We start from the raw sequence: 133,561 nt of genomic DNA, 5'->3' as shown, positions 1-133,561 counted from the left end.
GTGGCGCTACCTACAAGGGGGTTGTGTGGCGCTACCTACAGGGGGAATCTGTGAGTGGGGGGCTGATGGTCATTTTACTGTGGGTGGTGGGCTGCTGGTCATTTTACTGTAAGTGGGGGGTCGAAGGTCATTTTACTGTGAGTGGGGGGCTGATGGTCTTCAAGTGGTTTCCACCTCTGACCTCCAATTGAAATTAATAGGAAGCAGAAAATACCTGCGGCGGCCGTTTGGAGCTTTTTTTTCCAGCGTCTTTTGCATTCGCTTCAACAGCTTAAGAAAAAACAAAAAAAAGGTCACCCAACGCTGTTAGTTGCTGAAGGAATTTTGAGGCAGATTTTTTTTGCCTTACAAAAAACGTGTGTGAACATACCCTACGAGTGTAGTGCTTGTTCTTAGCCATTTTCTGTCTTTCTCAAAACAATTTTTGGTAGGGGGGCCCTGAGGAAATTTTGTTTTTCCAGTGCTGCCTCGAGTCCGAAAAGGTTGGGAAATTCTGTACTAGGCTACAGGGTCCCGTCATGGAGCAGCTCAGTTCATCATGGGAACGGGGCCTAGGTGAGTACAATTTTTTTGGGGGCACTGTCTACAAGGGGGAGGTGCGGGGACTGTATAGCACGATCTACAAGGGGGAGGTGGGGGATTGTATGGCACTGTCTACAAGGGGAAGGTGGGGGACTGTATGGCACTGTCTACATGGGGGAGGTGGGGGGCTGTATGGCACGATCTACAAAAAGGAGGTGTGGAATTATGGCACTGTCTACAGGGAGGCTGTATGGCAAAATCTACAGGGGGGCACTATACTGTGTGGGGGCCACTAAGTGGACATTATACTGTGTAGGGGTACTACAGATGGCATAATACTGTGGGCACAATTAGAGGACAAAATACTGTGTCCTTGAAGGGGTTGTGATATATTATATTATTAAATATTATTATTATACAGTATGGGTGCACTAAAGGGGCATTATAAAAATTTTTATGGGCCATTTTTTTTAATTATGGGGTGGGGCGCCGAAAGATTATTTTGCACAGGGCGCCATCTATCCTAGGGCCGGCCCTGGTAAGGGACATGAGCAGGTGGGCTCCTGTAAGGTGCCAGTTCATGTGGTGATGTCACAAGGTTAATAACGTCACAGTGGTGGTGATGTCATAACGGGCACTGTCTGTGACACTGCTTGATGTTTCTTTAAAGCCCTATAATGTGTGATGTCACAGGTGGGGATGTGGTGGAAGGTGACATCACAAGAAGTTACGGCTCTATAAATGCTTTCCCTTTAAGGCTTCATAGGGGGTGTTGATTTTGCAGGAGTGACACTCTCTTGGTGATGTCACCAATGATAACTTCATCAAAGGGGATTATGATGGACATGGGTTGGTGGGTCCCCTGAAGGGCATCAGTGCATAAGGTGATGTCACGAGGTTATTCACATCACAGGGATTGTGATGTCATTATGGGTACTGTCAGTGACATGTCAGTTGCCTGATGTGTCCCTTTAAAGGCTGCTGGTGGGGTTGACATTACAAGAGATGCCAATCCTATAAATTCAGTGCCTGGATCAGCACTTGCTCGATAGCTGTAGTGAATAATCCCAAGAGCAAGGGTAGCCATGCCGAAGAGTTAGTGTGTCACCTTGAAGGTCCGTAGTCAAACATTGACACGCGCAAACACGACTGCCCTGGAATTACACTGTTGGTGATGTAATCAGGAGTGCTGTGACCTACAGAGTCTGCATCTGAGAGAAGGGCTGGCTTATGCCAAAGTTGTAGTGCTTGCCCTTTAAGACTTCATAATGGATTATGACATCCCAGGCGTAATGTCGGGGGGGAGCCATGTCACTGCTCATGATATTAGTTTTGGTGTTATCAGGGACATTGGCTGGTGTGTTCCCTGGTGGGCACCAGTGAATGCAATGATATCACGGGGTGGTGACATTATAATGCCCCAGAACAGGTGGCGACATTACAGGTGATGATGATGTGTCAGGTGGGGATGTATTGAGATGTCATGCCACAAGTGGTGCCATTCCTATAAGTTGCGTGCCAGAACCCGCAACTGCCAGACAACCACGACGACTGCAACTGGGAGCAAGGGTGTCCTATGATGGAGATTTGGAGCATCTTCTATAAGACTTCATAGTGGTTTATAATGCCTTGGGGGCCTACGTCACTGCCTTGGTGCATTCACTGCTGATGACGTCATACAGGGGGGTTATCAGGAAAGTTCTTATCTTCACACTGTATGGGCATTGCATGAGTGTGGTTAATCGAATCAGAGGGCTGTGAATTTTTTTGTTTGTCACGTCAAGGTCTGCATTGAACACCTGCATTCATAACTGGGCTCTTTAGGGGGCCTCAAAATAATTGCTCCCTACCATGGACACCCTTAATCTAGCCCTGAATGTCAGTGTAAAAAAACCTGTATCTGACGTATAGCGTACAGAACCCATAGACTTCTATTATGCATACATTGGGACACATTCCCAGTGTTTGATGTGAAAAAGTAGTGAATGTGTCAGTAAATGTTTTCTTGTGGTTCTTCTCTGCGACCTGCACAGCACACACCATTGCACACCAGTGGAGGGACCGACATATATAACCTAGCATGTAGGAATGGGTGAGCTGACAAAACCTTTTTTTCTTGTATAACTTAGCATGATATACAATTTGATCTGTCAGAATATAATATGACCAAAAAATGTACTTTAACTTTAAAAAAATATGTACTGGATATTTTGTAAAAAAGAAAAAAAAAACAACCAAAAATAACCCAATACAACTTAAAACCTCAGCTGTATGGCCCACATGTGGTGTATGCTAGATCCATGCCACGTTTGTGTCCTGTATGAGATGTAATTTAAAAAAAATATATACTGAAAAGAAGGGGGGAGTAACTATATACCTACTGTTTACTTCTTTTTGGAACCGTTTTGGTTTTTTACTCTGTAAGGAAATACTGAGTTAATAGATGGGGCTCCCCCCATTTAGGATCCATATCTATTAGCTAGAGTGGAGAGCGAGTAGAAAGAGTGTCTTTCATTCTGGGGGACCCAGCACATGCATCCATGAATGGACAGCTCATTGATTTCTTTGGGAACTATATAATGTTTCATTTTAGTGGCGCTTGCAGGGGAATTAAACACTTGATACTGGGTTCCCCCACAGATTACAGCCGATCACTGGGCATCCTAACATTAGGACATATCATGTGATCATCAGGGGACTCTTCTATCAAAAAGGGATTGTCCAAAGCAGCCAACTCTTTTATTGTGTATTGTTTTTCTGTGGTTTCCTGTTGTGTAGAAAAGCAGAACAGACTACGCTTTACTGTAATGTAAAAACAAAAAAGGAAAAAAAATGTATGACATAAACGATTAGTGGACAAACGTAGGCTTAAAGGGTTGGCATCCGAGTTATCTGTGTTTGCTGTTTCCTGCTGCCTGTGCCATCACTAAGTTGTAATAGCACGATGGTTCACGGAAATGACCCGCTTGCCGTCGTGTACTATTATGTAGGGCAGGAAGTGGTTATTAATATGTTAGTCATCTATCTTGACTGATGGTTCATAATGTACAGAATTAAAAGACACACAGTTCCTCTGTTTCTAGGCATCTTCTGACATACCATAGAGATGTGTAACAAGACTGCATCAGTGGGATTGGTGTTCTTGGATCTTTACCTATCACTAGAAAAAAGGGGCCTTTATGGCTCTTACAGTTAGGAATGGGTCCCACTTGTTGAGAGTAAACTGAACTTTAGTAGTGTGGTTAGTAATGTCATATAATAGATCTGTTCTGTATAAAGAAGAACCCCCATAATAGAGCTAAACAATAGAAAATAACCACTGTGTCCCCATCCCAAAAAAAAGAAAACTTGAAGGGCAAACTCAGCGTCTTGAACCCCTTCCCGCCGCAGCCCTTTTTCAGATTTTCATTTTCGTTTTTTCCTCCCCACCTTCCAAAAGCCATAACGTCTTTATTTTTCCGTCTATATAGTACTATGAGGGCTTGATTTTTGCAGGACGAGTTGTGGATTTCGTAGCACCATTTATTTAGCCATATTATGTACTAGCAAACGGGAAAAAAATTATTTGTGGGGTAGAAAATGAAAAAAACAGCGATTCCTCCATGGTTTTTTGCGCGCCGTTTTTAAGGAATTCACTGTGCAATTAAACCAACATGTTAACTTTATTCTGTGGGTCAATACGATTACGGCGATACCAAATATATATAGTTTTTTCTATATTTTACTAAACCTAAGTGTTATAAAAGAAAATTTATTTTGTGTCGCCAAATTCCGAGAGCCGTAACTTTTTTATTTTTCCGTTGATTAAGTGGTATGAGGGCTTATTTTTTGCGGGATAAGCTGTAGTTTTTAGTAATACCGTTTTGGTGTACATGCGAGGGATTGATCACTTTTTATTTCATTTTTTGTGGGAGATTAGGTGAACAAAAAATAGAGATTCTGGCGTTTACAATTTTTTTTTACGGCGTTCACCGTGCGGGTTAAATAATGATGTATTGTGATAGTTCAGACTTTTACGGACGTGGCGATACCAATTATGTTTATTTATTTAATTTTTTTACTATGCTCTAGGGGGGAAATGGGAAAAGGTTTTTTTTTGAACTTTTAATATTTTTTAATTTTTTTTTACACAAAAAACAACTTTATTTAACTCATTTTTACTTTTTTTATTAGTCCCCCTAGGGGACTTCAACCAGCGATCGTTAGATCGCTTGCACGATATACTGCAATACTAATGTATTGCAGTATATCGTGATTCTGACAGGCTTCTATTAAGCCCTGCCGGAGGCAAGGCTTAATAGGTGTACAAAGATGGCGGACCTGGGGGCCTTCATTAAGCCCCCAGGCAGCCATAGCAACCATTGCCCCCCCCCGCGATTGCGTTGCAGGGGGCGCGATGAGCTGTTAGAGTGGGTCGCCCCTCTCTTTCTAACGATTTAAATGTTGCGGTCGGTATTGACCGCAGCATTTAACGGGTTAAACGAGCGAGATCGCGCTCGAGCGCAATGCCACTGGTTACTCTGAAGAGTCGGCTGTAACAAACAGCCGACAGCCGCATCGTATGGAGCGGGTTCACTCCATGAGCCTGTTCCATACTTCCCCTACCCGACTTTGGCGTATGGATACGTCAAATGTCGGGAAGGGGTTAAAATGTAATTGTTACCCTTAAGGGTATGTTCACACGGCCTATTTTCGGCCGTTTTTAAGGCCGTAAACGCCCGAAAAACGGCCGAAAAATCGGAAGCAGAACGCCTCCAAACATCTGCCCATTGATTTCAATGGGAAAACGGCGTTCTGTTCCGACAGAGCGTTTCACTGTGTTTTTTTACGCGTAAAAAAATGGCCGTGAAAAAGAAGTGCAGGACACTTCTTGGAAGTTTTTGGAGCCTTTTTCCATAGACTCTATTGAAAAAAGCTCCAAAAACGGCTGTAAAAAACGCCGCAAAAAACGCTGCGATAATCGCGAGTGGCACAAAAAACGTCTGAAAATCAGGAGCTGTTTTCTCTTGAAAACAGCTCTGTATTTTGAGACGTTTTTGACTCTGCGTGTGAACATACCCTTAGGGTATGTTCACACGGCCTATTTACGGACGTAATTCGGGCGTTTTTGCCCCGAATCACGTCTGAAAATAGCGCCTCAATAGCGCTGACAAACATCTGCCCATTGAAAGCAATGGGCAGACGTTTGTCTGTTCACACGAGGCGTATATTTACGCGCCGCTGTCAAATGACGGCGCGTAAATAGACGCCCGCGTAGAAGAAGTGACCTGTCACTTCTTTGGCCGTATTTGGAGCCGCTATTCATTGACTCCAATGAATAGCAGCGCTAATTACGGCCGTAATTGACGCGGCGTTCAAGCGCCTGCACATGCCGGTACGGCTGAATTTACGGGGATGTTTTCAGGCTGAAACATCCCCGTAATTTCAGCCGTTACGGACCCCCGCCGTGTGAACATACCCTTACAGAGATGACATAATGCTTACCAGTGGCAGGCACAAACTGCAGAGGGCTCCTGTGCAAAGAATGTGCCCCATAACCTAACCACGCCCGGGCGCATATAAAACTATACAAATCTATATTGCACATTTTATTACTAGTTTAAAACACAAGTAACAAACATAAATAATGCAAATAATATTACTGAATAATACCCTAAACTGTTACTAAATAATACCCCCATACTGTTTTGGTTTTTTTAATTCACAAATAAAGTTTATTGTAAAACATCAGAAGTAAATACAGAGCATTGAGATGTGTAGACAACATGTCCAATGCAAGTACAAAGAACTCAGTAATTCAATACAGCAATGTATCAGAAGAATCATAAGTTCAGTCAATTAGGGCAATGAAAGTGATTGAGTATAGAAATGTCATACAAAACAATAGCATACAAAGCAATGTAAAGCGAGCAGGGTATCTGGTCATTTAAATATTTAAAAACCAGCGTGTAGAGTCAATCACTGCCTAATGTATAGTACAAAGGGTTAACCCGTTAACTAAAACTCAAACAGTTTCCACATGTAGAGATGCATAAAAATAAAACATAAACACGTCAGGTAAAGATCAGGACCTATAGCTATACCACGTTGAAAGTAGAGGTCCATAGTGTATAATGTATACTGTATACATGGAATGTAAGAGGGGCCAACTGGACAGCAGTCAAATATGAGCCACGTTCATGACAGCAAGCAGATCAAGGGCTCGGGGGCGAATCCGAGATTCTGCGTTAGGCCTCATGCACACGACCGTATTTTTCCCACCCGTAAATACTGGCGTAAATACGGGTCCGGTGTCACACGTGTTCGACCCGTTTTGCACCAGTATTTACGGACCCGTGCCCGTAAATATGGGTCCGGTGTCACCCGTATTCCACCCGTATTTACGGGCACGTTTTTGGCTGCAAAATAGCACTGCACTAATCGGCAGCCCTTCTCTCTATCAGTGCAGGATAGAGAGAAGGGACAGCCCTTTCTGTAATAAAAGTTAAAGAAATTCATACTTACCCGGCCGTTGTCTTGGTGACGCGTCCCTCTCTTCACATCCAGCCCGACATCCCTGGATGACGCGGCAGTCCATGTGACCGCTGCAGCCTGTGATTGACCTGTGATTGGCTGCAGCGGTCACATGGGCTGTAACATCATCCAGGGATGTCGGGCCGGATGTCGAGAGGGACGCGTCACCAAGGCAACGGCCGGGAGACTGGACTGGAGGAAGCAGGAACTTCTCGGTAAGTATGAACGTCTTTTATTTTTGTTTTTTTACAGGTTGCTCTATATTCTGATCGGAATTCACTGTCCAGGGTGTTGAAAGAGTTACTGCCGATCAGTTAACTCTTTCAGCACCCTGGACAGTGACTATTTACTGACGTCGCCTAGCAACGCTGCCGTAATGACGGGTGCACACATGTAGCCACCCGTCATTACGGGAGCTCCATAGACTTCTATGGGCTGTCCGTGCCGTTATTACGGCCTGAAATAGGACATGTTCTATCTTTTTCAACGGCACGGGCACCTTCCCGTAAGAAAACGGGAAGGTACCCGTGGCCAATAGAAGTCTATGAGCCCGTTATTACGGGTCGTAATTACGACCCGTAATAACGGGAGTTTTTACAGTCGTGTGCATGAGGCCTTAGGGGGAGCAGACAGTAGCAGGAGATTGTAGCCACCTATCCCAAATTTTGGTGAACTTGAGAGGACAGTTTCTATGTTGGAATAACCATTTTTTGTGGAGTAACATACTACCAACCAGAGATAACCATTCTGCAAATGTAGGGGCACGACAGGACAACCAAGTTTTTGCTAACAGCCTCTTGGCATAATATAATGTCTCCACAGTAAATGTATGGATATTAAGGGAGTCATATTCTGCAGGGTCAGGAGTAAATAGGCAGGTCTTAGGTCAAAGCCGGACAGGAGACCCCCATCTCATCATTCAGAAATTTGACAACTTGATCCCAGAATCCAGCTATCTTAGGGCAAGACCACACTAGACAATAAAAGGAACCCGAGGTAAGTCCACATTTAGAGCATTCGTCAGGGTAGTCCGGACGGAGGCGATGTAATCTAGAGGTGGTGTAATACGCCCTATGCAGTATGTAAAATTGTGTGAGCGGCTCATTATAATTGGATGATACAGTTTTATGGGAGGAGAGGGCTCTGTCCCATTCATCCTCAGTCAGTGGACCCACATCACCTTCCCATTTTGACTTCAGAGGGATGAGCATAGACTCTCCAAACGCGCCGGATATAGGCTATAAAGTTAGGAAATCAAGTGTTTAGCTGGTGGAGAGAGCAGAAAGTTAGGAAATGGAAAGCTTTGGCACGTTATTTACCCGGGGCCCAGCTGAGTCTCAAGTGCATGTTTGACCCTAACAAAAGAGTCCGAATACATGTGAGAGAGATACCAAATACCATTCCTATGCCAAGGGATATCACAGGAAAGCTGCAATAATCCTGGGAGAGTTTTACAGTGCCATAGACGAATGTACCTAGTGACGCCAGTGGAGTAGAACATGCGTTGAGAAACATCCCACACCAGTAGGGCCTGGTTCAGGATCATGTGGTCACGTTAAGTTTCCACCATTATGCAGTCGGCCACAAAACAAAATATAATGTGTACTAAATGGGAAAATAATTAGGGTCTGAACTCTCTCACGCTCGGCCCCTTCCCATCTTGCCAGGTTAGACAACTGACCAGCTATATAGTACCATTTAACACTGGGGAATGATACACCGACCTTATCCCATGGGGCATATAGACGCCGGCTAGCTACCCGAGATCTACCATTATTCCATACAAAGGAAGTGAGTATACGCTCAATACGCTGCAGTAAACGGGCTGCAAGGTATACAGGCGACTGCTGGAGAATATACAGGAATTTAGGCACTAGGGTCATCTTAACTAAACTCACTCTTGCTGCCGTAGATAGGAGCAATTTGGTCCATCTGGCAATCTTGGCATGCACAAAAGGAAACCAAAGAGGTGATATTTAAAGCTTCGAAATCAAAAACTGATCTAGACATCTGTATACCAAGATACGTAATAGAGGTAGACCAGAGCAGTGGGGTAGATATTGCCAAGGCAACACTCCCATACTGTTACTGAAGAATACCACCACACCATAACCACAGTGCCTGAATAAGACCCCCGTACTGATACTGAATAATACTGCCACACCATAACCACATAGTGACTGAATAATACCCCCATACTGTTACTGAATAATACCCCCATACTGTTACTGTATATACCACCACACCATAACCACATAGTGACTGAATAATACCCCCATACTGTTACTGAATAATACCCCCATACTGTTACTGTATATACCACCACACCATAACCACATAGTGACTGAATAATATCCCCATACTGATACTGAATTATACCCCCATACTGTTACTGAATATACCACCACACCATAACCACATAGTGACTGAATAATACCCCCATACCATTACTGAATAATACCCCCAAACTGTAACTGTATAAAACCGCCACCCCATAGTGACTGAATAATACCCCTGTACTGTTACTGAATGAAAAAAACACTATACAAAGGCCAATATTACTACCATATAGTGGTAGATGCCAGTTATACACAGAAGCTCTGCAGACCATATAAGTGATTACAGCACATTTATATCTAGTGACTCACAGGTGATGTTTCCTCTGATTAGAGTTATTCACTTTCCCTTTTTTTTCTCCATCCTGTCCAGACCACTGTGACGACTTATTCCAGCCACGACTCGCCTTTGCAGAATTTGACACACAGACATATTGGTTTCTAGCTTTCCCAGCACCCTCAACACTTATACCCCATCCTCTAAACAAACTCGTAATCCACAGTGCGCCAGATGGTAATAATGATTCCCCCAGTGATCGACACAATAAAAGTGCCCCATCAGTAACTGTGCCCACTTTATACCCCCACGGTCATAATACACCCTTTGTGCCCCCTTATATATAGCACCACAGCATCCTCTGTAGATAGCGCCACAAAGCCCTCCCCTTTGTAGATAGTGCCAATTTTGTAATAGGTGCTGGAAGTATCTAATTTTAAAATCTATTATTTTGATATTAATAGTGAATTCCCCTTGTTCTTTACACATAAGGCGCCAGATTCTAAGAGTGTTGAACACTATATGAGGGAGGTTGCGTGAGGTTGGCAGACTCAAAAATCAAAGATCAAAAGTTGTTTTAAATGCCATCCATTTATTAAAGACGCGGCTTCTAGCTTAGCCCACACAGGGGTTATGTTGTCTTTCCACCAAAATGTAATTGGCTCTATAATTGCAGCTTTGTAATAAGACATGATAAACATTAGTCTCACAGGACAGTGGGTCATAGGTTAGGTGGTTCCCATGTATGGCATACCACCTCCAAAAGTGTTGAAGAGATAGAAACTCCAAAATATCATGAACAAAACAAGAGAACACAAAGAGTCAAACTATCAGTAATATGAAAATACAAAATCTCAATCTTTATTAGTACAAGAAAGTACACAATACAGAATTACACAATTAAAATTGTAGAGTATCCAACATGACATTGGACTGTATAGGAGCCACTAAAAGACCAGTAGGGTTTGTAAGTTATTGTGGGACTAGTGCATAAAACAGGTTTGGTCCAAAAATTTTAATGTAATAGTGCAATGCACTTTTCTGGAGAATACGGATGCAAAAAATGTCCGATAACAACAATGAGGATACACAGTACCTGTATAGGTATGAAGTACATCAAGGACACGATAAATAAACGAACAACATGTTCACACAAAAAGGGGATGAGCAATAATTTGTATAATGTACAACACAGACTCCCATTAGGAAGTCAGAGGCCAAGTGCCTTACCCATGAATGAAGTGTGGTCCGAGGGGCTCAAGAAAGTGCCCCAATGCTTTATCAAGGGGTGTAATAAGACAGTAGGTTCGGTATCCCCAATTTTTCATGTGTAAATAAGTAATTTTCCCCGAAACTCTAACTTTCCCTCTACCTCCCCTCCAGATGTAGTGAGACATGATACCTTGTAGTTCCTTTATCCAACTGAAGGAGAGTCTAAGGGGAAGATTGTGAAACATAAAGAGCATTTTCGGTAGTATTTTCATTTTGAAAGCATTTATCCTTGCTATCCAGGACAGATTTATTTTGGTTAGCTTCCTTACATCTTCCCGTACAACTTCAAGAAGGTTTTTTTTTATTAATCGTGTTTGTTTTTAAGATGCTATTTGCGATTTTTATGCCTAGGTATCACAGATTAGAACTCACCCATTGAAATTGGAGATTCTTCTTTATTGATTCTTTCACATATTTTGGAGTATTAAAAGCTAGAATCTGACATTTTTCCTCATTTAATTTGTACATAGATACCTGTGAATAGCTATCAATAACTGTCTTTATATTTTGAAAGGAACTACAGATGTCCGTGCAGGAGAGGATTAGATCATCCGCGTAAAGTGTATTTAAGTTAACCGTTTGGCCAATTTGGACACCTGTTATATTTTTTTTTATATTTAAGGCGCACGCTAAGAGGTTCCACCACCAAATTGAAAATTAATGAAGACAAAGGACAACCTTGTTTGTTCCATTTGAAATACCCTGGGATCCTGAAAGGAATCCATTATACAATACTTTAGAACTAGGGAGTGAATACAAGGCCAGCGCAGGGAGTCTTCCCAGCGCCTTATAGGCTGCAGGCTTGACGTGGCCTGCAGCCTATACTATTCAGTTGTACTTGGGTTCTGAGGATGCAGATACAATTGAATGTGGCTGTTGCTACTTACGGGCGTGGCCTGACTGGAGATGTGAGAGGACGAACGGTGTGCTAGCTCTTGCTCAAACTCCTTACTTTATCCTGTTCTGGAGACATATCATGGCTTAATTTGCTACAGCCTGACAGCTCTTACCTGGGGGATCGTTGCTGCGGGATTGTAGCCCTGTTTCACCGATCCTGTGGCCATGACCCGTCGGAATAAATTAGCAGCGGTGGAGAGAGAAAACCTAGATGGTGCCGGCGCCCCGTCTGCAGCCGCACGTGCAGCGGCCTCTAAACTGGCAGGGTATGCCAGAACTCCGTCTGCTACTTCAAGCAAATCTGTACAGCCTGCGGCGATCCCTAAACATCTACTGCTGCTGAAACCTGTGAACCTGTGGGTTCTCCACCTGAGGTGGATTCCTGCTCATCATTAACCCCTACTGCACTGCCTGGGCCAGGGAAGGGTGAGCCCTCCATGATTGACGTTTTTCTAGCCATTACTAAATGCAATACCACACTGTCCTCCATGTCACTGCAGTTGGGAGGTGTTTGTGAGGATGTGGGGCTTATCCGGCATGATTTACAGAAAGTCTCTGAAAGGCTGCCGGCGGTGGAGGGTCGAGTTAGAGAGATTGAAGATGCCATTTTACCCATGCAAAGGGATATTTCAAAGCATGACCGCGCCATTTGGAATTTACAAGCTAAGGCGGATGACTTGGAGAACAGGCTCCGACTAAATAATGTTCGATTGGTGGGTTTGCCTGAACACACGGAGGGTAATACCCCGACTGAATATATCGAGACATGGCTGAAATCTACTTTTGGTGATACGATTTTGTCACCCATGTATGCTGTAGAACATGCTCACAGGATCCCCATGCGACCACTGCCGACCATGCTTGTTAAGATTCTGCATTATCGTGACAGGGATGCCATTCTGAAAGCGGCTAGAGATATGAAGGGTGTTACTATTGATGGACATCGTATAGCATATTTTCCAGACTTCTCTGCATATATTCAAAAGAAACGTCTCCTATTCCAGGAGGTAAAGAGGAGATTGCGTACTCTCAAAATCCCATATGCGATGTTGTATCCTGCGAAACTTAGTTTGGTCGCCTTGGGGGAAACGCACTTTTTTGAAAATTCTAAGGATGTTGTGAGGTGGCTGGATTGCAGTGAGCGCCGTATTCGTGATGTAGATGGATAGATGGTGGAACGGGCTTCAATCTATTTGCGGGGTTGTTCTCTCCAGGTAGACGGTTGCTCCGAAACACAAATGCTCCTTCGATGTTGATTTGATGGACTTTCCCTTGAATCCAGGAGTGGTTACAGGATGCTGACGGTTACTTTGCCTGAAACATGTTGTCCCGGCTTAAGGAGGACTGGTGCCCTAACTTGCTTTGGCTAAAGCAAGTCTTTTGGAATGTGTGGCTTATGTTGGTATGGGGGTTGGGGGTGATTTTTTTTGGGTCCTTTCAGAGTATGCATCTTTGTTTTGAATATAATGTGGATATATACTGTAATTGTGTGAAAATACTGTCTTACTCCTGCTTCACTATTTTCTGTAAACCCTATGGCTCTTAATATCACGACTGTATCCTGGAATGTGACAGGCCTTGGAGACCCTAATAAGCGTACAGCTATCTTTGAATTTATTAAGACACATTTTCCTGTTATATTATGTTTACAAGAAACGCATTTATCCAAGGATAGAGTCGCAAATGTACATCGTGCATGGATGAGCCATGATAATCACTCTGTTCACACTAGCTACTCCAGGGGTGTCAGTTTGATGATACATCGTCTGATACCATTTCAGTGTCTTCGGGTTGATATTGATGATGAGGGGAGATATGTCTGTTTGTATTGCACTGTATACTCCATACAGTATATAATTATTGGGGTTTATATTCTGCCTCGCTTTAATTATGATGTACTCAGAAAGGTTCTGAACTTTACTGGCGCTAGGCTGGGTGTACCATTTGTCTTGCTGGGAGATTTTAATAATTATGTACTGTACATCCTTATTGGGATAAATTTAACAATGATGGAGCAAGTGTGGATGGTCCTATGACTGCTTTTGGATCTTTTCTTCGGGAGGTACAGCTGCTGGATCTATGACTCTTGATAGGCACTATTCCTGTTTTTCTAGCTCGCATAACAGCTTGTCCCGTATAGATCTTGGCTTGGGCCCTGACACTATAGCCAGTGCGGTTGTGACTATTGAATATTTGCCTAGAGCACTCTCTGATCATTCTCCCTTATTGCTGGTTCTATCACTATCTCAGGGCTCTACGACTAATAGGACACTGTGGCGGCTAAATGCCTTTTGGTTAAACATTATAGATGTTTCTGATGTATTTAAGGTTTTGAAAGATTACTTCTTGGACAATGTAGGCACGGCGGACACCGGCTTGGTATAGAATGCTATGAAAACTACGCTAAGGGGGTGTCTGATACAGTTAATAAGTAGGGTCAAATTGAAAACTAGAAAGTTGGGGGATACTCTTAGGAGTAGAGTGCAGCAGACTGAGGTGATCCGTGTTCTGAATAATACCATCAAGTGTCTGGCTGATTGGCGTGAAGCTCAAGAATTACTTAGGAAACATCTACCGGAGGTGGCCGCAAATAAGAGGATGTTTCAGAAACAGCGTTCTTATGCAGAAGGGGAAAAGGCAGGACATATGCTTGCAATGGTGGCGAGAGCACAGTATGGCCAAAAGTACATTGCTGCAATACAAAATACTGAGGGGGTCCTGGTCTATAGTAATGCAGAGATAGCAGAGGTATTTAAATCTTACTACACCTCTTTATATAGTTCACATGTGCATGTGTCTGAAGTACAACTAGATACATACTTATAAGGTATCACTTTGCCATGTCTAGCTTCTAGTGATAAAGAATTTCTGGAGACTCCTTTACAATTGGAAGAGTTGCAGGAGGCAGTAGCATCTCTAGCTAATGGTAAGGCCCTGGGATCGGATGGCCTGCCAGTGGAAATTTTTTAAAAATTGGGTGACATACTCCTGACACATCTTTTGGATGTTTTTACGTCAGCTGTTAGAGACCAGGGCTTATCTGGCACTATGAGAGAAGCAGTGATAGTGGTTCTTTTGAAACCTGGTAAGGATTCTTATAGACTGATATCTTTATTACCTGTGGACATTAAAATTATTGCTAAGGCTATAGCTGTGCGCCTTTCTAAGGTTGTCTCATCAATAATACATCCTAATCAAACTGGCTTTATGCCCAATAAATCTACAGCTATAAATCTTAGGTGGTTATTGTTAAATTTACGACTTCTAGCTGACAACTCGGGTAGAAGGGTGCTTTGCTCTCTGGACGCAGCAAAAGCCTTCGATAGTGTGGAATGGGCACACTTATGGGCAGTACTTAAGAAAATGGGCTTTGGGGAATTATTTATCTCCTGGATTAAGATGTTGTATGGTAGACCTGTGGCTAGAATAAGGCTGGGTTCACACGACCTATTTTCAGACGTATTGGAGGCGTTTTACGCCTCGAATTACTTCTGAAAAAATGCCTCCAATACGTCGGCAAACATCTGCCCATTACTTTCAATGGGTCTTACGATGTTCTGTGCCGACGACCTGTAATTTTACGCGTCGCTGTCAAAAGACAGCGCGTAAAATAACAGCCTCGTCAAAGAAGTGCAGGACACTTCTTGGGACGTAATTGGATCCGTATTTCATTGACTCCAATGAAGAACAGCTCCACATTACGTCCGTAAAAGACACGGCGAAAAACGCCAGTACATGCATTTACGTCTGAAATTCAGGAGCTGTTTCCTCCAGAAAACAGCTCCGTAATTTCAGACGTAAATGCAGTTATCGTGAGCACATACCCTTAGGCTGGGTTCACATGACCTATTTTCAGACGTAAACGAGGCGTATTATGCCTCGTTTTACGTCTGAAAATAGGGCTACAATACGTCGGCAAACATCTGCCCATTCATCTGAATGGGTTTGCCGACGTACTGTGCAGACAACCTGTCATTTACGCGTCGTCGTTTGACAGCTGTCAAACGACGACGCGTAAAAATACAGCCTCGGCAAAAGAAGTGCAGGACACTTCTTTCAGACGTAATTTGAGCCATACTTCATTGAACTCAATGAAGAGCAGCTCAAAATTTACGGCTGTCAGAGAAGCCTCGCAAAATGCGAGGAGGAGCATTTATGTCTGAAACAAGGCAGCTGTTTTCTCCTGAAAACAGTCTGTCTTTTCAGACGTAAAAACCTGCTACCGTGTGCACATACCCTTAGGGTATGTTCACACGCTGAGCCAAAAACGTCTGAAAATACGGAGCTGTTTTCAAGGGAAAACAGCACCTGATTTTCAGACGTTTTTTGAGCAACTCATGTTTTTCGCGCAGTTTTTGCGCCGTTTTTGGAGCTGTTTTCAATAGAGTCTATGAGAAAACGGCTCCAAAAACGTCCCAAGAAGTGTCCTGCACTTCTTTTGACTAGGCTGTAATTTTACGCGTCGTCTTTTGACAGCTGTCATACGACGACGCGTAAATTACAGGTCGTCGGCACAGTACATCAGCAAACCCATTCAAATGATTTGGCAGATGTTTGCCGACGTATTGGAGCCGTATTTTCAGGCGTAAATTGAGGCATAATACGCCTCGTTTACGCCTGAAAATAGGTCGTGTGAACCCAGCCTAAGGGTATGTGCACACGCTAGCCGGCTTTTACGGCTAAAATTACAGACTGTTTTCAGGAGAAAACAGCTGCCTCGTTTCAGCCGTAATTGCTCCTCCTCGCATTTTGCGAGGCTTCTCTGACAGCCGTAAATTTTGAGCTGTGCTTCATTGAGTTCAATGAAGAACGGCTCAAATTATGTCTGAAAGAAGTGTCCTGCACTTCTTTTGACGAGGCTGTATTTTTACGCGTCGTCGTTTGACAGCTGTCAAACGACGACGCGTAAATGACAGGTCGTTGGCACAGTACGTCGGCAAACCCATTCAAATGAATGGGCAGATGTTTGCCGACGTATTGTAGCCCTATTTTCAGACGTAAAACGAGGCATAATACGCCTCGTTTACGACACATTTTCCCTGGGCAGAGGTACACGGCAGAGTTGTCCACTGTCTCCATTGCTTTTTGTCATAGCCATAGAACTGTTAGCAGTTTTGATAAGAGGTTCTGTAGATATTGTCGGGTTCGGTCATGGAGAGCAGGAGGATAAACTAGCATTATACGCTGATGACATGTTACTGTTTTTGGAGGATGATGCTGCCTCCTTGGATACAGCCATGTCTGCTATTGGGGAGTTTGGACGGTTTTCCGGGTTGACCATTAACTGGTCCAAGTCTGTTCTGATGAGGGTGGATGATACGCACGCACAGGTGCCTTGTGAAGATCTTCCTATGAAATGTGTTACCTCCTTTAAATATCTAGGAGTAGAAATATCAGTGAAACTAGAGGAATTTGAAAGATTAAATTTAACTCCCCTGCTGGCCAGATTTAAACTTAAAGAGGCTCTATCACCACATTATTATTAAGTGCCCTATCTCCTATATAAGGAGCGCTGTAATGTAGGTGACAGTAATGCTTTTTATTTTGAAAAACGATCTATTTTAAATCACTTTATGAGCAATTTTTAGCTTTATGCTAATTAGTTTCTAAATGCCCAAGTGGGCGTGTTTTACTTTAGACCAAGTGGGCGTTGTACAGAGGAGTGTATGACGCTGACCAAACACTTCTCTCCATTCATTTACACTGCACTAGCGATATAGTTATATCGTTATGTGCAGCTACATACACAAACACTAACATTAGTGCAGTGTCCTGATAATGAATATACATGACTACCAGCCTGGACGTGATATTTATTCAGAATCCTGACACTTCTGAATCTTTTCTGTGAGATTCCAGCAAGGCAAGCGTAATCTCGCGAGATTACAATGTAACCTGTCATTTCAATCGAGATTAACTATATCGCTATCTGCAGAGTAAATGAATGGATAGAAGTGTATGACGCTGATTGGTCAGCGTCATACACTCCTCTGTACAACGCCCACTTGGTCTAAAGTAAAACACGCCCACTTGGGCATTAAGAAACTCATTAGCATAAAGCTAAAAATCGCTCATAAAGTGGTTTAAAATAGATCGTTTTTCGAAATAAAAAGCATTACTGTCACCTACATTACAGCGCCAATCTCTTTATATAGGAGATAGGGCACTTATAATGTGGTGACAGAATCTCTTTAAGTTGGATGTGTGGCAAAAATTATATCTCTCAGTCATTGGTAGATGTAATTTGATTAAAATGATATGGATGCCTCAACTGTTGTATCTTTTACATAATGCACCTATATAGTTGCCGCAGCGTTTTTCTATAAGGCCTGATTTACACGAGTGTGTGCATTTTGCGCACGCAAAAAAACGCAACGTTTTGCATGCGCAAAAGGCACTTGACAGCTCCGTGTGTCATCAGTGTATGATGCGCGGCTGTGTGATTTTCGCGCATCCGCCATCATAGAGATGAGGCTAGTCGACGTCAGTCACTGTCCATGGTGCTGAAAGAGTTAACTGATCGGCAGTAACTCTTTCAGCACCCTCGACATTGAATTCCAATCACAATATCGAGCAACCTGTTAAAAAAAAAAGAGGTTCGTACTTACCGAGAACTTCCCGGCCGTTGCCTTGGTGACGCGTCCTTTGTGACGCGTCCTTGGAGACGCGCCTCTCTTGACATCCGGCCCCACCTCCCTGGATGACGCGGCAGTCCATGTGACCGCTGCAGCCTGGGCTTGGCCTGTGATTCGCTGGAGCTGTCACTTGGACTGAATTGTCATCCCGGGAGGTCAGACTGGAGGAAGAAGCCGGGAGTTATCGGTAAGTCAGAACTTCATTTTTTTTTTTTTTACACGTTCATGTATATTGTGATCGCAAGTCACTGTGCAGGGTGCTGAACCAGTTTAACTATTTCAGCACCCTGGACAGTGACTGTCTCCTGACGTCGCGTACCGCAACATTTTTTGCCGGGTTCGGTCAAAACGAGTTCGGCCGAACCCGGTGAAGTACGGTTCGCTCATCTCTAAGACACTCCGTTTGGATGTTTGTAAACAGAAAAGCACGTGGTGCTTTTCTGTTTACATCCAGAGTTTGACAGCCCTTGCGCGAATCACGCAGTTCGCACGGAAGTGCTTCCGTGCGACCTTCGTGGTTTTCACGCACCCATTGACTTCAATGGGTGCGTGATGCGCGAAAAACGCACGATTATAGAACATGTCGTGAGTTTTACGCAACGCACTCGCGCTGCGCAAAATTCACGCATCGTCTGCACTGCCCCATAGAGTAATATAGGTGCGTACGACACGCGTGAAAAGCACGCGCGTATATTACGCTCGTGTAAATGAAGCCTAAGGTTAACAGGTTTTTTAGATCTCTCATTTGGAATACGGGGCATGCGCGCATAAAGTTGGAAACTTTACAGAGAGATAAGACGGATGGAGGCCTGGCTGTTCCTAATCCCTGATTATATTTTCTGGCTTCTCAACTTCAGCATCTAAGAGGGTGGGATATTGATGATTCACTAGATTCTAGTAGGCTGATATTGCAACATTTCCTATGCTCGGACTCTTTATACGAGGCACTAGAGGCTCATAAATTTAAACAGCACACTAAGGCCTCATGCACACGACCGTATTTTTTCCCACCCGTAAATACTGGCGTAAATACGGGTCCGGTGTCACACGTATTCCACCCGTTTTGCACCAGTATTTACGAACCCGTGCCCGTAAATATGGGTCCGGTGTCACCCGTATTCCACCCGTATTTACGGGCACGTTTTTGGCGGCAAAATAGCGCTGCACTAATCGGCAGCCCCTTCTCTCTATCAGTGCAGGATAGAGAGAAGGGACAGCCTTTTCTGTAATAAAAGTTAAAGAAATTCATACTTACCCGGCCGTTGTCTTGGTGACGCGTCCCTCTCTTCACATCCAGCCCGACATCCCTGGATGACGCGGCAGTCCATGTGACCGCTGCAGCCTGTGATTGACCTGTGATTGGCTGCAGCGGTCACATGGCCTGAAACGTCATCCAGGACGTCGGGCCGGATGTCGAGAGGGACGCGTCACCAAGGCAACGGGCGGGAGACCGGACTGGAGGAAGCAGGAAGTTGTCGGTAAGTATGAAAGTCTTTTATTTTTTACAGGTTTATACTGATCGGTAGTCACTGTCCAGGGTGCTGAAAGAGTTACTGCCGATCAGTTAACTCTTTCAGCTCCCTGGACAGTGACTATTTACTGACGTCGCTTAGCAACGCTGCCGTAATGACGGGTGCACACATGTAGCCACCCGTCATTACGAGAGCTCCATAGACTTCTATGGACTGTCCGTGCCGTTATTACGGCCTGAAATAGGACATGTTCTATCTTTTTCAACGGCACGGGCACCTTCCCGTGAGAAAACGGGAAGGCACCCGTCGCCAATAGAAGTCTATGAGCCCATTATTACGGGTCGTAATTACGACCCGTAATAACGGGAGTTTTTACGGTCGTGTGCATGAGGTCTAAAAAATATCCAACATTATATCTGATGCACCAGATATGGTGGAGTGTTAGAAATATTCAAGGTATCACAGGTTGTACACAATTTACGGCTATTTGGGATATGCCATGGTTGTCTCATATAAACACTAATAAATAAAATAACTGATTTTGCCTTGTGGAAGGACCAAGGGATACGTAGATTGGACCAGTTGTTGGAAAATCAGGAATTGAAGTTATTCTCAAGTTTGCAGTCAAAATTTGGTCTTCCTCATACTAAATTTTATAAATATCTTCAAGTTCGTCATGCGTATGGCATGGAGAGTAGGAGTGTTGCTGTCACAGTAATAGTCAATGTCCTAATAGGAGTTATTGGTAAAGCAAGTCACACCTCTGGTCTTATCTCTCTCCTGTACAAAAGTCTTCTGATACCATTCCTGGATGACTCCCCTTCCATATTGAGGAGTAAATAGGAAAGAGATCTTGGGCCCATAGAAGAAAGTCAGTGGGGAGATATATTATCGCGGATTCCTAAATTGTCTATAAATGAGGCACAATGTATATCGCAATTATTTCCGCCGATACATAAGGTTTATAGTTTTTCTGAATAAAATTGGCTTCAGGGACTCCGCTGATTGTCCCAGGTGTGGTAGGGAACCTGGCCCGTTGATCCACATGATGTGGCAATGTGTGCAGCTGCGACGGTTCTGGTCTGAGGTAGTGGACATTATTTCTTCTGTGTATCAGGTATCGGTAGATTTTACTCCATTTATATGTATTCTGGGATATGTGGAGGATGTTTCTGAACATGTTAATTTGGCCGTTTCTCGTATGTTGCACGTGGCTAGGAAGCTTATTGCACAACACTGGCTGGATGACGGCCCACCTACATTATCGGAATTCTGTAACAAAGTGACGTGGTTAACACGTATGGAAAAATATATTTACACAGCTAGGAATATTAACCGTACCTTTGAAAAAATATGGTCTTCATGGGTGGAGAGAGGGGGCCTGAGTCCATCGCATGATGCTGCGGTTGAGAGGCACTCTGGAACGCGATAGCCTTGTAGAGACTGTGTGCTGCTTAGGGTAACCTGACTGACCTATGGGGGATTTTGATATATCTTTTTTTTTCTTGTATATGCAATGGTTCTATGGATGGTATATTATGTATTTTGTGCTGATATATGTGACATTATTGTGTATTTGTGAACATACGTACTCTGGAGGATGGGGGGAGCGGGTGTTATATATATATATATATATGTTACGGTGTTGTATTGAAAATGTTTTATTTTTGTTGAAAATAAAAAATTACTTGATTAAAAAAAAAGAAAAAGAATGCTGTTGCTAGCACCGGGGCCCCCTCCGGTGCTAGTGACACCACCGGGCATGAGGGGGCCCGTGCTGCCCGAACCACAAATGTTATATACTGGGCGACGTGGAGCTCGCTATGCCTTAGGCATGGGGGCTCAGAGAGGATGGGGGCTTTGTGCCGATCTATGCACACAGCGATTAGGACAGCTGAGCGGGCCCCCACCTTCTCCCGGCCCCTGTGCAGCTGAACCGGCAATATGTCCACCCCTGATGCTTACCCATTATACCCACTTTGCTAACTTTCTATGCGTAATATTCCTAGTAGTCTAGGGAGGTTTTTAGGGGTTAATACCTAATATCTCTAGTGGTCTAAGGTAGTGAAGGTGTTAACAGTTATAACCATGGTGGTATAGGGTGATTATCGTTATTATTTAATATTCCTGGAGGTCTCGGGTAGATAACAGCAAGTTGCAAGACCAAGAAATCTACGTTTTGGTGTCCCCGGGACTGTGATCGCAAGTGTGGCTCTCTGCTGTCGTCATGTCCAGGGCCGCGGGCCGTCAGGTTCACTCACCTCCTGATGGCCGCAGCCATGTGTCTGCGAGCGCTGGCCCCAGTCTCCTCCTCAGGAGAAGCCAGCACTCATTTCCACTTACCTTGGTTCGTGCCCGCTCTTAAAGGGCCAGCGCGAGCACCGGAGTTTAATGTTTAAATTAGCCCATGAGTACCCTGGACTATATGAAGGGCCCAGCCCCTTCCTCCCATGCCTGAGCGTTGTTGTCGTACCCTAAGTTTGTCTAGCAAATGGTCACCTAGTGGTTCCCAGTGTTCCCCGTTCCTGTATCCCGTGCTACCTGGTCAAGTGTCGTGCTGAGCTGTAGTCGTGCTGTGCTGTATTCCACGCCTGTCCTGCTACACTACGCCTGACGTCTGCTTGCTGCCTAAGTTCCAACCGAGCCTGTCATTGCTGCTGTCCGATCTGCCACAGGTACACCATACGAACAATACACTGTGACCTGCATCCTGTTGGCCAGCTGCTATAGCGTCAAGGCGGTACGGCCCAGTGGGTTCACGCACACAACGTGACAGCTCTAAGTGACAGCTCTAGCGGTCTCCTGATTCGATGCTAGAGCCGTCACTCAGAACAGGCAGTGTTCAGTAAATTGAACTGAACATAAGAAAAGGCCAGCTCTGTGGAACTTGCAATCGCGACTCTGGGGGCATTAAACGTAGATTTCTTGGTCATGCAACTTGCATAACCGACAACATATTAATAGTACGCTGCTCTCCCCATCCTGTATATAGCCTGGTCAGCAGTTTTGAGGGCTCAAAGCTCCTGACGGACTCCCTCCCTTTAACAGCAAACATTCCTTGTGGTATAAGATGGTGAATAGGTTAATGGTATTATCTGTGGTAGTCTAGGGCAGTAGCGTACATTTAATATCATCTAAATTGGTCCAAAATTCTGTCCTGATTCATTTCAGGATGTATCTTTATAATAGTTGGAGCTCTGTCCTTCACACAGCCATAGGGATAAAGGGGCTATCTCATCACAGACAGTTTCCGTCTTATTTCCACCGCAGCGGCTTATGCAGGGCAAATGAATAAGTGTCTTCAGCACTAGTGATATGCATTTTCATTGCCTCATAGACTCATCACTGAAGTCTCATAAGATCACAGGATCCAAGTTACACCCATGGGCTATTCTGAGCTAGCGTTACAGGTGCAACCATAGGAATGATGTGACTCTAATGAACATGCTCAGTGTCTTCTAGTATTCATGGATAGATAATAAATGGTGCACTTACCATATTCATTTAATCATAAAATATATGAATCTTATCTACAAATGTATAAAATCTCCAATATACAATTGGATAATAAGAATATAACAATGATATATCATGGCTATAGAAAGAGGATTGTCACCTAGTAAGAGTCATACATCATCATCACTGGTCATACGAACCTCATTTGTTTCCATGATTACATTTAGATAAATCTGATTAAAACCAGCATTAAGGCCCTTTTACACTGGGCAGTTATCGGGCAAACGAGCGTTCGCAGAACGCTCGTTCCCGATTATTGCCCTGTGTAAACAGGGCAACGTTCAGCCAACGATCGGCTGATTGCATCGTTTTAAATGCAGAAAATATTATCGTTGTCGGCAGCACATCTCCCTGTGTAAACAGGACGTGCTGCCAACACGATAGAACTGTATGGAGACGAGCGATCGGAGTAACGAGCGCTCGTCCCCATACTAACTCCTTGTAATAGGAGCAAAATGAGCGCCAATCAACAAGCCATCTCGTTGATCGGCGCTCGTTTACACGTCCCACGTCAGGCTGTGTACTACTACCTTAACTTTTTGTACATATTTAACTAATCTGCAATTGATAATTTCATGATCATGATAAAATTATTTATCATATCTACAGAACAGATACATTTCTCATTGTATGTATTCTTTCGTTAAAATAGTTTTTTCCCGCTGAGGTTCAAAACAATGAGCGACCCAGTTTTAACATTTACGCTGGATTAATATCCTTTAACCCCTACCCACACAAGACGTAACTATACATCGTCGCGGGAGGTTACTTCCCGCACGAGGACGTATAGTTACTGAGTTGTTTCCGGTGCACACCGTCGCCGACAGCTGACACTCCACTCTTGCCTGCCAGCGGTTCTTTGCCACTGATTTTGGCGAATTAACCGCTTAAATTCGGCGATCGGTTGCAATCGCCGAATTTTAGGGGTTTCTAGCATATAGGCAGAAATCGTGAGCTTTGCCGATAGTTAGCATGGCAAACAGAAGCCAAACAATGGCTTCTGTGTCTGCCATGGACGGAAGCCCATCGGGACCAACCTTCGGCTGGTCCTGATAGGCTTCCAGTCAGAGTGACAGGAAGTCACTGTGTCGTTCCCGATGCACACTGTCGGCAACAAGGTGTGCATCGGGAACTGGGAGATCAGCTGTCCCCAACAGCTGACACTCCAGTGTTGCCGATCAGCGGCTCATAGCCACTGATTTCGGCAATTATCCCGTTAAATGTGGTGCTCGATTGCGTTTGCCACATTTAGGGGGTTTGTAGCACATCAGCAGCCCCCATGCAATTGTGGGGGTTGCTGATGCTTGTGATGGCATCCAGAGGCCAGGCAACGGCCTCCGGGTCTGCCATGTATGGAAGCCTATGAGGACCTGCCTCCGGTCATCACACCGACATCACACTGACATCACAGTGACATCACACTGACCGTTGGAATACTTTACACTACCTAGGTAGTGTAATGTATTCTAGCAGCGATCAGAGCTGCAGGTAAAAAAAATAAAGTGTAAAAAGTAAAAACAAAAGTTAATAAACAAAAAAATAAAGTGTAAGAAGTAAAAAAAAGTTAATAAAAATGTTTTATAAAAGTGTAAAAATAAAAGTTTTTGTTTTTCTATAATAAGTCATTTATTATAGGAAAAAAATGAAAATGTTAAAAAAAGTACACATATTTGGTATCACCGTGTTCATAACGACCCAAACTATGAAACTATAATGTTATTTTTTCCGCACGGTGAACGCCGCAAACAAAATAAACGGAAAACTGTGAGAATCGCTATTTTTTGGTCACCACCCCTCCCAAGATATAAAATAAAAAGTGATCAAAAAGTCGCATTTACCCCAAAATAGTACCAAAAAAAACTATAACCCGTCCCGCAAAAAACAACACAGCTTTTTTGACTAAAAAATAAAAAAGTTACGGCTCAGAATAGGGTGTCTCAGAAAATAAATTATTTTATAGAAACGTAATTTTATTGTGCAAACGCTGCAAAACGTAAAAAAAACCCATACACATATGGTATCGCCGTAATCGTACCGACCCGCAGAATAAAGTAAAACGTAATTTATTGCGCACGGTGTACACTGTAATAAATAAAGAATTTAAAGCGCCAAAATCGCTGTTTTTTGGTCACCTTAGCTCTAAAAAAGATCCTGTGGGGTCAAAATGTTCACTATACCCCTAGAAAAATTCCTTGAGGGGTGTAGTTTCCAAAATAGGGTCACTTTTGGGGGGTTTCTACTGTTTTGGTCCCTCTGGGGCGTTGCAAACCCGACATGGCACCGAAAACCAATCCAGCAAAATCTGCGCTCCAAAGTCCAAAAGGCGCTCCTTCCCTCCTGAGCCCTGCTGTGGGTCCAAACATCAGTTTATGACCACATTTGGGGTATTGCCGAAATTGGGAGAAATTGCTTTACAAGTGTTGGGGTGCTTTTTCTCCTTTATTCCTTGTAAAAATGAAAAAATTCCACTAAATTCTGCAAAAAAACTGTGGGGTCAAAATGCTAACTATACCCCTAGAAAAATGCCTTGAGGGGTGTAGTTTCCAAAATGGGGTCACTTTTGGGGGGTTTCGACTGTTTAGGTACCACAAGACCTCTTCAAACCTGACATGGTGCCTAAAATATATTCCTAAAAAAAGGAGGCCCCAAAATCCACTAGGTGCTCCTTTGCTTCTGAGGCCTGTGTTTCAGTCCATTAGGACACTAGGGCCACATGTTGGATATTTCTAAAAACTGCAGAATCTGGGCAATAAATATTGAGTTGCATTTCTCTGGTAAAACCTGTGTTACAGATTTTTTAAATTACAAATAAATTTCGGTAAAAAAAATGAAATTTGTAAATTTCACCTCTACTTTGCCTTAATTCCTGTGAAACGCCTAAAGGGTTAAAATACTTTCTGAATGTGGTTTTAAATACCTTGAGGGGTGCAGTTTTCAAAATGGGGTGATTTATGGGGACTTTCTAATATAGAAGGCCCTCAAAGCCACTTCAGAACTGAACTGGTCCCTGAAAAAATGGCCTATTGAAATTTTCTTGAAAATATGAGAAATTGCTGCTAAAGTCCTAAGCCTTGAACAATAAAAGGACGTGAAAACAAATGATGCAAACATAAAGTAAACATATGGTAAATGTTAACTAGTAACTATTTTGTGTGGTATTACTATCTGTTTTACAAGCAAATACATTAAAATTTAGAAAAATGCTAATTTTTGCACATTTTTGCTAAAATTTGAAGTTTTTCACAAATAAATATTGAATTTATCGACCAAATTTTTTCACTAACATAAAGTACAATATGTCACGAGAAACAATCGCTTGGATAGGCAAAAGCATTCAGGAGTTATTACCACATAAAGTGACACATGTCAGATTTGAAAAAAATCATCTGTGTCCACAAGGCCAAAACAGGCTGCGTCCTAAAGGGGTTAGTAATAAAAAATAAACATATGAAGAAAAAATTACGGCAAAAAATAACAAGTGAACGCAGCAGCTACGTATCCAGTAAGAAACCAAATGATTGTGTTTTTGTAATTCCAATTTATTTAGAAGTTGTAACGCCATCCTCTATTAAACTTCATGCCATGCACAAGACACAGGTTTGGGCTGGCCCATCAGAGCCTCCAGTGGTCCTTGACACAATAAAGTCTCTACTAGAACAGGGTCACAGAGGTCCATCAGAAGACACCGCTATTTGAAGCTGACTTTGAAGCCAATTACTCGCCTCTATGATCTATTTTTTGAGAGGTAAATCGAATCGCAACTAACTTAATAGATTCTATCGATGATTTGTCCTGTAAAATGATAACAGCAAAGTTTACAGTGCAATGAAAAGTGAACATGCACCTGTTCTACAGTATATACCTAAAAACACAATAAAGGCCATACTTACAAAATGGGCAGGTAAAAACCCGTTACCAGCAGGATGCAGACAGGTCAAGAATACTACTGAAGGAGAGTGCTTTGGACTACGTTTGGACTACTTTGTAGATTCGTTGGAATACGTCGATGATCTACTTTTTTTTTTAATTTGAAATAAAATGGTGAGAGTTGTGTGGGGGAGTTTTTATTTCAATTAAAATTATTTTCTTATGTCTGTTTTTTTAATACTTTATTAGCGCCTTAGTTGTCTGTCAGTTGTCCATTAATAAGGCGGGGCTTAGTGTTAGCCAGTAAAAAGGCTGCAACTAACCCACCATTATTACCCCGGTACCCACCGCCATCAGGGGTATCGGGAAGAGCCGGGTATGATCCAGTACCTGACAATCTGTAGTGATGGTCGGGCACTGGGGTGGCCGCAGGCTGGTATTGTTAGGCTGGGAAGGGCCCATGGTTCTTACATTAGCTTCAATGGCCGCGGACGAAAACTGCCGCGAAAACAGCGGAAAAAAAATGCAGGCAGTTTAAAATCGTCTTCAAAATTCCTGAAGGAATTTTTTAGCACGTTTTTTTTTTCTGCCTGCAAAAAATCCTATGTGTGAACAGGGTCTAAGAGTGTATTCACAACAGTGCAGTTTTGCCGCGTCTTTCCTGTGTGGCCGAGAAACCACATCAAATAGAGCATGCGTTTTTACCACAATTTTTTCGATGTGGTTTTCGGCTGCGTGGTGAAAATGCGGCAAAACTGCACTGTTTGAATACACCCTAAGAAAATATTTTTTTATTCAAACAAAAACTCCCCCGCACAACAGTTGTTAACCATTTTTTATTTTTTTTTAAAACGTAAATGATCTAAGTAGTCCAGCGTATTTACGACGTAGTCCAAATGGTCGAGCAGAACCTGCAAATTAAAAAAATGATGTTAGTAATATAAAAAATAAAAATCTTCTCACCTACAGCGACTTCTGTCTTCTCCTTGCACTGCAATATAAACTAGAGGCCAATGAAAAATACTTCCCTTAGGGCATGTTCACACGACGCTCAAAAAAAAAAACAACGTTAAGATGTGTAAAATACACCAGCGTTTCTTGTGAAGCGCCTTTTAAAATGCAGGCGTTTTTTACGTTTTTGCCGCATTTTGCGTCATTAGGATTCCCATTAACTATGGGAACATTTGGTGCGCTTTACGTGCCAAATAATTGACAAGACGCTTCTTTTTTTTCTGCAACGTGTTTATTTTATAAACACTTGTATAAAAAATCATGTTGTATGTACTAACGGCGCGTGTTTTTTGATGCGTCTTTCAAGGGGCTTTTTGCACGTTTTTTGGCGCGTAATTATTAGTCCTATAGACTATGGGAACATTTGGCGCGCTTTACGTGCCAAAGAATTGACAAGATGCTTCTTTTTTTTCTGCAATGTGTTTTTTAACAACACGTGCGTAAAAAATCGTGTTGCATGTACTAATAGTGCGCATTCCCATTGATGTAAATGGGAGGCTTAATCAAGAGTTTGGCGCGTTTTTTTGCCGCATAAAATGCGTCAAAAACACAGTGAAATACACGCCATGTAAACCTGTCATCTGAAAAGTAATTTACAACAGGAGCTTCTCTCTTGACTTTCATCATTCTTAGCCTTTGGCGCGTCCTAGAGCTCTGCCAGCTGCCATTGTAAAAGGAATGCTGAGCAATTTGAAGACACCTTTTCCTGGCTTATAGCCAAAAATAGGGAGGGGGTGAGTATCCATCCCACATTTACAGAAGCTGTAGGTCAGGCTGCTCCGCCTTATTCACCTTGCTGTAATTCTGGGAAGTGCTCCCTCTGGTGGCCAACGTGACCACATCCAGAGTAATCTTTTCATTTCCTGTGACGTTCTGTGTCTTTGCTCAGCCAGCACTTCCGGCTGAGAAGAGGCACAGCGCGTCATCAACTACGTTTACCGGCAGTGGGTCGGGTGGATGTTTCATGAGCTCTTCAGAGCTCCGCCTTTAGTACCACTGCCTGTAAACATAGTCGAAGATGCGCCGTACCTCTGCAAGACGGAAGTGCTGGCTGAGCAAAGCCACGGAGCGTCATCTCTCAAAGTACACGACCCCTCCTCCTCCTATCTCGTCGTTCACGCCCCCTCTTTCTTCTTATCGCTCCGAGTTCCTGCCTGGTCGCAGCGTGGACGATGAGAGAAGAGGAGGGGGTGTGTACAAGGAGAGACGCGGCGGCCAGGCAGTGAGGGAACTCCGAAAGAGAATAAGGAGGGGTGTAGACGACGATATAGGAAGGCAGTGTTGTCAGGGGTTTCCCCAGAGCCGTAGTCCTGGGCAGAGCGCTAGTATAGGCTCTGCTTTGGGACTCTGTGGAATCCCCTGACATCACTGTCCATATATGCACAGTGATGTCAGGGGGTTACCCAGAGCAGGAGTCCCGGGTAAAGCGCTAGTATAGGCTCTGCTCCGGAACTTTGTGGAATCCCCTGACATGACTGTCCATATATGCACAGTGATGTCAGGGGCTTACCCAGAGCCGGAGTCCCAGGCAGAGTTCCGCTCCGTTCTGCTGTGTCCCGTCACGTTCGTGCCCGGCCATAAAGGGCCAGTGCGTGCACATGAAAATAATCATCAATTAACCCATGATCACCCTGGACTATAAAAAGGGCTCTGCCCTTTCACTCATTGCCTGAGCGTTGTTGTGTTTACCCGTGTTAGTCTTGCAAATGGTCCCTTAGTGTTATCCTGTTCCCAGTGTTCCAGTACCTGCTACCTGTATCCCGTGCTACCGTTTTTCCACTGCCTTAGAAAGTTGGAGTTGTGTTGCGCCATTGGCTGTAAACACCTCGAAAATCGTCTGAAAAAACGTAAGCTGAACGCCTCCAAACATCTGCCCATTGATTTCAATGGGAAAAATGGCGTTTCGTTCCGACGGGGTGTTTTTTTACCCGGCTGTTTGAAAAAATGGCGCGTAAAAATACGCCCCGTAAAAAGAAGTGCATGTCACTTCTTGGGCCATTTTTGGAGCCGGTTTTTCATTGGGTTTTCATTGGGTCAATAGAAAAACAGCTCCAAAAACAGCCGTAAAAAACACCCCAAAAAACGCTTGATGCTTTAAAAACGGCTGAAAATCAGATGCTGTTTTCCCTTGAAAATCAGTATCGATCTCACCCGTTTAACCCCTCAGATGCGGTGCTCAATAGCGTGCACCGCATCTGAGTGGTTTTTGGAGAGAGGGAGGGAGCTCCCTCTCTTCCCACCGACACCCGGCGATAAGATCACCAAGTGTCTGTTTCTCCGATGGCAGCCGGTGGCCTAATAAAGGCCCCCAGGTCTGCCTGTAGCGAATGCCTGCTAGATCATGCCGGAGGCATGACCTAGCAGATGCCTGTCCGTTTTAGACGGACAGGCATAATACACTGCAATACAGAAGTATTGCAGTGTATTATAAATGCGATCGGATTATCGCATAGTGAAGTCCCCTAGTGGGACTAGTAAAAGTTTAATAAAAAGTGAAAAAAAACAAAACGTGAAAAAAATTAAAAACCCACTTTTTCCCCTTACAAACTGCTTTATTATTAACAAACAAAATAAAGTAAAAAAGTTACACATATTTGGTATCGCCGCGTCCGTAACGACCCCGATTATAAACGTATTACATCATTTAACCCGCACGGTGAACATTGTAAAAAATAAAATAAAAAACCATGCAAAAATTGCTGTTTTCATTGAATCCAGCCTTAAAAAAAATGTGATAAAAAGTGATCAAAAAGTCGCATCTACTCCAAAATGGTACCGATAAAAACTACAAGTCTTCCCGCAAAAAAAAAGCCCTCAGACAACCGCATCGGTGAAAAAATAAAAACGTTACGGCTCTTCAAATATGGAGACGCAAAAACAAATAATTTTGAAAAAAAATGTTTTCACTGTGTAAAAGTAGTAAAACATACAAAAACTATACAAATTTGGTATCGTTGCAATCGTAACAACCCGCTGAATAAACTTATTGTGTTATTTATATCACACGGTAAACGGCGTAGATTTAGGACGCAAAAAAGTGTGGCGAAATTGCTGGTTTTTTTTCTATTCCCCACCCAAAAAAGTTAATAAATTCTATGTACCCCAAAATGGTGCTATTAAAAAGTACAACGTCCCACAAAAAACAAGACCTCATACAGCTATGTCGACGCAAAAAAAAAAAGTTAGAGCTCTTTGACTGAGACGATGGAAAAACGTAAAAAATGGCTCGGTCATTAACGTCTAAAATAGGCTGGTCATTAAGGGGTTAATAATGTTGTAAATCCTGACTAAATTAAAGTGTTATAATAATGCAGCTCTCCACATAAGAGACTGCAGCTGAAACTACGCACCCATTCTGCAGCATGTGAACACAGTCTCAGCACAACACATACTAAGTGTAAAACTAAACTAGTCATAAACCCTCTGCCATTAGTAACAAGTCACGGCTGCGCACAGACAGCGTTTATAATCTATAATCTGGAACGTTCCTGTCTGAACCACAACAACATGAAAGTGAAGTCTACTGACTGACTCAGACTCCAGTCTCCGCCCACAACTTCTTTCACTTCCCGTCGCCCCTGGCAACAGTCACGAGCCCGAGTTCCTTGAGTGACGTCCCTAAATTACGCCCGCTTCCCTAGCTCCGCCTCTGTTCTCGCTTTGTCTTCCAGTGTAACCGCAGCCTTCTGACGTCACTCGTTTCCCTGTTTGCTGGTGTTCGGCCATTCCTTCTGCTGCCGAGAGTAACGGTTCCGGTGTCTCCGTTACCTGCCCGTGGAGGAAGGAAGGTATGTGTGTGTGGACGCGGCTGTCGTGAAGAGTGTCTGTTGGCGGTGACTGACGTAATTGTATGAGGGCAGGGGTGTACACTTTACGGACGATGTCCCGCGACCAGGCCGCCCATTACCCCGCAGCTGTGGTCATCTTCGTATACCCAGGGACAGAGGACTGAATTCACCCCTCCTCCTCCTCCCACCCAACTTTTCTCTCCTGAGGGTGATCTCCTTCCAATGAAGTCCTCTTTCACCAAGTTCTGTGGTGAGACAACCCGTTTATGTGATGTCCCTCAGAACCTGGAAAAGCTGGATGACCAGTCTTGTCACAGGTGTAGTGGTTGTCACACAGCTTTCCCGGATACTGATATAACTGAGGTTCTGTCCCACCAGAGTCTCCGCTGCAAATTCTGGCATTTGACAGGAAGAATTGCGCATGCAACGCGTCAAAACGACAGAAACGCCACGGCAGGGTTCTGTCCACATCTGCGCTAGGTTTTCTGTTATTTTGTTCCATCACATCAACAGAATAACCAGAAGAATGGAAGCGCTGCATCTGTCACGTGACGGACACCGGCGCCTGACACGTAACCAATTGACTTTAGTGGAATCGCCTAACGTAGCCGCTGATGCAGATGTGAACAGAGCCTAACCTGACAAAACCCTGTATAAGTCATTGGGGACGTCGTGCGGCGTCTCCACCACGTCTGCGGCCTGGTTTCGATATGTAAGTGGAAGCCACCGCTCAGGTGTGAACAGAGCTAAAGAAACGCTAAATAGATAATGTAACCGATTGTCAGACATGGAGGTCAGGCCTCGTTCACATCTGCATCGGAGGCTCCGTTAGTGGCCTCCGTCGCAGGTTCGGCAGAGATTACCAGAAACAATAGCATATTGTTTCCGTTGAAACCACAGACACGCTGGCACAAGCTGTTAAAGTCAATGGGTTCCGTCGGCCGCCGGTGGTGTCCGTTGTGCAACGGAATCGTTGCTTTTGGTATTCCCTTGTTCTGCTCCTCTGACTGATCAGTACAATGGAATGACCCGATGCAGGTGTGAACAGGGCCTTAGCGCTTTTCATTTACTGGGGATGCTTTTATATTGGGGTAAATGATCTTTATTTTCTTATACTATTGAATATCCGTGTGTGACAAAGCTGGTGTCTTGTCTGGCTTTGTATGTATTCGATGCCATTCCATGCTATACTAGTGATGCAGCAGCTCCCATGCTGGGCCTTTACAAACAGTTGGGAAGGTGATTTTTCCAGTATAACCCTATTATAGCATCTTAAAGGGGTTATCCGGGGACCAAAAAAATTGCATTGCAATAATATATTTATGTGAAACTAAGTAACGTACTAATATACTTTAATTAATAATTCTGTACTAAATGGTGCAGTTCAAACCTCATGAATTATTCAGGAAGTGCTGGAGCTTTTCTAATAGTGATGATGCTCCGAAACGGCCCCACATGACTGAGCTCTTCCTTCATGTGATGTTCATGAACACGACCGCAAGGGGCTGTCACATTGTCTATTGCTTGAGTCCCGAGCAGAGCATCAGCTAGCGCTTTGCTCGGGACTCCAGCACCACTTCCGTTCCGACGTCCATATTTGGTCAATTCAGGGGTTTCCTATCACTGGAGTCCGCAGGAAAAGCATCAGTTGATGCTCTCTGCCTGGGGACTCCACAACTTCTGCCGACGCCACTGTCCATATATGGGCAATGACGTTGGCAGCAGTACTGGAGTCCTCGGGCAGAGCATCAGCTGATGCTTTGCCCGGGGACTCCAGCAATAGGAAACCCCTGAATTGACCAAATATGGACGTCGGAAGCAGTGCTGGAGTCCCGGGCATAGAGCTAGCTGATGCTCTGCTCGGGACTCAAGCAATATGCGATGTGGTTGTGTTCATGAACAGCACATGAAGCAAGAGCTCAGTCATGTGGGGCCGTGTCGGAGCGTCATCACTATTAGAAAAGCTCCAGCACTTCCTGAATAATTCATGAGGTTTGAACTGCACCATGTAGTACAGAATTATTAATTAAAGTATATTAGTAAGTTACTTAGTTTCACATAAATATATTATTGCAATGTAATTTTTGGTCCCCGGATAACCCCTTTAAAGGCTATGGAAACCTTTGAACTGAATCTTAATTTTTTTTTTTATAAAACAATGTATTATGTGATTTTAAGCAACATTTAATTTATTTATTTAAAAAAAAGAAAAATAATAATTAGACTTTTTGAGATATGTCTTCTATGTATCCTGGATGTATAGAAAAGCTGTATATTGCCATCAAAGCCCATTCCGTCAGGTCAGCAGGACTGATGGCTTGGCTGAAAGCTGGTGATATCACTATTAGCTGCATCACGTACGACCAGCTTTCAGCTGAGCCGTTAGTCCGGCTGACCTGACGGATTTTGGCTTTGACGGCAATACCTCAAAAACTTACGTCTGTTTTTTTTTTATCAAAAAAAAATTTAAAAGTTGCTTAAAATCACATAATACATTTCTTATTGAAATAAAAAAATTCAGGTCAAAGGCACCGCAGCTCAATTTATGGAAGGTTTTTTTTTTTTTAACGCAAATCTCATCCACTGCTGCTACTGTTCTACACTGCGAATTTTCCGCAATGAAATCCGTTGTGGAAAATCCGCAGTTTTTAATCTACATGTGGACTTGCCCTATAGGTAACCCGTCTTCCTTCCTCCAAAGCCATGGTCCCAGACATCAGATCTTGGCTACTGAGCATATTATGTAGTGTAAGGCTCTGTTCACATTTCATCAGATTCTAATGGGGGGAATAATGCTGAATGCGCTTTTCTTCCCATCAAACCAACGGACACCGTGACGAAGCCCAGATGGACCTCAATCTAAGTCATTGTGGTCTGTCAGGCATCGTTGGTATCCATCATATGAAGGAACCGGCAGAGCGCTATGGTTTACGGAAGCCACAACGTTATTGTTAACAGAAGCGTTACGTGTCCACAGTTTAGTGATGTAATTTAAAAAAAAAAATCTATATATAGAACCTTTGTAGCCCGGGCTCCCCCACGCCTGCAGTTCGTTTGCCGTCCTTTATTTTGTGCAAAAACTGGTATTGTATCCAAAAGACTTCTACAGGTATGTAATAGGGTCTGTTCACACAAAGCCGAGAAAGTGGGCATTAGGGTTGCATTTTTTTGTTTGTTTTGTGATCACCATGCGTTTTTATCTTGTTTTTTTGTGGTGGTGTCTTTTTAACCCCTTAAGGACGCAGCCTAGCTTGGGCATTAAGGACGGAACCATGTATATTTATTTTTATCATTTTCGCATTCAGAAAGCCGTAGCTGGGCGAGTTGTAATTTTTTTAATAGTGCTATTTTGGGGTATATATAATGTATTGAGTACGGTTTGTTAGTTTATTATTTTCTTTAGGGGAGGGGGTCGAAAAAAAGACAGCAATTCCGTGGGTCAGTACAATTACGGCGATACCAAACGTATAAATGTTTTGTGTTGTCACATTCCAAGATCTATAACACTTTTCGTTTTCAGTCGACATAGCTTTATGGGAACTTATTTTTTGTGGGATGAGTTGTTGTTTTCATTGGTACCATTTCAGGGTATAACTTTTCTTCTGTTCATTCCACCCCCCAAAGAATGGAAAGTAATGAACACAATCTGTTTTTTTTTTTTTTTTAACAGTGTCTAAATATGCTGGATAAATAACATGATCATTTTATAATTTTAGATGAAACCAATTGTGTAGTTTACAGAAAAAAGAAAAATCATTTTGTTTAGGGGATAAAGATGGTTTTTGTAATCTTTGATCTTTTTCCTTCTATAATACATTGTAGTACTTATGTAGTGCAGCATATTAGGCCCTTCCCAAGTGTATGAACAGATTATGTATATATGTCTCCTGTGAATGTATCCCGTGTCCTTAGAACGTATATAAACTATATTCCCACGGAGCTGTGATCCCCCAAGGTCAGTGCTCAGGAGCCAACGCTTCATATTCAGAGCTTATATAATGGGGGAGATTTGTTGGGCAAAACTCACCAGAACGTCTAGTAAGGATCACCAACTTTATCATACAGCGTGTGCTATTGTGATTAGATTTGGCGCAGATTTACTAAATACGTGCTCTTGGCCGTGGGGTTACATGCAGTCCGTCCAATGTACTGCACTATACAATGTTTGTGCTGGATTACACTCTTTATATTGAGATGATTCATTTCTGCTGACGTCGCTGGAAGGAAGTGCTGCAGTTTCGTTTCACTAATCGGGTTTACATTTTGTGTGTGCTAGTCCTGGATCGCACATTTTTTGGGGAATATATATATAATTAGTCCAATTGCAAATGAACACAGCACTCCAAACAGCTATAAATTAGGACATGTGCACGTTACCCGGAGGATGAATCACTTCCCTGACTTGAAATGTACAGAAACCATAGGATCAAGTAACGGCACCAGGACTTCAAGATTGATGAAAAAGGGTGGATTTATTCACCTCAAGTGAGCAGCGACGTTTCGGTCCGTCAAAGAACCTTTCTTAAGCGGTGTGAGAACGCTTGAGAAAGGTTCTTTGACGGACCGAAACTTAATATATATTACGGCGTTCACCGAGCGGGTTAAATGCTATATTGTGATAGTTCGGACTTTTACGGATGCGGCGATACCAGCTATATTTAACTTTTTTTTTTTAACGGCTTAGGGAAAAAATGGGAAAAGGGTTTTGTTTTTATTGGAACATAAGAAAAACGCAAACTTTTTTTACTAGTCCCCCCTAGAGGACTTAAAACAGCAATTGTTGGATCGCTTGCATGATCTACTGCTGTACTTTCCCTTGGCGACATCTCTGTAATAGTGTGTCGGATGTGGCCAAGGGGTTAAATCTACTGCTGATTGTAACTTCATAAACTGCGCCAAAACTGCATTGAGTGGATATACCCTTAAAGGTCACTCTCGTTCTCTCTCTAAACAATGTTACCCAAGAATCTTATTTGTTTCCCTCCTGTAGCCAGCTGTAAGAATTCCTAGATATCTATAGATTTGAGAATGTTCGCCTCCAGATTTCAGGTTGCATTGGCTGCCTTGTTTTGGGATTTTTATCAATCCAAAGTGTGAACTGAGGCCAAAGAGAAACTCTACAACCTCTTATTGAGGCTCTTTTGTCTCTGTATATATGTGGTAATATATATTCCGCTCTACTAGGGATACAATTGTTTGTAGTTTCTAATCATTGTGTCCTTTGTTTGGGTCTCTGCTCATCTGTGCTCTGATCTGCGCGTCTTTCTCACAAGCGCTTTTGTAGGTCCTGTATCTGGCGCCGTGGTGAACCTCTGGAAGCCTGCACCTATTGTATCTTTTATATATACTGTATGACCGTGTGTATTGGGAACCTCTGGAAGCCTGCACCTATTGTATGTCTTATATACTGTATGACCGTGTGTATTGGGAACCTCTGGAAGCCTGCACCTATTGTATCTTTTATATACTGTATGACCGTGTGTATTGGGAACCTCTGGAAGCCTGCACCTATTGTATCTTTTATATACTGTATGACCGTGTGTATTGGGAACCTCTGGAAGCCTGCACCTATTGTATCTTTTATATACTGTATGACCGTGTGTATTGGGAACCTCTGGAAGCCTGCACCTATTGTATCTTTTATATACTGTATGACCGTGTGTATTGGGAACCTCTGGAAGCCTGCACCTATTGTATCTTTTATATACTGTATGACCGTGTGTATTGGGAACCTCTGGAAGCCTGCACCTATTGTATCTTTTATATACTGTATGACCGTGTGTATTGGGAACCTCTGGAAGCCTGCCCTACTAAAAGCCATGACATAAGTGGCATAACCTTAAATAAACCCCCCCTCCCACTCTGTTTAAAGGATTTGGAGGGGACTGTTACGGTGGGCACTTTTTTTTTTTATCTTATTCAATTCGGTGGGTGTACGGATGTGGCTCCGATTACTCAGAGGGAGTATAACAAAACTGAGGGCGACTAAGAAATAAAGCAAGAATTGACAGTGCTGTACATGGCAGTGACTTATTACAGTAATGGCAATGGGTGATCGCTGCTACTGTTATCACCCCTAGACCATGGGTGATCGCTACTACTGTTATTCCCCTAGACCATGGGTGATCGCTGCTACTGTTATTCCCCTAGACCATGGGTGATCGCTACTACTGTTATTCCCCTAGACCATGGGTGATCGTTACTACTGTTATTCCCCTAGACCATGGGTGATCGCTGCTACTGTTATTCCCCTAGACCATGGGTGATCGCTACTACTGTTATTCCCCTAGACCATGGGTGATCGCTACTACTGTTATTCCCCTAGAGTCTAGGGGAATAACAGTAGTAGCGATCACCCATGGTCTAGGGGAATAACAGTAGTAGCGATCACCCATGGTCTAGGGCCTAGACCATGGGTGATCGCTACTACTGTTATTCCCCTAGACCATGGGTGATCGCTACTACTGTTATTCCCCTCGACCATGGGTGATCGCTACTACTGTTATTCCCCTAGACCATGGGTGATCGCTACTACTATTATTCCCCTAGACCATGGGTGATCGCTACTACTGTTATCACCCCTAGACCATGGGTGATCGCTACTACTGTTATCACCCCTAGACCATGGGTGATCGCTACTTCTGTTATTCCCCTAAACCATGGGTGATCGCTACTACTGTTATTCCCCTAGACCATGGGTGATCGCTACTACTGTTATCACCCCTAGACAATGGGTGACATCTGGTCTGCTGCTCGGCTTCTCAATTCTAACTTCTTGACGTTAGACACAGCTCCAAATGTGAAAATGAAACCTGAGGAGAAAGGAAACCCGGCAGACCCTCAAAATAAAAAATACTAGCAACACTTCTTATGACACACACACACGTATTTAGGGTGTGTTCACACAGGTCAGATGCGCTGCAGAAAAGATCTATGCTTACCTCCCAAAGCATTGCCATAGCAACGTGTCCCTGCTCTCCTGGCTGCTCTGTGTCCAGCGCCCTCCTCTGATTGGCTGCACGGGTCACTTGATAAAACATAATCATTGTACACAGAGCAGTCGGGAGAGCCGCGCCATGAGAGGTAAGTATAGGCTTGTTTTTGTTTGCTTGCGTCTTAGTCTGCGGAATTTGCAGCTGACACATTTAAAAAAAAATAAAAAAGCAAGCATTTGCTGCAGAATTTGACTATCCCATTGAACTCAAAGTGTAAATTCTTCAACAAATGCGCAGCGAATCCACCGCATAAATTGACACGCTAAGGATTTATAATCTTCACAGATCAGTTTATTGCTCGTATTCTTTGCAGGTTTTTTCCTGCAGCGTGTGGGCGACATTTGTTAATCTCTTATCCACTTGGCTGCTGGTGAAATACACTGGATTTCCCGCCTGTAAATCCGGACGGGAAATCTGCAGCTGTTCTGCCCTGTGTGGTCATAGTTATGCCGATTCATGAACCTGCATGACGGATGCCGACCACAAACAGATGTCGGTGGAAAAGTTGATCTGCTGTGTTTGATTTACTGGTCATTGTCAGGTGTGATTTTTGGAAAGTCGTTCATGCCAAATGACGGATTTACATCCCATCAATAGAAGCCCCGACCAGGCCGTACATCAAAGCAGAGCTGATTCAGCAATTTGTCACTATTTGCAGTATCCAGTGAAACATGTATGCCTTAGTTTACAGCATTGTCAGAGGCGTCCGTCTGCAGGTCACTCACATGTGAAGGGAAGAATATTGCAGCATGCAGCGCTACTCTTCCCGGCAAAGAGACGGAGCCCCAACAGACCCCAATATAGTCAATGGCGTCCATTGGGTGTCGTATGTATCTGTCGTTTGGTCACGGTTTTTGTGCTGACAGAAGCCATGACGGCGATGTGAACAATGCCTTAACTATATGGCAAGAACTAACTTTAGCTCTAGCGTTGTAGCAAAGTCATGCTCTGTCTCCTCCATTATGGTTCCTCAACTGATCACTATTGAAGAAATGACGGTGAATGGATTGTAGAAATTTGTATATGGATCAGAAAATGATTGGACCCGATGGGCGTGCTTATTGCCATTTACATAGTCGTCATCTGTTCTTGGCATAATCACATGATGATGGTTTCCAAAAGTTAAAATAAGTGACATTAGTTAATGTTTGACACTTAAATAAATGTTACTGTAAGTCACAATGAAGAAAGAGGTTACTCTTGTTCCCAGAACCTGTGGGAGTTTCCCCGATTGGTAAATGGCTGTGGTGCAATATGCTGGATTGCTTCTTAATGGTCATCATATGACTATCATCTGCCGGTGATCTGCTGATCTCACTAATCCTGTCCCACAGATCCGCTCTTTTGTTTTCAATTATTATGCCTTTTCTTTAAATCTGAAAACATTAGAAAGTTTGTCTATATACTGTATGTAAAGAATTGACAATCGATGTAGACCTTTCTAGTTTCAGGACTACTTTTTCCAATTTGCGGCCATTACGTTTTTTGTTTTTGTTCCTTTTTTTGTAGACTTTTTTTTTTTTTTTTTTTATACTAATCGTGTATTAAGGTGTTTACTGTAACTTTGTAATTGGTAAATTAAAATACGTTTTTTTTACTTTTTGAGATACAGCTTCCATGTATCCTGGATACATAGAAGCTGTATCTTGCGCTGAAACCCGAATCCGTCAGGTCAATGGGACTGACAGCTTTGGTGGCAGCGGATCCTGAGTGTCTCCGATAACAGGTGGATCATGTGTGTCCATCACATCTAAGTTATGAGCTTAGATGTGATCGATAACCGCTGTATCACGCAGGACCCACTGTCACAGATGACATATTCAGGTTTCATCGAAAGATACAGTATCCAGTATACATAGAAGCTGTATCTCAAAAAGTAACAATTTTATTTTTAATAAAAAATAATGACAAAGTTACAGTAAACACTATAGTACATTGTTTTAGTAAAAAAAAAATAGTCTTCAAAGGTGTGTGTGTGTGTGTGTGTGTGTGTGTGTGTGTGTGTGTGTATATATATATATATTATAGCCTTTTAAGTCTACAAATAATATTCCTGTCTTTGATGCCATGTGGATGGAGTCATGAGTTCAATGACTAGTTAATGTGTGTTAAATCCGCAGTTTACATCACATTGAAATTTGTTCCCTACCCGGTGATTTCCAGGCTCACAAGTCCAGGATTGTGCCATGTTTACAGACATGAAGAGATGTAGCAGTGCATGTGTTGTATACATTCATGTGTGTATAGGCACTCCGTGTAGATGACCCGGACAGATTTGATATTCTGCAATATATAAGGTGGCAGCATATTTAGTTCTCAGTCTGAGGCCTCGTACACCGCTCCGAGTTATGACTGTTTTGTTTGGAGCTGTAATAGGGATCACATTTGACTGCATGGAGCCTCTATTGCCTTATGCCTTTTGATTTGTTATAGAGGTTCTTTTCTATGTTGGATTACTTAGAAAATAATCATGGCATGTTCCATCTGATACAAAGGGAGCCTTTATGGCAGCGGACGGAGCACATGCGGCTCCCTGCATTTCCGTACAGGCTCCGTGCACATCGCTCTGCCATGTGAATGGACCCGAAGGGCTTTTTAAAGCTCTGCTCTTGCTAATAGAGGGGGTCCCTAGTGGGATTTCCCTCCCCTCTAGGTCATTTGAGCAGGCTGTGTTCTAGCAGGACCACCGCTGAGCCCCGGGTGCTTTTTGTTTAAAACGGTAAGACTCTCACAACGCAGGAATTTTAGTTTGCTGTTAGCTGTAATACTTTTGTAATTGAATAATTTTGGGGACTGATGTTGGGATATTGCCTGCTTTTTACGATGATTGTTAATATTTTGCTTGCAATAATAGATGTTCACATTCTTCTCTTTTAACAGGAGGTTCAATAATGTCTCTGTATCCATCACTCGAGGACCTTAAGGTTGACAAGGTCATCCAGGTATGAGCTATTCAGTTTAAGCTGGTCAAGATCTTTGTATTGTAATAATAGGCAAGACGAATTTGAGGTGATCGACAGTGTCTTTTAGCTCAGGGGTATTTTGTTGATCTACAGATGTGTCAAAAAGTCACATGGGATTTTGAGGCGCAGGGACCTTTATACATGAACGTGAACTGGTCTTCCTTTTCAGAGTAAACATGACCATGCGTGGTTATCTCACCATCAAAATCAACCAGAGATGCAGAACACCAGAATGGATCGATTTTATCCAGGATATTTTAGGGGGTTCAGTCCACTGTAACCTTTTCATTATATGTCTGATAACTCACAATGTTTGGACAGAGCCAGATCTTTAGCAATTATATTCAGACTATTATTAGGCCCTGTTCACACAGTTTTTTTGACAAATTTTTTGGTGTGGAAACCGCTACGCAAAACTCGTCAAAAACTGCCTGAAAATGCCTCCCATTGATTTCAATGGGAGGTGGTCAATTTTTTTTACCGCTAGCGGACAAACCGTGACGCGGTAAAAAGAAGCGACATGACCTATCTTGAGGCGGTTTCCGCCTCCAAAACCCCATTTCAATCAGTCGGAAACGGGAAAAAAAACGCCTCGACGAGTGTTTTTGATGAGTTTTTGTCAAACCACTGTGCAAAAAACGTCTGGAGCAGTTTTTGCAGGAGGAATTTTCCTCCTGCAAAAAACTCAGTGTGAACACAGCCTTAGACTGGCAATGCTAAAGAGTTGATGGCGGAAAACACCTTCATCGGACTGCTATCTTCCCATATATTCTAAACGGCTGAGACCTATTTATTTCAGTGGGGTGAGGGGAATAAGCTGCTGTTAGATGCTTCTCCCGGTGTCTTATCCCCCAGCAGAACAAAGACTCAGACATGTTATAATCAACCATACTGGATCCTCACCCGCCCCCCCCCTGTCCATTCTATGCAGTCAGGAGGACCCCGTACACATACAATTGTCAGTGTATTCTGCCAAAGTCTGTGGCATCATATTAAAGGGGTTGTATGAGAGTAATAAAATCATGGGCGCCTTCTAGAACTAGCATTATTCTTGTCCATGACTTGTCTGGTATTGTATCTCAGCCCCATTCAATACCAGACACAGCTCGTGGACAAGTGGCACCTTTTCTGGAAGCCATGTTTTTTATTTGTTTTTTGTTACTCTCCTATAACCCCTTCAATATAGTGTATAGGCAGGTTTAGTGTTTGTCTAAGGCTTCATTCACATGAGCGTATCCGATTTTCTACGCAAAAATTATTTTCTGCATTTCATGTCTGTTTGCGTTTTGGCATTCGTTTTTTTTCACATCTATGATTATCCTCGGCAAGCACTTCCCCATTTTATTTCTCTGCATTTCTTTAGCGACTGATGCGTGAAACACAGACAACACACGGATGTCGTCCTTGTGGTGTCAGAGTTTTTCACACACCCATAGACATCAATGGACAACAATGTCCGCAAAAACTGATCAATATAGGACATGCAGTGAGTTTCACGCCACGGACACCCTGTGTTAAAAGCCACGCGTGTCTGAGTAGCCCCTTTGATTTGCATGGGTGCGTGTGCTTTTCGTTATTTTAACAGACCGCACACGGGCGAGAAACACGCTCGTCTGAATGAGCCCTAAGGCTGCATTCAGACGAGCGTCTACAATTTGCGCGCGTAAAAAATGCAGCGTTTTTCCTACATTTCACGCCTGTGTGTATTGACATCCGTTCGCTTTGCGTGTGGCATGCATTTTTAAAAAAAATAAAATAATTTCTCTGCCTTTCTATGTAACTGATGCGTGAAACACGGACAGCCCACGGATGTCGTCTGTGTGCTGTCCGTGGTTTTCACGCACCCACAGACTTCAATGGGCGACCAGGTGCACCAATATAGGACATGCAGTGAGGTTCACGCAACGGACACTCTCTGCATGTCTGAATAGCTTCATTGAAATTAATGGGTCCGTGTTCTGTTAGTTATTTCAAAGCACATCACACGGACTAGTATTAAGCCTATCTGAATGAGCCCGAAGATTAAAGTTCACTATACAAAGTGTGCTATTTTATATACAAAACAAAGAAAACAACCCACAAAACGGTGGATACACATTCAGACCTCATGCACAATAACGTAAAAACGGCAGTAATTACAGGCCCATAGACTTCTATTGGCCATGGGTACCTCCCCGTATGCTTACGGGAAGGTGCCCGGGCCGTTGAAAAATATGGAACATGTCCTATTTCAGGCCGTAATTACGGCACGGGCAGGCCCATAGAAGTCTATGGGGCTCCCGTAATTACGTGTGTGCACCTGTAATTACGGGAGAGTTGCTAGGTGATGTCAGGGGATAGTCACTGTCCAAGGTGCTGAAAGAGTTAACTGATCGGCAGGAACTCTTTCAGCACCCGGGACAGTGACGACTGCTGGAGTTAATAGTATTAAAAGTTAACTTACCCAGAACTCTTCTTCCTCCAGTCCGGCCTCCCGGGATGACATTTCATCCCATGTGACCGTTGCAGCCAATCACAGGCTGCAATGGTCACATGGACTGCGTGTCATCCAGGGAGGTCGGACTGGATATCAAGAGGGACGCATCACCAAGACAACGGCCGGGGTACGTATGAACTTCTTTTACTTTCAATCGCTGCGGAAACTCTGCCCGAAAGGGCTGCCCCTTCTCTCTTTCCAGCACTGATAGAGAGAAGGGGCTGCCGAATAGTGCAGAGAAAACGGGTCCGTAAGTACGGGTGGCATACTGGTGACACCGGACCCGTATTTACGGGAGGAAAAAAATACGTTCGTGTGCATGAGGCCTTAGCAATGACAGGCAAAAAATATAATCTGTTTAACAATGCTATGTGATAAAAGATAAATGCTCATGTACTAATAGGGAATTTTTCTGCGCTGACCCTTAAGACAGCACAGCGTAGAATACGAACGGTTTTCCATGGAGACGAGGACCCGTGTAAAGCTGAGCTTTCTGTGCTGTGTGGAATAGAATAGAGAGCAGTGGACGTAAGCCGAGGCCTGACGTGAATAATTAAAGGGAATGCAGAGAATACAGAAATGTTAGGATATTATATGGCAACCTTTTAACTCTTAATGGATCAATTAGATTAACATTAGTAATGCATGACCTTGTCTTTGGAGCTTTTTTTTTTTTCCTGATAAGTGGACAATGACCATTTATAGCTTTGCAACTCACCTGTGTCCGTTTATCTCCCATTGCCGACTAACATGAAAATGTGTCCTCCTCCGCCACGTAGTATTACTCGTCCTGGCAGGCTCCGATATGCAGCTGTACATCTACTCTGTTTTATTCTTCCTTGCACTTTACTGGGTTTAGGCTACAAAATATTTGAAAGCATGAAATCTAAAGCTGGTAATGTACTGAATCGTATTATGAGAAGAGTGTGCCAGGGATGCCTGAAGAGGACCAATTGTAAGGTCCTAATCTGCAGGACGGGGTCGTATGAAGCTAGAAGATGCTTGTAGATAATGAGTTACTTGTATGTTTTGTTAACCTATGAATTACTTATTTGGCAGGCTCAGACTGCGTTTTCGGCAAATCCAACGACTCCAGCAATTTTATCTGAAGCTTCAGCATCCTCATCTGCATCTCAGAATGGAGGTATAACCTAAAGCTGGACAATTTTACATATTTTCCCCTTAAAAAAAAATTTATGAGTAAAAAAATACATATAAGGCTAAGTGCACGCTACCGTCGTCTTCCGTTTAGGTCTCTTCTGTCAGAGGAAGAGATGACCAAAAATCCAAACAGAAAGCATCGCTTCTGTTTGACTTAGTATGGATTGCAGTGGAAATTCGATTGTTTTAGTTAGATTTAGTTTGCCTCTGTTTTAGGTTTCCGTTTTTTTTCACGGACGCAAAAGTGCAGTATGCAGCACTTTTGCTTCCATGAAAAAAAACAGAAACCTAAAAGAACAGAGGCAAACGGAATCCAACTGAAACAAAATAATTACCATTGAAAGCAAAGCTAATTCAATCAGGAGCGATGCTTTCCGTTTTGGATTTTCAGTCATCTCTTCCTGTGACGGAAGAGACCTAAACGGTAGACAACCGTAGTGTGAACCTGGCTTAAGGCTTAAACAAAGTTATTAAATAACTCGAAATGGCCTCCTTTACAAGGTCTGCATGGGTTGTTACCCAGCATTCCCAGAATCCTGAAGAGCTGATCTTCCTAGTTACATTGTGATGTATTCTCCTCATTACCATGAGGTTATGTTCACACTTGCAGATTTGTTGCATAAATTTGCAGGTCTTTCCCATCACAACACCTATTTCATATTTGAGCATATGGACATCATCGATCTCTCCTTGGTAATACCTATTGATTGTTGGGTTTTATGAAGCCAGGCCTGTGGTGGTCAACTTAGCCAGCTGCAATATAGAAAGGGCTTGTCATGTTGAGAACCTCTTTTAGGTGGCTTAAAAAAACAGTTGAAAAATGTGACCAGACAGTTCTGTAGCAGAAAAGAAACCTATATTAACCCTTTCAAGACCAAGGGACATTGATACCCCTGTATGTGTGTATGTATGTATAATATATATATACTGTAGAGCTCTCTAACTATTAGTCCTCTTCTTCTCTCCGTCACCCTGGATCGCTGTGAGGGGAGAGTGAAGAGGGCTATATACACACACGACCATGAAAAAATGGCAGTCAACGAATCAACTGTCAGTTTTTCATGGCTGTTTTGAATCCATTTCCCGGCCATTTTAACCGCCGTTTGCCATCCGTTTTTCATGGACGTTAAAAAATGAATAAATTTTATTCGTTAGGGCTTTTTGTCCCAACCCAATACCACTGTAGTGCCCACATAGTGCCACAGTTCTCCCTGTAGATAATGCCCACTTAGTGCCACACAGTGCCCATGTAGATAGCGCCACAGTGGCCCCTGTAGAGTGCTACACCCCCTGTATATAGCACCCACCTGAAGATGGCACCCCCTTCCTGTAAATAGCACCACTGTAGCTCCCTGTAGGAGCGGAATACCTCTGGCCGAAGATTCCATTCCTACAGGAAGCCCCTGATGTCTCTGTCCATATATGGACAGTGATGTCAGGGGTTAACTCTAAGAGCGGAATCCCCTGCCAGAGAGGGGATTCTGCTCCAGGCATAGCCCCTGACCTCACTGTCCATATATGGATCGTGACACCAGGGGCTTCTCCAATAGCGGAATCCCAGACACAGAGCGATCTGACACCGGGGATTCCGCTCCTAGAGAGAGCCACTGACCTCATTGTCCATATATGGATAGTGACACCAAGGGCTACTCCAGTAGCAGAATCCCTGGCACAGAGTGATCTGACACCGGGGATTCCGCTCCTAGACTCAGTTCAGGTGGTGCTATTTGCACTAGGGGGTGCGGTGCTATATACAGTTGGGGGGGGGGGGTTTGCAATCTGCAGGGGGGGTGGCTCTATCTACAGCGGGGATGGAAAGGCGGCTGGGGCTCCCTCTAGGAGGGGAATCTTCGGCCGAAGCGCTGGCCGGGGATTCCGATGCGATGCTGGAGGGAGCTTAGGTGGCGCTATTTACAGAGTTTTGCGGGGGTTGTGGGTGGCAGATAGAACGTATATAGCCGTATGGCAGTCGTGAAGGTGTTAAAGTGGTTTTCCAAGGAGGCACAGTTTTGACTTGGGGCAGTGCACGAGCACTGAGTTATCTCAAAGGACACCAATGGGTTTGGCATCGAAGCATGAACGGGGCGGGCATTGAGAAGGCCGTGGACCAATAGGATGCCTCAAACCCGGGTCTACGTCAGAAGTCCCGGGTTTGAGGCATCCTATTGGATCACAGCCTCCTCAATGCCAGCGCCGTTCATGGTCTGCTTATGCTTCAATTCCAGCAACATTTACTTTGCTTTCGTGCTATTCCTAAGTGCTCGTGTGCTGCCCAGCTCCGAAAAGGGCGAGCGGCGCACGGGCACAGACGACCCTTATGACGCCCTGATAATATGGTGCACGGGTCCAATTCTAATTGTGAGCAGGAGTGTTTCTCCACGCCCGATGTCAGTTCAATTGGAGTAACACTTTAAAGAGGAGCTGTCATCTCTCGTGACATGGCTGTCTCTAAAATACTTGTATTCCCCATGAAATAACAATTCTGGAGCATCTTTTCTTAGACCTCTGCGTTTCCTCCTGGAAATGTATGAATAAATTGACAACTGGCTGTTACCATTCTCCTTGTCAGAGTTTACCTACAGTCTCACTCCGTCAGCGCTGAATGGACCGTGTCAGTCTGTATGGAGAACCCCCCAGGAATAACAGAAAGGCCTATGAAAAGATGCTCCAGAATTGTTATATGTTGGGGAATAGAATTGTTTACATGTCAGGAGAGGTCAGAGATTCCCTATAGTCGGTAGTGGGACGCAGTCTTAATAAAATACCGATACTAACCGGTATACAGTGAGAGCGAGCTCGTTGTACGGTATTGATATCAACTGCAGTACGTTGTGCCATTACATGAACGATTGGATTAATAATATTGTTTTGCTTTGTTTAGGCTTGTACCCTAAGCTGTACCCGGAGCTTGCTCAATACATGGGTTTAAGTTTGAGTGAAGATGAAATACACAAGAACATGTCCATGGTGCCCACAGCTGGGGTGAGTGAACTCTAGTATAGTGTTCTTTCAGTCTAGCCTGCTGCTTAGGTGGTTATATGACATACACGGCTTAGTGGGCTCGTTTGGGTTTCTACATAAATAACTCATGAAAAATACGCTGATAACCATCAGCAGAATACAAGCTGTCATAATACGCAGTCAGCTGAGGGCAGTAGTGAAGCCGTGTGGAATTTCTGTTCCCGGTTATTGCCCTCATCTGCTGCATGATGGGCAGTGTTTCTGGAGGAGGGGTATACCTGCGCTTCGTGAAATGTTTTGGTCATCTGTATTAGACAGGTCTTCTGTCTTTCCTCTTTTCACAGTGGGCTGCTCTGTGTTTTCTCTGACAGTTCAGATTCTTGTTGATGGGAACTTTCCTGAGATTCATAAAGTGTCAATCAGTCTCTGGAATGTAAGACCAGAGCATTGTCGTTAATGGTGATACAGGGTTTCATGGTCTGGTTTGTTACAGTTTAGCAGTGAGATTTGCATTGAAGCACCGCGTCCAGTCTGACACTTACTTTCTTTCATAAATGAACGCTGGTTGCTCACCAAATGGCAATATTGAAAGATTCAGACAAGTTTCCTTTTTAATATTCTGCTTGTAATTCTCCAGCTGCAGGTAGCAAGACCATCAGCCATGAATAACATGGTGGCCCCTGTAAGTGGAGGTGATCTTGGAATCCGCAGAGCAGAGATAAAGCAGGGACTCCGTGAAGTGATATTGTGTAAAGACCAGGATGGAAAGATTGGCCTCCGCCTTAAGTCCATTGACAATGTAAGTTAACCGTCTGTCACTACAGGATCAAGATCAGGCGTGGAAGTTTCAGCTCTCCTGGAATAAGTTTATTTTGTATTTCAGGGTATTTTTGTGCAGCTTGTACAAGCCAACTCTCCAGCATCTCTAGTGGGACTTAAATTTGGTGACCAAGTTCTTCAGATCAATGGTGAAAACTGCGCCGGCTGGAGCTCTGAGAAGTCTCATAAATTTCTGAAGCAAGCGGCAGGAGACAAAATTAATATGGTCGTTAGAGACAGGTTGGTACAATGATCCCCCCGAGGCTTTGTTCACACAGGGCGGATTAGCAACTGATTTATGGACTGAAAATCTACAGCGTATTAGGCTATGTTCACACGCTTGACAAAGAACGGCTGAAAATACGGAGCTGTTTTCAAGGGAAAACAGCTTCTGACTTTCAGCTGTTTTTTTGGTGCGTTTTTTTATGGCCGGTTTTGGAGCGGTCTTTCTATTGAGTCCATGACAAACAGCTACAAAATCGGCTCAAGAAGTGACATGCGCTTTTTACAAGGTTGTTTTTCAGCCCCCGCGTTTACGTTCAGCCTCCGGCGTTTACGGCCCGAAAATAGGCCGTGTGCACATACCCCAACAGTAGCAGCAAAGTGAATGTGATTTTAATAAGCTCATCCACACACTGCAGAAAAAAATCTGCTTCGAGAACGCGTATAAATTAGTTCAATGGGGAAGTGAAAATCTGCAACAAGTTTGGATGAGTTGAGAGTTTTGCTTTGGAAAAACTAAAGCCGCAGCAAAAATCGCAAGTAGGATAAAAAAAAAGACCGGTTCCCTGTTTAAAAAAAATAAAATAAAAATGTCCATACGTACCTCTGGTGAGTTGCCATAGCAACGTTATTTTTTAAATCTCATTCATTTGCCTGCAGCAGATGTAAAATCTGGAACAAATCCGCTCCGTGTGCAGGGCCTAATAATGGTAACTGTTGTCCCCCAATCTGGATTACGCCTGAAAATTGTACTGAAAGAGAACAGTAGTGATGTGTAACTCCTACCGAGATCAAGGCTTGATTCAGATGGGCGTTGCGCATCTCGGATGTGAAAAATTGCAGTTTTTCACGTCTGAGGAGCATTCGTGCTCTTCGGGGCGCAATATCACGCATCCCGCATAGACTAGGGTCTATGGAGGGATGCGTGAAGCATGAAAAAATAGAACATGTCCTATTTTCTCGCGGACCCTTCACACGGTCCGTTGAAACAACGGCCGTGTGAACGGCCACAATGAATTACAACGGCCGTCACACGGACGTTTAACACATTCGTGTGAATTAGACTTTAGCGGAAGTTTGTGTGCCGGTAGAAGGGCAGAAAGCAACAACTCTACCACAAATAAATTGAAAAAAAGAATTCGGCTACATTCACACAAGCATATTAGATTCACACGCATGAATCGGGTCCGTTTGCGTTGCGTTATTCATCAGTGTGCTTTGTGAGTGGCACGCGTTATTCACGCACTCGCAAAGCGCACTTTTTTTTTTTTTTCAATTTAATTGATGCGCAAATCACTCCGCACACGGATGTTCATTCGTATGCGGTGCATGGTTTTCATGCACCCATTGACTTCAATGGGTGCGTAGGTGCGCGATAACTCTACAATACAGGACATGCAGTGAGTTTCACGCAACAGACACTCACTGCATGAAAATTCTCGCATGTGTGAACGGCCCCATTTAAATCAATGGGTCCGTGTGCTGCGCGTGATTTCAACGCGCAGCACACACGGACGTTATTCACGTTTGTATGAATGGGCCCGAAGACCTGCATCAAAAACCTTGTGTAAATAAACCTAGAGTTTTTCTCTTTAATAAAAAAAGTAAAAAAAAAGATGTGGCCATTATTGCAAAAAAAGTATATTTGTGTTAATTTTTTATTTATGAAATTTTTCTTTCGTTCGTTGTATTGGTGGTGTGGCGAAAGCCGTGCCACTATCTGCTTGTGTGAAGGCAGCCTTTAGGATGGAATCACATATGCAAGTGGATCCAACAAGAAGGGAAGTCCATCCTTAATGCTACGTTTTTATTTTGGATCCACTCCTGGAATTCGATCCAAAACTGCAGCAAAATCTGCATGTGTGATTTGAGCCTAAGGATTCCTGTTGACCCTCATTCTGTGAAGCATCGTGCTCAGTCTTGTCTTTGTTTTCCAGTCACCGTTCTGCTCTCATCCGAGCGCTGTCTGGTATTGCAGCTTGTCGTTCAAGCGTCAGGTCGGACCTCTACCACTCACATATAGATGTCATACCCAAGTTTTGGCATCGATGTTAGAAACCCCCTTACGTGTTGTGCCCAGGGTATATCACACTTCACTTAAACTTTTTAGAAACGATGCTCTCTTTTCCATGGACTGTATCTGGTATTCAAGTGAATGGTGCTGAGCTGCAATACCAGACAGAGCCCATGGACAGGCGTGGCGCTGTTTCAGTTAGAAAAGGAGCCTTTTTTTATTTATTTTTTCGTTATCTTTTATTTTTCAGCTCCATTGGGGCACACTGAACTGTTTGTTGTGTATTATAACATTTAGTTGATGTCATATTATCAATTGACTGTAAAAGTAATTGTATTTCACAATATTGAACAACTTGTGTTTTTAGGCCATTCGAACGCACCATCACAATGCACAAAGATAGCAGTGGACACGTTGGGTTCATTTTCAAGAATGGCAAAATAACTTCCATTGTCAAGGACAGCTCTGCTGCAAGAAATGGGCTCCTTACCGAACACAACCTGTGTGAAATTAATGGCCAGAATGTTATAGGATTGAAGGTATGTGGCGCTTCCTGTGTGGCATGTCCTGTTGTCATTAATGGTATGTGGCGCTTCCTGTGTGGCATGTCCTGTTGTCATTAATGGTATGTGGCGCTTCCTGTGTGGCATGTCCTGTTGTCATTAATGGTATGTGGCGCTTCCTGTGTGGCATGTCCTGTTGTTGTCATTAATGGTATGTGGCGCTTCCTGTGTGGCATGTCCTGTTGTCATTAATGGTATGTGGCGCTTCCTGTGTGGCATGTCCTATTGTTGTCATTAATGGTATGTGGCGCTTCCTGTGTGGCATGTCCTGTTGTCATTAATAGTATGTGGCGCTTCCTGTGTGGCATGTCCTGTTGTCATTAATGGTATGTGGCGCTTCCTGTGTGGCATGTCCTATTGTTGTCATTAATGGTATGTGGCGCTTCCTGTGTGGCATGTCCTGTTGTCATTAATAGTATGTGGCGCTTCCTGTGTGGCATGTCCTGTTGTCATTAATGGTATGTGGCGCTTCCTGTGTGGCATGTCCTGTTGTCATTAATGGTATGTGATGCTTCCTGTGTGGCATGTCCTGTTGTCATTAATGGTATGTGATGCTTCCTGTGTGGCATGTCCTGTTGTCATTAATGGTATGTGGCGCTTCCTGTGTGGCATGTCCTGTTGTCATTAATGGTATGTGGCGCTTCCTTCCACAAGTGCATATGTGTATTATGTGTATCTCTTGGAGGTCATTTTATTTTGACCAAACGGACCCTGCTCAACGCGACTATATACAAGACTAGGACTTCTGTTATATTGTACAGCATCTTGCTTGGCAAAAAAATGCCTTCATCTAAAATTTGCGTGGCACAGAAATGAGGAAGGTCCCTTGGAAGATGAATTTTTAGCTATTATAAATACTTTAATATGACTACATACTCCACTGACAGCCTGCTCTTGTCCTGTTTAGTTCTCGAGGTGTCAGGCCATGTTCACACACCTAAATACTGACCGGATCCGCCCACGTTCTGCCAGCAATGCATGTGAATTGGGTATTTTGCACCGTATTCACACTCCGGAAAATATCTGTGCAGAATAATAAATGCACTACAGTTTGAAAAAACATTTTTGCTGCGGATATTGGATTACTATAGGGCTGGTGCGGATCTGCTGGCCAGAGACAGCTGTGGATTTTCAAAACAATCCACAGTGGCAAATCTGTATTGTGTGAACATGGCCTAAAAATGTGTCATTTATAATAACGTGCAAACCCAGGCCATATTCTCATGTCTTTTATAGCTACTATCTATGTAACATGTTGTTATTGTCTTTGTACAGGATTCCCAAGTTGCTGACTTGCTTTCCAACTCTGCCAACGTGGTTACCCTGACTCTAATACCGTCTTATATTTTTGAGCACATGGTGAAAAGGTAAGACCTATACCCCCCCCCCCCCAAAACAAAATTACAATTCAGAGGTCCGAGTTGTAAAACGAGCAGCATGTCCTATACAAGATCAAGCTCCGTTACTGCTCAGTTGGTGTATGCGCAGAGTACAGCATTATAATGAAACCCCAATAAAGGAAAGACTAGAACAAGGACCTTTACATTTCTGTGTGCACAATAATCTAAACAAATGAAGTCCAATATAAAACCCGCTTGATGTAAAGAACTAATGGATTTTTAATGACTCCTGATGTACACACGTTCCAGAGTTTTGTAACCGTCTTTATTTTATAAAATGGAAAAGAAAAGTACTTGTAAAAGAAAATGAAGGGCCACTGAAACCAAGCACATGCCAACCTCTCGATATTGTAGTTGGGTGAGGTTAATGGGCCGTGTTCGTTTAACTGCGTAACAAAGCCAAAATCTAGGATTTAAATCATATAATTATAGCTTTTTTTTGTTCTTAGCGATATACTCGTGGGTGGATGTAAAAAAATAAATATATATATCTATATATCAGTGGAGTCACATTATGATGACCAGCAGCTTATATCCAGAGTAAGCGCCGTGTGCAGCACGGACAGCAGCCAGATGGGCTGGGAGTGACTCAATGAGGTGCTGGTAGGTGGTCTCTGGAGCTATGCTGACTGCAGTGCACCCCACATTTGCTGGATGCATAGAGCAAACAAGACTATGGAGGTGGTCCCACAGATGTTCAAGTCTGGTAAATTAGGGGACCAGGCAAGTCCTTGGAAGTCTTGGTCGTGCTCGTCCTATCCCTGTCGGGCGTTTCTAGCCATGTGACATGTCGCAATGTCTTGCTGGAAGATTCTTTCTGCCCCAGAGAAGACAAAACCGCATGTATGGGTGGACGTGATCTGCAACAATGGATTCATACCCAAATCGGTTCAGAGTGCCTTCCATATGGATGAGTGGGCCCAGAGAATGCCATGAAAAAGTTCCCCATCCCATAACTCTGCCACCACCAGCTTGTGTTCTTCCAGCAATGGTTGCGGGGTGTTTGTTCTCTGATGTTTCTTGCCTGACACGCCAACGTTGATCCTTTCGATGAAGCAGAAAACGTGACTCATCGGAGAAGGCAAACCCTTTGGCAATCATCGGTGGTCCAATTGCGATACTGCGTGCAAATTGAAGCCATATTTTCCGATGCACCTTTGCTAGCATGGGAGCAGTGACCATCTGTCTGCTTTGAAGCCCCACACGCAGTAGGGTTCCCTGAACTGTTGTAGACACACATCTGGTAGTCCCCTGGTTAATTTTCACAGTGAGCTGCTCCACTGTAGCACATTCATAGCCGACGTTCACCTCACATCAATGGCACGTGGTGCGTTGCACTTTCCACGTCGGTTATGCCCAATGGTGCCATTTGTCCATTCAGGATCCACTTTCACCACAGCAGCACGCGAACATTTCACAAACTGCGCTGGTTGAGAAATACGGACATCCTTGGCCCGACTGCCAATAAACATCCCTTTTTGCAATTCTGATAAATCGCTTCTTTGAACACCTATCACTCATTGTTGCCATGGGTAAGTAAGACTGGCTATCGCACACGTTATATACCCACCAAGCCCACGACACATCACTTCCTTCATGGGCTAGGCACTGCCGCTCCTTATATGATATCCAAAAACTAGCAGAGAAGCCGCACTCAAGATAAAAGGGAATTTATTCACCAAACACTTCACTGCTTGAAAATGCCTTCATTGAGGAGGTGAAATATTGCATCAGTGAATAAATTCCCTTTTATCTGGAGTGCAGCTTCTCTGCTCATTTTTGGATATCTAGATCTAGATCACCACAGAAGAATGTAACAAGTCTAATGTATTTTTTTTTTTACTCCACAGAATGGCTTCCAGCGTGCTAAAGAACTTAATGGATCACTCCGTTCCAGAGGTTTAACCGTCTTGGCCTCCTTTTCTCCCTGTCTTAAAGCCTTGTCCGAGTTAGGACTGACTCCACGATAAGCAGGCAGCAAGGTTTCACTTCTGCATGTTAACCTTTTGCATTGTATAAAATAGCAAATCCTTTTGCTGTCAGTTCTTTACAGTATCTGCTAATTTACCTTGACCAGGTAGAAATCTGTGCAACTTCCATGTAATCCAGAACCTGTTTACAGCCTGTCGTATCTAGTCCTGTAAAAGCCCAATGAGTTATACAGTATATTTTGATTACTATTTAGTTTCATAACTGATGTTTTGCATATAGATTCTTGCTCTTTGCCATTATTATTGCGCCATCTGTTTATTGAAAGAGAAAATGCACTATATTTGGGGATGGCGGGAGTGTTTCTGATAAATTGCTGTAATTTTATATCCTCCAGAGCTATTTTCCTATGTATGGATCATATTATATTTGCATGCCAATTTTTGCTATAGATATGCTATTTATGTTGCAAAATAATTAAAAAGTTAAAATGTTAGTGTTGCACAACATAAACTTATTTGTAAAGGGTGTCTACGCCAGCTGTCGTCCAGTCACAAGCCATCGTTTTTCTACTTATAATAGAAGGGGATAAAGTGAAAATGATTTTATGTTTTTAGGATCAAAATTCTGTCCTGATAAATTTCTTAAGTTTGCTATGTAGTGCTTCAGAGCTCCAAATTCCTGGTATAGAGATTTAAAAGATAAGATTATGGTTGCCTGCAGTGACCACTAGAGGGAGCTTACTGCATACTGTGTGATTGAGCTCAATGTATAACCAACCGTATGCAGTAAGCTCCCTTTTACTTGTAATAAAATGAAACAAATAAAGTGATTGCCCATCCTTGATTAAGATCCCATTGTGAAGGCATCTTTGTTTTTTGCTGCAGTATTTAATGTTTGTATTTGGGCATTAAACTCCTTTTGGCAGATTTACTAATGCTCTCTAATACGAAGGGTATGTTCACACGCAGTGTTTCAGATGTGTTTCGGGGCGTATATGCCGACAAACACCTTCCCATTGAAATCAATGGGGAAAAGCGGCGTTTAGTTCAGACGGGGCGTTTTGTTTTTTTTTGTTTTTTTAACGTCACTTTTTAAAAAATAAATAAATTAAAAAAGCTGCGTAAAAAGGAGTTTGTCACATGTTAAGCCGTTTTTGGAGGTGTTTTTCATAGGGTCAATTGAAAAACACCTCCAAAAAACATTTTCTGCTTTAAAAACGGCTGCAAATCAGAGGCTGTTTTCCCTTAAACGGCTGTGTAATTCTCAGCCATTTTTTATTTGTGCGCGTGAACATACCCTTAGACAGAGTAAACTTAGACCAGGCAGTCAGAAGATGCAACACATTTATCAAAGTGGCGCACGTTGTATGATAAATTTGGTGCATCTTGCTAGACGCTTTCTTATACCACCTCTTGGTTGGCTTAGTTCATGGCAGTTTTTTGTGGCAAATTTTTAGTGCAATTTTGGTGCATTAAGCCATACTTTTTTTTTTTTTAAGGTTTTTAGTAACGTTCAGGCAATTTATTATTGGTTTGCACCAAAAAGAACTGATAAGTTGATTTGTTCTAAAAGGTTGCAACTTAGGAAAGAGGGTCAAAACCAGTTTAGATCCCATGATGAGATCTGACATTCACATAGTGCTGTGTGAATAAAACCTTTTGGCAAGGCGGCATTTCTGCCTCGGAGGGGGGATCCTGCTGGAGCCATTGTTTTCCAATAATACAAGGTAACTGTTACACCTGCTTTTGTGTTTCTATCCATATTGTAATGCATCTTGTGGGCACCATTGGCTTATGGCTGAAGGTGTAGTCCGATCCAGCGGGCCAGATATACTAAGACTGGTGTCTCATATGCTTGTCTTGGTCATAAGTCCGTAGAAGTTCGATGAAAGTAACTGAATAAGAGCTGCGCGCCTATTAATAAATTAGTTGCAACTTGGTTTCTCCGAGCAGCTGTAGATTCCCATCAGTTTCTGGCATAAATTATAGTAAATCTGTTGGGCTGTGGTTGCTCCTCCCCTTTTGCAAAGCCATGCCCCTTTTAGAAAAAAGCCAGCCACAGTCTAAAAGTTACAGTAGTCTATTTTTGTGTGCAAAACAGCCATGCTCCTAATTATTATAATTTATTTTTTTTACGACACTGCCCCCTCGTTTATGATGAGATTTGATCTGCAGAGTGTATTGTGCAAAACTGAACTAAAATCTCACGCTTTTGCTTTGTACACATCTAGTGGTTTAGGGTCATAGCAGGATCGTTGCATTATAGGTCCTAGCTTTACTAACTTTCTAACAGCCACCTTTTCTAGAAACGGGAACATTATTTGTAGATTGCACTAACCTAATGGAGCAATCTAGTAATGTCAATGTGGAGTAATAACTGACCCCAACCCACTGTATATGCATAACTATATTGCTGAATAGTGGACTGTAAGGGTCTTGTTCTTCCTTAAATGCCCCTTGACGTGGAATGTGCGGCTGCTGAAACCATGTGACGCGTCTCCTGGATCACGAGTCACACCGCAAGTTCTTTACAACTCCTAGAATACGATTATCCGTTCACATAACTGTAGATCAGCATTATGTACGATTATCTAACAATGCAAACATATTTAACCCTTTAACATTTCAGGTCTGTGTATATTTTGTATACCAGCAAATCATGCTGACTAGAAATAAAAAGCAGAAAAACTTCTTGAAAAATGTGTTTTTATTGCAATACAATGTAGGATAGAAGTTGTGCTCTACAAGAGCTGGAATATTTCACATGACATCTTCCAGGAAGAAGGTTCTAGGCATTGTACGTGGGGCATTTGCTGGGTAGGACAAACCTTTTACATGCAACACAACCTGCTGCCAGCTCCTCTATATACAATTCCTGGAGTTTAAGGCTTGGTTTTTGGAGAGAAATAGTTTTTCCAATGGCAAGTCTTTTACTGGGTAACCAAAAAAAAAAACGAATGCATCATTTTGATTGGTAAGAAAAGTCTCGAAGCAGATTGTATTAGGACCTCTGTATTGGTGACCGCTTTCTTTAAAAAGGAGCGGTTAGTTCGTGACATGTCTTTTCTTAGACGTCTTTTATTGGAAAATACGTTTGTGGAATTAGGGCATGCAGCGGATTTCTAAACCCACATTACACCTATTTGTTGTGGAAATGCTGCAGATTTTCTCCTTTACACTGCGTTAGGACTGGATATATAACCTTAGAACTCTTCATTGTGCTGTCACACTGTTATTCCTGCTGTCAATTTATTAATTTCCAACTGGGTGTTTTCAGCCACTTTTGTGTGTGTGAACATAACCTGTTTTCAAGGCATTTTTGGAGCTGAAAATGACTTTTTAATTTGAAGCCTATTTTGAGGTTGTGTTTTTTTTTAGGCAGTTTCCATAGTGTCAATGGAAAATCCGCTCCAAAAATGCCTCAAGCAGTGATATGCTACTTCTCTACGCTGTTTTTTTTTTTAAATTCCACAGTATGAAAATACACCATGTGAACCGCACCGTCTATTTCCTGTTAAAATCCATGGGAAAGAGTTTGTAGGCTCATTTCAAGAGTATTTTGGAGCATAAAACGAGGCTTTTACACTCCAAAATCAGCCTAAACCGTGCGGACATAGATCATCATATAGGCAAACTGAATGGTAAGAGTCTCGGGATTTCTTGGACACTTGGTACATGCTCCATTGACAAGTCAAACACCCAGTTATCAATTTAGTGTTTACTAACTGCCATGGGAGAGCGGACTGATGATTTCTCTTTAAAATAAAGCGGTCACCAGGTCAGACATCCTAATACCTCAACTATTGTGTGCAATTGCACTTGGAGAAATGCCTCCCCTACCCAAAATGCTAGCTATGGGATTGGAATAGATCCCAGCCCATAGGTTTATACTCTTTTACATTCTGCATCCTGAGCACCAGAACCCAGTCAGCAGGGCACAGGGGCACGACCTGTTCTTCCACAAGCTTGGCCTGTCCCATGACTTTTCCTGATTCCTACCGACAGAGGTAGATCTGCTGTGTCCACACTAGTATACATGGTGTTCATTATTATTCGTCCCTGATCGGTGGGGCCATAAGGAGCATTTCTTTTAGTTGCTGCCAGTACTATAATGTAACATTCCTCCTTTTCGCGGTGTATAGTATTTGGGCCTTATAACTTAGTCTCCTTTAAAGCTGTGACATACTTTAGAAGTATGTGGTCTGTACACCTTTACATAAAATGTATGATTGGCAGAACTGTCCTTTTATCCATGCACACCGCTAATAAACCAGTGGAGAAGGCAGACAAAACCAGCTCACTTCATATGTAGGATTACTAAAATGTGAACATCTCTCCCCACACATTGGTTTGGACATTGTCTGTGGTTGTATTATGACCTTGGACTGCCCCCAATGAGCCAAACTTAAATCACATGAAACACTATCGTGACCCAAGTTCAGTTCTGCACAGTCAGAGGGTCTGGGGACTGTATTACAGCAATCAAACAGCCCATATACTTGTGATAAATACACACTAATTCTAATTCCAGGTACCACACTTTCTTTTAGCTGTATATTATACCCTCCATCCTTCCCTTGATGGGACAATTAGTAATTCAGACCAGCAAAGATCTATTCAAAGGTTCCTGAAAGTCCTCCATGTGGACAGAACTAGTTGGCTTTAAATAAGAGGGGGAGGGGTATAAATAAACCAATTACTTCCAGTTATACAAAACCATATAAAGGATAACTGGAAGGAAAGACATGGAATAGTGGGAGAACAAGGCACATTCTTTGAGGCAGCATTATCCATTCAGGCACAACATTACATAAAACCTAACAGTGCTTTATAAAATCTTCAAGTCTGGAGCAGTGGAAAAGCTCAGTATTGCAGCTTCCAGAATAGAATTTGTCTGTCTGCTGATCCTGTGATGATTGTGTTGCAGGGCTCATTCATCCACATACAGGTCACTGCATCTAAGAAATAAGGCAACATGGCATTATAGAAAGTTGTTCAGATACAAGCTCTCGTGTATTGCAGTCTCCAAACTGATTCACTTTCCTAGTGCTTCATTTAATTTTTTTTTTTTTTTGAGTAGTATATTGGGGGGGGGGGGGGGGGTGGGGCTTACAACTTCTTCCTAAAATAGTTTAAGATCAATGAAGGGTGGACCTTTCAGCATTTTCAAAGAGATGTTGTCCACTGCTCAGAAGGTCCAAGCACAAGACCTGTCAATGTGGGGGAAAAGTATCTGTCTGTGGGCACTGAAAAATAACCTGGATCATGGCGTATTCGATCTCTATTTTTTTTTTTCAATATACGAGACCCCAAAACAGACTTTTGAAGCAACTATGAAGCCTAAATCTGCTGGCTGATCAGCCCCAACTACACCAATATAACACAGTTTAGTGATCAGAGCAACTGGATGTACGAAGAGACATTCATTTATAACATTCGGAAAGAACCGTAAGATCTCCAGTCAAAATATCTCCACAGTATGGTGAAGTACATTACAATAACAGGGTTATATCCACATAAGAGACAAAAATACCAGCAGGACTCAAACCGCTATGCAGGAAACTTTAGAAAAGAATTAGGGGACAGAAGAGAGAGACAAATAGTCTCCAATCCCTCAAACATAGTCTGCCTTTAAAACTAGTACAACTGTATTTGCTATCTAAGGCCTCATGCAGACAGGCGTGTTTGGTCTGTGCTATGCGGACCTTATGTCGGCCATATTTCCCAGACTGACCACAGTTCAGTGAGCCGGGCTCCTAGCATCAGGGTTATCTATGATGCTTGGAGTCCTTGCCTCTCCGCAGAAAGTGTGTCCAGTACTGTAATCATGTTTTCAGTACAGGACAGTATTCCCACGGAGTGGCAGTGACTCCAAGCATCATTAAGATAACTCTGATACTAAGAGCCCGGCTCACTGAATTGTGGTCAGTCTGGGAAATATGGCCGACATAAGGTCCGCATAGCACAGACCAAACACGCCCGTGTGCATGAGGCCTAACCCTAGAAAAACACGCACAGGAAGGGATCCATTACCTATTAGCCTGCAAGGACTTCTATACAGATTCTCTATCCAAAGATCTGCAGAAATTTGGCAGATGAACAGGGGTCCTTAACCTCCTGGCTCTCGCTATGTTTGGTGAGAGTCCCAGAAGGAGAAGGCTTAGTCACGTTATGTCATGTACAAGAATACAAAAAGATGAATAGATTTAAGTCCAGATTACTCTTACCTGCATGGCCCATCATTCTTTTAAGAATTCTTCCCCCAAGTAGGTCCCAAACTAGCAGTTCTCCAGTGTCATTGCCTGACAGAACAGTTTGCCCATTCCAACAGAAGCACCTGCATGAAGTGAAAGACGAGAGAGATCAGCTTCCACCTGTCCCTCTAAGTTTAAGATGTAAAAAAGTAGTAATATCTGTACAAATTACAGCATAGCTCACAATAATTTATAGGGGAGGGGGGGGGTAATAAAGCCTTTACACACTATACATCAATATATTTGGGATCCTGATTTTTTTTTAAGGTCACTTATGCAGTCACTGCATGTAGTTTTCCATGTATGACATATTACCTTTGTCTTTCTCCAGAGGGCAGAGAAGATATTAGCATTCCTGTTTGGACATCAATGATCTTCAGGCAGCCGTCTTCCCCAGCAGATAGTACATGTCTGGCATCTGCAAAACGATATTCAGTATTAACGGATATCTGTCTATGCTGCAACATGTGTTGCTCTGAAATCCTTGAGGGCACATGCTTGGATACATCAGGAAAAATTTGTTTTAAAGCATACACTTATCATTACTTAGGTCCTCCACAGAGGGACATGTAGTAGCATCTCATTAAAGGAACACTAAACATAGAAGATGTACAAAATAAAATTTCCCAGCAATTCATCTTCTCGGATTTGATCCAATTTAATGTCATATTGCACTTAAGACATATACAAAACAAATCTTCTAAATGTGTTTCAAAAGATCAGCCATTTCCCCCTCCTCACAATCCTGTGTCTAGCTGTAAGACAACTGGCTGCAGTAGGAGCCCCCACCCACTTTGGCCTACCTGCAGTAGGACACAAAAATCAACAAGCCCTAAACCTCAGCCAAGACCTTAGACCCCATGCACACAACCGTGTTCAGTCCATGATCTACGGCCCACATTTCCTGGACCGAACACAGTGCAGGGAAACTACTGCCCCGTGCTGAAACCATGATTACAGTATGGGACAGTTTTCCCACAGCGAGGCAGGGACTCCTGGCATTGCACATAACTATGATGCTAGGAGCCCGGCTCCCTGCACTGAGTTCGGTCCAGGACATGCGGACCGAACACGGTTGTGCGCATGGGGCCTTAGAGTTTACTAGCTGAAAATGGAAGAGATTATCAGGAAATTAACCACCGAGTCTTGTAGAAATCTGCAGAGAACAATTTCAGGAGCATGCAGACAATCCTGCAGACTGACAAACAGTGTGAGCAAGTTTAAACCTAGAGGTTAACAGGATATACAATTCCTTTATGACTAAAGTCCCTCCATTCTATATTTGCTGTGCAACCAAACACTTAGGCCTCATGCACATGGCTGTGCCCGTAAACACGGCCTGCGGTTTCGGGCACGGCCGAAAGCCGCATCTTCGTGCCGTGCTCCCATACAAAGTATGGGAGCACGGCCCGTACAATTCGAAAAGTAGGACATACTCCATAATTCCCGGTACGGTTCTACGGCACGGACACCTATCCGTAGCGTTATGTAAAGGTGTCCGCGGCCAAAAGAACTGGGCGGGTCTGTCATTGTAAATGCAGACCGCAATACGATCCGCAGAGTTTTTTTTACGGTCGTGTGAATGGGGCCTTAAATCCTAACAAATGTTACAATATAAGAGACTAATGTTCTTTTCTAAATATTTTTTCAAGACAAATTCAAGCATTACAAATATGCAAATATTACTTGTGGTTAACAAAATGAGATATCTGAGAAAGTAGCGACCATAGGGGCATGAAAAACACTACATAGCTAGCCTCTATTAGCGGCTGCTTTGAGTTGGGAAGAAAACCGCAAAAGTAGATATAAATCCATTTCACTAGTAAATCACATGCTTGTAAGACTTAGTTTTATTTAATAAAAAAAGATCAATGTGTTATGGTGTTTAATGCAACTTTGTAATTGTTTTTTATTAAAAAAATATAAAAATATATAGGTTTTACTTTTTGTCATTTAAAAGTCAAATAAATTTTTAATTGGGACATGAAACTTATAATCCTGAATACGCACCAGGACTTAGAGCGATATCATGGACTGGTCCATTGTGGCAAGGAAGCTGATGTAATACACAGGGCTCTGCTACATCCCAGATGCTGACAATGCCTTCCTTAGTGCCAGACACCAGCAGTAATCCATCAGAGCTCACATTGATTGCGTTTACCTATAAACATAAATTAGAAAGTTGAAATGGTTATTGGGTGGAATTTTAGAGCCGGAAAAGCAGCCAAGTAATATTTCATATACTACAAAAAAAAAACAACATGACTTTTTGATAAAGTATTTAAAAAGTGGTTCAGCAGAGAGCACTCCTGTTTTGCAGAACTACTGTCAAAGGCTTCCCTATTCCCAAACATCCCTGCCAATTCTGGCAGATGTGTTGCCAAGCATCTTTGAATAAATGGAAATTAGTTTGCTATTTCTACTGCAAAAGTGGCAAATCTTGCTGCTGTGTTCTAGAGATCCCGTGACCAGGCTACAAGGATCCCCAGGGTTTCAGGGAGGCCTGCTTGGGAAACACTCCCTAAGGCTGGATTCACACGAGTGTGTGAGTTTTGCGCGCGTTGCAGTTTTGTGTGTTATCAGTGACTGATGCGTGGCTGCGTGATTTTCACGCAAATGCCACCATTATGACACGCGGTTTTGATGTTTAGAAAAATAAATGAAGGAAGTGCTTTTATTTTTTCCTTCATTTCTTTATCTACTGTTGCGCGAATCACGCGCGACACTCGGAAGTGCTTCCGTGTGAATTGCGCGATTTTCAATGGGTGCGTGATAACCGGCCAAGTATAGGACATGTTGTGAGTTTTACGTAGCGGACACACGCTGCGTGAAAATCACGGACTGTCTGAACAGCCCCATTCACTAACATAGGTCCGTGTGACGCGCGTGATTTTCACGGACTTTAAACACGTTCGTGTAAATAAGGCCTTAGACTGTGTGCTCCACTAGGACAGGGACAGATATAAGTGCGCCAATTCTTTGTCATAAAAGTCAGTACTTTAGCATTTATTATTTGCCTGCTATTTATAAACCAGTAAATGAATGGATTAAGCTGAAATGTTACAGCTACAGTTTTCAGCTTGAATATACAAATTCTTTACTTATCAATCCACAAAGATCTCTGAAGCTACAATAGTGATCAATATGAAAAGAAAATATAACAGGCACCATATAAACTCACACCAGCATCATGCTCGAGTTCTGCCAGCAATTCAAAGTTGTTTCTCTTGGTCCCACACACATCAGCGGGTACGCAGCTCCACACCTAAATGAGAAAAGATGTGAATATATCAAGTCCACAAGCCAAATTCAAGCCCTCAGTAGCTACTGTATAGTGTAGGTTCACACTTGACTTTAGGATTGATTTAAATATAAATGTTTAACATCTTTGTGAATTCTGAGTTTACAAAATAGTACTGATCATCAATACAAAATACGTAGACCATTCGCAATACGGTCAGTCAATACTGTGATGACAGACAAGCATGTCTAAAAGACACGGCTGTCAAAAGATACAGGCAGAACTGTAACTATGTTATGCCTGGTGCAGGCCTGAGGGGGGCAGTGCATAACTGGTTTTCTTTTTTTAAAGCCCTTTAAACCCGGTGTCATGCACTGCCCCCCTAGGCATAACACAGTGCATCAGTTTTCAGAGTTCTCCTATAAAAGGGTATTCCTTTCGGACACATATATGGCATGTCCAAAGGATATGCCATAAATGTGTACCCTCAGCTATCTGGAGAGTGGGGGGGTCCCCTGACCCCTATTCGGCATTCCAGAGAGAAAGAGAGAGATGAGATTGTCATGCAGGTGTTCAGCTCTCTCCATTCCAGTTTTGGGTTGCTTGGGCGTTTCTGTAACTCGCATGAACCACACACATGCTTGGTCTCATGTGGACCAAGTAGAACTTTCACCTATCAGACATTTATGACCCTTTAAGTTTTATTTTGGCCTTAGAGCCATATTGTGAGGTTGAAGTACTTCCAAAGACCAGAAAAGGTTGTGCATCCTGCCTTATAGGAATCAGCCCTGCCATATATTACACGGTCGCCCATGCAGGCGAAATGTGTGGGTGGCGCCAACTTTGCCAAGGGTTTCAGAAGCTGGACCTGTTGGCCGGCTTAATTTCAAAATTGGGTGGTGGTGGTGAGACAACAAGACTCATAAACCTTATTAATGGAGGTATTTATTGCAGCATTTAAAGGGTTGAGTCCTCAACTTAATCCAATATTGTGCAGACTTGGTGATTGAATTATGTTGGACTCATTCTGTGAACATTTGAGACTAACACAAGAGCGTATAAATGAAATATCACTCAGACTGGAATTGAAGGCCACATCCTTCATGACATTTAGGAAACAATGACACAACACGCTTTATATGAAAAATGTAGTGTCCGATGCAACGCTTAATTTTGTAACTAGAATATAGACCATACTACTATAGAGACTGCTATATGATACTATAGAAATTGCTAGAATATAACCATATTAACACCGCAAACCTTTACTGTAGAATCCCAGGATGCGGAGAACAGTCTGTCGTTGCACCAGTGAATCTTGCTGACGGCATCATCGTGTCCCATTAGTGTATCTTGTCTTCTTCCAAAAGCAATAGAGTAAAAATACCTGGACACAGAAAACACAGTCTATATCAAGTGGATACGTTTTAATGTGTTTACTATACCAAGATTTACGCAGAAATACGCACACATTATTATCCCACGAGGAGCACATCACTGTTGTATCCCCGGGCAAGAGGACGCAAGACGACAATGCCTGGTGGGGGAAGGATAAAAGAATGAGAAAATCACTGCAAGAGACTACTCTAGAGGAAGGTTAGAAGATGGAAAACATTTACCAATTCATAATCTGAAGGGGCTGCGGTGCTCCAGACCCCTCAAGCTCTTTCAGAAAATGTCAGTGAAGATCCAGCACAATTCTCCTGCTACGGTTTATGGATGACATGTCAGGAGACCATTTATGCTGGATTTTCCCTTTGAAGTAAAACTTTGTTTTTTGTTGCAGAGTTATGCCACCTGACGGGCATTTGGCAAATAAGAACAGAAACTTTTATACTCTGAACTGCTGAGAATAAGCACTTTACACCAGCCATATGGACACAGTAAACTGGAGTCGGTGCCCCAGCAGCCCCTTCACATAAAAACAGCCTCCGCTTCTAGCTTTCATAAAGGGCTAATATGCTACCGATGCCAGCTGGATCTCATCTCTCCTTGGTTTCCATACTTACCATATTTGAGAATGAAACACTTCTTTGCAGAGATTTTTGACTTGTAGAGAACATCTTTAAAGTTGAATCTTAAAAAAAAAAATAAAAAAAAAAAATAAGAAGAACACAGATTTAACCTTAATAAATACATTGTAACCAATGTCCAAGGGATAATCAGATTTTTTTTAAATTGTGTAAATCAATAAATTTTACAAAGATGTTTCACTTACAAATTACCTTCATGTTAATAAAATGTTTAGTTTTACCCCTCTCTAATCCGGTCACGTGACTACACCACCGCTCTCGTTGCCTCTGATCACTGACCTTTCGTATTCTCAGAACTCAATGCGTCGAGAACACGACGTCACTAATCAGGTGACATTTCATTCACTGTAATCCACCCCTAGACCGAAACGTCACATGCCATGTGACTTTTTGTTTCTTGTATAAAACGCCCCATGTGACCTCTGTTGCACTGTAATAAAGTCCCCCTGTAAGTAACTTCACAGGGGGAGAAACCAGGAGCATATTATAGCACTTTCTGGTCTTCAGTGGGTGGAAAGCATAGAGCAATAGAGAAATTAGAGGTGGGGGGGGGGGGGGGGGAGAAATTACAGGAGGGAGGGGGTAGAATGAGCGAGAGAGCGGCAGAGAGGATGGGAACTGTAGTTTTCAAGCCCGCTCCAGCGAGGAGATAGCCCCCTATCAGAAGTAATGGCGCAGCGAGGCATTGGGAATTACCGGAATGTGCCCAATGATGGAGGATTAGTCAGGAGAAGGATCAAGGTCTGGCTTTAATGTAATCAGGGTTTTGTTTCTGAAAGTTGGATAACCCCTTTATTAGTCACGATGTAATTCAGTGATGTAACTTTGAAATGAATAAACTACAATCTTGCTGATATCTGCAAACAAAATACATGACAAACCAGCCTGAAGAAGTTCCAACACAGTAGACGTTATCGGTAAATGTGTCTTATTTCTAGGTTATGGGAATGAGCTATGACCCTTTTACAAAGGCACGCAATGACCTCCAAACATAGCGGATAACATACAGCTCCTATTGTGAAATAAGATTATCTATTTACTGAAGTCCTCTTACTGTTACCGATTTGTTTTTTAGGAGAACTGGATAGCGCATCAATAGCAGTATACATGATATAGGTTACCAATCTAGCTCAGCACCTTATATAGAACTTAAAATCAATATAGAAAATATTAACGTGGAAGGACACCCCTGTAGAATTGACACTAACCAGACCACTAGAAAAAATACACTTTGCATACAACTCTGACTCTGTGTGCCTACAATTTTGCAGCACTGAAGGTGCCGCATGTAATGACTAACCATCTGTTGCCACTGCCCTAGTCTATCGGCAGTGCGAATATAAAGTAGTCAGGCCGGTAGTGCCATGTTCAATACATCATAGCTCTAAAGATGTAAAGTCCACATGTCCATACGAGGAGGAAATCTGGGAACTCTGCACTATTTACTATCATCAGTGACAACAGACCAGGGCAGAAGACCGTTTGGCTCATCACACGGCACCTCCAAAACGGCATGAGGTTGTAGGCACAGAAATTAACTCGGAGCTGTAGGCAGCATTTATTTTTAGCAGTGAGCTGGTTAATGTGAGTGTGTATTCTGGGAGAATAATCCTTCGTCGCTAATATTCTCTATATATGGGCACACTGGTTTTGGAATATGTGCCTTAACACGGGGTCTGGTGATCAGATTTCATACATGGTACATTGATGCACCAGTTAACTACACAGGGTCATACTGGTTACCTACATTATGTATGTTGCTATTGGTGCCTATTTGGTTTTCTAGACCAGGAAATGTCAAAGCTTTTTTATTTCTACTAGGGCCCAACCAATCAGGACTATGTCTAGGCCTCTCTAGATCGGAGGCCCAGACGAAGCAGGAAAGGGTGTCGGACCATATATGTCGGACGCATGCGTGTTTTCTCAGATGAGATTTGGTCATTCAGGCCGGGCCAGTTTTCAGCGATGGGCGGACATAAGAGAAACTGCCGGATTACCACCATAATAAGGAGCAAAATATTTGCAGACCATTATTTACAGTCGGAGGAGGAGTTTAGGAGAGGGGATAACGGTAATGAACTTTTGACTGCAGCGGCCAGCGAGGGGCGAGTAGAGTTCAATAGGTGAAATGCTGGTGACAGGTTCCCTTTAAGGTAGGTTTTCAGTGTTTAACCCCTTAAGGACGCAGCCTAGTTTGGACCTTAAGGCTCAGAGCCCATTTTTCAAATCTGACATATTTCACTTTATGTGGTATTAACGTCGGAATGCTTAAACCTATCCAAGCGATTCGGAGACTGTTTTCTCGTGACACATTGGGCTTCATGTTCGTGGTAAAATTTGGTCGACATATTCAGTGTTTATTGGTGAAAAATTGCAAAATTTAGAGAAAATTTTGAAAAAATAGCATTTTTCAGAATTTAAATGCATCTGCTTGTAAAACAGCCGGTTATACCACCCAAAATAGTTACTAGTTCACATATGTCTACTTTAGATTGGCATCGTTTTTTGAACATTCTTTTATTTTTCTTGGACGTTACAAGGCTTAGAAAAGAAACAGCAATTTCTCATATTTTTAAGAAAATTTCAAAAGCCTTTTTTTTAAGGTACCTGTTCAGTTCTGAAGTGGCTTTGAGGGGCCTATGTATTAGAAACCCCCATAAAACACCCCATTTTAAAAACTAGACCCCTCAAAGTATTCAAAACAGCATTTAGAAAGTTTTTTTTAACCCTTCAGGCATTTCACAGGAATTAAAGCAAAGTGGAGGTGAAATTTGCAAACGTCATTTTTCTTGCTGAATTTAAATTTTATTAAATTTTTTTTACAGAAGGTTTTACCAGAGAACCACTACTAAATATGTATTGTCCAGATTCTGCAGTTTTTAAAAATGTCCCACATGTGGCTCTACTGCGCTCGTGGAATAAAACACAAGCCCTAGAAGCAAAGAAGCACCTAGTGCATTTTGAGGCCTCTTTTTTATTAGAATATATTTTAGGCAGCATGCCAGGTTTGAAAAGGTGTTGAGGTTCCAAAACAGTAGGAATCCCCCAATAGTGACCCCATTTTGGAAACTACACCCCTCAAGGAATTCATTTATGGCTGTTGTTACCATTTTGACCGCACAGTTTTTTCACAGCTCGTATTTGAATTGGGCTGTGAAATTAAAAAATGTCATTTTTTCCAATAAGATGTCATTTGTGATCAAAATTTCTTATTTTCACAGGGAACAAAATACCCCATTTTGTTGCCCAATTTGTTCTTAGTGCAGCAATACCCCATTTGTGGTGATAAACTGCTGTTTGGGCCCATGGGAGGGCTCAGAAGGAAAGGGGCGCTGTGTAGTCCAGATTGGCTGGATTGGTTTTCAGGTGCCATGTCGCATTTGCAGAGCCCCAGAGGTATCAAAGCAATGGAAACCAACCAGAAATGACCCCATTTTGGAAACTACACCCCTCAAGGAATTCATTTATGGGTGTTGTGACCATTTTGACCCCATAGTTTTTTCACAGAACTTATTTGAATTGGGCTGGGAATTAAAACAAAATTAATTTTTTCCAATAATATGTAGTTTTGGCTGAAAATTTCTTATTTTCACAAGAAACAAAATACCCCATTCTTTTGCACAATTTGTTCTGAGTGCCACAATACCCCATTTGTGGTGATAAACTGCCGTTTGGGCCCATGGGAGGGCTCAGAAGGAAAGGACCACCATTTGGCCTACTGGGGATTTTCTGGTGCGAAGTCATGTATGCAGAAGCCCCTGAGGTACCAGTACAGTTGAAACCCGCAAGAAGTGACCCCGTTTTAAAAACGACACCCTTGAGGCATTCATCTAGAGGTGTAGTGAGCATTTTGACCGGAGACATACACCCCATAAACTGTAATGTGGGTTCTCCTGGGTACGGCAATACCCTACATGTGGCTGTTATCAGCTTCCTGGGCACACAGCAGGGCCCAGAGGGGAAAGACGAGGGGGGATAAGCTGTGCGGAGTGCATCAGGGTAAGTAAAATTGGGGTAAATTATAAACCAAGGGATGTATGATAAATTTTAAAACACTTTCATACAGAGCTCTGGTTTTTCGGGACATGTGTGTCACATTGATATATTGTGTCCTCCCTTATCCCCCTCTTATAGCAGACTTTGCACCTCTTTTGACTTTTTCCCTTCTTGCCAGTTTGGGGAACTTCTCCTGGAAAGGGTTGCCCTGGTACGATGTGTGTGGCCCCGCTTCCAGAAGTACTGGGTGCCCCCCCCCCTTCTTGGTCCCTAAAGATTAGGTTCTTGATAATCACCTCTTGAAATTCCAGGAAAGTTCCCGTCTGGCCTGCACATCGACGTAGCACGTACACATTGTACAAAGCCATCTGTATGATGTGCCCGGCCAGCTTCTTATACCACACCGCATGGCGCTGTAGGGCTTCAGGACTTGATCTGACAAGTCCACCCCTCCCATGTACCTATTGTAGTCCAGGATGCAGTCTGGTTTGGGGGTCTCTGTACTGGTACCTCGTACAGGTACATGGGTACTGGTGTGGCATCGCTCTTGTCTTGTACTTGACACAATATGTTGCTGCTAAGATTGTGCCCTGCTCTCACCCCTTCAGAGTGTTTGCCCAAGCAGAGTCTTAGGGAGGCTTCTCCGATTTCTTCTAGCAGTGCCGCATGCCGCAGGACTTCTGGAAGCGAGGCACTTGAAGAGTAGGACGCTGGAATAAAAATTATCCAGGTAGAGGTGGTGACCCTGGTCCAGCAGTGGGTGCACCAAATCCCACACAATTTTTGCATTAACTCCCAGTAAGGGTGGGCATTCTGGGGGCTGAATACTGGTGTCCTTTCCTTCATATATCCTAAATTTGTAGGTATACCCTGATGCACTCTCACACAGCTTATACATCTTCACGCCATACCTTGCCCTCTTACCCGGCAGGTATTCGCGGAATTGAACCCTCCCTTTAAAATGTACCAAGGACTCATCAATAGAAATAGACTTCTCGGGGGTGTATGCTTGGGAAAACCGGGCACTGAAACGGTCTAATAGGGGTCTCCGTTTATACAAACGGTCAAAACTGGGGTCATCTCGGGGTGGGCACGGCTCATTATCAGTATAATGTAAGAAGCGAAGTATTGCCTCATTTATTTTTTTAGGTTACAGTTCAGTTCTGAAGTTGCTTTGAGGGGCCCATATTTTAGAAACCCCTATCAAAACACCCCATTTTAGAAACTAGACCCCTCAAATTATTCACAACAGCATTTAGAAAGTTTATGAACCCTTTAGGTGTTTCACAGAAATTTAGAGCAAAGTAGAGGTGAAATTTACATTTTTTTTTTGTCAGAAAATCCTCTTTATACCATTTTTTTTATAACACAAAAAGTTTTATCAGAGAAACGCAACACAATATTTATTGCCCAGATTCTGCAGTTTTGAGAAATATCGCACATGTGGCCCTAGTGCGGTAATGGACTGAAGCACCGGCCTCAGAAGCAAAGGAGCACCCAGTGGATTTTGAGGCCTCTTTTTTTTATTAGGCACCATGTCCGGTTTGAAGAGGTCTTGTGGTGCCAAAACAGTGGAAACCCCCCAAAAGTGACCCCATTTTGGAAACTACACCCCTTGAGGAATTCATTGTCGTTTTCTTGGGGTGCATGCGGCTTTTTGATCAGTTTTTATTCTATTTTTAGGTGGCGTGGTGACTAAAAAACAGCAATTCTACTATTGTTTTTTTATTCGATTTTTTTTTTACAGCGTTCACCGTGCGCTATAAATAACATTCTCATTATTCTGCGTGGTGATACGATTACGGCGATACCAGATGTTTATAGGTTTTTTTTATGTCTTATGGCGTTTGCACAATAAAATACGTTTTGTAAAAAATCATTCACTTTTTGTGTTGCCTTATTCTAAGAGCCATAACGTTTTTATTTTTCTATCAATAAAGCCGTGCGAGGACTTATTTTTTGCCTAACGAACTGTAGTTTCGATCAGTACCATTTTTGCGACTTTTTGATCTCTTTTTATTCCATTTTTTGGGAGGTGAAGTGACCAAACAATTGTGATTCTGGTACGGTTTATTATTATTTTCTTTTACGGCGTTCACCGCGCGGGATAAATAACGAAATAATTTTGTAGTTCAGGCCGTTACGGACGCGGCAATACCAATTATGTATAGTTTATTTGTTTGTTTATATATTTTTATGAATAAGAAAAGGACTGATAAGGGAAAAAGGGGGATTTTTACTTTTAAATCTTTTATTTTCTTATTTTTACACATCTTTTTTTAACTTTTTTTAACTTTATTACTATGTCCCACTAGGGGACTTGAGGGCAGGAGGCCCTGATCACTATTCTAATACACTGCACTAGATGCGTAGTGCAGTGTATCAGAGCTGTCAGCTACTCACTGACAGCAAGCATAGTGGGTCCTGACTTCGTCAGGACCCACTAGGCTTCCGTCGATGGTATAGACGGACGCCATTGTTTGGTGTCCGGTTGCCATAGTCACCATCGCCAGCCGCTATCGTATAGCAGGCTGGCGATTGTAGCTTAACCCCTAAAAAGCCGTGATCGCTATTGAACACAGCTTTTCAGGGGTTAATCAGCGGGGACACAGCGATCGGTCCCCGCTGTAGGAGCTGTGACAGCTGCTGTACGAGACAGCAGCTGTCACAGCTCCTGTATGTGTCGGGAGGACGGCTGAAACGGCCGTTACTCCCGAGACGTACTATTAGGTCATGGAGCGTGAACGCTATGGTTACAATGACCTAATAGTACGTCCAGGAGCGGGAAGGGGTTAAAGAACATGCTCCAAAAATCTTGATTAACCCCTTAAGGATGCAGCCACTTTTGGACCAAAATTACAGAGCCTCATTTTTTTTAAATCTGAAATGTGTCACTTTATATGGTAATAACTTGGGAATGCTTTTACCTATCCAAGCGATTCGGAGACTGTTTTCTCGTGACACATTGTACTGTAGGTTAGTGAAAAAATTTGGTCGATATATTCAATATTTTTGTGTGAAAAACACAAAAATTTAGCATTTTCTAAATTCAAATGTATCTGCTTGTAAGACAGATAGTTATACCACACAAAATAGTTACTAGTTTATATTTCACATAGGTCTACTTTAGATTGGCATAGTTTTTTGAACATCCTTTTATTTTTCTAGGACGTTACAAGGCTTAGAACTTTAGCAGCAATTTCTCATATTTTCAAGAAAATTTCAAGTGCCCATTTTTGTAGGGAACAGTTCAGTTCTGAAGTGGCTTTGAGGGCCTTCTATATTAGAAACCTGCACAAATCACCCCACTTTAAAAACGACACACCTCAAAGTATTCAAAACAGCATTCAGAAAGTTATTTTAACCCTTTAGGCGTTTCACAGGAATTAAAGCAAAGTGGAAGGGAAATGTGCAAAAATTCAATTTTAATAAAATTTTCCTGTAATACTGAAGGTTTTACCAGAGAAACACAACTGAATATTTATTGCCCTGATTCTGCAGTTTTTAGAAATATCCTGCATGTGGCCCTAGTGTGGTAATGGACTGAAGCAAAGGAGCACCTAGTGGATTTTAGGGCCTTCCTTTTCTTAGATATTTCAGGCACCATGTCAGGTTAGAAGAGGTCTTGTGGTGCCGAAACAAAGGAAACACCCCAAAAAAGACCCCATTTTGGAATTCATCTAGGGGTGTAGTGAGCACTTTGACCACAGGTGTTTCATAGATTTCATTAGAATTTGGCAGTAAAAATGAAAAATTACATTATTTTCCATTAAGATGTAGCTTTACCTCAAAATTTTTAACTTTTTCAACAAATAAATGAGGAAAAGCACCCCAACATTTGTAAAGCAACTTCTTCAGAGTACGGAAATACCAAACATGTGGTTATAAACTGCTGTTTGGGCAAGCGGCAGGACTCGGAAGGAAAGGAACGCCATTTAGCTTTTGGAGCGCTGATTTTGCTGGATTGATTTCTCTGCACCATGTCGCATTTGTAAAGCTCCTAAAGGTACCAGTACAGTGGAAATCCCCCAAAAGTGACTCCATTTGGCAAACTAAACCCCTAGAGGAATTAATCTAGGGGTGTAGTGAGCATTTTGACCCCACAGGTGTTGCATACACTGGGCAGTAAAAAAAAGAAAATTTAATTTTTTTTCAAAGAAAACGTTGCTTTAGCCCCAAATGCATCATTTTCACAAGGGGTTAAAGGAGAAAAAGCACCCACAGTTTGTTACGCAATTTCTCCTAAATACGGCAATACCCCATTTGTGGAGATGAACTGCTGTTTGAGCACATGGCCGGGCTCAGAAGGTAAAGAGCACCATGCAACATCTGAGGCCTACTACGATGGCATTTACTGCCCTGTGTCATGAAAAGAGGCTCTGGGGTGTCAAAACATTAAAAACCCAGAAAAGTGACCCCATTTAGGATACGAAACCCCTCAAAGAATTCATCTAGCGGTATAGTGAGAAGATTTTGATTGTAATGTAACACCTTTCAAGGTATTCATCTAGGGGTATAGTGAGAATTTTTAAATTGTGAAGTGACAACCCTCTAGGTATTCATCTAGGGGTATAATAAGAAATACTTTAATTTTAGTAACGAAGCAGGACAACCTGGAAAACCTGCAATGGAGAGAGAGGGAATGGCAGGTCCCACTACCAACCTACCCACCATTCCATAAAATCCAGCCCAAAAAATAAATCAAAGGCCTCAGCAAAAAAAGATTTGCTGAGGCAACCAATCTCATCTGGATTTATTCCTTTATTCCGCTCACTCAGATTTGCAACCTAGGTGAGAAAGACACTCCCTCGGGTATAGTGAGAATTTTTAGTTTTGTTTTAGGTGGTTTTTTACAAATTTTAAATGATCACATTTTGAATGGGGCTGGTAAATAAAAAAAATTAAGAATTGGTCATGGCCAATATGGGAGATAGAAAAGGTGAATGAAAAATAAATAAATAAAATTTGTGGGACACGTCTCACAATGGTATGTGGCGTCCTTACGAATGCCTCGATTGGCGCGCACACACAGAATTTTTTTGGGGGCTTCTATTTTTTTTTCAATGGGGAGGGGGGATTTCTGTGGGGAAATGCTGGCCGGGAATTATCCCGCTGACGGAAGAACCAGATGAACTGCCCTCTCCTACCTGGTCATCAAATATCAGGGCCTTGATAAGTTTTTCCTGAAATTGCTGGAACGTATCTCCACTGCCGGCATATCTTCAGAGGACAAAGGAGTTGTATAATGCCATCTGTGTAAGATGCACAGACAGCTTTTTATACCATACCTTGGTCTTGCGCATGGCGCTGTATGGTTTTATGACCTGGTCAGACATATATTTAGACCAAAAAAGAACAAGGATATAGGCAGACTAAAATCGTAAAACAAAGCCCAAAGTAATATCTAATACATGTACATTAGTCTGTATAAGAGAATAAGGAATAGAGTATCACCATACTGACCCATATGCTGCTAGGAGGAATGTGATGAACGTCCACCCCGAAGCGCGTTTCGGCGCACTGGCCCCCAGACGACGGCAAGTGCGCCGAAACGCGCGTCGGGGTGGACATTCATCACATTCCTCCTAGCAGCATATGGGTCAGTATGGTGATACTCTATCCCTTATTCTCTTATACAGACTAATGTTGTACATGTATTAGATATTACTTTGCACTTTGTTTTACGATTTAGTCTGCCTATACATGATACACCTGATTGTCTGACCCCTTTATACATGATATGTACCACTTTCTAGCAGCAGTTTATGTGATGTCCGTCTTTCTGTTAGTATTTCTGTGGACCTTTTTATATGTTCGATTTTAACATGTTCAACAATAAAATTATATTTTTTTATATCTTGATAAATTCTCATGCATTATTGCATCCTTGATCTTTTCTGGTCTAAATATCTAGTTTTGATGCAGGCATAATATTTAATGCTTTTTGATCCACCCGCCTTATAATACTATATTGGTTTGATATATAAATTATCTACAATTGGTGGGGTATCACGACTATATCCCTTTTCGGTTATGCCACCCATATATTTGTTGTATTCAGTACTCAAAATGGTTTGGGAACTTGGGTGGTGGATCCACGTACAGGGACAAGGCTGCCTCTGCTGTCATGAATGCTGGTCAGTATAAAGGACGTCCCTTTTATCCTTATACTTCAGGAGGAGCAGATCGTCGCTGCAGACAGCTCTGCTGGGTCAGATCCTAAAATTAGGAGAGAGCAATGTTTTGGGGAGGCCCTTCTGATTTTTGCGGATTGTTCCGCACGCCAAGGTGGATCTGGACGAGAGAACTTTTAGCAATGGGACACTGTTGTAAAAGTTATCCAGATAAAGATGATATCCTTTGCCAAGCAAAGGATGAATAAGATCCCATACAATCTTTCCACTAATTCCTAGGAAGGGGAGGCATTCTGGGGGATCTATATGAGAGTCTTTACCCTCATAAACCCTAAAAGAGTAGGTGTAACCGGTGGCACTTTCACAGAGTTTGTACAGTTTTATGCCGTACCGGGCTCTTTTATTGGGTAGATACTGCCTGAAGTGTAGTTTACCCTTGAAGCTCACTAATGATTCATCCACCGAAATATTTTGTTGGGGGGTATAAACTTGGGAAAAACTTTGGGAGTAATGGTCTTATTTTATACAGCCTATCAAAATTTGGGTCCTGTGGGGGTGGGCACTGACTATTGTCATTGTAATGCAGGAACTTTAGGATGGCTTCGAATCGCTTCCTTGTCATTACTGTGCGGTAAAGGGGGGTGTTATATAAAATATCAGGGGGCCAATAGTCTCTAATACTGGGTTTTTTTACGAGACAAAAACGTAAAAATAATCCCCAAAACTTCTGCAATTCCACTGCGTTTGTGGGGGTCCAATTTTGGCTTCTCCCATAAAAAGAGTCTGGGTTTTGGGAGATAAATTGTTCAGCATAAATGTTGATCTGCTGGACCATTAAATCTAAAAGGACGTCTGAAAAGAAAACTTTAAAATAATCAATGGGTCTGAAACCCGTAGTGTCAATTGGAATGCCTGAGGGGGCTGTAAATTCAGGCACCTGGGGTATAATTGTCCGCAGCTTCCCATGTCAGATCAGGCAGAGCAGGACCTACGGCTCTTCTGCGCCGACGAGGGGTGGGGGTGCAGACTCAGTCACTGGATACAGATGAAGATGAAAGCACGAACTGTGCTTCACCTTCACTTGCGCTGTCCGTATCGGAACACATCATTTGATACGCTTCCTCGGCTGTGAAGACTCTTTTGGCAATATGAAACAATTTAGCTCAGCTACTAACTAATAAATTTTTTTGGTAACTTCTTTTAAAAACAAAACAAAAAAAATGTTAAAACTTTAGCAAAAAATAAACAGCGCTACTCTCAACTGTGGAATGAGAACAAACCGGCGACCAGCGACCCTGCTGTATTCAATGAGTAAGGGTACCCTACATACCAGGGGGAAAACTAAGTGAGACGTGGCATTGCTACCTAACAGGGAACTCGGCAGTGGGAAATCTAGGGACACAGTAGGGTGATGGCGACCAGGTACTGAGACAGGTGATAGCTGGGCACAGATCACAGCACGGTGGGTGACTGAAATTATATAATTATATATTTGATAACCAGGGGGTGATCACTGGTGAGTGGGCACAAAAGGGGCAGATCGCTATTTTTTCTTTTGTTTTTTTGAACACTCTTCCAGTGTATTATCACTGGCGTCCGACTCTGACAAGCTCTCTGACAGAAATGAGCTTGTCAGAGCCGGAGATGCCGGCAAAACAATCCTCCTGCACTGTGATTGGCCAGTCAGTACTAACAGGCCAATCACAGCGTTTGCCGGCACGGGACCACTCTGATTGGTCCTGTGCCGCGAGTCCTGCTCGGCAACTGTTAATGACAGTTGCGATCAGGACGCTGGCACCGTGTCTGTTGACATGGTGACAGTTTAAAGCTTGGGCGTAACTGTACGCCCTAGTGCGGGAAATCACTGATTCCGGACATACAGTCACGCCCAATCGCGGGAAGGGGTTAAAACATCATCCCATATGTCAACTTATATAAGCGGATAAAACTTCTGGGGTAGTCAACCCCCCCCCCCTACGCGTTCCATAGCTTGGTGGGATTAACCACTCCTCAGCAAAGGGGAATGGGAAACCTCTTGAATATTTAGAGATCACGTTTTCTCCCAACGCATTTCCTTGTGGCCCAAATTCATCAGGGGGGATTTGGCCAAGCAGCCCATCTATAAGGCTTCTTCATTCCGCTGGAGCCATTATTGACGTTTTAGTGGCCTTGCAGTGACAAGGGGGATTTGTAGCACAAGTTTTGCTCGTGCTGGTATAAACACCTGTTTAGGCATCGGACGTTGAGGAGTGGAGTTAATCCCACCAAACTACAGAATGGGTAGGGGGTTGACTATCCCAGAAGCTTTATCAGCTTTTATAAGGTAATATGTGGGATGATGTTTTAATCAAGATGTTTCTGTGATAAGGGGAAAAAATTATCTATATATTTACACAAACTTGAACATTCTTACAAGTTGTGTTACAACATATTTTTAAGAAATAATAACATTAAAAGTTATGTTTTAAGAAAACTCCAGTCCAACTCCAGTGATTCCCGCCTTACGAGAGCCATCATTTTTTTATCTATGTAGCCGTATGAGGGCTTTTTTTTTGTGGGACGAGCTGTAATTTTAATTGCTACTATTTTGGGGTAGATGTGACTTTTTGGTCACTTTTTATTCCATATTTTGAAAGGTGAAGTGACCCAAAAAACTGCAGCTTTGGCACCGTTCTCTCTTTTTTTCTTTCTAGCATTCACTGTGCAATATAAAATGACATGTTAACTTTATTCTGCAGGTCAGTACAATTACAGATACCAAATGTATATCGTTTTTTATTAGGTTTTACAGCTTTTGCACAATAAGACCCCTTTTAAAATAATACGGTCGCTGTATTCTAAGAGCCATAACTTAGATTTTTCCGTCAAGAAAGTTGTCTGAGTGCCTGCCAGCCAGGACAAGCTGTAGTTCTTATTGGCACCATTTTGGGGAGCATGCAATTTTTTCAAATCGCTTTTTACTCTATTTAATGGTATGTGAAGTCACCAAAAAATAAATAAATGCTATTTTGGCATTGTATTTTATAAAAAAAATGTAAAAAGCGTTTACAAATATCATAATAGTTTAATAGTTCAGGTTGTTACGGATACGGCGATACAAACTACGTATAGTTCGGTTTACATTTTTACCAATAAAATACGTATTATAAGAAAACATTTTTATGTATTTTTTTTAGCCCCACTAGGGGACTCGAAGGCCCAACTGCCTGATTGCGGTCTTAACACCTATCTGCACCACAACGTACTATTGCATCGTGGTGATGTTTGGATCGAGCTCACCCACTGAGCCCGCCCCGTATGAAACGAGCGTCAGCTGTGTATGATAAAGTGTGTAAAAGAAAGTTTAATAAAAGCTTTTAGTAGTGTAAAAAAAAAAACTAAAAAAAAATACAAAAAAAATTGAAGAAAAATGTTTTTTGGTCAATTCATATTCCACAAAAAATTTCATGAAGTTATAACCAAAATAAAAAAAAAAGTCTCATGTACCCCAAAATGGTACCAATAGAAACCACAGCTCGCCCCGCAAAAAAATAAAGCCCTCATACCGCTCAATCACCGGAAAATAAAAAAAAAGTAATGGCTCAGAATGTGGCGACAAAACAGAAATGTTATTTTTAACTATTCGTTTCTTCCTTATAAAAGTAGTAAAACATTTTAAAAAAAAACACTTTAGATATTTGGCATCGCCGTAATCACATTAACCGGTAGAATAAAGTTAACGTGCCATTTTTACCGTATGGTCAAAGCCGTAAAAACAAAAACACATCAAAAGATCGAGGAATCAATTTTTTTTCCTATTCCAGGTTCCCAATACATGGTACAATAAATGGTGCCGTGAAAAACTACAATTTGTCCTGCTAAAACAAGCCCTCATATGGCTTTATCGAAGGAAAAATAAAAAAAGTTATGACTTTTGGAAGGTGGGGAGGAAAAAAATGAAAATCCAGAAAATGGCTGTGATGGGAAGGAGTACATTTTAGGACTTATGTGGTGCAATGTATTAGAACTGTCAGATTTACATCGACAGGCAGCCTATTAATTTGGAAATCAGGGTCCCAGAGTCTGGAGGAAGAGTGGAGAGGCATAAATCCAAGTTGCTTGGGGTCCAGTGTGAAGTTTCCACAGTCAGTGATGGATTGGGGAGCCATGTCATCTGCTGGTGTTGGTCCACTGTGTTATATCAAGTCCAGAGTCAGTGCAGCGTCTACCAGGAAATTGTCGAGCACTTCATGCTTCCCTCTGCTGACAAGCTTTATGGAGATGTGGATTTCATTTTCCAGCAGGACTTGGCACCTGCCCACACTGCCAAAAGTACCAATACCTGGTGTAATAACCCCAGTATCACTGTGCTTGATCGGCTAGCAAACTCACCTGACCTAAACCCTATAGAGAATCTATAGGGTATTGTCAAGAAGATGATGAAACACTGCAGACGAGCTGAAGGCCGCTATCAAAGCAACCTGGGCTTCCATAACACCTCAGCAGTGCCACAGGCTGATCGCCTCCATGCCACGCCGCATTGATGCAGTAATTCATGCAAAAGGAGCCCTGACCAGGTATTGAGGGCATATACTGGACAGACTTTTCAGTAGGCCACATTTCGGTATTAAAAATTATTTTTGAAATTGGACTTATTTAATATTCAAATTTTCTGAGATACTAAATTTTGGGTTTTCATTAACGGTAAGGCTGGGTTCACATAAGCAGGTTACATCCGTAATGGACGGAACGTATTTCGGCCGCAAGTCCCGGACCGAACACACTGCAGGGAGCCGGGCTCCTAGCATCATAGTTATGTATGATGCTAGGAGTCCCTGCCTCTCCGTGGAACTATTGTCCCGTACTGAAAACAGGATTACAGTACGGGACAGTTGTCCTGCAGCGAGGCAGGGATTCCTAGCATCGTACATAACTATGATGCTAGGAGCTCGGCTCCCTGCACTGTGTTCGGTCCGGGACTTGCGACCGAAATACGTACGTCAATTACGGACCGAACATGCTCGTGTGAATCCAGCCTAAGGCCTCATGCAGACGGGCGTGTTTGGTCCGAGATATGTGAACTGTATGTTGGCAGTATTTCCCAGACTGACCACAGTTCAGTGAGCCGGGCTCCTAGCATCTTGGTTATCTATGATGCTTGGAGTCCCTGCCTCTCCGCAGAAAAATCATGTTTTGAGTCCAGGACAGTATTCCCGCGGAGAGGCAGTGACTCCAAGCATCGAAATACGTTCCGTCCATTACGGTCGTAACATGCCAGTGTGAACCCGGCCTTAGGGTGTGTTCACACGCTTAATAAAAAACATCTGAAAATACAGAGATGTTTTCAAGGGAAAACAGCTCCTGATTTTCAGAGTTTTTTTTAAGCAGACTAGTGTTTTTCTATAGTCAATGAAAAACGGCTCAAGAAGTGACATGCACTTCTTTTTACGCCTCGTCGGAACAGAACGCCGTATTTCCCATTGAAATCAATGGGCAGATGTTTGTAGGCGTTCTGCTTCATATTTTTCAGCCGTTTTTCGAGCCGAAAAACGGCTGAAATTCAGTCATGATCATCCACATTAAAATAAAAACATGCTGGAAATAGATCACTCTGTGTGTAATAAATCTATATAATAGGAGTTTCACTTCTTGAATTAAATTACTTAAATTAACTTTTAACAGTATATATATATATATATATATATATATATATATAGACATACACATATACACACACACACACACACACATATATATATATATCACACAAATCCTATTGAAATGTAAATACTGTGACACCCATGTAATCTGAAGGTTGCCTGGATCATATATCCTGAGATTTAACTAGTATATCGGAAGTCAAAGTGACTGGCTTCAATAGGGGACTATCCAGAAAAATCAAGGACGACACAGGACACCCACATTCACCCTCATTAATCCTTGGACTTACCTTGTGATGTTGTGAAGACTGAAGATCCATTCGAAGATACAACAATGCCAGTTATAGCCCTGCAAGTTATACGTCAACAACAATCAAATCCATGCAACATTTCTTTACCCTCATGATATCTCCATGCCGGTATGTACAAAGAATTATGTCATGCAGACTAACAAAGAAATTAGCGTAATAATGCAATAAATATAAGAGGGGCATGAAGCCAGAATCTAGGTTAAACAAGACATGACTTTCTGAGGTAACAGATACTGGTAAGTTCTGAGGTAAATTTTGCATCAAGTCTATACTAGATTGATTAATATACTATATACACTAGAAAAAAGTCTGTATTACAAAGTAAACAAGTATCTCTACATGAAGATTATAAACGGACAGAACAAGCCTGTTTGATGTTATTTACAGCAGTAAATCTGAATCGATCGTCTGCGCACAGTTGTTTAGATATGGACGAACATACATCCTGCGCCCCCTGCTGCACGCTGTGTGTAAAATCACATCCTCTCTCCCTACTGATTTTCCATATTCATGTTAAATGCTCCTGGACTTACTGCACGTAAGGATTTTAATAGGTTGGCAGACATAAGGAAAGTTCACAGTCCATGCAAAATCTGTATCCACATTATATAGCTGCTGTCCAATAGATGTTTGGGAAAAAGTTCTAACTCTTCAGATAACTCTGTTCAGCCATCAATTTACAAGAGCGAGAAACCGCTGCAAAGAGCGGACCTGTCTCTGGACAACCAGGCTCATTTGAGAATTACACAGATGGCCCACTGATTTTATTGGGAACTGTGTAGTGCTTAATTTCTTCTGCAATACAGAGTATCTGGTCAATAGCAGCCGGCTGCGACCCGTCCAATCAGCTGATCATTGGGGGTCCTTTCAGGTGGATGTACACACTGGACTTCCACTTTGAGTAGGAATTCCTGGCTGCATATGCTCGAAGTTCCTAATATGTTGAAATCTTTAGTAGTGTCAGCTTAGAATAGCAATAATATGATTGACACCAGCAGACACACAACTGGATAACAAAGAAATTCAGTAAATGACAAAAACGATATATTTAGCAATTATCTTACAAGCCCTCATGTATCATCGCAGGTCAGACACGACTTGATGGAATATCACAACTGGTATAGATTTCCCATTAACATGACACTCACTCTTTGTGAATCTTGTGTCTGCTCTCGATTTGGAATTTGGTGATATTGCTCCATGCAAGAGTCTTACTTTCTTCCGTTAGATCTTCGAAAGAATCTTCACTGGGGGAAACTGCATGAAACAATACATTTCAGATGAAAATAAAAACATGATTTAAAAAAGGGAATGTTTTATCAGACAAATCATTTAAAAGAGTTATTCCCACCTTAGAGATTTATGACATATCCTAAATGTCTGATCAATGCTTGTCCCAGCTCTTGGACCTGCACCCATATTGAGAACAGGGCTCACCAGAACCCCGTTTCGTCTGGTGAAGCGGCCACTGCCCGCAGATTCCAGGCTGGTAGTAGAGGAGAGGGGGCCGCGCCTCTCTTCACTAGCGTCTGCTTGGCTGTTTCCAGAACTACCATAGAATAGAAGAATGGAGAGAGCCATGCACGAGACCCCCTTTTCACTAAAACCCACCTAAAATCTGCAGCCAGCGTTCCCGATATAGGTGCGGGTCCCAGAGCTGGGTCCGGCATATATCAGACATTTAAGGCATATTTACAGGATTTGTCATAAAGGTCTACGTTGGGATCGACCCTTCAAATCAAGTTTTTATGATAGAGATTATATATATATATATATATATATATATATATATATATATATATACACACACACACACACACACACACACAACCGTTCAAAAGTTTAGGGTCACTTAGAAATTTCCTTATTTTTGCAAGAAAAGCATAGATTTTTTTTTTTTTCAATGAAGATAACATTAAATTAATCAGAAATACACTCTATACATAGTTAATGTGCTAAATGACTATTCCAGCTGCAAACTTCTGTTTTTTAATGCAATATCTACAAAGGTGTATAGAGGCCCATTTCCAGCAACCATCACTCCAGTGTTCTAATGGTACATTGTGTTTGCTAACTGTGTTAGAAGGCTAATGGATGATTAGAAAACACTTGTGCAATTATGTTAGCACCGCTGTAAACAGTTTTGCTGTTTAGAGGAGCTATAAAACTGACCCTCCTTTGAGCTAGTTGAGAATCTGAAGCATTACATTTGTGGGTTTGATGAAACTCTCAAAATGGCTAGAAAAAGAGAGCTTTCATGTGAAACTCGACAGTCTATTCTTGTTCTTAGAAATGAAGGCAATTCCATGGGAGAAATTGCCAAGAAACTGAAGATTTCCTACAACGGTGTGTACTACTCCCTTCAGAGGACAGCACAAACAGGCTCTAACCAGAGTAGAAAGAGAAGTGGGAGGCCCTGCTGCACAATTGAGCAACAAGACAAGTACATTAGAGTCTCTAGTTTGAGAAATAGACGCATCACAGGTCCTCAACTGGCAGCTTCATTAAATAGTACCCGCAAAACACCAGTGTCAACGTCTACAGTGAAGAGGCGACTCCGGGATGATGGCCTTCAGGGCAGAGTGGCAAAGAAAAAGCCATATCGGAGACTGGCTAATAAAAGGAAAAGATTAATATGGGCAAATACACACAGACATTGGACAGAGGAAGATTGGAAAAAAGTGTCATGGACAGACGAATCAAAGTTTGAGGTGTTTGGATCACACAGAAGAACATTTGTGAGACGCAGAACAACTGAAAAGATGCTGGAACAGTGCCTGACGCCATCTGTCAAGCATGGTGGAGGTAATGCGATGGTCTGGGGTTGCTTTGGTGCTGGTAAAGTGGGAGATTTGTACAAGGTAAAAGGGATTTTGAATAAGGAAGGCTATCACTCCATTTGGCAACGCCATGCCATACCCTGTGGACAGCGCTTGATTGGAGCCAATTTCATCCTACAACAGGACAATGACCCAAAGCACACCTCCAAATTATGCAAGAACTATTTAGGGAAGAAGCAGGCAGCTGGTATTCTATCTGTAATGGAGTGGCCAGCGCAGTCACCAGATCTCAACACCATAGAGCTGTTGTGGGAGCAGCTTGACCGTATGGTACGCAAGAAGTGGCCATCAAGCCAATCCAACTTGTGGGAGGGCCTTCTGGAAGCATGGGGTGAAATTTCTCCTGATTACCTCAGCAAATTAACAGCTAGAATGCCAAAGATGTGCAATGCTGTAATTGCTGCAAATGGAGCATTCTTTGATGAAAGCAAAGTTTGAAGGAGAAAATTATTATTTGAAATAAAAATCATTATTTCTAACCTTGTCAATGTCTTGACTATATTTTCTAGTCATTTTGCAACTCATTTGATAAATAGAAGTGTGAGTTTTCATGGAAAACACAAAATTGTCTGGGTGACCCCAAACTTTTGAACGGTAGTGTATATGTATATATATTTTTTTCATTTAAATATTCCAGCTTTCACACCGGTTACTAGAGCAAACAAAATAAGCTCACATTTCCTTTTTTTCTGTGGCTTATTAATCAGCTTTGCTGTGTAGACTGGGGCAGAATCAGAATAGGACAGGATTTTAATGACAGATGACAGATGTATTGTACTGCTGGATGCCTGGATGAGGCAGGATAATAACACTATATACAAAGATAGGCCTCTCCATGCATTTCTCTGCCACTCCCTTGTCTCTAGGGGAGAGGGCTGTATTCCTTCACTTCCTGGAGACTATAATAGTATGTATGACATTTCTCTATTAGATAACTCCCACTCAGTGCAGCTGCATTAAAAAGGATCTGTCACCAGATTTCACAGATCTGATGAAGCTGGTGTAGTTACTTTGAAAATCCACATCAGAATGGTTGTATAATACATCAGCTTCAACAGTTCTAAGAGATTTTTTAAATAATGTATTGGGTTTATAGTGTGAAAACTGGTGACAGATGCTCTTTAACCCCTTCAGGACTGAGCCTGCTTTGGCCTTGTGAACGCAGCAGATTTTTTCAAATCTGACGTGTCACTTTATGTGGTAATAACTTGGGAATGCTTTTACCTATCCAAGTGATTCCGAGATTGTTTTCTCGTGACATATCGTACTTTTTGTTGGTGGAAAACACCAAACGTTAGAGAAAATGTGCAAAAATTGTGCAAAGCATTTTTCGAAATTTAAATGTATCTGTTTGTAAAACAGACAGCAATACCACACAAAATAGTTACTAATTCTTTTCCAATAAAACAATTTTTACAAGGAATAAAGGAGAAAAAGCACCCCAACATTTGTAAAGCAATTTCTCCTGATTATGGAAATACCCCATACGTGTTAATAAACGGCTGTTTGGACACACGACAGGGCTCAGACGCGAAGGAGCGCGATTTGGCTTTTGGAGCTCAAGTTTGCTGGATTGGTTTTCGGGTGTCATGTCGCATTTGCAAAGCCCCTGAGGGACCAAAACCATAGACAACCCCCAGAAGTGACCCAATTTGGTAAACTACAGCCCTAAAAAGAATTTATGTAGGGGTATAGTGAGCATTTTGAGGCCAAAGTTTTTTTGCTGAATTTAGTGTAATTAGGCCGTGAAAACGTCTATTGTTTTTTTATGGCGTTCACCGTGCATTATAAATGACATTTAATTTATTCTGTGGGTCGATGCGATTACGGCGATAACATACGTACATAGGTTTTTTTTATGTTTCACGGTGTGTGCACGATAAAAATCACGGTTTTAAAAAAAATATTTCATTTTCTGTCGCCATATTGTAAGAGTCGCAACTTTTTTCATCAAGAAAGCTGTGTGAGGGCTTTTGCGGAACAAACTGTAGTTTTTATTGGTACATGTGAGACTTTTTGATTCTTATGTATTCCATTTTTTGGGAGCTGAAGGGACTAAAAATAGCTATTCTGGTATAGTTTTTTTTATCATTTTTTTTTTTTATGGATGTCACTGTGCGGGATAAAAGAGAGAGAGATATTTTTTTTTATAGCTCAGGCTGTTACGGACTATTCTAATTTAATCTTTTTTACGCCGTTCACTGTGGGAGTCAAATAACGCTATATTGTAATAGTTTCGGCCATTTACGGACACAGCGATACCAATTTTTTTTTATTTTTACATCGTGCTTGGGGAAAAATGGGAAAAGGTTTTGTTTTTTTAACTTAAAATTTTTTTTTACACTCCTGAAAATGTATCTAAGTTTTTCTTTTTTACACAGTTTATTAGTTCCCCTAGGGGACTTGAACCAGCGATCATTAGATCACTGGTACAATACACTGCAATACATGGATGAGTAACTCCCATAGTAGTGAATGGCAGTTACAGAAGCAGCATAGCACGCTACGTAGCACACTGACATTTGCAGTGTATGGAGCGGGCTCAGCGTGTGAGCCCGCTCCACACATAATCCCCTCCCCATGATGTGTCGGCACATCACGGGTTGGGAAGGGATTAAGTAAGGAGCGGTTAGGTAAGGGAGCTCGGCGCTGCCGGGTCCCTTGCTTGCCGACTATAAGACCCAGGGACTTTTTAGCAAGATTTATTCTTGCTAAAAACTGTGTAATATAGTCAGAAAAATAGGGTAACTAAAGACCCAGGTAGCTGATCTTCCTATATTCAACACACGCCATCTGTTTAACCCCTTCCCGATGTATGACATATACTTAAAGGAACAGTGTCATCAGAAATTATTTTTTTATATGTTAAAGATGTTAGTGCTTTATTAAAAACTTTTATATTTATTTGTGTGTTTGTGTTTTACTTTTTCTTATTTTTACACTTTTTCTTCCCTATGGGGGCTGCCATTTTTTGTTCCATTTCTGTGTGTGTCGATTAACGACACATACAGACATGGAATACGGCAGCCACAGTCCCATAGGGACGACGAACGGCTCCCGTCCCATTGACTGCAGTGTACGGCGTCTGTGTGGGAACTGCGCATGCGCCGCTCCCACACAGTCCTATTCGAAATTGGCGCCGTCCGGCGCCATTTTCCTGTGGACCGGAAGTCGCGGCCGGACAGTAATATTACTACTTCCGGTCGCGGCTTCCGGATTTCTGCACTTGCACCAGCGGCAGCAAACGGAGCGGACGGGCCGGAGGGAGCCGCGGCGGCAGGAGCAGGTAAGAGATTTCAATGTATGTTCGTGTTTGTGTGTGTTTAATACTGTATGTAAACCTACTACACTGTGGGTTAGCTCAAAAAATGGCGACACACAGTGTAGGAGGTTACACCGTTCAAACCCCTCGTTTATCCCGGCACTAGCCAGGATAAAGGAGGGGGGGATGCTGAGAGCTCACTAGAGCGAGGGCTTTTAACTCAATGTTGCAATGCTGCAATTTTGGGAACAGCTCCATCTAGTGACCAAAAATGGGTAGTATTATAAATTAGAAATAATTTATAATATTTCCTGGACTCGTGCAAAAAAATAAAAAAAATTTGAACAATGTTTAACCACCCACACACTAAATGTTTAATTTTTAAAAAAAAAAACATGTTTTTCTGGCAACACATTCCCTTTAATACTCGGGGAGGGGGAAGTATGGAGCCGGCTCGCGGAGCCCGCTCCATACAAAGCGGGCCAGCGGAGCCCGCTCCATACAAAGCGGGCCCGCGGAGCCCGCTCCATACAAAGCGGGCCCGCGGAGCCCGCTCCATACAAAGCGGGCCCGCGGAGCCCGCTCCATACAAAGCGGGCTCGCGGAGCCCGCTCCATACAAAGCGGGCTCGCGGCGACCGCTCCATACAAAGCGGGCTCGCGGCGACAGGATCGCACGGTGCCGATGGTTGTTATGGCAGCCTGGGGGCCTAATGAAGGTCCCCAGGTGTGCCATCTTTGTGCTTAATAGAAGCCTGGTCAGAAAGAGGATACACTATATTTTAAGCAATCTGACGATTGCTGGCTCAAGTCCCCTAAAGGGACTAATAAATAAAAATTTTTTTTTAAAAAGTTGAAAAAACAAAAACAAAATACTTTTTCTATTTTCCCCCTAAACCATTGTAAAAAAAATAAAAAATAAACTTGGTATCACTGCGTTCTTAAGTCTAAACTACTACAATATATAATTATTTAACCCGCAGGGTGAACTGCGCAAAAAACAAACAAGAGTAAACACGCCATAATCACTGTTTTTTTGTTCACCTCATCTACCAGAAAAAATTGATTAAAAAAGTGATTAAAAACTTGCACGTACCCCAAAAGGGGTACCATTAAAAACTACAGCTTGTCCTACAAAAAAAAATATGCCCTTATACTGCTTAAATTGACGGAAAAATAAAAAAAGTTATGGCTCCAAGAATTTGGCGACACAAAATAAATGTTATTTTTAAAAAAGGTTTTCCTTGTAAAAGTAAATCACACATAAAAAAAAAAAAACATATCAATTTGGTATCACCGTAATCGTATTGACTCGCAGAATAAAGTTAACCTGTCGTTTTATTTGCACGGTGAATGCTGTAAACAATGAAGGAACTGCTTTTTTTTCTCCATTTTCTACCCCACAATTATTTTTTTTCCCGTTACCTAGTACATTATATGGAACAATAAATGACGCCATGAAAAACTACAACTCCTCCCGCAAAAATCAAGTGCTCATAGTGCTATATCGACGGAAAAATATAAAAAAAAAAAAGTTATGGCTTTTGGAAGGTGGGGAGGGAAAAATTAAAATGAAGATCTGAAAAATGGCTCCGGCGGGACTTTTCATTGACAACACAAGGGTTAATTTCCTGCGGATCTCTTCCATTTTGACAGGTAACCGGTGTTGAGCTTGGGCTTAAAAATCTTGATGTCCTATTGAAGTTAAGAGACGCTCCTTCTACAGCCAATTGTCTTACAGCCAGATACAGGATTGTGAAAAGGTGGGTATTGGAAAATAGTTGATCTACAAGGACACAGAGAATAATTCTTTATATACACTCCTCAACAATGAAATTGCAACACTAGGAAGGAAAAGTTTTGGAATTATGGAAATCACAGGATGGTTAGACATGTTAATGATATGCAAATGATAAAAAATGGAAACAAAATATTCAGATTTATTCAGTATCGGTTATGAGCGCCACACGCAGACATACACGCAATTACAAGCCTTGGTATGCTACCAATGAGGTTATTAATGGTTGCCAAAAGGAATGGTATGCCATGCTGAATGCAATTGGGCATGCAAATCATCAAGATTGGCTGCTGGCACGATGTCCCAGATGTGCTCGATAGGAGACAAGTCCGGAGATGCTGCAGGCCATGGTAGCATGTTTAGGCCATGCATTCTGCTCACAGTAGCACAGCCTCGTGTGGTCCTGTTGAAAAATGGCTTCTGGACCACTTTGATTTGGTCGTTGAACCAAATGGTACGAGCATTTCCCCAATGTAATGCCGAGCTGTTAGTGTACCAGATATGAAGACTAGAGGGATCCGGCTACCGTACATTATGCCTCCCCACACTATAATCCCGGGGGTTGGACCGGTGTGAATTTCCCTTATGAAGGCCTCTTGATGGCATCACCCACGTGGTCTCCAGACCAGACCAATCTCTGGCTATCATTGCGTCCGAGACAAAAGCGGGACTCATCGAGGATAGACCTCCATTCCAGTCTCCATTGCCGTCATGCTGTGCACCATGATAGCCATTGGGAGCGGTGGCGTGTGGTCAGTAGCTGGACGTCTGCCTCGCAGCCCAATGTTGTGCTAACACCTTATGACGGTTTGTGTCGACACTGGCTGCCGCCGTAGGCTTGAAATGTGACGTCCAATTTCACTTGAACTACAGAATGGATCACTGTGCGCCATTCTTTTCATGTGGATAAAAAAACGTTGCTTTCAATCTGGCTTTTATGCCCCTTCCACATGGCACAGATTGGAGATAGGTGCTTTAAAATTTATTTGCAGATCTTAGCGACACCTGCTACTTCCTCAATTTGCATAACCTTACTACTTGCCCTTCTTGGTTTTGCAATTTCAATGTCAAGGAGAGTAATTCTCTATTTTACATGCATATGACACAACATAGGAGCAAAGGAAAGGAGGAGATTATGGAAGGAATTGCTGTGATTTTTTTAAATCTGTTTTAGGCATCATTTACACGAGCGTAATATACGCGTGTGCTTTTCACGCGTGTCGTACGCACCTATATTAGGCTATGGGGCAGTGCAGACAGTGCATGAATTTTGCGCAGCGCGAGTGCGTTGCGTAAAACTCGCGACATGTCCTTTCTTTGTGCGCTGTTCGCGCATCACGCACCCATTGAAGTCAATGGGTGCGTGAAAACCACGCAGGTCGCACGGAAGCACTTCCGTGTGAACTGCGTGATTCGCGCAACAGCTGTCAAACTCTGAATGTAAACAGAAAAGCACCACGTGCTTTTCTGTTTACAAACATCCAAACGGAGTGTCATAATGATGGCGGCTGCGCGAAAATCAAGCAGCCGCGCATAATACACTGATGACACACGCAGCTGTTAAGTGCCTTTTGCGCACGCAAAGCGCCACGTTTTCTGCCTGCGCAAAATGCACACGCTCGTGTAAATCAGGCCTTAAAGTGTCGCTCCAATTTTGATCTCCCACCAGTGGAAATAGGCTAGCGCATGCTGGGCTGAACGGTTGCCAAGGCAACCGTATGACGTTTGGAGAGTATCGAGCACAGGCTCTAATCTAATTAATAGGCCCTGTTCACGATACTCTACAGGCTTCATACGGTTGCCTTGGCAACTGTATCGCCCAGCGTGCACTTGCGTATCTCCACGCCCAATGTCAAATTGGGCAGGAGTTCAGAAAAACAGGGACAATTTAGAGGTTTCTTTAATTACACTAGTACCAAAAGTTACCATGTGTGTTAATCATACCTGGAGATTCTACTGAAGACAAATTCTGACTGGATGACCGGGAAAAGCTTTTGGACTTTGTAAATATTCTCTTTGGATGGGGTTTCGTAAACAGCTGTTTTGGAGTTTGACCGAATTCCAAAATTTGAGTCAGCATAGCAATTTTGTGATCAGGGTCTTCGATACTGAAAGAGAAATAAAAGTTTTTTAACTGTTATGCCCAAATATATAACTGCAACATTGCTTTAAGATACAATGTTGGTTCTGCTAAACATATAGTTCTTATTTTAATTTCCCCCTACCCTCATTACATCTAAAGCATGTGTGTGTGTGTGTGTGTGTGTGTGTGTGTGTGTGTGTGATGTACTATCCCAGGATCACCTTATAGCCCACCTCTCAATGACACATTTTAGCCTTGAAACCAAACAAAAATTGCACGTGATATATCCGTGCACATCCTGATGGACAAGGTGATGCACAACAGAGTTTTTTGCAGGCGGAAAATCTGCCTCAAAATTCAGTTTGGCATTTTGAGGCAGATTTTCCTCTGCCTGCACGCCGATTTTCGTCCGCAGCAATTGAGTGCCACGGTCATAAAATGCAGCGAAATACGCTTTCTCTGCCTCCCATTGTTGTCAATGGGAGGCATTTTCGGCCGTTTTTTTGCAGTGCGGTTTCCGTGCCAAAAAACTCGTCAAAATACTCCATGTGAACTCACCCTTTATTAAATTATCAAGAGTTTTTCTAGTGTAGTTAAACACATTGAGGGAGATTTACAAAGCAAAATGTGCAAGAATTATGGCTCATATTGTCGGAAAAAAAAAAAAAAAAAAAAAAAAAAAAAAAGAATAATGACGAGCAGGTTTACAAAAAGGGCGTGGTGAAAAGGAGCACCAAATTTATTAATGGCATGCACCATTCATTTGGCGCAAAATATTGGTGTAAAGTACATCAACAATGAAATGGCGTAAGGAAGAGAAAAAGTGTGTCTAACATGTCTAGCAAGATGTACCAAGTTTATCATACAGCGGGCACCACTGATTAATTTGGTGCAGCTTATGCCTGTCTGGTCTAGTTTGATCCGGTCTAACTTTAACTTTCGCCCCATTTTACTAGGACATCCCCCAATGGAAGGGGAGGACCGGGGCAGAAACCCTACACAGATGTAACGAGAAACATATTAATCATAGAGTAACAAAAGTAATAATACAAAACAAAAAAAGAAATACACAATACAAAATGTCAAAGACCGTCCCCACTATTGTAAGGCCCTGTTCACACGGTGTGTATTCGACAAAAACGCATGCTTTAAGATTCCCATTGACATTAGTGGGAAAGAACATAACGCATATGACACGTTTTTCTTACGTGAATGTTTAAAAATCGCGTTTTTAAAAAAAAAAAAGAAAAAAAAAAAAAGAAGAAGCTTCATGTTAATTCTTTGGCGCCAAAAGCGTGCCTAGTTCCCATAGTCAATGGGAGTCCTTATTACTCGCCAAAAACGAGTCAGAAAAACACAACAAAGACGCTTGTGTTTCAAAAAGCGCTAGCGTTTTTGACACGTTTACACGTAGTTTTTTGGAGCGCTGCGTGAACAAGGCTAGTGAGTGGGAGAATCTGAGAAAAGCCCACTCATACGGCTGCCCGGTTACATCAGGAATAATAGGACACTAGGAGTAATCTATTACTGAACACACATCATATGTATAAATAATAAAAACCACTACAGCAATATAACATATCTGAAAAGTATTACCTTTTTAAGTCTATTTCTCCTTCATATGTCACAGGATGGAATACTAAGAAAGAACAAAGGAAGCACATCTTTAATACAAGGAAGCAGTTGTAAAATATTACCCATCCACTAACCTTACCATCTTTACAGACACAAAAAGTTGCTCTCTATGCTAAATGTATTGCCTCTCACCTTCAATATACACTATATGGCCAAACGTATGTGGACATTCCTCTAAATTATTGATTTTATGTACCGGTTAGTAATGGGCTTGGCTAAAACACCTAAAATCAAGCACACAGCCATCCAAGCTCTATAGACAAATATTGGTAGTAGTATAGGTCAAACTGAATATCTCAGTGACTTTGAACGTGGCACTAGAGAGTTCATGGAGTAGCACGAATACCACAAACTCGGACTGGTGCCACATGGTCCCCTCCAGACAAACCCCTCTCTGGGCCTATAATCCTCCAATATTTGTTGACGACAGCACAGGTTTACCACGGTTTTAGATGTTGGACTAATATTTTTCTACATTATACCAAACGTGCTGTTGACAACATATATTGGAGGTTTAAACATGGCACGGTCATACGATCTGACCTGGTCAATGGCAATCGCTACTATAGTGACGTGGAAGTGTCTAGAATTATGAACAGCTCAGCGAGAAAGTGGTGGACCACACAAACTCACAGAGCAGGGATGCCAAGTGCTGGAGCGCAACGGCCCAAACTGCCTGTGGAAGTGACATCAGCACAAGAACTGTGAGTAGGGAGCTGCATGATATGGGTTTCCATGGTTGAGCAGCTGCACACAAGCCTAAGATCACCATGCACAATGCCAAGTGTCACATGGAGTGGTGTAAACCAGGTCAACACTGCACTCTGGAGCAGCGGAAACGTGTTCTGTGGAGTCATGAATCACGTTTCTGGGAGCCTGAAGAATAAATCTGGGTTTGGTGGATGCCGGGAGAACTTTACCGGCCTGACTGCATTGTGCCAACTGTAAATATTGGTGGAGGATGGATAATAGTCTGTGGCTGTTCTCAAGGGTTTGGGCTAGGCCCCGTATTTCCAGTGAAGGGTAACACTAATGCTATAGCTTACAAAAGACATTTCAGACAATTGTAAGCTTCCAACTTTGTGGCAACAGTTTGGGGCAGCATAACTGCGGCTCTGTAAACAAAGTGAGGTCTATAAAAGACATGGTATGAGGAGTTTGGCGTGAAGGGACTCCAGTGGCCTTCACAGATCCCTGACCTCAAACAAATTGGGAGTAATTAGAATGCGGATTGCCAGACAGACCTTCAAGTCCAACATCAATGCTGAATCTCAGAAATGTTATTTTGGCTGAATGGGCAGAAATTCCCACAGACACACTCCAAAATCTTGTAGAACGCCTTCCCAGAAGAGCAGAGACGGTTAGGCTGGATTCACACGAGTGAGTTTTGCGCGCGCAAAAGGTACATAACAGCTCAGTGTGGCATCAGCATATGGTGCGCGGCTGCGTGATTTTCGCGCAGCTGCCATCATTATGACACTCTGTTTGTATGTTTGTAAACAGAAAAGCACGTGGTGCTTTTCTGTTTTCATTCATACGTTTTACTGCTGTTGCGCGAATCACGCACGTCCCACGGAAGTGCTTCCGTGTGCTGCGCGTGATTTTCACGCACCCATTGACTTCAATGGGTGCGTGATGCGCGAGAAACGCACAAATATAGGACATGTAGTGAGTTTTACGCAGCGTACACACGCTACGTAAAAATCACTGACTGTCTGAACGGCCCCATAGACTAACATAGGTCCGTTGCACGGACGTATATCACGTTCGTCTGAATAAGCCCTTAGGGTATGTTTTCAGGCGTATTTCGGGGGCGTTTACGCCTCGAAAAGCGCCTGAAAAAACAGAAGCTTAACGCCTATAAATAATTGTTCATTGAAATCAATGGGAAAAAAAACCAGCATTTAGTTCATACAGGGTGATTTTTACGCCTCTGTTTTAAAAATTGGAGCGTACAAAGACGCTCCGTAAAAAGAAGTAGCATGTCACGTCTTGGGGCGTTTTTTTTTTAGATGATTTTCCATTGAACACTATGAAAAACGCCTCAAAAGAAGCCTCAATAGAAGCTCCAAATTTATTTTCAGCTTCAAAAACACCTGAAAATCAGGAGCTGTTTTCTCTTGAAACCAGCTTCGTATTTTCAGACGTTTTTGAGTTTGTGTGCGCATATCTTAGCTGCAAAAGGTGGCACAACTACACATGTACACCCATAGTTTTGTAATGGGATGTCCAACAAGCTCATATAAGTGTGATGGTCAGGTACTATTGGCGATATTGGTAAGTAAATAAAATTAAAACAAGTCTACCAGAAGGACAGTCACCTGAGGACATCTGTAACGTGCCTAAGGTGACTCATATGCTAATGCAGTCTTTTCACCTAGTGAAGCTGGAAATCAACTGAACCAAGAGGCCTCATGTAAGCTCTTTTAACTCCTAGAGGTACTTTATGCTCCTCACACATCTAGTTGATGGGAAATACTAACAAAAACATTGTTGAAATGGCCCCTTTGAGTCTTAGGGTATGTTCACACGGCCTATTTACGGACGTAATTCGGGCGTTTTTGCCCCGAATTACGTCCGAATATAGCGCCTCAATAGCGCTGACAAACATCTGCCCATTGAAAGCAATGGGCAGACGTTTGTCTGTTCACAAGAGGCGTAATTTACGTGCCGCTGTCAAAAGACGGCGCGTAAATAGACGCCCGCGTCAAAGAAGTGACCTGTCACTTCTTTGGCCGTAATTGGAGCCGTTATTCATTGACTCCAATGAATAGCAGTGCCCATTACGCCCGTAATGGACGCGGCATTCAAGCGCCTGCACATGCCGTTACGGCTGATCTTACGGGGATGTTTTCAGGCTGAAACATCCCCGTAATTTCAGCCGTTACGGACGCCCTCGTGTGAACATACCCTAACAAGTTTTCACGTGTCCTAAAGCAGCAGAAGCGACCAAGGAAGTTACTGGAAAAGTTATTAGCACAAGCTGGCATGAAAAAAAAAAAAGTTCTTGGCTAGTGATATTTGTCAACGGATATGATAGCCTTATTTGACAAATGACTTTGTTAAAACTTGACCAAGCAATTGCTATGTTCACACATCAGTTTTTTTACGCAGAAACCACACCAAAAAAGCCTCCCATTGATTTAAATGGGAGGAGGCAGCATTTTTTCCAACGAGCGCTAAAAAACGCTCACGAGAAAAAAGAAGCGACATGCCCTATCTTCGGGCGATTACGTAGTCTCTGACATCCCATTGACATCAATGGGAGGCAGAGAAAGCGTGCAGGCAGGTCAAAATCTGCCTCAAAATTCCAGATGGACTTTGGAGGCAGATTTTTCTGCCTGCAAAAAAACTGTGTGTGAACATACCCTAAGAGTTTCTTTAATGTCACTTCAAAGTACAGTAAAAACCCTGTAATCTGGCAGTTGATGATCCAAAAAGATAAATAATTTCCAGCAAAAAACAGCAATATAATATGAAACTACACAAGACTAGATGTAAAAACTTAGCAGAGATAGGGAAATATGATTGGGAAATAAAAGTACAGTATGATATTTTGAGTTAAGTTTTTGTTTTGGACTTATTCCTTATCCTACTTTTCTATGACCGTTTCATACTCCAGAATGTGTGATAATCTAGCACCAGGTCCCATTAATGCTAGAATGTGGGAATTTTTCTATAATAGCTTGTCGCTTTATCAGACTGTTTGGTCCTACTTTCCCTTTTATCATCGATAAAATGAGTGGGCAGAAGCCCTCACCTCTTCGGCTGCAATCCTAGTATGCCTGAAGAGGGGCTCACATACAAAGTCTATGAGCAAGTCATCAGGCTGAAGACGAACTTATAGATTTTCTATGCGAGTTCGGACCCCCCACCAATCAAAACTTCTTACACGTCACTAGGACATGTCAAACATTTGCTGAAACGACAGGGTATCTTTAACTTCCCCTCTAAAGGACTGGGCAATTTACCGGACCCTTTTCTTTACAAGACCAAACACCACTACATTGTAGTTCTCTGTGAAAGGTGTCACTTTGATTTTTCCCTTCCAGAACTCCGTCTGCAGGGGCTATATTCAGACCAAATAGTTGCTTAAAGGGAACCCGTCACCAGCATTTCACCTAATAAACCAGCAATACCTGGTGGAAGTGGGTGAAAAATAATTTTTATGTAACTTATAATTATCTTCTAAGTAGTCTCTGTACCTTTAGTATTACATATTTTAGTGTTCCTGTGCCGTATGCTAAGGAGCAAAAAAAAAAAAGTGTCATATCTTCGTTTGAAATTAAAGAGCCTCTTTAAGTCATATCTTCATTCCTCAATACTTTACTTTTGATTGACAGCTCCTTGCTTCCCCCCAGCACACACAAAATCCAGTGCTTGAGCATCGATGTCCCGTTGTGCGCAGAACAGGACACCATAGCGGCGCATGCGCAGTAACTAGATTTAAAGCCCGGACGAAGCAGCAAAGGGTATCGGACCATACATGACGGACCCATGTGCTCTATCTCAGACAAGAATTCAGCATTCAGGGTGGGCCAGTTTTCGGCAGTGGGTGGGCATAAGAGGAACGAACGAATGAACGAACGAACGAACGAACGAACGAACGAACGAACGAGACTGCCGGATTATTACCATAAAAATAAAAGGCGCAAAATGTTTGCAGACTTATTTATGGTCTGAGGAGGAGTTTAGGAGAGGGGATAATGGCAATGAACTCTTGACTGCAGCGGCCAGCGAGGGGCGAGGAGAGTTCAATAGGTGAAATGCTGGTGACAGGTTCCCTTTAAGAACAAATATTAAATGGGTTACCACAAACCCAGATTTTGTGTCACATAACACAACAACATCTACAATAGACCACAATGAACAGGGTTACCATCTCAAGAGTCGCCATTGATCTACCGGTCATGGGAATTCTTATGCTTGGACCTCCAGCAATTTCCAGTTTGCCTGGACCCCTATGATGTGGTTCAGAGATATCCATCAAAGGAAATCTGACACGTTTTAAACAAAGTACCATAGTAAATCAGAAACACTTTATTTAGTATGTTAGGTCATAGATTTCTTGTGATATATCAACCCAGTGGCATTAAAGAGGTTCAGGCAGTTTTTAAAGCCCATCAACTACACTTTGGATAAATGTTCTCAGCTCATCAATCCCCAACGATGTGATCTTTTCCCATGTCGACATATCAAAGTAAATTCTGGTTGTAATTCCTCTTTATAGTATATGTGCCTCAATAAAAAGGAAAAACCATGTTAAGTTATGGTTGCTGGTCAATTTCTGTGGTGCTTTTACTTTCAAGCCCTGCTTCCCCTGACAGCTTTGTGGACCTGCAAGTTCAGAGCTCAGTGGGTATTCCTTGTGAAGCATACTCTCGCTCTCCCTCAATCTTCTCTCAATACTCTGGCGGTTTTTACTCTCTTGCCCTCTCTCAGCGGCTGTGAGAGTTGTGAATTATGGGAGAAAATACAGCTCAGGAGTCTCCTAATGGATAAATGGTATGTGTGAATAACACTCAAGAAGGATAACAAGAAGCAGTGGGTAATACAGAACTGCAGAATTAGACCGGACCCAGGGTTTGTTTGCAGCGTGTAACCATGAAGCAATGCTGCATCAACCTGGTGCACATAGCTCTGCATAGAGGCTGTATACAGAAAACAAGAGATTTTTTTTCTATTATTAAGAAAACTGCCAAAATTGCTTGATTTTTCTTTTAGATTAAATTGGAGCAAAAATGGTTGCAAAGGTCCTAACTAACTTTTTTTATCTAACTTGTTTTTAAAGTTTAAGTGTAGAAGACAGAATATGAAGATAGTCTACAAATAATTTTTTTTTTTATAGGTACATTGGAAGTAACCTTTAATATACACAACAGGCTTACCATTATTCGCAGCAACAGCTTCACTTCCTCTCTGTTTACAGCCAAAGATCAAGTCAATCCATTCATGGAGATGGTCCGACACATACTGACTTTCTAAAGCTTCTCTGTTTTTCCGCAGGAAATCATCTACATCTAGATAAAAAGAGAGGTCGACATACTCGTTGGATAGATTGTATCATGTGTGGCAGAATGTAACTGCTTACATATGGTTCCCTTACCTGATGCCCAGGGAGGAATATCTACATCATGAACTAATTTTCCCCCTTGTCTCTTCCCAAGTTCCAGGTTCAAACTATTTAGCAAGAATGTGTTGGAACTTCCATAAAACTCTGGAATTAACTAAAATCAGAATGAAATTAACAGGAAAAAGAAACCAAAACCTAAATAAGTACCGAACACCTGTAAACTTGAATTACCTCTTTAAAGTCTGTCACTCCTTCCAAGCAGTTCCTCCAGGTTTCAGCAATACTAGAAAAGCCACCACAATGTTATTAGTTTCCTAAGAAGTTTTCTGGTCCTTGTTTATTTTCTACTTTGCAGTGTTGGCTTTTTTGGTTTTCTTATATTTAAAGCATACCTCCATTGATCCACTTACAAACCTATAAGGGTCTATACCTCAGTGTAAAATCAAGCTTTTAATCTTGAATAATAAAAAAAATAAAAAAAGTGATCTGTGCGGTTCATTAGCTTCATTTACTTGCAGGATGCACTTGACTTAAGGCCCTTTTACACTGGGCGATTATCGGGCAGACAAGCGTTCATATAACGTTCGTTGCCCATAATTGCCCTGTGTAAACAGGGGGAACGATCAGCAGATGAACGAGCAAATACTCGCTCATCTGCTGATTATATCGTTTTAAAAAAGTTAAATATTATCGCTGCCGACCTGATAATAATGTAAGGGGACGAGCGATTGGAGTAACGACCGCTCGTCACCAACCATAGCTCCGTGTGACAGGAGCAAACGAGCGCTGATCAATGAGGTCTCGTTGATCGGCACTCGGTGCACCGGCCGTAACCCTTTACTGCCTCCCTTCTGATGCAAGTTGCAGGAGCAGGTAATGAGATAGATATATAGCTGAAAAAAAACAAAAAAAAAAAACACACGTGACTACCTTGACAGAGAATTGCAAGCGGTTTCGGTGTTTGTACAGGAAACCTACTAGTATATAAAGTCCTGTGATTACAGAAGTCTCAGCACAAATACAAGCAGGACGTTTCTGCCGTGTGAAAGGGGTGTGACCACAGAAGTATACTAACAGTGGAGAGAGGAGAATAGAGGACTGGCAATTGCAATGTGATCTAGCTATCTTGTAGACACAGTGACCGGTGACTGGGTTGCAGCTCTACTGCATCTGTAACATGGCAGGCATTGATAACAACTGTGCATTAGGAAGAGGGAGAGCTCTGCAGCACAAATGGCTGAGCTTTGAAGGGAAAGGCGCTGTGTAGGTACTGCACATGAGGATCTGAGAGCACTGTGAAGTTCTTATTTTTCACTGGGAGGTACATTTTAATATATTATTCTAAGAACAAGATAATACTTAAGAGAGAATACAATATGCATGTACAGAGGTCATATGTGCAATCTTAACACATTTCTAGAAAAGAACCATACTTGACTACTGATTACCAACACAAGATATTACTAACCTGTTGAACATTCTATCGGCATGGTCAAACTTTCCATTTTGGATGCACAGCATGTGTTCTGGGGCTATGAATGAAGAGACCATTATATTTATTTTCTACAATATAAAATGATAAATCGAACCAATAAAGCCATTTAATGTTATAAAACTTCTACCACACGTGGTGGGCAGCATTTCCAAAACAATTATACAAATCTGAATAATTCCTAAGATATATACAGTTAGGTCCAGAATTATTTGGACAGTGACAAGTTTTTGCATTTTAGTGGTTTACCAAAACATATTGAATATACAGTTATATAACCAATATGGGCTTAAAGCACAGACTTTCAGCTTTAATTTGAGGGTATTTACATCCTAATTTGAGGATGGGTTTAGGAATTACAGCTCTTTAATACGTAGCTGCCTCTTTTTCAAGGGACCAAAAGGTAATTGGACAATTATCTCAAAAGCTATTTAATGGGCTGCATGGGCTATTCCCCCGTTAATCAGTCATCAATTAAGCAGGTAAAAGGTCTGGAGTTGATTCCAGGTGTGGCATTTGCATTTGGAAGATGTTGCTGTGAACCCTCAACATTCGGTCAAAGGAGCTCTGAATGCAAGTGAAACCGACCATCGTTAGGCTGAAAAAAATTAAGAAATCCATCAGAGAGAGGCCACAAATGTTAGGAGTGGCAGTTTGGTACATTCTTGGAAAAGAAAAAAGAAGAAGAGCGCACTGGTGCGCTCGTCAACTCCAAAAGGCGTCCGCGGAAGACAGTGGCGGATTATCGTAGAATCCTTTCCATGGTGAAAAAAAACCCCTTCACAACATCTACCCAAGTGAAGAACACTCTCCTGGAAGTAGGTGTATCAGTATCTAAGTCTACCATAAAGAGAAGACTCCATGAGAGCAAATACAGAGGGTTCACCACAAGGTGCAAAGCATTAATCAGCCTCAAAAATATAAAAGGCCAGATTAGACTTTGCCAAACAACATGTAAAGAAGCCACCCAGTTCTGGAACAGCATTCTTTGGACAAATGAAACTAAGATCAACCTGTACCAGAATGATGGGAGAAGAAAGCATGGAGAAGGCTTGGAACGGCTCATGATCCAAAGCCCACCACATCCTCTGTAAAACACGGTGGAGGCAGTGTGATGGCATGGGCATACATGGCTGCCAAAGGCACTGGGTCACTAGTGTTTATTGATGATGAGACTGAAGACAGAAGCAGCCGGATGAATTCTGAAGTGTTCAGGAATTTACTTTCTGCTCAGATTCAACCAAGTGCAGCAAGGTTGATTGGACGTCGCTTCACGGTACAGATAGACAATGACCCAAAACATACTGCAAATGCAACCCAGGAGTTTAAGGTAAAGAAGCGGAATATTCTGCAATGGCCAAGTCAATCACCAGATCTCAACCGGATCGAGTTGCATTTCACCTGCTTAAGACAAAACTTAAGGCAGAAAGAGCCACAAACAAGCAACAACTGAAAACAGCTGCAGTAAAGGCCGGGCAAAGCATCACAAAGGAGGAAACCCAGCGTTTGATGATGTCCATGGGTTCCAGACTTCAGGCAGTCATTGCCTGCAAAGGATTCTCTACAAAGTATTAAAAGAAAAACATTTTATTTATGGTAATGTTAATTTGTCCAATTACTTTGGAGCCCCTGAAATGAGGAGGCTGTGTAGAAAAATGGTTGCAATTCCTAAACATTTCACAGGATATTTTTGTTCAACCCCTTGAATTAAACCTGAAAGTCTACACTTCAATTGCATCTCAGTTGTTTCATTTCAAATCCAATGTGGTGGCAGCAGAGCCCAAATCATGAAGATTGTGTCACTGTCCAAATAATTCTGGACCTAAGTATGTCCACAGAGCTTAGTGTAGCCACAGTTGCCGAAAATCAGATCTTGTGGATGAAATTTGAACACATTAGGGTTTATATGGTATTCTGCTTTGCACAATTCCCCCCCCCCGGTTTTATTCTTTTGAAAGGTCCCCCACTGCTGGAACCCCCAACGATAAGTTGCAATCTGTGGAGGCATCCAGCAGCAAGTGTTCAATTTTCCTGCAGTGCCACCACAGGATGAATGAAGCATTACATAGTTCTCATTTAAATCAATAAGCTGACCATGTAACACATGGACACGCCTGGTCCTGTAGAGGAGACACTGTGAATCTGTGGAATAGCCTACCTCAGGAGCTGGTCACAGCAGGAACAGTAGATGGCTATGTAAAAGGCTCAGATAATTACTTAGAACAAATAATTTTTTGCGTACATGCCAATGTATAGAATACTTGTTTGAATTTTGATCCAGTTGGATTGCTACTTTGGATCAGAAAGGAATGTTTCCTTTCTAGGGTTGATTGGTTTATGGGTAATTTTTCTATTTGATTACTTTTTTTTTTTTAATTACAAGCCTTCCTCTGGATCAATAGGGGTAAAACAAAGTTCTATGGTTTCTCCCATCCCTTGGTAGAACATTTGTCTTTTTTTCAACCGTATTATGTAACGTTGTAGCAGCTGTCCACTCTGGTTAATCGCTATAGTTCAATATTTCTTCTATTAACTAAGAATTCCCAAATAGGGCATTTGAAAAACGGTTTTCTAAAGAGGAGAACCAATTTAAGAGAACATAAATCACTACAAATTATCAGTTATTTTAATTAGCTTCACAGTATACAAAAAACACAGTTCTTCCTACATCTTAACCCGTTAGTGACCGCCCATTAGTGTTTTACGGAAACCACTAATGGGCTTTATTCCGATGCAACTGCCTTTTAACGGCGCTGCATCAGAATAAATAGAGCAGGTAGCCGTTAAATCTCCCTGCTCTCCGCTACAGAGGTAGTTGAGGGCTGGGAGCATTCCTGCTATAACATCAATATCGATCTCACCCGTTTAACCCCTCAGATGCCGCGCTCAATAGTGAGCGCCGCATCCGGGTGGTTTTAGAGTGAGGGAGAGATCTCCCTCTCACCCCACCGGCACACTGCCCCCAGGTCGGCCACTAGTTATGCCTGCTAGGCCATGCCAAAGGCATGGCCTAGCAGATGCCTGTTCGTTTTACACGGACAGGCAGTAATACACTGCAATACAAAAGTATTCCAGTGTATTATAAAAGCGATCGGACTACCGCATATTAAAGTCCCCTAGTGGGACTAATAAAAAAAAAAAAAAAGTACAAAAAAAGTTTAAATAACTTTTTCCCCCCTTACAAAATGCTTTACTACAAAAAAAGAAAAAAAAAAAAAAAAAAAAAAAAGGTAGTAAAAACCAGTTACACATATTTGGTATCGCCGCGTCCGTAACAACCCCAACTATAAAAGTTATTACATTATTTAACCCGCATGGAGAACGCCGTGAAAAATAAAAAAACAATGCAAAAATTGCTGTTTTCTATGAATCCTGACTTAAAAAAAAATGTGATAAGAAGTGATCAAAAAGTCGTATCTACTCCAAAATGGAACCAATAAAAGCTACAAGTCGTCCCACAAAAAAGAAAGCCCTCAAACAGCTGCATCGATGAAAAACAAATAAATAAAAAGTTATGGCTCTTCAAATATGGAGACACAAAAATTATTTTGAACAAAAAGTGCTTTTACTGTGTAAAAGTAGTAAAACATACAAAAACTATATCAATTTGGCATTGTTGCAATCGTAACAACCCGCTGAATAAAGTTATTGTGTTATTTATACCACACGGTAAACAGCGTAAATTTAGGACGCATAAAAGTGTGGTGAAATTGCTGTTTTTTTTTCTATTCCTCCCAAAAAGTAGTTAATCAATAAATTATATGTACCCAAAAACGGTGCTAATAAAAGAAAGATACAACTTGTCCCGTAAAAAACAAGACCTCATACAGCTAGGTCGACACAAAAATAAAAAAGTTATAGCTCTTCGAATGAGACGATAGAAAAACGTTAAAAATTGCTTGGTCATTAAAGTGTAGCTAAACGTTTGACAAACTTCTGACATGTCATAGTGACACGTCAGAAGTTTGGATTGGTGGGGGTTCGCTAGAACGAAGCAGCTCGTGTGAGAACTCAGCCGCTTCGTGTTTGTTCAGCTTTTTCCGGAAATAAATGTATCGTGTACGTACTCAATAGAGAGCCCGTACTCCGATACATTTCTTTCCGAACAGACACGAAGTGGCTGAGCGCTCACACGAGCACTTCAGCTGCTTCGTTCGAGTGTGTGGTGTGGGTCTCCGTGCTCGGACCAATCCAAACTTCTAACGTGTCACTAGGACATGTCAGAAGTTTGTCAAACGTTTAGCTACACTTTAAGGCCTAAAATAGGCTGGCCATTAAGGGGTTAATCTTGTGGAGCATTTACACTATATTTGTGTAAACAAAAAGATTTTGTAGTTTCAGATAAACCACAGACTCTTCCCACCTGCAGGACGTAACTTCACTAAACACTTACAGTTCACCACATACATATCATCCTCCCAGCAAAAAAAAGAAAAAGAAAAAAGGAAAAGAATGTACCTTACCAACTCTAACCAAGTAGAAGAGAACATATCCTGGTGAGGAATAGTGACTTCCATATATGAATTTTGGCTCTGGCATTTCATGATACCGATTCTGTAAGACAGTCATTAGAAAAGAACACATTATAGTCGTTTTATAATGTTCAGTGTTCAACATCATTTATTTAGATTATATAGGATCCTCGTCTGGATTAGATGTTAAATGGGTTATCTGGGGACCAAAAAATATTAATGCAATGCAATTTTATGTCAAAATAAGTCACTTACTAATATACTTTAATTTAAAATTCGGTATTAAATGGTGCCGTTCAAACCCAGTGAATTGTTCCTGGAAGTGCTGGAGCTTCCTGTGCCGTTCGTGTCGGAATGTTATTAATGGTATGACCTCAAGAGGCTGTCACATTGCCTATTGCTGGAGCTCCCGAGCAGAGCATCAGCTGGCGCTCTGCTCGGGAACTCCAGCGATAGGAAACCCCTGAAGTCACTGACCTAATGTCAGGAGCAGTGCTGGAGTCCCGAGCAGAGCGCCAGCTGATGCTCTGCTCGGGAGCTCCAGCAATAGGCAATGTGACAGCCTCTTGAGGTCATACCATTAATAACATGCCGACACGAACGGCACAGGAAGCTACAGGACTTCCAGGAACAATTCACTGGGTTTGAACGGCACCATTTAGTGCCGAATTTTAAATTAAAAGTACATTAGTGAGTGACTTCCTTTTACATAAAAATATTAATGCAATTTTTGGTCTCCGGATAACCCCTTTAATCTTTAGGTTTAGGTTCACAACAGCAATGCAAACGTATTTGAGCTTTACATCTCGACTATCCTAGTCCCCTCCTGCACCATTACTTAGGCTACATTCACACTGCATTGAAAAACGGCAGTGTAACGGGTATTTTTTTAATGCCGTCACATGGCCGTTTTCAGAACAATGTAGTTCTATGGTTGTATTCACACAGCCTTTTTTTTTTAACGGCCCACCAAAAATTAGGACATGTCTAGAAGGCCCCCATAGTACTCAATGGATCAGTCTTTAATGGCTGTTTTTAAGGAATCAATCCTTGTGATGGCCGTTAAAAATTGATCCTGGCCAAGAGGGCTCCCAGGGCACAGCGCTACTTTAAGCAATGAGCCCAGGGAAGCCCTTGAAGTCACTGCAGGAATCCCCGGCAACGCTCTGGATGGGATTCAGCTTCTAGAGAGACTCCCTTACTTCACTGTCCATATATGAACAGGCACGTCAGGGGATCCTCCTGGAGCGGAATCCCAGGCCAGAGAGTTGCCAACGCTCTGGCGGGGATTCCACTCCTGGAAGAGCCGCTGGCGTCACTATCCATATACGGACAGGGACGTCAAGGGATCCTCCTGGAGCGGAATCCCCAGCCAGAGCATCGGCAATGCTCAGGCTGGGGATTCCGCTCCTACATAGCCCCAATAGCGGGGAGGGGTGTGGTGCGGCGCTGCTACCTACAGGGGAGGGTGTGGTGCGGCGCTGCTACCTACAGGGGAGGGTGTGGTGCGGCGCTGCTACCTACAGGGGAGGGTGTGGTGCGGCGCTGCTACCTACAGGGGAGGGTGTGGTGCGGCGCTGCTACCTACAGGGGAGGGTGTGGTGCGGCGCTGCTACCTACAGGGGAGGGTGTGGTGCGGCGCTGCTACCTACAGGGGAGGGTGTGGTGCGGCGCTGCTACCTACAGGGGAGGGTGTGGTGCGGCGCTGCTACCTACAGGGGAGGGTGTGGTGCGGCGCTGCTACCTACAGGGGAGGGTGTGGTGCGGCGCTGCTACCTACAGGGGAGGGTGTCGTGCGGCGCTGCTACCTACAGGGGAGGGTGTCGTGCGGCGCGGCTACCTACAGGGGAGGGTGTCGTGCGGCGCTTCTACCTACAGGGGAGGGTGTCGTGCGGCGCTGCTACCTACAGGGGAGGGTGTCGTGCGGCGCTGCTACCTACAGGGGAGGGTGTCGTGCGGCGCTGCTACCTACAGGGGAGGGTGTCGTGCGGCGCTGCTACCTACAGGGGAGGGTGTCGTGCGGCGCTGCTACCTACAGGGGAGGGTGTCGTGCGGCGCTGCTACCTACAGGGGAGGGTGTCGTGTGGCACCATCTTTATGGGGGTATGGCACTGTATGGGATCTAGAGGGGACACTGGCGCTATCTACATGGGTACTGTGTGTGGACACTATCTACAGGGGCATTGCGACACGATCTATATGGGCAGTGTGGTGTTTTGAGGGTGTTTGGACAAAAGAAATATATAAAACTAAGAACCAGACAAGTAAAAATTCATATTTTTGTTTTTTTCCATGCCATTAAAAACGGATGGCAAACGGCCATTAAAACTGGACAAACTGACTGGAAACGGATGAAAATTTGGAGACACACTGATGCAAAACGGCCCTGAAAAATTGACAGTTGATCAGTTTTTAACGGACATTTTTTTTTTCACAGTCGTGTGAACGTAGCTTAAGGATACATTCACACAACCGTGAAAATCGACCGTGTGACGGTCGTTTTTCTAACGGCCGTCACACGGCCGTTTTCAGAACAATGGAGTTCTATGGGTGTATTGACATGGCCGTTTTTAATGGCCCGTGAATATCGGCCGTCAAAAATTAGGACATATCCTATTTTTGGCCGTTTTCACGGCTAGACGGCTCCCATAGAAGTCAATGGATCAGTTCTTACCGGCCGTTTTTTAGGAAACAATCCTTGTACCGGCCAGTAAAAATGTATCCTTATTCCGCTCTCCTGACATCACTGTCCTTACATGGACACAGACGTCAGGGGCTCCGTCTATAAAGAATCCCCGGCCATAGGGATTCTGCTCCTACAGTGGCGCTATCTACAGGGGAAGGGGTGGTATCTATATGGGGGGCGTGGCACTATCTACAGGCGACAATGGGCACTGTGGCACTACACCGCATTCCAAACTATTATGCAAATGTTATTTTTCGCTCATTTTCCTAAATAGTCGATGCAAATGAGTCAGTATAATCTTCAAGCCATCAACCGTTGGAGTATAATGCAAATTTTATTGAACAAATCTCCTAATAACAGATTTTTTTTAGACGTAAAAAACTCAAAATGCACGGTTTCAAATTATTATGCACAACAGAGAGCAAAACATTTTCAAGGTTGTAAAGAGAACTAAAATGATAATTTGTTGAATTTGCAGCATCAGGAGGTCATATTTACAGAAATCAAAAGCTCTTTCAACCAAAAAAAACGTAACAGGCCAAGTTACATGTTAACATAGGACCCCTTCTTTGATATCACCTTCACAATTCTTGCATCTATTGAATTTGTGAGTATTTGGACAGTTTCTGCTTGAATATCTTTGCAGGATGTCAGAATAGCCTCCCAGAGCTTCTGTTTTGATGTGAACTGCCTCCCACCCTCATAGATATTTTGCTTGAGGATGTTCCAAAGGTTCTCAATAGGGTTGAGGTCAGGGGAACATGGGGGCCACACCATGAGTTTCTCTCCTTTTATGCCCATAGCAGCCAATGACACAGAGGTATTCATTGCAGCATGAGATGGTGCATTGTCACGCATGAAGATAATTTTGCTACGGAAGGCACGGTTCTTCTTTTTGTACCACGGAAGAAAGTGGTCAGTCATAAACTCTACGTAATTTGCAGAGGTCATTTTCACACCGTCAGGGACCCTAAAGGGGCCTACCAGCTCTCTCCCCATGATTTCAGCCCAAAACATGACTCCGCCACCTCCTTGCTGACGTCACAGCCTTGTTGGGTCATGGTGGCCATTCACCAACCATCCACTACTCCATCCATCTGGACCATCCAGGGTGCACGGCACTCATCAGTAAACAACACGGTTTGAAAATTAGCCTTCATGTATTTCTGAGCCCACTGCAACCGTTTCTGCTTGTGAGCATTGTTTAGGGGTGGCCGAATAATAGCTTTATGCACACTTGCAAACCTCAGGAGGATCCTACACCTTGAGGTTCGCGGGACTCCAGAGGCACCAGCAGCTTCAAATACCGCTTTGCAATGGCATTTTAGCAGCTGCACTTCTAATCCTATTAATTTGTCTGGCAGAAACCTTCCTCATTATGCCTTTATCTGAACGAACCCGTCTGTGCTCTGAATCAGCCACATATCTTTTCACAGTACGATGATCACGCTTAAGTTTTCTTGAAATATCCAATGTTTTCATACCTTGTCCAAGGTATTGCACTATTTCACGCTTTTCGGCAGCAGAGAAATCCTTTTTCTTTCCCATATTGCTTGAAACCTGTGGCCTGCTTAATAATGTGGAACGTCCTTCTTAAGTAGTTTTCCTTTGATTGGGCACAACTGGCAAACTAATTATCACAGGTGTCTGAGATTGATTACAATGATCCAAAGAGCCCTAAGACACAATACCTTCCATGAATTTAATTGAAAATCTAATAATTAAAGGTTTATGACACTTAAATCCAATGTGCATAATAATTTGGAACACGGTGTATGTGGGCAATGTGTCACTTTATATGCGGGCAATGTGTCAATTTATATGCGGGCAATGTGTCAATTTATATGCTGGCACATTAAATACAGACAGACGGACTGGAAATCGATGAAAATTTGGAGACACACTGATGCAAAATGGCCATGAAAAACTGACAGTTGATCAGTTTTTAATGGCCATTTTTTTTTAACTGTTGTGTGAATGTAGCCTTAGGCCCCATGCACAGGCCATTCCTGTAATCACGGCCCGTGAATGCGGGCACGGCCGCCCGCATTTTCGGGCCGTCCTCCCATAGAAAGTATGGGAGCACAGCCCGTAAAATATGAAAAATAGGACATGCTCCATAATTCTCGGCACAGTTCTACGGCACGGACACCCATCTGTAGCGATACGGAAAGGTGTCCGCGGGCAATAGAACTGAATAGGGCCGTAAAAAACGGACTGTGTTACGGTCTGCGGTTTTACGGTCGTGTACATGGGGCCTAATACAGTGAAGATGAATTTGTACATTGTGGTGACTACGCTTGTATAGAGGTAGTGCACACATGATCAAGAATGGCTATCCTTATAAGAACTACTCCTTATAATTTACATAACCTTCACGGATACCCCAATACATACCAGTAACCTTTCCAGTCTGTCCTTATTTAGAGCACCCACTGGTTTTCTCAGATCTCGAAAGGTTTCAGAAATGGTTAAATCTTTAAAAAGAACAAAATACATTAGCGGAAAACGTTTTCCTGCATTGTGCGGTGGTGACATAGTGCATGGTCTCAGAATCAGTGCTAATATTTTACATACAATTTGCAAAAGCGGACATCTGTGTGATTATAGCACAGGGACATATATATGTATTTATAGAGAAATTAGGCACATGAATTTTGCGGTGCAGGTCTTCAGTATAATAGCATAATACATCAAACTACAACTTTATCTATAAGTTACACACACCCATTCTATTATTTTATAATGTCATCAATCAAACGTTCATAATATTTTCAAGGCTAGTTACACAGCATTAGGCCCTGTTCAAACTGTTTTTTGGAGCAGATTTTGATACGCCCGAAATGGGAGGCAGAGGCATTTTTATTTTCCCGTTTGGAAAAAAATATGGCATGTCCTTTTTTGCCACGTTTCCCGCCTCTGACCTCCCATTGAAATCAATAGTAGGCAGAAAAAGCCTGCGGCGTTTGAGATTTTTTCACAGCGTTTTTTACCCGCAGTCCTTGCATTCGCTTCAATGGCCGTGGGAGAAAACTGCAGCGAAAATCGCGGAAAAACAAAAAAGCGCAGACGGCTCAAAATCCGCCGCAAAATTCGTTAAGGAATTCTGAAGCAGATTTTTTTTCTGCCTGCAAAAAAACTGTGTCCATTACACCACCTTTCCTCAATCTGACATAACTAGAGGTTTAACAAATTGATTCAGACTTAAATAATTTCCTTTTTTTTTTGTGTCCAGCTTTACATGCAGTACATAAAGCAAACACATAACAGACTAGCAGTAAGGGCTTGTCCACACGTAATGGAGTTGCTGCGTATTTTCCGTCCGGAATTGCGGACGGAAAATATGCAGTGGAATACAGTAGCAGCAAAGTGGGTGAGATTTAACAAATGTCATCAACAAGCTGCAGAAAAATTCAGTCCAATATTCACTTACGGTGCCCAATTTCAGTTCCGCAGCATGTCAATCAAAGCTGCGGAAAGCGGACGGTTTTCCTGCGTTCTTCTGATGTACTGCGGAATTTATAACAGCGGGTGTAAACGACATCACAGAAAAAAAAAAAAAAAAAATAGCACCATAACAGAGCCCTAAAAAAAAAAAAAAAAAAAAAAAAAAACGCAACCAAGAACGGTACTATTTTCCGTAGTAAAAAAATGCATGAAATGGTGCGGGTTTTATTGCAGCAGATTGTCTGCTAGTTCTTGCGAAAATTTTCCACATCAATTACGTTGTGTGGACAAGCCCTTAAAGATCCAATATTATTAAAGAAGTTTTCATGGTCTAGAATTGACATACTGTCAACCACAAATACAAGGATGTCGATAATAAAGTTGCTTTTTTTTTTTTAGTATTCCCACAGGATATGCCATACGTGTATAAAAGATACTGGTCCCAACTCTCTTCATGGATTCCTATGAGAGTTACGGAAACAGCTCAGCCCGCTTGCTCGGCTGCCTCCTTATCTAGTATAGGAATCCATAGCAGTTTAGCTAACTCTCCAATGACTCTCCACCTGGATGCGGCGGCGGCTGCCTCGCTAGATGAAACAAGGGTCGGGTGACCCCTGTTAGGTGCGGATCCTAGAGTCGCTACCCGAATCTAACAAACATTTATGGTATATCCCGTGGATATGCCATAAATGTCTTGAATGGGAATACCCCTTTAAAATCCAAAATAATCAAGCAATATATATACAAAACAACCTTTGGTTTAGTAGCTTTGAAACGTGTATTTAGGGGGGGTGGGGTGTCAGAAAGACAAAGGGTTAAGCTAACATGGATTAAATGGTTATACCCAATTGAGAACTGGTGTAGTCTGCAATAATCCATGGAAATACAGGATACTGGGAAAGGTCATTGCAGCTCCGATCCGCCAGGTTATTGAGATGTAAAAGATACTGGTAATTGGAGATTTGGCCCATCTGCCACTGAAGCATGTAGCTGTCTGCCGTGTGCTCGGTCACATGATTCTCTGCAGGAAACCAGAGACATCTATTAGTTTCAATGTCATCAGCACTGACAGGTTTTTGTACTGAATAAGTAAAACCATCAGCATATACAATAATGGAAGAGCTCAATTCTATCATCTGAAATAGACAAAAAAAAAAATAGAAAAGCATGAACATGCATTTTTTCATTTTACAAATAGCTAAATTGTGGGATGAATTGTGTGAAGAAGTTTGCAGCCTTTAACCAGTTCAGGACCGGGCTATTTTGCGCCTTCAGGACCAGACACCGTTTAGCCATTTTTAGCACGTGTTAGTTAAATGGCTATAACGTTTTTATTTGTTGGGCTAACGACGTGATTTTTGCAATGTTTTTTCCGTAGACAATGCCGGTTTCATTTTTTATACACACCTTTTTTGCTATTTTAGAATTTTTATTCATAAAGTTTGAAAATAATAGTAAATAAATAAGCTTTTTTACGTTTCAGCTATTTTTTTTGGGGTAATAACAGAGTTTTACCCTAAAATAGACCTTTTATTTGTGATCGCCATTGTCTACCGTAAATTTTAATATATTACATGTCTATATTAGGGTAATTGGGTCAGCGCTAGCGTTACAACAATGATTGGCGGGGGGAACGTTTTTTTTGGGGTGGGTATTTTATGTGTATTTATTATTTAATTTACTTTTGCACTTTACTTTATTATTTTTTTATTACTATGGTCTGTTCCCCAAAGGTCAAAAAAGACCTTTGGGGAACTTTATATATTTGTTTTCTTTCTTTTACACCATCTTTTCCCCTGTTACTGGAGCTGCACAGCAGCCCCAGTTACAGGGGAAATCAGCCCTCTCATAGTGACGATTGTCACTAATAGGGCTGTGCTGGGTCTAGTAAGACCCAGCAGCAGTCTGTCACTAACGGCACCCGGCGATCATGTGCTGTCTCTATTCCTATACACAGCGTTCATTGAACGCTGTGTAAAAAGACATCGGAGAAGACAGAAGCAATGAAAGCTGCTTCTATCCTCTCCTCAGGGTCCCCGGCAGTCACTGACAGCCGGAGACCCGACATTCAGCTGCCCGATCGCGCGGGCAGCAAGTTAAAACCCGAGCCGTAAAAAGTCTATGGCTCTGGTTTTAAGGAGCCTGACCGCAGGCCGTAAATATACAGCCAGCGGTCGGGAACCAGTTAAAAAACAAATTACTTCATATCTTAGTGAAATGATGAAAACAGAATCATTGGCTGCAATCAAAAGAACATTGCAGGTATGTGACAAACGGACTATCGCACACCATATATACACCTACATTACATATATTTACACACACACCAAGCATGGAAACTTTAGTAGATTAAAAACAAAAAACATAAAAACTCCAACCTAGATAAGCCGCAATATAGTAGTACAGTCCATCCCGATCTTTAGGATTGTAAAATTTAAGGTATATATCTGAACACAGGTCATTTTCTGTACAAAACACTTCCAGTCCCTAGGAGGCATTAAAAAAAAATACAAATAATTGAGTTTATGTAGCGTTAGATTATGCGCTGCAATAATTATAAATTCAGCGTAACGGTACCACAGGGTCTACATCAAGAAGAGAACAAACAAAATGATTCACAGTAAGATAATGATTAGGCCCCATGCACACGACCGTAAAAACTCTCCCTAATGTTGGGCCGTAATACGGTCCGCAATTACAGACCCATTCAGTTATATTGACACCTTTCCACATGGCTACAGATGGGTGTCCGTGCCGTAGAAATGTTTAGAAAATTGTGGAACATGTCTGTTCTTTTGCATTTTACGGGCCCGAAAATGCAAGCGGCTGAATGTGCCCACAATCGCGGGCTGTGATTACGGGCACTGCCATGTGCATGGGGCCTTAGATTGTATACGACAGCACATTCAAAATGGACTTTAAGGCCTCAAAATTGCTGACAGATTCCCTTTAAATTGATATTGGGGAGGGGAAGGGCATTGTAAACATACTTTTGTCTAGGTCATGCAGGTTGCACGATCTAAAATATAACGTTTACGCTGTGATCACAAGTGCCACTGAGGCAGGACTTTCTGTGCATCGGCACAGCATGCTGCTAGCCCCGCCCCTCAACTCTGAGTGACGGCTCTAGCGGTCTCCTGATTGGCCACTAGAGCCTTCATTAAGAGCAGAGAGTGCCACATGCAACCGATGGAAAGCAACTTGCATGACTGAGACAAAAGGTATGTTTACAATGTCCTACCCCTCCCAAAACTGCTGACAGAATCCCTTCCAAGTGATTACCCCTCATTGTTCTCTACTGTGCACTTATCATCGGAGTCTCAACCTGTAAAGCGGGAATCATCCACTAGAATGGCCAGGATCACACACACACTTTTGATGCAGTTTGAGCCAAACACAAGAGTGGATACAAAAGTAAGAAGATGCATCAGTCTTTTCCTTATACCTTTTGTTCCTTATTGATCCACTCCTCACTTTGGCTCAAACTGCATGAAAACGATTTGTGTCACCCTGGCCCAAGGATCCAAGGACAGCAGGTTATGAAAAACGTGGCTAAGGCCCGGCTCACACAGATTTTTTTCAGGCAGCAAAAATCCGCCCCAGAGGTGGGACCCGCATCTGTCTGACATTTATGACGTATCCTGTGGATATGTCATAAATGTCTCTCATGGGAAAACGCCTTTAAGTATCTAGTTGTATCAGACAACTTACAGTATCTAATATGACCATCTTGTGCCTTCACTGTGTAGAGGAACATTCTTAAGGTCGATCTGTCTACGCTGGCCTGTTTATGGGCAGCATAGTATGAAGACAACTCCACTGCACAAAAAAAAAAAAAAAAAAAAAAGTTGTGTTGCTAATAGCAGCTAGCAAAGAATACAGTGGACTTGCCTCTGGCCACTCTCAGCAGCGATTGATGGTGGGGGAGGAGCGCTCCGCTTAGGAATACAGACACTTCTAATTATGAGTCCGCTGTTTTTTTTGCCAGCTGCCAATTGGCACAATATATATATATATATATATATTTTTTAATGCCATTTAGGCTAATAGTGCAGCGGACCCGTGTCCATACTATGTTACCAGTAAACAGGGCAACATAGTTTGGGGACAGATCAAGTTGAGAATGGATCTAGTAATAAAAGGTGGCGATGGAACAAAATTTATGTAGTCCTGGCGTTCCTCAAACCACTCTTGAATTTGTTCGCATGGTATAATAAGGGAAGTGCTTGTACCAAAATTGCTTCAGAATCATTAGATGTTCACACTATGAAAATGTATATATTACACAATTTTCGCTAAATGTCTCCATTGAACAGCGGACACGACACAATCATCATTCCTTTTCCTGTTACGGTTTCTTCACGTCTGATTATATATTTATCTAACCTCTATTTATGACTTGACTTACCAGAGGCATCAGCATGTGTCTTCTTTTATATATTCGCCGGATGTCTGCCAGGCTAATAAGAACTACAGGTTTCTACAAAAGAAATGGGGAAAAAAAAAAAAAGAATTTGGCCACCTTTGTTTTTGACAAACTTTACTGGTTTGGTACAAAACTGTGGGTACAAATGCACAGAAACACAAGATTGTTCCAAATGAATTCACCGCTTTTCAAACAAGGTAAATCTACCGACAGGTCAGTTTAGGGCTCTGTTCACATCGTACAAATGCAGTACAAACATAGCCTAAGTTACTAATATGACAAAGCCATATGCAGTCGATAAGTCATCTACATGATGATACAATTCCTAGGACCAATTAAAATTTTCATTACATACCTATTCTACATGGAATAAAATAAAGACAATAGGTTGCTTTCCCCTTTCTTAGCTAAATTAGTAGCTAGAGAAAGTTAGGTCTTCATGTAGGCTTGAATTTTAGTTTACAAAACTGGATGTTACATAAACGAAGCTCCGGGCAGAATCCAGTTTTTGGCACCCTCAAAGGCTGCATGGAGTAGTGTCTATGTCCAGTACTCAACCTCAAAGGCAACGTGTCATCTGGTGGATGGAGTATTTCTTTATATGTGGGATGTAGCAGAACAGGACACCACTCCGTGCAGATGACATGGTTGTCATGAACTGGGGAATCCCCAAAATCTCTTCTTCCAAATGACAACTCCTTTGGGTTGAAGAGGCTCTGTCACCACATTATATGTGCTCGGTCTTCTACATACAGTGAAGGAAATAAGTATTTGATCCCTTGCTGATTTTGTAAGTTTGCCCACTATCAAAGACATGAACAGTCTAGAATTTTTAGGCTAGGTTAATTTTACCAGTGAGAGGTAGATTATATAAAAAAAAAAAAAAAAAAAAAAAAAAAGAAAATCACATTGTCAAAATTATATATATTTATTTGCATTGTGCACAGAGAAATAAGTATTTGATCCCTTTACCAAACCAGACTTAATACTTGGTGGCAAAACCCTTGTTGGCAAGCACAGCAGTCAGACGTTTTTTGTAGTTGATGATGAGGTTTGCACACATGTTAGATGGAATTTTGGCCCACTCCTCTTTGCAGATCATCTGTAAATCATTAAGATTTCGAGGCTGTCGCTTGGCAACTCGGATCTTCAGCTCCCTCCATAAGTTTTCGATGGGATTAAGGTCTGGAGACTGGCTAGGCCACTCCATGACCTTAATGTGCTTCTTTTTGAGCCACTCCTTTGTTGCCTTGGCTGTATGTTTTGGGTCATTGTCGTGCTGGAAGACCCAGCCACGAGCCATTTTTAATGTCCTGGTGGAGGGAAGGAGGTTGTCACTCAGGATTTGACAGTACATGGCTCCATCCATTCTCCTATTGATGCAGTGAAGTAGTCCTGTGCCCTTAGCAGAGAAACACCCCCAAAACATAATGTTTCCACCTCCATGCTTGACAGTGGGGACGGTGTTCTTTGGGTCATAGGCAGCATTTCTCTTCCTCCAAACACGGCGAGTTGAGTTAATGCCAAAGAGCTAAATTTTAGTCTCATCTGACCACAGCACCTTCTCCCAATCATTCTCAGAATCCTCCAGATGTTCATTTGCAAACTTCAGACGGGCCTGTACATGTGCCTTCTTGAGCAGGGGGACCTTGCGGGCACTGCAGGATTTTAATCCATTACGGCGTAATGTGTTACCAATGGTTTTCTTGGTGACTGTGGTCCCAGCTGCCTTGAGATCATTAACAAGTTCCCCCCGTGCAGTTTTCGGCTGAGCTCTCACCTTCCTCAGGATCAAGGATACCCCACGAGGTGAGATTTTGCATGAAGCCCCAGATCGATGTCGATTGACAGTCATTTTGTATGTCTTCCATTTTCTTACTATTGCACCAACAGTTGTCTCCTTCTCACCCAGCGTCTTACTTATGGTTTTGTAGCCCATTCCAGCCTTCTGCAGGTCTATGATCTTGTCCCTGACATCCTTAGAAAGCTCTTTGGTCTTGCCCATGTTGTAGAGGTTAGAGTCAGACTGATTAATTGAGTCTGTGGACAGGAGTCTTTTATACAGGTGACCATTTAAGACAGCTGTCTTTACTGCAGGCACCAAGTTGATTTGGAGCGTGTAACTGGTCTGGAGGAGGCTGAACTCTTAATGGTTGGTAGGGGATCAAATACTTATTTCTCTGTGCACAATGCAAATAAATATATATAATTTTGACTATGTGATTTTCTGTTTTTTTTTTATATAATCTATCTCTCACTGGTAAAATTAACCTAGCCTAAAAATTCTAGACTGTTCATGTCTGACAGTGGGCAAACTTACAAAATCAGCAAGGGATCAAATACTTATTTCCTTCACTGTAATGTGATCGGTGCTGTAATGTAGATTACAGCATTGTTTTTTATTTAGAAAAACGATCATTTTTGACGGAGTTATGACCTATTTTAGATTTATGCTAATGAGTTTCTTAAATGCCCAACTGGGCGTGTTTTACTATATGACCAAGTGGGCGTTGTACAGAGGAGTGTATGATGCTGACCAATCATCGTCATACACTTCTCTCCATTAATTTACTCTGCACATAGTGTTCTTCTAGATCACTATGTGCAGCCACATATACACACACACACACACACACACACACACACAGACGTTACTGAAGTGTCCTGACAGTGAATAGACATCACTACCAGCCAGGACGTGAGGTCTATTAAGAATCCTGACACTTCGGTAACGTTTGCGTGTGATTTACAGCACAGCAAGCGTAGTCTCGCGAGATTACGCTGTAAGCGGTCATTTACAGCGGGGTTACGCTTGCTGTGCTGTAAAATCACACACAAACGTTAGCGAAGTGTTGGGATTGCGAATAGACATCGCGTCTTGGCCGGAATTGATGTCTATTCACTGTCAGGAGACTTCAGTAACGTTAATGTGTGTGTATGTGGCTGCACATAGTGATCTAGTAAGATCACTATGTGCAGAGTAAATGAATGGAGAGAAGTGTATGATGCTGATTGGTCACTGATTGGCCAGCGTCATACACTCCTCTCCACAACGCCCACTTGGTCAAAAAGTAAAACACGCCCAGTTGGGCATTAAGAAAGTCATTAGAATAAAGCTAAAATAGGTCGTAACTCCGTCAAAAATGATCGTTTTTCTAAATAAAAAAAACACTGCTGTAATCTACATTACGGCGCCGATCACATTATGTAGAAGATAGGCCACTTATAATGCGGTGACAGAGACTCTAAGTAGAGAGTCATCCAAATAATGAGGGATCATTGTTTTTCTCCAAAACGGTCACACATAATACTGTCTTTGAAGGGAACCTGTCACTAGATTTCATGGAACTAAGCCACCAGCATGTCATTATACAGTTGGGGTTTAGCACCCCTCCCACTCAAAACGGTCCGTTTTAGCATTTAGTCTAAAAAGAAGCTATAATACAGAATGTGCAGATTGTAAATGACCAGAGAAGAGTCCTTAAAGGACTCCAGTTGTAACAGCCTCGGCTTAATCTGGGCACTGAGCATGTGCAGGCTGCCGTTGGACTCATCGCAACTCGCACGCTGAATTATAACTTCTTTTTAGATGAACTGTTAAAATGGATTGGGGCTTGTTTCGTATTCTAAACACCAGCAGTATAACGATATGCTAGTGGTTCAGTAACCTACAATCTTGTGACAAATGCTCTTTAAAACAAAAAGTTAATTCTTTAATGATTTGATAACAAAAAAAAAAAAACTGAAACCATGATGATTTTATCTAATTTCAATAACAGAAAACAGTCTGTGTGACATTGTCCTTGCTGTGATATGCAGAGGAGATAAAGCGATATAGTATACTGTACAGCATTGGTCTCCAACCAGTGACTCCCAACTGTAATCAGTCAGGGCATGATGGGAGTTGTCGTTTTGCAATAGATGGGGAGCCACAGGTTTAAGATCGTTGCCTTAGCCAATACACATCCTTTTTTTGGTCTGAGGGCTAATTTGTCAGATTGTAACAAGAGACAGGCCTCTTAAAGGTGCCTGCATCTAAAGTGGCACTAAGAGGAGTTAGAATAGTAGCTTTGGATTTCCAAAGCGCTGTATGCCATTTACTTCAATCCATCTAAAAGGTTTGGGGGGGGGGGGGGGTGGGTATGTACAGCAGGTCCTTGTAAAACTTTTCATAACTTACTGGATATCCATTTAATGGTTGGAAATAGAGGTATTTGTCGGTGATGCATACATGGCCAGGGTTGGAGACCAGCGGAGTGATCATCTCTGCTTCACATTCCATGTTCGATATTTCAAACACACTCTGAAAGCTGTGACAGATTTAAGAAGAGGATCATCAAATGTACTTGAAGTAGCGGATAATACATTATGTTCTAGAATATTTTATATCATAGCTGGAAGAACGTGTGATAACTATATCTAGAATGAGGTATAGAAAGATAAGCACATTTACATTGTACAAAGGTCACAACATTGTTGTACAACAAGCGTCCTAGCAGCCCAGAGCAACCAAATGGGCCAGTCCTACTCTCATATAGGTGTCATAAGACAACGCCAAGTAAACATATAGGTTAGAAAGTGGAAATCTGTGGCCCGGTCTGATTCAAAAGCAAACATGTCTCGGCACAGTGAAAGGGATGGAAGGAGGGGGTTTTCTCACTATGATCTGAAAGGCAAAGCGGAGGAACCTAAGGGTCAACGAGTGACAGAAAAACAACCCCATAAAAGCGAAGATGGCCAACAATGACATCTGTAAGAAAGCTACTTCCTATACCAGAAACTGAAGTCTAGAGCACAAACAGAGAGCTTACCAGACAGACTGCATACCGCTACCATTCACATGTATTCAGGAGAACAGTTTTTTTTTTTTTTTTAAGTGGAGATCTGATTAAAAGATAGTTTTAATGTCTACGGTGCCACAAATCACCAAAATGAAGGGATTGATTCATACGAAAAAAAATTAACTGGCCATGTTGTACAATGTTTATTGATGGTTCATTCTTACCATGAAATGTATACAGTAATGTTAATGTGAGAGGGGGTCTTCTGCTTGGGACTCCACTTTGTTAGTGACTCTCCACTCTGGCTCATAAACAGTGGCTCTCGCTCTGGCAGACATTTGAATGGCTGAATATAATATTACCAGTGGCCACTCCAGGGAAACCAACAAAAATTTCTCCTGCCAGTGTGAGAAGCTCATCCCGCTGATTCAAACCTAAAAAAAAGGGTCGTCTTTGTGAGACAACCCCTTAAAGGATTGCTAACAATGATTGACTGCGCTGGTTATGAATTTGATTTATCAAATGTGGGGAAAAAAATTATTTGCACTTCTCTATTTCAAAACAATCTTGAAGTGATAAGAAATACATTATCCAGAATTTTTCTTTCAATCAAAGTTATTTAATCTGTGGCTAGCGTGAAGGCTATGAATACCTTTGAGATAGACATTTTTATTTTAAAATAAATAAATAAATAAATATAAAAAAAAACTTACGCGGAACTTTCTAAATACTTTTTAGAAAAAAAATTATTGTACTGTACACAGAGTAGCTATATCTAGTGCTGAGACCCGTATCCGTCAGGTCAGCGGCAATGACGAGTTCAGTGTCAGCAGGTCCTGCGTATCTCTGACACACAGGATCAAACTGTTACCGATCACATCTAAGTTCATAACTTAGATGTGATTGAGAACAGGTGAATCAGACACGCTGTCACTAAACCCATCAGTCCGCTAACCTGACTCATTCAGGTCCCAGCACTAGATATAGCGGCTTAGTATTCAGCATACAAAGCAGATGTATCTCAAAAGGTAAAAGTAATTTTTAAGTATTTAGAAAGTTGAACAAAACCGATACATTTGTATTTAGAAAAAAGAAAAAAAACAACTTAAAAACACACACACACAAACACGCTTCAAAAAGGTGTATATAGCCTTTGATGGATTTTTCAACTTTTTTACTCCATTACCCAGAAGCTGTGTATACTTTCACTAACCTGTTTTTATCAAATGACGCCCTTGCCAAACGAGATTGCAGAATAGCAGTTATCTGATATAAAAAAAAAAAAAGAGAAAACAGGTTATATCCATATATAAAGTGAAAAATAACTATTTCGTTACATCTGAAAAACGTAAGACACACCATTGCTGTCTGATCTCCAAGTTTTTCTAGACGAGAAGCTCTTTGAAGCTGTAAAAATACAGAATAATAGTTGATGTTCCAATGAAAATTCAGACACTTGCATGCAGACCTAATGATATGGATTATAACAATGAAAATAATAGTATCGCCCCAGTAAGGGTAGGTTCACACGCTTAACCAAAAATGGCTGAAAATACGGAGCTGTCTTCAAGGGAAAACCGCTACTGATTTTCAGGCGTTTATTAATCAAACTCACGTTTTTGGAGCTGGTTTTCTATAGTCAATGAAAAACGGCTCCAAAAACGGCTGAACAAGCGTCGTGCACTTCTTTTTCGTTGACAGAGCAGAACGCCCTTTTTCCCATTGAAATCAATGGGCAGATGTTTGGAGGCGTTCTGCTTTCGATTTTTCAGCCGTTTTTTGGGACGTTTAGTAAGACACGGACCACCAGAGGAAGTGAACATTTTACTCTGGGGGTGGTCAGTAGAAGTAAGTAACGCCACAAGGTATTATAAACAAACATTATATTAGGAAGTTAATTGTACATGTCACATGAAGTTAAAATAGAAATAAAATGTATTCTTGGACCAACCCTTTTAAAAAAATTAAATAATTAAAAAATGTTAACATTTTAGTGATATAAATAATTGACTAGTTTAAGCTATAACCATACCAGTATCATTCTAAACATAATTACAAATGGTGCTTTCGCCACATACATCACAGCTTTCTGTAGTTCTAGGTGCATCACACAATTATCACTAAGTGTTTTCATTACAAGGCCAAGCCTAAATCCTACAAGCCGTCCTGTTATCAGGAACATTTAGATTATACCTGGAGAACGGTCTGTACCACATCATCAACCTTTCTAGAATCCTCCAGCTGAAACAAAAAACGTCCTCCGCCCTAAAAAGTAATTAAAAAATACGCTATTAGCACCCCATATTACACTTTGTATTTCATTGCAATGGACGACAATAGATATCGGTCAGAAATGCTCAATGTAAAAAGGTTTTTTTTTTTCTGCAAAGTATTTATAGGTGTGAATTGCTTTCAAATGGTAATTGCTGTTCTTCAGAGCTAATAAAAAAACAAAAACGAGCAGTACATTGCCCTTGGCATTACCTAAGAGAGGGGGATACCGTTTGGCAGATGCCCCACTATTTGCATAATATTCCCTTATAGTGCATGTGGAAAGGGGTGGTCTAAAGCAGAAAAACCCTTTAACAAGAATGCAGAAATATTTGACCCTGGGCTATGTTCACACAGCAAATCCGCAACCAAAATCAGTGGCATTATTCATAGAAACATTTGATGTGCATATGGAATGAAGAAAAGGCTACTTACACGCTGAAGTTTATATGGAGCAACTATATTTTCTTTCTTGATGAGATTGACCTAAAAGGTAAAATAATGTATTGATTAAGTAGACAAAGAAAAAGGAACAATACAAATAAGGGCCTGTTCACATCAGCGTTGGCTTTCCGCTGAGGGGTTTCGTCTGAGGTTTCCGTCGTGGAAACCCTCAACGGAAAGTCAAACCTAAACCTTAGCTTCAGTTTGCATCACCAATGATATCAATGGTGACGGAAACATTGCTAATGGTTTCTGTTTGTCACCATTCCGGCAGGTTTCCGTTTTTTGGACTGCATTTTTTCGACTGCGCTATTGATCCTGTCAAAAAAACACAAACCTGCCGGAATGGTGACAAACGGAAACCATTAGCAAGGTTTCCGTCACCATTGATATCAATGGCGATGCAAATAGAAGCTAAGGTTTCCGTTTGCCTTTCCGTTGAGGGGTTCCATGATTGAAACCTCCGACGGAACCCCTCAATGGAAAACCAACGCTGATGTGAACAGGCTCTTAACAGCATCATTTATGAAGGAGGCAGTCTCTTAAAAAAGTCTCCTAGCTTTCCTGACATGTCTGTTTTAGTAATTAATTGTATACCCCATGAAATATTTCTGGAGCATCAGACGGTGTATGGACAGACCCTACCGACAAGGGGAATGGTAACACTCAGTTCTCAATTTATTTATACATTTCCAGGAGGAACACCACAATGCAATGTTCTAAAGAAAAATGCTCCAACATTGCTATTTTATGGAGAATACAAGTATTAAATGGTTTCCTCTTTTCACTCGCCATACTTGGAAATAACCTTTTTGCAGTTTTTAAAAAAAAAACAAAAAAAAAAACAAAAAAAAAAAAACACTGCCTTCCCTATATATGGTGTTTTTAGTACAATTGATTTCAATGGGGAAAACTGTTGGCCTGCAAAGATGATTTTGTAAAAATTCATGCTGGGAAACAGTGATCATCAGGTTTCCCACAAGTTTGTGGAGCGGATCCGTACAGGATTCTTACCTGATTGAAAGCAACAGAAAACCGCTTGTGCGTGTTGCTAAAAAGGGGGAGAAAGGTAAATATGTGAGATGCTAAAAACAGACAGAATAAAAGTTACTTGATCAATGAACGCAGATAAAGTCCATACTTCCTGAATAGATTTTCACCGTCTTCCACTTCAATTTTTGAGCAATCCCGCAGTGCAATCTGTAACCGTGAAAATTTTATTTTAGAAAAACAGCAAAAGTTTCCAGATCAGGTGCTAATTTTACATTGATTTAGCTTACCTTAAGGATGGGTTCTTCAATTTTATCCGGCTCGAATATTAGGGATTTTGAACATATTTTCAGGGATCCTCTTATGCTTCTAAATGAAAAACCGTAATAAACTACAGTATATGTTAAAAATAAATATACGGTATGTATTTTTATCTTTCGTCTTTGATAAATTACACGTTAAAGTGAAGTTCCACTTTCAATAATGGTTACGGTTCCACTTCTTAAACAGAGTTTGTCACCATTGTCTTAGATTCAATGTCATATTGCAATATATTCTCATGGGTGGATTCAATTTAATAAGGTTGTTACTTTTTTCAGTGTTCTTTCGAGATGACTTTCAGGAACTTTTACTTATGAGTAAATGAGCCTAAAGATGACCTGTCTCTAGACCATATAAGTTCAACTGGTTACCTGACCTGAGCAGCGTTGTCTCCCTGATTCCTAAACCCCCCCCCCCCATTCCAGAGATATGGCCCACTGTTGTGTTGGCTCCCACTATGCTAATTTGCTGTAGTTAGCCAACAGGGCGTGAACTACCCTCAAGCTGCCTCACACTAATTGGTCAGCATCAGAGGCGGGGGAAGCTTGCTCCAACCCGTTGGCTAACTACAGCAAATTAGACTATAGGGAGCCAATCAAACAGTGGTTCATATATCTGGAACAGGGTGTTTTGGGGAAAAACAAAACAAAAACCCACACACAGAGCTGGAATCAGGGAGACCGTGCTATTAAGGTCAGTAAACCTGTTCCGCTTATATGACCTAGTGACAGGTCCTCTGTAAAGATAGCCATACACATGAAATAATTCCCGGCTGACACTTATTTCTCTCGATTCCCCTATAAACATGCATGGTTACGTCAATGGGAAGAGGGGAAAAAGCTGCAGAAAGACTCCTCTGGCAGAAATTTATCTCCCCTGCAAACAAAGGACCTTCTTTCCTCCAACATCTGCCATCAGGGGAAAGCCGGTCTGCCCCATACATATTAGAGCATCAGCTAAATCTATTGAAATTGGCAGGTTTGGCCAAGTTCTGTCTAATGTATACGGGCACCTTAAAAGGGGTATTGCAGCCAGAAGTATCTATCACCTATACACTTCAAAGGTGAGGTTTGGTCAGTGGGGGTCCAAACACCAGCACCCCAGTCCCCCATCTGTGGAAAGGAGGAGTTTGAATGAAGTGATGCCACTCTATGGCACTGACGAAAACAGCCAAATGCTGCAGCGATTGGACCTCCCACTATTCTAACATGTATCACCTATCCAGACGATACTCCAGCCAGCAGCTTTATGTCTAAAGGCTGGATGTTCAGTGCTGCCCAGTGGTGTACGTAAGCTTACATGATAGCGGATTGATCCAGCCTATCAGGCTGGACAGAGGTAGAACCCTAAGGCCCTGTTCACACAGAGTTTTTTGCCGAGTTTTTTTGACGCGGAAACCGCGCCAAAAAACTCCTCAAAAACCGCCCGAAAATGCCTCCCATTGATTTCAATGGGAGTTGGACGAGTTTTTTTACCTCGAGTAAAAAAAACGCGTTGCGGTAAAAAGAAGCGTCATGACCCATCTTGAGGCGGTTTCCGCCTCCAAAACCCCATTTCAATCAGTCAGAAAGCGGAAAAATAAACCTTGACGAGTGTTTTGACGAGTTTTTGTCAAACCACTGTGCAAAAACCTACTGGAGCAGTTTTTGCAGGAGGAATTTTCCTCCTGCAAAAAACTCTGTGTGAACACAGCCTTAATAATTCATAAGTAGCCATTCTGCGGAGTGTACATAGATGGAATTCAGGAGGATTATAACGTCAGTTATGTGAAGAAAACCTCCGCCACATAGTGATAATATTTCCCTTTACTATTACAAATAAGAAGTAATAAAATATGAATGTATGGGTCTATGCAGCCCAAGCAAACCTGCAGCAATAATACGGAGCATTCCTTCAGACCTGTCAAGTGGAAATACCTACCTACCTGTTGGCAGCCGGATATAGTTGACAGATACAGAGCATATTTGAATCTAGTCTAATAATCCCAAGTGCCCCAGTAATCTGGATGCAAAACATGCACCAGATATGTAAAAGTTGGAGAGAGTCCGCTGGGCTGTCCAGCAGTGTACAGGGACCCGCCTATGTAAATTATTCCTAAATGTTGTCTGGCCCACTAGAGTGATCGACAAGACGCTCTTCAGCAGTGGCATTACTGAAATAATTGACATCCCACATAAGTTCAGCTAATATATCTTTTTACAATTTCATAAAACAAATTCATACAAATCTAGTCATATTGATTGTTCTCGCTTCAATGCAGCCTTACCTCTCTGTCGCATCGCCTGCTTTAGATATGTGATGGGCTGTATGCTGATCAAAGAAGTATTCCTCCAAGTCCAGAAGTAACAAAGAAAACCTACAAGAAGAAAGACAATATAACATATTCACAAAAGTACAATGAGCTCTGCATTTTCTAAGGCTTCGTTCACATGTGTGTCAAGGCTCCGTTCTGCCGGAGCTTTCCGTCAGAACGGAACTCTGACAAACAAACGGAAACCAGAAACTGTGAATCACTGCTATTATGGGATATTTCACAAAAGCTAAAAGTGCAACTGTCAATTTTATTTCAAAAATTGGTAATGTAGCGCACCAGTGGTTGGAGCGTTACGGGCCTCATACAAAGGAGCCATAATTAATACAGGCGCATATTGACTTTATTGAACTCCATGGAATCAGTATAAGGCCTCATGCACACAGCCGTAATTTCGCGGCCGCAACTTATCCACATTTATGCGGATAAATTTCAGACCCATTCTTTTCTATGGCCCCATGCCCACGACAGTGATTTACACAGACTCATGCAGGGGCCGCAATTTGCGGATTCGCCAATACTAGTGAATTGTTGTGGATCTGCAAGTCCAGATGATACACGGATGCACAAGGGGTTTTTTGAGGTCCCGCGGATTTGAAGACCGAAAAACCAATGCTGTCGTCTGCATGAGGCCTAAATCCCTGTTCAGTAAACTCCCCCTAGTGGTGGCCATGGCCTATCTGGATTCCTATATTTTTGTATGCAGGTTGTGCAGTGGAGAAGGGATTTGGAGCGCCTTATGACACAAACCGAGCTCTGACCAGAGAGATTAGCAGAACATGCTCAGAATTCATCGAAGTATTATCAAACATAACATTTTATACTGGCAAGTTATCAAGCGATGTCACAGGACCACAGTGTCCCCCTATTCAAGTAAATGGCAGAAGGCTAATGCTGGGAACCCCCGCTACAAGTGTGTCGCGGATCCACAGTACGAGCAGTGACAGAAATGTAGGGGAAGCAGCGCTCACATGAGAACTGCAGCCCCTTCAAAACAGCTGATCGGCGGGGGTGCCGGGAGTCGGACCCCCACCAATCACATATCCTCAGGATAGACCACCAACTTCTTCTAAACTGAAACAAAGTTTCATTTTGCCTTGCTTATGAAGGGACTGACAAAATACTATACACTAACTGCAGTTTTATTTGTCAGGCTATCATTAGGACTACGACGAAATTCTGATAATAAAAAACGTTGTATGATAAATAATAAGCTGTCCGCTCACGTGCAAAACATCTCCACAGCACGGGATAATATTCTTCATCATCATAGAAAATATTTCTTCATATAGGAAGTGGATTTAGTATGACGGTGGTTCCAGTACACACAGTTTTGCTTTACTGTGTATTGTGGTCCTTATATTGTTGCTGCCAAAAACAAGGCTGGACGGCCTCAGGGAGAAAAGGGAAAGGTTTTCCTGCATCTGTTCTGGTTTCCCACAACGTTTATACTCAGGGAACAAGTCCATGTAAACAAACACACACATATATACACAAACATGAACATCCCGCACCCGCAGAAATACATTTACTTCCCAATTTTAGAGGGTGACCGATAGCAAAGCATTTTCTGCTGCTACATGGCAGATGCAGTGACAGAGCTCCCAGCATACACTGCTCCTGTCTGATCCGTAACGTGGCGAAGCCAAATCTCCCTGGTCCCTAACACCACGGGCATTTAGGACTAGTTCACACTTTGTATTGTGTAAGTGTTTCTTCAAGCCAAAAGCAGGGGTGGGGTTAAATACGCCACGAGGGAGGGCACCCTAAGGCTAGAATCCCACGACCGTTTCCATTTTGTGCGCGCAAAAAACGGACACTTTTTTTTCATGCGTGGCAGTTCCATGTACAGTCAGTGTTTGTTCCGTGTGGCATCAGTTGTTGTCAGTGTTGGCGCACTTTTCTTTATTTTTTTTTTACTCTGCATTTCAAGGAACTGGAGCGTGAATCACGGACATCACACGGATGTCCGTCCGTGATTTTCACGCACCCATGGACTTCAAAAATAGGACGGGCATTGAGTTTCATGCAACGGAAACACGCCGCGTAAAAAACACTGCATGTCTGAATGGCCCCATTGAATCGCATAGGTCCGTGTGACAGCCGTTGTTTTAACAGCCGTCACTCGGACGTAGTCAACTTTCGTGTGAATAGTGAATAAGGTCTTAGCGATCCCCAGAAGACAGCAAGAACAGTCACTTTTTAAGCAAGGAAAATAAAGGACTACAGGGTGCCCACCGTAAATCTATGTCTGAGGAGTCGGCACTTGTTTTCAGGACAAAGTTGTACAAAATATACGGTGAACTTTCACAAGACCAGAAGGAGAAGAGAGAAACAATTAGGAAATATCTAAAAAACAAAGAAAGGCCTCACTAGAGATCCGTAGCACACAGCAGGAGGGACGGTGTGCCGCCATTGTACGCAGCTATTCCCCTATAGAATCACTCCGATGGAGTACAGAATGCGACAGAAAATAACCGCAAGCCTCCAAATGAAACCAGATGTGTATGGAGATACAGCAAAGACCCCATGAACTTTCATAAGACGAGTACAAAACAGAGCAGTACAATGGCCGAGTGTACGAGACCTTATAGTAGCAGATTTTGTATTACAATTTCGGCTGTCATCCTGTCCGATAATTCGGGATCTATCTGGTCCCATTGATGCTGGATTAAAGGAATTTTGCTTTACACTGGACATTTGGAATGTGTGCCTATTCGGGCAAACCCCATTGAAACTTTCAGTCATGTAATTTGGAAAAATGAGGAGTTACCTTAGAACTTTGCTGGATTACCAGTAGGAGTTACCTGAGCCCCTGCTGACCTGTACACAGTAGCAGCACGTTTGGTAAGAGCATTCTATTTTCTTCATATACCTGCATGTGATTGGTCGGATATCGCACTATGGATCCTCAGACTTAGGGCTGATTTACACGAGCGTGTGCGTTTTGCGCACGCAAAAAACGTGGCGTTTTTGTGTGCGCAAAAGGCACATAACAGCTCCGTGTGTCATCAGCGTATGATGCGCGGCTGCGAGATTTTCGCGCAGACGCCATCATGCCATCATTATGACACTCCGTTTGGATGTTTGTAAACAGAAAAGCACGTGGTGCTTTTCTGTTTACATTCAGAGTTTGACAGCTGTTGCGCGAATCACGCTCGTCCCACGGAAATGCTTCCGTGCGGCGAATGCGTGGTTTTCACAGACCCATTGACTTCAATGGGTGCGTGATGCGCAAACAGCGCACAAAGAACGGACATGTCGTGAGTTTTTTTCAGCGGACTCACGCTGCGTAAAACTCACGGACTGTCTGCACGGCCCCATAGACTAATATAGGTGCGTACGACACGCGTGAAAAGCACGCGCGTCGCACGCACATCACGCTCGTGTAAACGAGGCCTTATCAGTAGGTGCTTGTGGCTGGATATATGGGATTGGTTTGTGCTTCTCTTGTGACAGAGATTTTTTTGTGGATTATTATAACAATATTTGTCCTATGTGCAATATTTTAGAAAAGGAACAGTAGACGTTATGTTTTACTCTGCGGTTAGAGAACATTTTAATTCAGGTGACTATAGTTAATTTAGGGTTATATTGCAGGATATACCTACAGAAACGCTCAAGTGTCATTAACCTGACGTTTACAATACAAAAATACCTACTATAAACAGTCCATACCTAGACACCTATATATATGTATGTGTGTGTATGTGTGTATGTGTGTGTGTGTGTGTGTGTGTACAGTATCTGTATATAATACAATGCATTCATAGTATAGAATTATCCACCTGTATAATAAATAAATGAGACAATACACACAATGTACCAATGACCGGCAGCCTCATGCCTGCACCAATGTGACAACGAAATGTCTTCTTAGCTGCAGAAAGTCACTCACCTCTCCTTAGAAGAATGCTGCAGAGAGTCTGCTCTCCTCCAGGAAGCCATGGGCAAGCTGTGCCCAGGCAAGCGGCACCACTCGCTTAGATAGAGCCACTACTGGATGCCAGCAAGTCCCTGCCACTCATCACTCGCTGCTGCTGCTGCTGCTTGACTTGCTGCGGAGCCTTGCGATGAGAACGGTCACGTGATTGGCTGGGCGTTCCCGTAGCGCCAATCCAAGTGAATGACAGGTAGCGTAGGATTGGCTGCCCCTTACTTCCTTCTCGGAGACTCGTTCTGTGATTGGATGGCGGAGCAGATGCCGGTGTTTACGGAAATGGAATTCCGCCACTGTGTCCTGCTGACTGACAGTGGACGTATTATACAGTGGTAGCACCACCCTATTATATCCACCAGTGTTGTGATTTCCCCTTTCATTTAACCCCTTAAGAGCGCAGACAATTTTCACCAGGGTACATACTTAATTCTATTATAATGGCGGGAGGATGCAAAATGTTCATTTGCATGGGTTGTTACAGTTATGGGTATACAAGATAAGTACATGCTTTTTACTGCTTTGAGACTTTTTTAATAAAGTTTTTTTGTATTTTTACTTTGTATTTATATTGTTTTTTTGTGACTATATTTTTTATAATCATTAAAGGGGTATTCCCAAAATCATAAATTATTACCTATCCACAGGATAGGTGATCATTTTCTGATCTCTGGGGGTTCCAACGGTCATATGAATGAGGGTACCCGAGCCCCCACATCATCCTTACTGCACTCCCCGCAGTGAGGTGGACATTGAATGGAGATGCAGTCCAGCATGCGTGCTACCATTCCATGCAAAGTCTATGGAAATAACGGAAACAGACGAGTACAGCGCTCGGCTGTTTCCGTCATTCTCATAAACAGTGACTGGAGCGACGGGCGCATGCTCAACCACTGCTCCACTCAAGCTCCTCCTCTCTGCAGAGAGATTAGTATCCTGTGAATAGGTGATAATTTGTGATTTTGGGAATACCCCTTTAAAATTGTACAAATTCTAATATCACAGGCCAACCATAGCTCCCAACTATCCCGGGTCCGATGGGACAGTTCCTGGGCGCAACTTGGAGGTAGAGAA

At 42.4% G+C, this 133,561-nt stretch overlaps 2 protein-coding genes across 4 annotated transcripts; one reads left to right on the top strand and one right to left on the bottom strand.

Annotated features, from left to right (window-relative positions):
• The first annotated feature begins 31,892 nt into the window (after window positions 1-31,892).
• On the top strand, window positions 31,893-56,461 carry SDCBP (syndecan binding protein). Of its 3 annotated transcripts, none has more exons than XM_075826211.1 (9): window positions 31,893-32,106; window positions 41,982-42,043; window positions 45,600-45,684; window positions 48,583-48,683; window positions 49,300-49,461; window positions 49,546-49,721; window positions 52,085-52,256; window positions 53,556-53,647; window positions 55,531-56,461. In XM_075826211.1, the coding sequence occupies exons 2-9, from the start codon at window positions 41,993-41,995 to the stop codon at window positions 55,583-55,585; spliced, it is 894 nt and encodes a 297-aa protein (XP_075682326.1). In that variant the 5' UTR covers window positions 31,893-32,106; window positions 41,982-41,992; the 3' UTR covers window positions 55,586-56,461. The 3 variants fall into 3 exon arrangements, with proteins under 3 accessions (XP_075682326.1, XP_075682324.1, XP_075682323.1); XM_075826209.1 differs by having other exon boundaries at window positions 31,893-32,110; XM_075826208.1 differs by lacking the exon at window positions 31,893-32,106 and adding an exon at window positions 32,216-32,356.
• A 3,894-nt stretch (window positions 56,462-60,355) lies between these two features.
• NSMAF (neutral sphingomyelinase activation associated factor) lies at window positions 60,356-132,592 on the bottom strand. Its single transcript, XM_075826207.1, has 31 exons — window positions 132,449-132,592; window positions 128,506-128,595; window positions 126,209-126,287; window positions 126,070-126,128; window positions 125,943-125,979; window positions 124,920-124,970; window positions 124,407-124,478; window positions 123,573-123,620; window positions 123,427-123,479; window positions 121,613-121,742; window positions 117,415-117,486; window positions 115,385-115,493; window positions 113,851-114,027; window positions 111,957-112,036; window positions 106,865-106,955; window positions 102,378-102,441; window positions 101,141-101,192; window positions 100,943-101,063; window positions 100,725-100,856; window positions 94,798-94,840; window positions 93,063-93,226; window positions 84,368-84,476; window positions 83,199-83,257; window positions 67,116-67,183; window positions 66,576-66,643; window positions 66,370-66,493; window positions 65,047-65,130; window positions 63,876-64,026; window positions 62,181-62,283; window positions 61,839-61,948; window positions 60,356-60,569 (listed from the first exon to the last, which is right to left on the bottom strand). The coding sequence occupies exons 1-31, from the start codon at window positions 132,496-132,498 to the stop codon at window positions 60,475-60,477; spliced, it is 2,745 nt and encodes a 914-aa protein (XP_075682322.1). The 5' UTR covers window positions 132,499-132,592; the 3' UTR covers window positions 60,356-60,474.
• Between the last annotated feature and the right edge of the window lie 969 nt (window positions 132,593-133,561).

Source organism: Rhinoderma darwinii, chromosome 5, assembly GCF_050947455.1.
Source record: "Rhinoderma darwinii isolate aRhiDar2 chromosome 5, aRhiDar2.hap1, whole genome shotgun sequence".
NCBI lineage: Eukaryota > Metazoa > Chordata > Amphibia > Anura > Rhinodermatidae > Rhinoderma > Rhinoderma darwinii.
This window is presented reverse-complemented; position numbering and strand designations above follow the sequence as displayed.

Excerpts from the sequence above, each read along its gene's own strand:
- SDCBP (XM_075826208.1), top strand. The coding sequence starts at position 32,329 with ATGAAGTCCTCTTTCACCAAGTTCTGTG. Across the intron at positions 32,357-41,981 it reads CTCTTTCACCAAGTTCTGTG|GAGGTTCAATAATGTCTCTG; the intron begins GTGAGACAACCC and ends CTCTTTTAACAG. Across the intron at positions 48,684-49,299 it reads CCATGGTGCCCACAGCTGGG|CTGCAGGTAGCAAGACCATC; the intron begins GTGAGTGAACTC and ends GTAATTCTCCAG.
- NSMAF (XM_075826207.1), bottom strand. The coding sequence starts at position 132,498 with ATGGCTTCCTGGAGGAGAGCAGACTCTCTGCAGCATTCTTCTAAGGAG. Across the intron at positions 64,027-65,046 it reads AACTCGAGCATGATGCTGGT|GTAAACGCAATCAATGTGAG; the intron begins GTGAGTTTATAT and ends TTATGTTTATAG. Across the intron at positions 62,284-63,875 it reads TGATATCGCTCTAAGTCCTG|ATGCCAGACATGTACTATCT; the intron begins GTGCGTATTCAG and ends ATCGTTTTGCAG.